General features: G+C 37.8%; 7 protein-coding genes across 12 annotated transcripts; 4 read left to right on the top strand and 3 right to left on the bottom strand.

Annotated features, from left to right (window-relative positions):
- Positions 1-19631: 19631 nt before the first annotated feature.
- LOC134821834 (histone H3-like) lies at positions 19632-21750 on the bottom strand. Its single transcript, XM_063832640.1, has 4 exons — positions 21663-21750; positions 21419-21497; positions 20922-21084; positions 19632-20773 (listed from the first exon to the last, which is right to left on the bottom strand). Exons 1-4 carry the CDS (start codon positions 21748-21750, stop codon positions 20648-20650), a joined length of 456 nt encoding a protein of 151 aa, XP_063688710.1. The 3' UTR covers positions 19632-20647.
- Positions 21751-21943: 193 nt separating this feature from the next.
- On the bottom strand, positions 21944-44779 carry LOC134822420 (AP-2 complex subunit alpha-like). 6 transcript variants are annotated; one of them, XM_063833472.1, is made up of 26 exons: positions 44704-44771; positions 44482-44550; positions 44227-44369; positions 43784-43977; positions 41618-41777; positions 41176-41277; positions 40760-40862; positions 40336-40486; positions 40069-40140; positions 36021-36117; positions 34445-34582; positions 33457-33564; positions 33087-33161; positions 32656-32753; positions 32194-32323; positions 31915-32016; positions 31470-31598; positions 31150-31221; positions 30721-30813; positions 25889-26041; positions 25590-25728; positions 25308-25382; positions 24683-24821; positions 24355-24471; positions 23946-24150; positions 21944-23751 (listed from the first exon to the last, which is right to left on the bottom strand). In XM_063833472.1, exons 1-26 carry the CDS (start codon positions 44762-44764, stop codon positions 23674-23676), a joined length of 3003 nt encoding a protein of 1000 aa, XP_063689542.1. In that variant the 5' UTR covers positions 44765-44771; the 3' UTR covers positions 21944-23673. The 6 variants fall into 6 exon arrangements, with proteins under 6 accessions (XP_063689542.1, XP_063689543.1, XP_063689545.1 ...); XM_063833473.1 differs by having other exon boundaries at positions 41618-41747; XM_063833475.1 differs by lacking the exon at positions 30721-30813 and having other exon boundaries at positions 41618-41747; positions 44704-44779.
- A 2593-nt stretch (positions 44780-47372) lies between these two features.
- Positions 47373-58788, top strand: LOC134821973 (uncharacterized). Its single transcript, XM_063832806.1, has 17 exons — positions 47373-47496; positions 47806-47964; positions 51219-51335; positions 51701-51963; positions 52166-52361; positions 52481-52568; positions 52754-52896; positions 53177-53340; positions 53613-53749; positions 54260-54399; positions 54674-55412; positions 55695-55794; positions 56035-56104; positions 56321-56556; positions 56826-56932; positions 57135-57261; positions 57493-58788. The coding sequence occupies exons 11-17, from the start codon at positions 55237-55239 to the stop codon at positions 57631-57633; spliced, it is 957 nt and encodes a 318-aa protein (XP_063688876.1). The 5' UTR covers positions 47373-47496; positions 47806-47964; positions 51219-51335; positions 51701-51963; positions 52166-52361; positions 52481-52568; positions 52754-52896; positions 53177-53340; positions 53613-53749; positions 54260-54399; positions 54674-55236; the 3' UTR covers positions 57634-58788.
- Positions 58789-61998: 3210 nt separating this feature from the next.
- Positions 61999-65576, top strand: LOC134821917 (bromodomain testis-specific protein-like). The gene has a single exon (XM_063832747.1). The coding sequence runs from the start codon at positions 62409-62411 to the stop codon at positions 65184-65186; it is 2778 nt and encodes a 925-aa protein (XP_063688817.1). The 5' UTR covers positions 61999-62408; the 3' UTR covers positions 65187-65576.
- Positions 65577-68261: 2685 nt separating this feature from the next.
- Positions 68262-72373, top strand: LOC134821734 (UDP-N-acetylglucosamine--dolichyl-phosphate N-acetylglucosaminephosphotransferase-like). The gene is made up of 10 exons (XM_063832476.1): positions 68262-68424; positions 68640-68751; positions 68902-68990; positions 69137-69267; positions 69409-69477; positions 69639-69801; positions 70487-70675; positions 70878-71010; positions 71253-71351; positions 71515-72373. Exons 1-10 carry the CDS (start codon positions 68315-68317, stop codon positions 71578-71580), a joined length of 1161 nt encoding a protein of 386 aa, XP_063688546.1. The 5' UTR covers positions 68262-68314; the 3' UTR covers positions 71581-72373.
- A 3489-nt stretch (positions 72374-75862) lies between these two features.
- LOC134821939 (uncharacterized) lies at positions 75863-79700 on the bottom strand. The gene is made up of 11 exons (XM_063832769.1): positions 79548-79700; positions 79177-79336; positions 78879-78962; positions 78632-78748; positions 78174-78330; positions 77881-78035; positions 77524-77673; positions 77040-77174; positions 76780-76888; positions 76402-76596; positions 75863-76229 (listed from the first exon to the last, which is right to left on the bottom strand). Exons 1-11 carry the CDS (start codon positions 79679-79681, stop codon positions 76081-76083), a joined length of 1545 nt encoding a protein of 514 aa, XP_063688839.1. The 5' UTR covers positions 79682-79700; the 3' UTR covers positions 75863-76080.
- A 20393-nt stretch (positions 79701-100093) lies between these two features.
- Positions 100094-100699, top strand: LOC134821609 (uncharacterized). The gene has a single exon (XM_063832311.1). The coding sequence runs from the start codon at positions 100094-100096 to the stop codon at positions 100697-100699; it is 606 nt and encodes a 201-aa protein (XP_063688381.1).
- The last annotated feature ends 654 nt before the right edge of the window (positions 100700-101353 follow it).

Here is a 101353-nt window from a genome sequence, read left to right as displayed (position 1 = left end):
CGTAAGCGTAAATAGGCCAGCACTTTGCTGAGCCTCTTTAGGTGCTCTTTTGTTTATAGATGTTATTATATATATATATATAAATTAGGGTGTGTAGTGTATAATGTGGACTGATAAATAGCCCACAGCTCTATTCAAATACAAGAACTAGGAAATTCTTTCACCTTATCGCAGATACAGATTATACGATAAGGACTGTGATGTATAATCAACGCTTAAACGGATGTTCTATACATCTACAGTTTTAATGACTCCTAAAATATCTAATAGAAATAAAGTATTAGAATCACCAAACATCGATTGATTTGCAGGATGTAATAATTACGTATCAAACGCGCTCGTGGCGGAATATTCTAGACGTACAAGTCCCATGCTCGATAAATATATTAATATTCAATGCACTACGTATCACTTATCGGTAGAAAGCAAATTGGGCGCGGCATACAGCATTCACTGTGTCATAAATGTGATGAGCACGTGAGATCTTAATTGTACGTATTGTATCTTCGATATCTGAAATACTAACTCATCGAGAGCTATATATAGCTTGAACATTATAAACATAAATAAGTTCGACATGTCCAGTTTGCTTTGGTGAGATTTATAACTAACGTTTGATCAAATTCTGCTTTCCCGGCCAAATTTGGCTCCAAAAAAAGTGTGATAAAACATTAATCACATGCCTTCTCATGCGATATCAACATTTTCAAAACTCGGCAAGCCTCGTGATTGAAAATGTCGATATAACCCTCGGCAAGCCTCGGGAAATATCGAAACTTTCGCTAACTCGGCAAGCCTCGTGGGCGAAAGTTTTGATATCGCATGAGAAGGCATAGCATGTGATAAATGTATAATACTTTTAATTTTTCTTAAGTCGCACAATACAATAATATTATAATTCCTTTGCATTTCCAATATCCAGCCGCGAGATTAGTATAAGTATAACCCAATATTCAATAGTCCAATTATTGGTTCGTTTTTTGCGATTTAAGTGTGATTCGAATTTTTATTATCCGAAAACGAACTTTTTGGACAATAAAAAACAAAAACCGTTAACCACCCATGCCCCAGCCCTTGCTTGATTCTTGAACACTCCATTCGCAGTTCGTACCCACTATTAACTCACTTTAATGCGGATAAACACACCATTGTGGAACATTATTCCCAATCCCTTATAATTGGTAAAACTCATTTATCTTTAAAATACGAATCATACTCCTCCCATCACGTGACTCTACCCTTCATTATGACTATTTACCACACTGCTACCAATTATTCCTTCCTCTGTCTTTAAATTATAACTTATTAACTTTCTCAACTTATTCAAAATGTTCGGTAAAATGTTCATTTTACTTAACTTCTTCAAGATTGCTAGCAGTTGATGAGAATTTAGGCCCACTTTTTACAACGACGATATGAGGTGCTTCATGATCTCATGTTTAATAGGGTAAGAAATGCTTATATATGCTTTTCAACAAATTGTTTTACTAAAATTTACTCAATAACACTGTAAACTGTAGAGTAAGGGGTATAGAATGATACGTATCATTTGGAGGAGTGATTTATTAAGCGACCGGATTCTCCATTTGAATCAAATGAGAACTATAATACTCATCTTTTAGCAATAATATTGAAGTCAGGTTTTAACATTGAAGTCACTTCATAATACAGCAGTTTATAGTACATTCGAATTTTGGAAATTTGACTTTCATTTAAATATTCAAATGTTATTTTTAGCCTACGTTTACAATTATTATAAATGCAAATGTAATGAATTGATTAATTTACTTTTCCTATTCGCAGTTTAACGCTGGTGCTTAATCATGGGGTGAGAACCGAGGGCACAGCAGAAGAGGACAATACAGGGGAGTACCATAGTGAGTCACAGTTTTAGCTGCTTAAACTTGTTTTATTCTTTCTGGTGTGGAGTAATCCGCATTGTGTGGTTACCGTTGGCGTAATCTAGCTTACAAAAAGTAGAAAGTTTCAGTATAATGTGTATAGATACTGTAAGTGTAGTAGATAAATTTAATACAGGACACTGTTACTGTAATATGTCTACATATTGTTAGTGTAGTAGATGTATTTAAGACAGGACATGACACTGTTACTGTAATATGTCTAGATACTGTTAGTGTAGTAAATGTATTTAAGACAGGACACTGTTACAGTAATATGTCTACATATTGTTAGTGTAGTAGATGTATTTAAGACAGGACACTGTTACTGTAATATGTCTAGATACTGTAAGTGTAGTAGATATATTTAATACAGGATATTGTTACTGTAATACTTCTAGATACTGTAAGTGTAGTAGATGTATTTAAGACAGGACACTGTTACTGTAATGTGTCTAGATACTGTTAGTGTAGTAGATGTATTGAAGACAGGACACTGTTACTGTAATACTTCTAGATACTGTAAGTGTAGTAGATGTCTTTAAGACAGGACAATGTTACTGTAATGTGTTTAGATACTGTAAGTGTAGTAGACGTATTGAAGACAGGACACTTTTATTATAATATGTTTAGATACCGTGCAAGTGTAGTAGATGTATTAAAGACAGGACATTGTTACTGTAATACTACACTAACTACAGGACATTGTTACTGTAATACTACACTAACTATACTGTTAGTGTAGTAGATGTATTTAATACAGGACACTGTTACTGTAATGTGTCTAGATACAGTTATTTAGACTAAGACAGTATCCCCAATATCTTAATCTATAGCCTCTCATATATGCGACAAGAGAAACGCCATCTTAGGACGGGAGGAGAGCGATGCCACTCATTGGACTACATTAAATTAATTCCTGTTGTAACGTCCTCAATGCTTTCTAGAGTATCTTATTCAAACTATTAATCATTATCAACAGTTCTCTTATAATAAAATATTGATTTAGCAATATAAAGTCTTGTAATTTAGTATATTACCTTATCAGACGTTATTTGACTGGACATTGCGTGAATGGACACAATAATCATGGGTAGAGTGAACCGCTGCCAGTGTCTCTCTTTTCCAACCAAAAGGAAATGATATTAATTTAAGGAACCGTCCGCAAATGCAAATTGATACCGAGAATGAAATCGGTCGCTCGCTTTTCCCATTCATTCACGGCTTACGAATTGTAATAAAGCTTATTAAATGGGAAAAGCGAGCGACCGATTTCATTCTCGGTATCAATTTGCATTTGCGGAAGGTTCCTCAAATTAATATCATTTCCTTTTGTTTGGAAAAAATCAGAGACACTGGCAGCGGTTCACTCTACCCATGATTATGGGTTTTGGTCAAATATCATCTCTTTTTGATTATAATGTCAGGATAATTTACACAGTCGAAACTTCATTAATAAGGAGGTAATTTCGACGATTTCGAAATTCTGCCTTTGAAAACGTTTCCTTGTGTTTAGGTAGGTATATCTGTCGATAACCGACTGAATATGGCACTTTTTACTCATTCCAGTTGGCATTAAATTCATATATAATGCCATTTAAATATCGTGGAAAGCAGAATATATTCGAAATCACGAATGAGCAAAATTCTCACCTTTCGCACGTGCAAACTTTGAGTGGACGTTGCATGCGCATACAATATTGAATCACTGTAAATTTTTGCATAGTGGTATTTAATATATAGTTTGATAAGCATGCAAAGTTTCAGAAGATTTCAAAAATAACTTGGATCACAACGGGACTCCAAAGTTGATAAAAATCGTGAAAATAACAATTTTCAGTGATTTTAGCTATTTTAAATCAATTTGGGCGTGTCCCCACGTGTGCAACTTTTTGATTTTCAACTTTAAAACTAGTTTATAACACAATTTAGACCTTTAGAAAGCACAATTGAGCTCCACACCCCAAGGGATGGCCCAACACCAGAGAATACTAATTCACAACTTTTGTGTTTTAATAAAATTATTCTTCAAAAAAGCACTAACTTCAATAGCGAATATCTTTATGAAGGAGCAAGGTAGGAAACTTTTCCGGTAGATTTTCAGAATGCTTGAACAATTATCTAAGTTAAAAATGTCCTCAGATTTTGAATAAAATTACTCCTTAATGGTTTAAAATCGATTTGAAGATTTCTTACTTTGTCAAAAATCAAGTTTTAAAAACACTTAACTTGATGACGTCATCAAGTGATGATGATGACGTTAAATTATTTTTCAATACAGTATAAACTAAATTTTAAACGATTATCTTTAAAACCTGTGGTTCGAGGTGACTGTATCGTTTATACTTTTGAATCTACGGACACTTAAATGTAGGCTACAATTGACTGGCAAAGCGTCTATACATATATATCAACTTAATAACACCAGAATGTGTGTGTCTGTGTGTCTGTGTGTCTGTGTGTGTGTGTCTGTGTGTGTGTAATTTCCGAACGGTTATACAAAAAAAACGGTAATAGTTACGGAACTGGTTTTTTCGGTATAGTGCTGACAAAACTCTGACGAAGCCCATAAGCAAATTTTATAAAAATCGGCCGTTGGTAAGTGGTTTAATTGATGATTTTGTTCCAGAAATGTGACATAAATGGATGGGAGAGAGAACGAGGAGGATAACATGTACCGTAATTAGTTTAGCCCCACGTAATACTATAAGCTTAGAGCTCACTCTTGCGGCCGCTTTGTTTCAACTGTAGGGAGATTTCATACTTTCATAAGACATATGTGATATGATATCAAATATATTATGCGGTTGTATACTTTTACATTGTTTATGTCTTATGAAAGTATGAAATCTCCCTACAGTTGAAACAAAGCGGCCGCAAGAGTGAGCTCTAAGCTTATAGTATTACGTGGGGCTAAACTAATTACGGTACATGTTATCCTCCTCGTTCTCTCTCCCATCCATTTATGTCACATTTCTGGAACAAAATCATCAATTAAACCACTTACCAACGGCCGATTTTTATAAAATTTGCTTATGGGCTTCGTCAGAGTTTTGTCAGCACTATACCGAAAAAACCAGTTCCGTAACTATTACCGTTTTTTTTGTATAACCGTTCGGAAATTACACACACACAGACACACAGACACACAGACACACACACATTCTGGTGTTATTAAGTTGATACTTCCGACAATCTGTTGTAAAACAGGGGTTCCAGAAAACCCACTTGCCGATACTGCTGAAACATGAAATTTTGTTTACAGTCGATTTGGACAAGGTCTAGACGCCCTGCAAAGTTTCAGATCTCTAACTCAATTTTATCATGGTTTTTAAGGCACCTGAATATGGCGATTTTGGGTTTTTTACCTAATTTCGTATAACATGCTGGCGCGTATTTTGCGCAAATTTCTTAAAAACCTCCATATAAATATTTCTTATTCCTGCCATCTTTAACATTGAATTAGAATGTTTTGAACTTAAATATACTTGCTGAACTACTTTCGATGAGTCTTAATGCCTGGAAAACAATAAAGGGGATATAATAGTATAGGGGGCAAATAGTATTGTGAATATAAGGGCGACGGTAATGCTTGCCAGCATTGTAATTACCTTATCAGACGTTATTTGACCGGACATTGCGTGAACGGACACAATTTTGAACAGAATTTAAAATGAACACTAGAGGGCATTTATTATCAGTATTTAGTTTAATAAACTTATCGGAATTTATTTGAACGGACACTAAAATGAATGTTAGGGCATCCAGCGTCCAATTAATTTCCATTCAAATAAAGTCCGATAAGGTAGATAAAAGTATTCAAAAATCTACACTTTTAATTTCATCTGTTTTATAACTAACGGGTCATGATTACAAAACAATGGAACCTTTTAAAAATCCTTTTTATCCTATTTATCGGGTCGAATAATTCATTTGTTGTAAAATACAATGAAACAATGTTAAAATTTGGACAATTTTGAACACAAATGGTCGATGGCAAACTAAACACTCAGAAGCCCCTTGCGGTAGGCACAGAGTAATATTTTTCTTACAGCCACTGAAGCGGCGTAGAATAAGTATTAAACTAATTAATTAAGTGTTATGCTCATTTGTTATGATTTTAGATCAACACGTTTCATACTAATAAAAACTTGGATAAATACGGATATTACAAATTGTAACTCCATATATGTTCATTGTTGAAGCACCGGCAATGGGCTTGATCTGGGCCGCTAAACCAAAAAAAGGGGCATATAATTATAAAATAAAATGTTGCATCATGAAAACATGATAATTTTAAGCGCTAGCGATACGCTAGTTCCATAAACCGCTGAACAGTAAAAAGGGGTAATTTTTGTCGCATGACACCAAGAGAAACAAAGTTACTGACCTATTCAACAGGTTCTCCATCCACTGTTAGCTTTATACTGTCTCTTTCGGTGTAAGGTCGCTGGGACACACACTTGCTGATTGCCATGCACTGTGTTTTTATAGCGTTGATCTTTAACCCAGCATAAGAGGTGTAATAAGCGATAATATCAGTGGACTCCTGCATCCCTTTTTCAGTATTGTCCATCACTGCCAGATCATCAGCGTAGTCAATATCCATGATAACTTTTAAATCTGCACCCTTCAGTTCCTTTTGCAGTACAGTACCATGACTGATTGCCTTGTGAACCTCAGCCAAAAAGATTCCAAAGTTCTGACAAAACTTAAATAGAGGAGGGCCCTGGATATCACCCTGTCCAGTGCCTGAATTGACAGAGAACCAATCAGACATTTCACCATTAACCCTGACATAACAGCACTCATGGTTCCGTTGAAAAATGCCTGAAAGATTCTAACATATTTCTCAGGAAGTCCATACTCCATAGTGTCTCATGCTTGACCAGATAAACTTTCTTATGATGGAATCAAACGCACCTTAAAATTAATGAAATTTACATAAAGTGGAATGTTAAACTCAATACAGTTATGAATAATGGTGCGGATGGAATAAATCTGATCAATACATGAGCGGTTCCGTCTGAAACCATGTACCGTGAACTGATCTGTAGGTTAATATAAGACAAACTTTGAAGACGATTCGCTGGTCTATAGGCTAGGGAGTATGTGGGCATAGTCGTATAGAAGGGAACCAAGTCCGTGGTTCTGTCTTCAATTTTATAGATTAAACGAACTGCCCCATTAAGGATAGATCTAGCTACATTTCCTACATTTCCTTTTCACATTATTGATAGCTGTCTTTCCATACTTAAAGTTTCATCAAATTTTACACCTAGACTCTTCAAGCGGTGCTTCCAACTGTCTTCTTTGCACTCCGTAGGTAGAATTTCGGTGCTTCCAAATTGCAGTCTGATATTGAGTTCACACTTCTTTAGAACATGGCTCTTTCCTAACACCAGTAGTTCTGTCTTTGTTTCGTTTAGTTTCATGTAGTTGTTCACCATCCATGCTTTTATCTCTGGGAGACATTTGTTTTTTCTGTCTCAGACATCAGTGAACTGTACCACACGGTTTGGTTGAAACGAGATGTACAGTTACAAAAGCTCCAAGAAAGAAGAAAGAGTATCATCAATCTTAACACATAAATGTCTTTTCTCAAGGTAGGACCTTTTCCATTGCAGTCCAATTCCAGTAATTCCATAGTCTTTCATAAGCTTTTCCAGTACGACTGTGTGGTCAATGGTATCGTATCATACGCTGCACTCAAGTCGAGAAGTACAGCTATAACAACATTCCCAGCTTCAATTTCTTTGTTAACTGTTAAGATCATCACACATTCTTACAAGTAATGTTTCACAGCTGTGATTAGGGCGGTTATGTCAAGATTGGACTTCTGAGTCAGAATACTGAGTAAAGGCTATGATTCGTGAGATGGACATTTGGCTGGTTTAGTAAAATTCTCTTTAGGATCTTGGAGAAGGCAGAGATGTTAGGTCGATAGTTACTGAGAATAACAACATCAGCATTTTCTTCTTTAAAGTCGGCTTGATGACTGCTGTATTCATATCTGAGGGAAAGATTCCAGTCTTCTGGGATGAGTTTAAAACGTGGAGTAGAAAAGGTGTCAGTTTAGCAACACAGTTTTTAAGAGAAATGCTGGGATTGGATCCCAATTTCAAGCAGCAGAAATTGTTGGACATCTTTGAGACCAGGTCTTTGAGTTCATCAGCTGTTATCTCAGAGAAATTATCAAAAATGCAGTCTTTATTATCTTTGTTAATAGTTTATAATTTAAAATCACTGTAAACTTTGTTTCTCAGTTGATGGAGGGTATAGTGAATTCGGAGATTGTCTATGATTATGAAAGTTGTTTAAATACAATAGATACGAAATATGACCGGATTTGATGAGCATATCAAAGGTCATTTTCGTCAAATGGGTTATCCTGCATTTAATATTTCATGCTTAAAGCATCAGTGATACCCGATTTAAAAAATCCATTTTTTTTGGTAGACTACCTCGGTCCTGCATTTCAGTGTAGATTTAGTAACTCCGAATTGGACTATACAATAACCAATGGTTCTGAGCAACAAAACTTCTAATAAATCTGACAATATATCCAACTCAGATGTTGCACCAACTACTGGAACTGGTATCTTGTTCCGAATCGTTGATGAAAATGGAAAAGATCTTCCGGAGGATGAAAAAGGTCTGTTGCTTTACAAGGGTGGAACAGTGTGTGACGATGATTTTGATTATAATGCTGCACATACGATTTGTAAAGAAATAGGATCTCCTGGCGCACAAAGTTGGGAAAATGGATACTATTTTAGCTTACAGGATAATTTGAACATCAAACTGGATAATGTGCAATGCCTTGATGATCATGAGTGGTCATCTTGTAGTTACAGTGAAACTCATGACTGTGATCATTACGAGGATGTCTTCCTAACTTGTGGCGAAGGTAAACTTTTTACATAGACTGATGATGATTACTTAAATTGTATAAAGGTTTTGTCAAACATAGTCGTGGCTACACGGAAGTAATCATTTCCTAGTTTTATCACGATTTTTATGGAGACTTTATGAACCAAACCAAAAATTAGGTTCACCATATTCTTACTTACTTTGACTACGAAGCTAGTGATACCAACATAATGTTCTATTTGTCAGGTGATGGAGGGTATAGTGAATTTGGAGATTGGTCAGAATGTTCAGTAACTTGTGGAAGAGGCAACCAAACTCGAATGAGAACTTGTACCGAACCTCTTCCGTTACAGGGTGGTGCTGATTGTGTTGGGGAAGCGTTCGAGACTCGACCTTGCTATGACATGTCAATTGTCAGGTTTAAATCATACATCTTCAATAAAAAAGTCTTCATACAGGGTGTTTCAAGGAGCTTTCAAATGTTTTTAAATTGTTAATGGTTTAATCAATAATCACTTTAGAATTTTCTCAAGCATTTTAATCAGACTGTTAATCGTTATCAACTTTAAGTGTCTAACAATAAAATCTAGTGATTTAGCAATATAGAGTCTTCATAAATCTACTTTTCATATTAGCTTATTGAATTGTTTCATGCAACCGTAATTGTTTTATGTAAAAAAAGAAAACGAAACACTTCAAATACTGCTCACTACCTCAGACTGGCAGTTTTACGAAGCGGCCCTAATTCAAGAGGTGAACGGTACAGTTATTCGTACAATAAACGATGGTCTGCTTATGGTAAATTTTGCAAACAACCAAAGCAGAGAAATGAGGAATGTGACCGTTTGTCCTGATAACTTCAACTGGTGCTCAGCAAATACCCTTTGTCGCTACTTTGGAAACAAACAGGGAATGTGGGACAGCAGACCAAACAACTTTAAACTCATCTCCGAGTGAGTCTTTTATTTCTATTTTTCGTTGAACATAATTGATTCAAACACGTTGTGCTGAGAGGAATACTCTGACAATTGTATTCATCAACAATACATTCCAGAACGTTGTTACAACAGAATGGATCTATGTTATTGGGTATTATGAGCTGCGAAGACAAGAATGAAGATGAAAAAGCTGGATGTAATATCAATATACTAGCAGACACTTGCAGTAACACTAACAGCGTGTGGCTAAATTGCAACAACGGAACAGGTGATGGATTTTTACTATACCATTATCGATTCAGGATAAAATTGAATTTATCTTGGTGATTCGTCCGCATTTGAAATAATGAATATTATAACACCTTGTTATAACATGTTAATAGTCTGTTGTGTAGCTCAAAATACATTCATCTTAATTTATCTCAAAATAACTAACAACTCAGCAGATATGTGGAATCCTGTTGTACGAGACACATATATCCCTGCTGATATAGAGACGTCTTATCTACACGTAAGAACGTACAGTACTGAGGGTAGCGGTAACGATATATTGGTATGGTACTATGATGAAGATAAGGCAACTGCAGGAGGTATTGAAATATATTTCTCCTCCCCTGTAAAGTATGCACTGCCGTACTGCCAGCGATATTCCACTCCCTTCCCAACTAGTCTACCAGTAAAAGATATCAAACACTGGGTGATACAGAAGCATGGTTATAGAACTGTAATATTCTGTAACGGAGAGCTGGTACTTAACACAACAGTGTCATCTGACACGTGTGATAATCCTGACTACCCAGCTGATCTCTGGGACACTATTTGGAGACGAGATGTGGACAGTATCAAGTTCTCAGTGCATGACACTGCATCTCACTCGTTTAACATAGGTTGGTTATTAGGCAGTTAATAAGTTATCTGAGACTAGAAAAACGGTTTAAGAGGTGCACTATGAAGTATTTTAAAACCCGGCAATGTTTGGTCTGATACTTGATAAGTGGATACAGCTGAGGGTGTAAAATAAATTATCGTATAGTACATTGCATGCTCGTGTTTATTTATTATTTGACGGGAGATTCTAGGGATAATCATGGAGGTCATGTAATGCCTTAGTACAAAGTAGTTTTGTAGTTTTGATTTGATATTTTTAAGAATACCAATTGTCGCTACTAACATTTTCCGTAATCGTTTCAGAGCGTCTTTGGGAATTCGAAAGAGCAACTTTAATTAACTTGGTAGAGTGAACAAAGAGAATAAACGATAAGGAAGGTCTTCTGATAGCAACAGTTGTCAACAAGCAGACCGGGAACGAAAAGAATGGTATCGTTTGTAAGGACGAGTTTAACTGGTATTCAGCACAACTTTTTTGCCGGTCAATCGGACATCACTTCTCAGACTGGGGGAGTTACCCGAGAAACTTGAAATACGTTCCTGAGTAAGTTTTAATTTGTTTATCAACTCTTTGCACTTGTTATGAAATTAATTAGCATATTTTAACTCTAAACATTTGAACATTTTGCACTTAATTCTTAAATCTTTCAGGGATTGGCGTAACCAAACAGACGTACCAGTAACATTGGGTGAAGTAAGCTGTAAAAATAATGACACTGCCATATCAGATTGCGATTCTAGGATTAAGAGACACAACTGTAAATACCGGGACAGCATTTGGCTCCGCTGCTTTAGTAATACAGGTTTGATGTAAATTAATATGTAATACACCAACATTTTATTTTGATTAATCAGGACAGAAAAGTCATATTCATATTGTCGATCAGTAGGGAAAAATTTAAGGTGCAACAGATAGTTCTCAAAACTTTGTAGTTCTATTGGAATTTTTTGAATAGCAATTTTTACCCAGCAATTTTCCAGGATGTGCAAAGGAAAATCGGGACGTATCACACAAAAATTGCGCTATAACAAACATTGGTGGATTTTTGAAGAAACTTTGTTTTGATGAGAGTAGAAAAGAGTACTTTCACATGTGTGCCTATTCGAATGTTAGCTATGTAATGGGTAGTGAGCGTAACACGCTCTCAAATGTCTCCTCTGTGTGTGAAAATGATCCGTATGTTTATCAGGCGTGTGGTTTTAATACAAAACCGACAAAACAAAGTTATTTCCTCTGTGGAGGTTATTTCCGTGGGTTAGGAGTGAATAGTTTTGTAACGTGTAACTTGGATTGTGGGAATTATTCTGGTGAGAACACATCATTAAGCACTTATACGGACAGCAGCACAAATATTGAGTGCGATGACAAATGTGACATTAAAAGGTGTGAAGATGAGAGTCACTGTGGTGGTCACACGTACGGAGTTAACTGCGTTAGTGGGTATTATGTACCTCTATCCCGGGTTCGTAATGGAATAGGTTTATTTAAGTGTACTGCCGGGGAGGATGAGAAGGACTGTGATGTTGAGAACACCACAATACACACCTGTATTCATTACTTCAGTAAAGTGACGTATGGACACGACATTCTAGCCCCCATACTTAATTACACTAGGTGTGCTGTGTTTGATCTCAGTTCAGGTGATAAATATCCGTACTGTTACAATTATCTAGACCAGACAAACTGCACTGATGTGACCAGAGTGGGAGGACACTGCTTGATCAGTGGTTATATGTCTAGTGTCTCAAAGTACGTGGTCTGCGGTAATGAATTTAAGCTGGCCAATGAGCCAGTTAATCTTTGTGATGATAACCTAGAAAATGAATGTAATTCACCACCTGGGTTAAGTGCTGACTGTCTTGTTCACAAACACAAACTCTGCGATGGATTTAGTGACTGTGTTGATGGTAGTGATGAGACTCTTGATATATGTCACTCCACAACGTTGGGTTATTTGAATTGCAGTCGAAGCTTTAATGCCGATAAAAACATGCCAATTCCTGTCGCATGGTTACTGGATAATCAAAGAGATTGTTTAAATGGAGAAGATGTAAAAGGGAACTTTGAGTTGACACACTGTGGAGAGATAGATGAAGGTACTAAGAGAATATATTTAGGAAACAAAACCTGCCAGGATGTTTTACTGTGTCCTGGAGAGTCTGAAAACGGCTATGTTGAGTTTCACTTTCTTTGTGATGGTATAAATTCTTGTGAAGTTGAAAACGAGATCTGTATGATTTCAAGAGATTTCCCGAGCATCAATACATCTGCTATAATCAAGAGCTGTGCTGTACGAGATTTGTGCGAATCAATGGAGGAATCTGAAGATTCTAATTGTCATATTCAGGAATTTGAGAGTTCAGCAGGAAATGCGTTTGGTGTCAAAATGGAAATGAACGTCCCAACATCAAACGTTAACTGCAGTTATCAGTTTGGTGAATATTATGTCTTCTTGAGTTGCATGGGTTTATGTCTAAATGCTACTTGTCCTCTTCAGAACACTTCCCTAGACTATGATTCATGCCCTGGTCAGTATCCTGACCGAGTCTACACTCTCGCGAACAACAAAGCTCTCACTTTTGTCACAATGTCCGATGAGGGTGAGTATGAAAATGCATACTTCCAATGTGAAAACAATAATTGTATTGAATACAGTCAAGTATGTAATCTGGTTGATGACTGCGGCGACTTGTCAGATGAACGAATTTGTACAAACCATATAGTTTGTGAGGATACGAAAAATCGGACAGATGTAAAAGACCACTTAATATCTCATTCCCAGAAGTGCGATGGCAGATTTGACTGCTTTGATTTATCAGATGAATGTAACCTGTCGTGTGGTAAGGAAATCTTAGCCAATTGGGCATTGAAATTTAATTGCTGGCTGCTGGGCCTTTTGGCCGCCATTTTTAATGTCATCATGGTGACCAAAGTTGGAAGTTCCGTAAGAGAATCTGAATCAGGTAGTATGCTTTGCACTAGAGTGCTTGTCTGTATAATCGGATTAGGGGATTTCCTTATAGGAGTCTACTTGATCATATTGTCTGTATTCGACAGTATCATTTTAGGAAAGGATTACTGTGCAAAGCAAGCAGAGTGGTTATCAGGCACTGCTTGTTCTGTTTTGGGAGTGATCAGCACTACAGGATCACAACTATCGCTATTTTCGATGACCGCGTTGAGTTTGATCAGGATGTGGGGAATCATGAATAGTTCTATGATCGCTCCTACCCGCGTCAATAAAAGAGCAGTAACAAAAGCTGCCGTGATTGTGATCGGAATCGTTACTGCCTCGCTATCATTAGCGATTGTACCCTTGATCCCCGCCTTAGAAGACTACTTTGTGCAAGGCATGTTCTATGATCCAGACTACAAGTTATTTATCGGTTTTCCGAACAAAATAAAGCACATAAAGATTCTTGACGCATACTACAAAAATGAGAATTTCTCCGCTGATACATCTTGGGCTGAGATCGGTGAAAAGGTTGATGGCATGTTCAGCCAAAGTTATGGAAGCTTAAATAAAAGTACCGTCCACTTTTACGGCAATGATGGCGTGTGCCTTTTTAAGTACTTTGTTCGAAGTGACGATCCTAGAAGAAGCCGAACAACATCGGATGTGGAAGTGGACATGATTGACGTGAAAGGAGATATGATAGTATGGCTCATGCTGGGTGTCAACCTATTTTGCTTTGTGGTGATTACTTTGTCTTACTTGTTGATCAATATAAAAACTCAGAAATCATCCAGGAGTTCTGGACTAAACAACAATCCACAAGCTCTTCGTAAAAGCCGGGCAATGCAAAACAGGATTGCTATCATCATTGCAACAGATTTTGCCTGTTGGGTACCATTTATAATTATAAGCGGGCTCCACAATCTCGGGTCAATCGATGCTACAGATTGGTACGTAACATTCGCAATGATAGTTTTACCACTGAATTCTGTCATCAACCCTTTACTGTATGACAACACTTTGATAGAATTTTTTAGTAAGATTGTCCAAAGTTTTGCTGTTGGATTTTTAAATGGTGTCAGCTATTTAAGAGCGCTTCGAGTTACTCAAGCAGCACACACGCAAGTTATCAATGAAGAAATGAGAGGCGATATTGGCGAGGGAATGTCGCCCACCGACGGGATTATCACGGAAACGCTAATTTAGACCGTTATAGATTTACGAAGATTTACAGATTTACAAGGTTCTTTGATAAATGATAAAGAGGATTTAGCTTTCACTGAGCACCGTTAAGAGACATTATCCCTGTATTCCAATAATTTTGAATATGAAATCTATCGTTTTATCATGCAGTGTTCATGGCAAACACATCCGCTGCCCCTTTTAATATTGTTGTTCATTTTGATCTTATATTTATTAATCATAATAATTTAATAATAATTATTAAGTCTACTGTTTCAGTTCAGGACACAATACAATCAGATAAAAGGTGCTTTTTTAGAGTTTATAGTAATTTTATCTCAGAAAACTTTGAATCTGCTGCCTTGATAGGAATGGCGTGTTTTTGATATGCAGTGCCAGTAGTGTAGTATGTAAATCACCTGATCACCAATCATAATTAATGATAATATGACACCCTTCTTAATTTTAAGTTTTAGTGCTTCAGATTACACAGTTAAACTCGTAATTCTTGTGACATACGTCAGTTTTAAAGTATTGTAATTAAAGAGTGTTGATACTGTGACCTGTGCATTTTAGCGAGTGCCCTCATGATAAGCGTCAATTATTGTTTGTGCTTTGATTAACTTTATTGCTATCCATATATCCCTGTAATAGATTGTTTATGTCATTCTTTTGACGTATTCTTATACATTCTTATGTAGTATGTACATGTTATATAGAATTTATTTTTAATAATTTGTCTATGTCTTAGTATTATTTTGTTGTTCTGTTCGAAAAGAAATTGATACTGCTCGTGGAACTGGGCCCTTCCAATTGAAATAAAATTACATCATACTAGTTACTACTGTGTTCAATTAGGTCTCCAAACTCTGAAACTCATACATCATAGCAGAAAACACGTCTTTTTTGCCTGTAAGTGTAAGAGCCTTTACTAATTATCCGTTCATGAAACTCATACTTTGAGCGAGGCTGTGAGTCATGAATAATTGATAATGAATCATTTTGACAGATGTATAGGTCACGTGCCAACGTATTCACTGCTCTGAGACCCTTTACAGTTACATGTTGAGTTTTAGTGTGGCCTTAAGCTGACCAGCCGCTGTTTTTTGTTATTAGCCTGATATGGCTTACCTGGGGACCTCAGGCTATCTAATCATGTTTACAAACAGATTAGGCGGAATGACAGGCTGAGCGCGGCCCAGTAAGATATGGCCGAAGATACTTGTTTTTATCCCGCCGTGAAACCCAATGTCGTTACACTAAGTGTCACTAGGTGTCACTGTCACTAAGTGTCACTAAGTGTCACTAAGTGTCACTAGTATCCTTCCAAAAGCCACGAACAGCCGTGCACTCGTGCACGGCAGGTTTAGTTCTACTGTCAAAATGCAAAACGTATATTATGACAAAATTGCATTTGTTGCCGTACATGTCGTGATAAATACTAAATCTAACAGTTCCAATACAAGGAAATATAACTATAATCGTCCAAAAAACACAACTTACTCTGGAAATCAAATACTTTAAAACACTAGAAAGTAGAAATTCAAATACAAAATACCTCTTTTTGCGCGCGGCTTTATATATTTATATTAGTATGATTTTAACATTAGAATTAGCGTAAAATTATACGTGAATCAAATCAAGCATATATAAATATAATATTAATATGCGCAGCTCGTGAAATAATTACTGTCAGCCTGTCATTCCGCCTAATCTCTATTGATAGCCTGAGGTCCCCAGGTTCACATAGCCATGTGCCTACGCGTACTGCGTGACGCGCTTGTTTCAAGCGGTCGCGCGCTACTGCAAGCGAGAGGGCTCTGGTTAGAGCAAGTCCCCAGGTAAGTGAAATAACTGAGTCTGAGATAATCGAACCCGGTCTTCGCCTCTTTTACTGAGCCGCGCTCAGCCTGTCATTCCGCCTAATCTCTATTCTATGTTTATGAACATGGTCATGATAGCTTGAGGTCCCCCCCCTTGGAGGACTTCGCCGCTTCGACGCGCCGCGCAAACTAGCATTCTTGCTTCGCAGATGGCAGAGCAACGATCTGGAAGGGTTGACATTTACCAACAACATACTGGAAGGGTTGACATTGTCAATCAACCCCCCCTCCGTAATCAGTTTTACACATAGCTATTAGTATTGTGTCAAAATTATACTAGCGTAATTATTCGGAACCCCGGCCTCCCTCGATCTAGCTCAGCTGATTACGTAATATGTGAACAACCCCTTACTTTACTAGCTGGGCGGCGCTCAGCCTGTTATGTCATTCCACCGAATCTCTATTCTTTATGTTTATGATCATTATACTTATTAAATCTGGGGTCCCCAGGTTGACCATTGTTAATGGTCTGGCCCGGCGCGCGCTACTTCGTAGCACCTGCCGTCGAGAAGAAAGCGGCGTGCGCTACTTCGAAGAAATTTAGACGAGTAACATCCGTCAAGTCCCCAGGTAAATATTGTTATTGTTAACAAGGCTCTGAACTCAAGTTTCAACATTCAGTGTTAGTAAGGCTAAGCTACGTGTCACAGGGGGACTATAGTACATAGGAACTGCTGCTAACTGCTGCCGCTCCTACATGACTGCTGCTGCTGTCGCATTGTTAGCAGCAGTCAGCAGCAGTTTGTTTGCACTAATAATAATAGTCCCCCTGTGGTGTGGGATGTAAGAGCCATGCGTTTCAACCTACAGAGCCTAATGACTACGGAGTACGGAGCCACTATACTAATTAGCACTGTATTAAATTAGAAGCAATGTAGATTGTAGCGTTTGAGTGCTGTATCACTATCATGTATCAGTATACTAATACAGTGCATTCTGATGAACGAATCTCATGTGGTTCAAACTATACTTTAGAACGTATTAGTGTTGCATAATTGACATCACTTTTGTAAAGGACTTCTGCATGATTAACTTCAAAGTGAATCATTTTACTTTTAGCAGCTTTCCTATTTGCTTAGTATAGTGGATGGTCAGTCATTTTTTCAGTTTCAATTTAAAATTAAAATTTGTCTCATCTCTACCTTTTAGTTTTATTTGCCAGCCAATATTAGCGTTGTTTGATAGATCCGACCATCATACCTTGAAAGTATTTAACTTAATGAAAGTTCAAAGTTTGAAACTAGACTTATAAAAAATACAAACTTATTTTTCTTTATAAGTTTGTCTTTGGTATGTTTCAAGTATCTAAATCTGCAACGACAAATGAATGAACACGGTTAATGTGCTGATCCTGATAATAATATTAACCACCATCCTTGATTTAAAACATATTTGGCTTTGCTACAATGTCTAATATCCTTGATAAAACTAATGTAAAAGCATATATATGTTCCAGGCATGTCAATATCCCGTTTAACCACACTATCTTTACTGTTCGTTGAACCAGTTTCCTGCGAATCAGTCAGAAGATTCCAAACTGAGTTTGCAGTCAGCACGGCTATAGCTATATTCTTGCTCTTCACCACTCTTTTCTTCTTTTACAAGTGGATCAAAGCTTACAGGTAGGAACAAGCTGGAACAGTTTATCATATATTGGATAATTCGATTTTGAGTCCAGAAAATTGTTCAATATATGTCGTTTGTCAAGATAATAAAATGTATTACTTATTGTTTTATATTAAGTTAATCTTTAAATGTGATTTTTTATAATGCTATTGTTTTAAAATAATCATATTGCCAACAGGTCGATGAGGAGAGCTAAAAATAACTATGCAAAGGAAAAAACTAGAGCTGATAAATTGGAAGGGGAGACAAGCTCACTGGAGAGATTAACTTAAATTTGTTGCGTTTGGTCCTTTGATCGGCTGCAGTTGACAACTCTTTATTATATATCGATCAGAACTTTCTAGCTATATACTTAAAGCTTTAGCTATAAGTATAACGAAGATTTATTTAATTTCCGTTCAGAATTATACGCACAAATCAGAACATTATGTAATATGGGAAACAAAATGCAAAATATTAAACAATTTTTAACCCCCCCCCCTCCGTAATCAGTTTTACACGATAGCTATACTATTGTGTAAAAAAAAATTAAATTACACTAGCGTTATCATTTGGAAACCCCCCTCCCCTCAGCTGATTACGTAATATGTGAACGACCCCTTATATATTATATCGAAGTATACGAACTATGAACTAAAAATGTAAATGAGACGGTTTGATCAGGCATTACATCCTGTTGTTCCGTATCAAGATTTTTGTGCAATATTCGCAGTACTCAAGTGAAGAACATGTCAACATTTAAATGATTCTTGTTTCAACGATTCTTACCACCTTGTCTAAATTAGATTTTAAATTTATAAAGCAACCGCCAAAGTCCAAACGGCACATGCTGATCCAGCTTAATTAAGATTCGCGCACTTAACACCGAACTTAACACCGAATGTTAACCCATTCATAAAAAGCAATCAATCAAATCTAGATCAGCATGGCAATGACATAGGCATGAGCATGTTTTATTGCTCGCTGCACCGCGCCAACTGATGTCTATTACACGAATGTGATAGTCGTATTGTTTATTTTACATTTTTAAATGCTGTTTTATCATGGAAAATTACAAATAATATCTTTGAGTTTGGGCCACAGCCCAGCACTTTGCCCTATCATAATATTAATGAACTTTCTCATTCTGTGATTGTTTTAAAAGCAATTTTATAATTATTTCATGATTTGAAATTGTATATTGTTTTCACTAACAAAATATGGATACTCCTAGTGTCGGGGAGGTGTATAAATCAATACTCTTCCATCATTGATTGATCGTATTGACCAATCTGAACCCAACATCACTGCCATACGTACCATACCTTGCCTCAAAACAAATATATTTCAATTTGGATACGCACTGTTTCGTCTTCAAATTATTGGGGAACTAAGTAAAATAATATGTTATAAAGCAGCGATAAAATAATTATTACTGGTGAACATTTTTCAACTATTAAAATAGTTCTGAGAAAGAAGATTGAAATAAACTTTAACTATTTTAGGTCTTTAAAAGTTGGGTAAATCTAAGTTAAATGACGTGCAAGATGTTACTTGGAAAACGCCAGTATGAATTATGAAATCGTGACGAAAATATTTCAAACATGAAATATTACCAAAACTTTTGTTCTAGTAAATATATATTCCTCTAAATTAAAATACAGTTTAGCAAATATTGTTCTTAGTAAAAATAGCCTGTTTAACAAGGTAACACTAAATTGCAATAGTTTTGTTCGCACTACATAACAGCTTGTTAATCATTAATAAACAATGTATGTTACTGCTGACGCTGCTGGAAAATATAATACAACTCGAAATAATAGCCGTATTAATAAAGGGATCTTTCACATATTATAAAGCCAGTCTAGGAAAGATGGTTTGGAAAAGTCTAATGAGTGAAGTGGCTGAATGGGTCTGAAAAGGTCACAATCTGGCTTACGGGGTTAGGTGAAGAAGTCTGAAAAGGTCATAATCTAGCTTACTCAATATGTGGTAGATCCCTAAATAGGTTGGCAAAGTTGCAGGGAATCACAATCAAATAACAAGTAGTCTACCAAATGATGTGATTAAAAGATAAATAGTTTCCTCATCGAAATAGCATTTCAATGTCAGAATATAACCGAAAACATGCTAAATTTGCTAATTATCCATAATATTTAACATAGAATATTAAATAGAACATAAGTAATAAAATGTCTTCTTGGCCTTCAATTTGGAACCAAATTCCGGAACAATACGCCCGGATAGTGATCGGGAGGTGAACCATACTTGATTTGACACGTGACATTGTTTCTAGGATTAAATTGCTCGATGCTACATGCCAATTGGTTATTCGCTATCACGTGTCAGATAAATATAGCACCCCTCCCGCCAGTAACCGGAGCAAGTACGTTATCAGTCACTCTGTTTTATGTTAGAGGTATTTAACCTCTGCCTCGTAGTCGTTGAGCAAGATGGATGTCACGTGGCATGATTGTGACACGTTTAGCATGGATAGCACACAGGTTGGTATCCTCAAACAGTCCCACCAGATACGCCTCTGCAGCCTCCTGAAAACATATCCTTGTGTTTGAAAAATATCCAATGTATTTTCTTGTTTTTTAGAACTTTTGATGATCTAGACTAAAACAAGCTCCCAGGATGAACCATTGGAACCTTACATACAGTAGATTAGTAATTAATGATAAGAATAATAACCTGCAGAGCGCCGACAGCCCCAACTTGCACTCTCATCTGACTGGGACCCTGCTTCACCTCGTTAATCACCTCCCTCATCAGCCTCAAGAAAGGAGATCGTGGGATCAACAGCTCCGTAGACTTCTGGAACCTTCTGATCTCACGCAGAGCTACCGTACCGGGCCTGAAACCACGTGACAGGGTGAAACCACGTGACAGGGTGAAAACACGTGACATGGTGAAACCACGTGACAGGGTTAAACCACGTGACAGGGTTAAACCACGTGACAGGGTTAAACCACGTGACATGAGTGAAACCACTTACTTATATTAGTACGGTAAACACGTGGTTTTGATAGGAAGTGAATGATGATTTTGTAGGTTTAAACATAAAGTATTCCTTACGTTCAACTATTAAGTAAAATGTCAAAATAAAGCCAAAAAACAAGATAAAACAGGGTGTTATAACTTATAAGGGCACAGCACGTGCCATGATGTCCTTACAAGGGTGTACTCACCTCCATCTGTGCTTCTTCTTGACTCCGGCTACCTCCCCCTTGCTCTTTCCTTTTCTGGTCTTCGTCCCTACATTCTTGCCTAGTTATTTTTAATGATAGTACTAACAAATTCAATAAATATTTGATAAATAAACACTCAGCGCTGCACACCATACACATACAGATCTACACGAGCGATAATATCGACAAAATCAGATACCTACTAATAAGATAATTAAAAAATAAACAATGTGTATATATTTACCTCTCTTAGCCTCCAAGATCCGTGCCCGGTCTATCTTTCCTCCAGTACTCTTTCGAGCGGTCTGTTTAGTTCTTGCCATACTTAACATAAAGTTTAGAGGTTAGTTCTCAAAATCAGGATTTATAACAAGGAATGTATCATGTAATTACTGATCTGACGTTGCATCTTTAATTAAAATAACAACCAATTAATGGTTATGACTTTATTTCGTAATCGTATTCTTTAATTTGATAAAGGATGGAACAAGCTTTTAACAATACTCTCAAATGAAGGGACAGAGGTATTGTAAGTGAAAGAATATAATTATCTATATAGTAATAACTCTGACTCAAGAAGTGACCAATTATACCCAGTCAAAACATAACTACATAAATATTCCAGAATACTCCAGAACAATGTAGAACATCTCAATTCTAGAATTCACTTAAAAACAAAAAATTAGCCTTAGAGACGAAATTAGTAAATAGACCATCTTCAGTTTGAGAAACAATCAGAGTTTAAGAAATTTCTTAAATTTCAATCGGTAAATCTAAAATCACGTGAAATGAACGATGCTTGCTACTAGCATTATTAACAATGTTTTGAACAGCCATTAGCTGCCCAACCAGCTTCACATAATCAGGCCATTCCCAGGAATGTCCCATATATATTTGAAAAAAAGAAAATATTCGCATCTACGTAGATTACAGTATCTACATTCTACAGCTATGTTCGGTCATATTTAACACATTTAATAAATGCACCAGGCCATGTAACAGAAGACAATTGATCTAACTAAACATAACGTTAACCAATCTGCCCTACACACGATAGGTGTCGTTAATGATAACAAGCCACTCAACTTTATGTATCAGATACTTATCATGATTCAAACACAAGGAAATATTTTCATGAGGGCTTTATCCATAAATATAAGTTTTTAGAAGTAACTAACTAGATGTAATTACTGTTAAAAAAACAAGTAGGCATCTCCTTCATTAACAACATCTACCGTTCTACGTTGTCCCGCTATTATACAATTAGTAATGATACAACCTAGGTACTTTTTCTGCGGATAATCAGCTTTAAGTTAAAATTAAACATTCGGAAATTTTTAGGAGTAGATAAATGGACAACTTCATGCAGGCTGAAAAGAATTTTTTCTCTTAGTCTCAATAACATCAACAGCTTATTAGTGACATACCTCTAATCACATGATTGATAAAAAACTTCTGATTGGCTTATTAAGTAATAAGATGACAGTTTGGAAGCACCTGATTGGCTTAATTATAATGCCAGGTTTCAGTCAAGAAGCCGTGTGAATGGTTGGCTAATAAAATTAGAATTTGACATACCACAGAAAAGTTTCTAATACTAGGTAAACTCAATAGTAAAATGGCACAGTTTGGGTAACAAAGTAGCAACCAAATGGTTACTAAATGGTTACTAAATGGTTACTAAGTGGTTACAAAGTGGTTACCAATAGTTTGACTATGAACAAATTGCCGTGTGACCTCCGCAGGAGTCATGCGTGAGAAATAAAAAAATCAATACAAAACCACGCGCAACAAACTAAACAAAACATTAAAGAATTAGGTAAAATTAAACCTGTTAACTTTACTAAAACATTATTATTATACTTCTCAGGCTATCACGAAGCTAAAACTTATTTTCGATTAAAAGCTCTAAAATTAAGCGCTCTCATTCGGAAAAAAATATCAATTTTTCAAGAACATCAAAATGTGTATTCTGAAGAACAAGTCGATATAGCAAGGAGTGTTCATGCCCTAAAATATACAACACAATCATTTTTTCTCGTAACATAATCATTATAGAATCACGAATTAACGAACACGTCGATTTTACTTATTCAAACGACGCACAGAATCAATGGGATCGACAATGAAGAGTGTCCCATCTACAAAAGGGCATTTCTATCCTGATCTGATGACGTCACTAGGCTGCTATGACGTCACTAGGTTGCTATGACGTCATGCTATGACATCATTTCATTTCTAAGCACGTGACACTCTCATAAGTCTTGAGCTAGGAGATTAACAAGAAGTTCTGGTACTCCTTCCCTTGACGACCGAACTGTCATTCTATACATCTGAAATTTAGTTTTAGTAGAAATCGGGTGGATAGTGGATACACTATATTTATATTTTCATCAGACTCTGCATAAATTAAGATAACAATAATTATTAATTAAGATAATTAGAGACTTGATCATTTCAATTAATGGTATTTTCTCTCCTCTCTTAAGAAGTATTAAAGACAACAATAACTCAGTATTCTCCTAACCAGAGCAGCTTTACTGGGCTCCAGTCGGAGTAGACACCCGATCTGCGATCCTTCGCACATAACTATTCCTGCTCCCACTAGATTATCAGGTTTGGGATCAACACCGTCCAGCACTTGGAAACCAAACCCGTTTACCTTGCCTTTGACCAGGTCGTTATCCATGGGTTTACTTGCTTTGAACACTTTTTGGCATTCTTGAGCGGGTCTGATACAGGGTGAGCTATTTAAATCTTAATATTTAAACTTATTTCATATACATAGTACACCTCTAACAGTAAAATTTGGTGCAGCAGAAAATTTACTGATTAAATTTCTTAATAAACTAAACTTCACTCATTCCATTAAAATCATATCAATGCATTTTCATAGAACAATGTTAACTATGTATTTTAAAGTGACAAAAACTCACAAGCTGAGGTTTTTCCAGCGTACGAAGAAGTCAGCAGCTGCCATGCTGGTTCCCCGGAAGAATTTGTTAACGAGGAGGGGTAATCTTAGAACCATGTTTTGTGCACTTCCCGCAGCCCTGGGTGAGAGGCGGTTACTAATTGGTAACTACACGGTTACCAATACTACTTGGTTACTACTTGGTCACAATTTGTACTACTTTTTTATTACTTGGTTACTACTTGTTAACGAGGAGAGGTGATTTTATAACCTAGTTTCGGCACTTTTTGGTTACTAATTAGGCGAGTTGTATGATAGGTAATAAAATATAAATATAAAGGTCAACTCACGAGAATGATATCTGAATGAGAGGACACTCAGCGAAGGCTGACACAGCAGTAGCTTTTATAGTTTGTGGGATCTGAGCTCCTGCAGCAATGAGTTGTGCTACTCTTTGTCCTTCAAGTCGCAGGCAGGGTTCATCCGCCGCTGAAAGGGGTGGGTTCAATATCTTTCAGATTATCGATAAAAAAGGTCATACTTCTGTTAACGTCATATTTTGAATGAAGGGCTGACTTTCTTCGCCCGAGACTTAGCTGCAATGGGCAGCTCCTCATTTAACCCTCACACCCGATTTCTCGAGTATTTGGCTGAGTGGACCGGGGGGCTGCATACTGCATAGACCACTCAGGATCCTTAGCTGAGCGTCGACGACGCTCACCCCACGGCTAGTGACAGAGTCGGGAATCGAACCTGGTACCTCAAGCAATACCAGGCGGATTAACCAACTGAGCCACTAAGCCGTCAGATTTTCGGGCGTATTTAACACTTGGGAGGTCCGGTGTTCCAAGTGAGTTTCCTCTAGTGGTTTTACTCTTGTTGTTTGTAGATAACAATACCAAGAATACATACTATTAACCAACAACCAACAGTATTCTCTCGTTTGTTTCGACAATTGTATAGTAAAATACTAACCAGAGATGTAAAGAGTAGTAGTAAACCCTTGTAGAGGAAGGGGAGACTTGTTACCGTAGAACACCTGCAGCTTACCTGACGTATAATTCTGGTAAAACGTTAGGAAATTTGGTAATTTTTGGGGTACAGGGCTCTTTTTTATGTATAAAAGGAAGGCCAACATTTATGTATATGTTGGCCTTCCTTTTCGTGATTTTCTTTCAAATGACACGTTTGGTCGTATTGACCAAGCATTCTTAGATAATAGAAACGTGATAACGCGACAAGAAAATAATAAAATACCCAGGACTCCAGTGAACTCTGATTTTACTCCGATCTGAATTATATCGTTCTCAAAAAGAATCCCGTTGTTCCGAGAGCAGATGAACGCGTTGAAGTTCGGTTGAGATGCTTCGTTACATTCTATCAACCCAGTTACCACCTAAATATTTATAAAATGTTAACACGTGTACTATACTTTTAACTTTTTGAGTCTGTCATTGGTACACATCTAGTAGATTAAAGAAATGAGTCCAGGATAATCACCATCGTGTCTAAAACAAAACATTAGATAAAACATTTCCATGTGTTTGAGGTTAAACCTGAACTTTAGTGGGATCCTGAGCGGGTGGTGCCCCACCGAACATGTCCAGCAGTGATGGCTCAGCAGCAGGGGCAGTGACCGGTGCTGGTTGAGCTAGAGGGAGTGTCGTGTGGTTGTTGAGCACAGGGCTGTCTTCAGGGGTTCCACTTTCCTGGAGGAGAAGGGTGTAAGGGGTGGGGGGGGTAAGATCCAGGGGTGTAAGGGGGGGGGGTGGGGGGGGGGGGGTAAGATCCAGGGGTGTAAGGAGGGGGGGGGGGGGGTTTAAGAACCAGGGGTGTAAACACCAGGTAATTGAGTGTAACTGAGGATAATCTAGGATAATTCAGGGATCGATTATAAATTAATAAACAATAGGACGAAATGCTTTTTAATCAACGAGTAAACAAGAAACATGAACATGTCAATGGCTTTCAAAAAACATGCTTCTATTTAAGACGTTTCCAGGATGTCTTTGCTGCAACTAAAGAGGTATTGGCACTTATCTATTCGTACAATTTAGATCATCTATAATATATTAGGTCTTTCAGCATAGCTTTTTCATAATCATAATTAACAAAAAAGAATAAACATTTTCTTGGAGTGCAAGCTTGCAGGGCCGGGTTGATAAAAATGATACAAATATATAATTTATATGTATTCCGCCGTTCAGCGTCATAACGTAAAGTCTTTTGTTTCCTCTCGGTCTTGGGGGGGGTGTAACCCAAAAAAACCCAAAAAAACCCAATCCCAGTATGACCTTTTTCAGGGTAGGAGTTGGGTTTTTTGGGTTGTTTACAAATTTTTCATTTGAAGGAAATAAAATCATGTAGGCACCTAGCAAAACAATTATCAGTACAACATCACTGTTGTGGTTCATCACTACAACATCACAATAGATATAATCGCTTAAATATCACCCAAAAGCAGTATTTTATTCACTGATGTGCTCAGAAGAAGTTGGCCATCCAGATATGATATCAGCCATATGTAAATTGTAATGCTCACTTCGATGGCCATGGCAAATTGAGTTAGTAGGGACGCAACTCAGTGATGACCCCAACCCTGACCGCAACCGGTACGAGAGGAATAAAGCCTTTCTTCTCACCTTCACGATCTCTGTTTCCGTTTTCCTGATCATCCGCTTAACGAGAAACCATGCTCTATCTCCAACTGAGAGAATCTTGCAGTTACCATCGGCTGCATGATCACATGTGATATTAAGTGATATCTTTGCTTGTTTATGGCCCTGGAGTCGCTAAAATCTTGACTGGGATGGCATTCGATCCCGCCCTCCATTGAGGCAAACCTCAACAGCCGTATCATGATGCAGAGCATCACCATACACAGTTACTATTTTCGCCCATTCCTCTGATGAGTCAATATCCTCCACTTCCTCTTCGTCATCATCTGTTTCCGCTTCGTCACTCTCTGCTCCGTCAGAAGATGGTTGGAAAGCCTCTCCTTCAAAGTTACAGTGTTCTTGAATGAGTTCTCTACCCCTTGAGACTCCCTTCTTCATAGCTTGGAACAATCTTGGGATTGAAGTATCTTTACCTCAAAATAGTTTCTCTGCTTTCGGATGCGGTATAACAAGCTTGTTGCGAGAGTGGGCAACTGTTACAGGGATCAAACTTTTGCAGAGTGCATCAAGCTCGAGGGAACGGTTTGATTTGCCCATGCCAACCAACATATCCTTAGAACACAGATTAGTTCTAATGCCTGCATGGAGGCCTATGCGCAGGAAAGCATAAAGTTTGCTCGCAGGCATCGGATGTAAACAGCCAGGGCATAAAGTGTTGATAACTGTTGTCAGCTGTTACACTGAGAATGTACAGCATCAGACCCTCGACTGTAATAATCGCATCATCAAAATTTTTACAGACGTAGGCAGGTGGTCTTTCAATGGTTGTGTGAAGCTTAGGTGGCCCAAGGCGTCACCGCTGGATAGTTCAAGCTGGGTGGAAGGCCTGGTCTGATGTGAGGCTCCCGAACTTTGAAAAGGGGTATCCTGCTGGTGCCCTCTTCCAGACACTCATCGGACAGCATGATGAAAGCCACTACCTCCGCGTGGTGAAGACTGGATACTGGACAGGGGGTCCAAGCTAAAGGCAGGACGGTCGACGGGAGACATTGAGCCCTGGAAGTTCAATAATTTGATCTATTGACTCCTTAAATCTTGGTCTACAAGAGGCTTTGAGACTCGTAAATCTTTACTGTGGATTGCACAGTAGCTAAAGAGGTGTTGGCTGTTACCCTGTTCAACCTAGTCTACTATGACCCAGCTAGACTGGACCACACTCTGGTAGTCAGGATACGGCTTCCTATGCCCGGGGTACCGGGTAACGAGGTAGTCAGGGGAAGGGTTAGTACCCGCTAAAGTGTAGCTCTGTTCTCACTCTAACCTCTTTATGCTTTGGGATAAAAAGTCCCACACTGGAGCAGGTGACGATTGGGTAAGGATTACAACTGATGCTGTTGGGTAGAAAAAGGAAGTGTCACATTTGTCTTGTATAGCATATGTTCGTGCAATTACATGCTCAAGATACCCAAGACATTATGGTGAGAGTTAAATATGGCTATTGTTCAAGCGGATGCCCTTAACCTTTTAGTGGCGCAAGAGTTAAGAACACAATCCACTGCCAATGTGCAGGGGACTGCACGGGATTGTGAGCCAACTGAAAAGTCAAGATGAAGTTTATCAACAGCTTAAGGGTTAAAGCCCCTTATTTTTCTAGTGGAAGTGGTTGCCGGGGTAATTACGCTGCTATTACAGAAGCTGATGACTCGGTCTCCACAATGCAACACGACAACCTATTTCTACGGAAAGTCAAACAAGAAAACATCAAAAAAATATGAACATCAATTGCATTGTATCATGTAAAAGGGCTGCTCAGGTTGGCACGTTTAACATAAGAACAGCCAGAGAACAGCACAAACGCATCGAACTTGAAGAACTATTTTCTCGAAGCAAGCTGCACATCGGGTAGTGCATGCTGATTGCTGAGAATACCAGAATAGAAAAGATGAACAAAGGGATTCATCCAGTGATCTCATCTGCGTGGAGAAACGCAGCTGGCGCTTCTAATGGGAGAGTAGGAATCATCTTGACGAGGACAGCATATGAGGCTATAAGTCTTATAAAGTTATAAAATCTTACAGCGCAAGGATCCTCACCATGTCTCTTAATGGAAAGCCCAGGCTCACTGTCATCACATGCTACAGTCCTACAGAAGCCTCATCTGATGAGGAGGCAGGAAATCTCTTTTGTCTAAAACCAAGGATCTTACAGTTAATTTAGTAGGAGAGGAGCCACACACAATAATTTCTAAGGACGGACATGCCTTAGAAGAAGTTGAGGATTTTAGTACAACGGAGCACGACTTTAGGTTACGCAAGGCCAAGGCATGGGCTGCCTACCACAAAATGTAGGCTATATGGAGGTCCAATTTGCGCCGAGATTTAAAGATCCGTCTGTTCAAGCTACGGTTGAATCAATCTTCCTGTATGGAACGAAAACGTGGACAATAACAGACTCTTTGAAGAAAAGAATAGACGGATGTTACAGTAGAATGCTTCGGATGGCCCTAAACGTGGACTGGAGAGGACATCGCATCAACAAGGAGGTCTTTGGATCACTCCCAAGAGTTATTTCGAAGATACAGGCCAGAAGAATGAGGTTGGCTGGGCACATCCAGCGACATGATGACCTGGCAGCACACCAACTTCTCCTTTGGGAACCTAGGGAGGGGTAGACCACCGCTCACCTTCGTCGATAACCTAATAAGTGACACTGGACTCAAGAACACTGGAGAGATTAAGGAGCTTATGGCGGACAGAAAGCTTTGGAGACACATCATCGAGAGTCGGACTCTGAAGCCGCCTTAAGTCGAGTAATTTAAGTCATGTGCTTTGACTTGCCTTGACCTTCGTCATAGCCTCCTTCCATGACAGGAGAACACATTTGCCACATTTGGCACATTTCCACTTTGTGCATTCATATGGATTATATCTCGATGAACGAGACATCCTGTTTGCTATCGTGATAACATACTATCAATATAAACACACTTATATACTATGTAAACTATCTATTAAGTTAAGACATGAGAACAACACGTAGGTAAGACTCAGTGGGAAATAATTCACATTCAATACAATTAATGAAATGGCTAAAATTTTGTTTAAATTTTGTTTAAAAAACCCAAAAAAACCCAATCCCAGTATTACCTTTTCTTGGGTAGGAGTTGGGTTTTTTTGGGTTACACCCCCCCCCCCCCGGTCTTTACTTCCCTCTCTTATCCTCCTCCCCCTACCATCCCTCCTCCTCCCCCTACCATCCCTCCTCCTCCCCCTCCCATCCCTCCTTCTCCCCCTACCATCCCTCCTTCTACCCCTCCCATCCCTCCTCCTCCCCCTCCCCATCCCTCCTCCTCCTCCCCTTCCCCTCCCCTCCCCCTCACATCCCTCCTCCCCCCTCCCCTCCCCCTCACATCCCTCCTCCCCCTCCCATCCCTCCTCCTCCCCTTTCCCTCTCTTACTCTCCTCCCCCTCCCCTCCCACCTCCTCAGTCCTCCCCTCCCTCCTCCTCCCCTTTCCCTCTCATGTATGTATGTATGTACCTCATCACTTTTAACATTAATAACAGCCAGTAAATCAGTCATTGGTATCACTAATATTTGGTTTTAATCAATTCTTTTCCAAGTATTTAATAAATAATTTCAGCATTAACAAGCGATCTGAATCATTCGGCAGCAATCAATTTGTAGACATGTAATCTTCATCATATTGATACGAGCACATGTATCGATACAAAGCGCAGGTATTTGACATAAATAAGGGGGTAGCTTTTACCAGAGAAGGTTCCACAACGTTGGGCCCGGGTGAATCTAGATCGAGGAGACTAGCGCCTCCGTTATCAGCTGCGCCCGACGACAATTCAACGCTCTAGTGTGCAATTTGATATCATGTGTCGTCTTGGTAACGACGATAACATTCATTTTATACTTGCAACCTTGTTATCAGATTGATATTAAGACATGTTACTATATTGTATCTAAACATCACTATGAGCGTGTTAAAGCACAGTGTTGAAGTGTAATATGTAGTTTTCCAGGTTTTATCTGGATACAATTTTTGATCAGCGGATAAAATGTCCAACTTCATTGCTCAGTCACAGTTTGTTTTTCACTGGATTCAGCTCGCTAAAAACTACGTTATACACCTTCTCACAAATTGTATGTGTGCATGCAGCATATTATGTATTTGAGATGACAAACGTACCAGTTCAACAAGGTTAACGTCCGGAGTGGGTATTGTACAGGGCTCCTCCACAGCAGACAGGGTTATCCCGTTCTAGTGTTATTAGTTGTAGTGATGACGTCATGGGAGGTGTTATGACGTCATTAAGGGGTGCTATGACGTCATTTGTGATTTGTGGAGGCGGAACACAAACAGTGCTCTTAGAAACAGTGTAAAAAAAACATTAAACAAACCAAATATGGGCTTCACACGTGCTTTTTGTTACTCGCGGGGAGGCAATGAGCTAAATTTGCATACCTCCCCACTAATAACCACAAAAAAAAACAAGAAACAACTCCTACCTGAGTAGAAGTGTTGTCTCCTTCCGGGACTTCCCGCTCTTTTACCATGGTGTTGCTCTTCCTCTTGAGTTTAGCGAGGAGGCTACTCTCCCGTTCTGTGAACTGAGGCATTTCTTCTAGGACAGTCGCCTGGAAAGCAACTTATTATGGTTATTAAAGTTATAGTTGTGCACTTTGCAGATTACATGTCATCTAGAAGCAATAATTGTATAAATTATACTTAAATCTGAAAATGTATCTAGTACATATATAAATATAATTCGTGCATTGAAATTAATATCAATTGATCGGTTTTATAAATTGGTATGTAAATATTATCAAAAATTGATCCGCAAATTTGGATGATACCACTTAAAAGAGTGAAGATTTCTGCTCAAGAATAAGAACTACTAATTAACTATAATTACTAAGAGAGTATAAATTTATTTAGAGAGAGAGATCTAACCAGGAGATCAGAAGAGGCAATCTGACTCAGTTTCGTGTACTCCATTGCCCTTTGTTGGATCTCGGCATCCGAGTTCCTCAGCTGATTATCGTTGCCAAGAACCTGTCAAATTTTATAATTTGCATTGCTCATGCTTTTTAATCAATTTTTGTTCAATTATTTGTTCTGACCTTGACGAATAGGATAAAGTTTATACAGGTATGTGTGCACTGTGCAGTGTACGAAATGCACTAGGTACAACGGTAGTAATAAAATTAAGATTGTGGAGTTTTTACAGACCTCTTCGATATCTCCCTTAATTTCGGGGAACAGGTTAATGAGTTTGATGTAAGTTGAGAGAAGGATATACTTTGTCTGATTACTGCAAAGATGGAACATCGAGTGTAGAAGCTTGAACTGTACTATCGGCCTGAGAACAAAATCTTGGTTTGAACGACAACTTTTACAAATTCATTCGACAAAAGAACTTATTCATCTTAATCACCCCGGTAATAGTGAAGAAAGGAACTTTATGACTTGAGCAATTTTCATAAGCATTTTAATTCGTACATTCGCCCACAGCTGTACTCCATATGACGAAATAAAGCCGAACTTATTCGTCCAATAATACACGTATAGTCGTATTGATGCAGGCAGAATCAATTTCATTTTGTAATAACCTTAAAAGTTTTTTACTCAAGCTAAAGGGATAAGGTTTCATTTTATCAGCTTTTTAGAACGTTTAAAAGTAAATTAAATTACCCTGATCTCTCATCTCCAGCTATCAGATTTCCAAATTCTCCCAAAATGTACGCCCCAACTTTGACCATGTTTTCATGACACGTTGGTGCTTGCAGTGCCTGAAAGGACCATTACTGAATTTTTTTTATTGAAATGCTGAATTCTACTCATGGCAGAAGTTCCATTGTTTAACCGTTTAATATATCATCTCCAATATCACAACACTTATCCACTATTACTCAATTTTATTTTAGTCGCGCCCTCTTTGCCAATCAAACTGAGGCGTGCGCGCGCGCGAACGCGCACTTTTAAAGTGCTGGGTTTATAGCGCTTTCATCAAATATTCTCTCTAAAAACTAGCAATAGCTACATAATGACCTATTGTATACTGTCATCTGACCTGGAATCTAAACGAGCTTTGTTTATATTGAGTTATGCAGGAAGCGCCTTACCTCGAATACCGTCTTAGCAGCGTAGGCTTGAATATCGTCTCTGTTGATCACAATCTGCGTCACACGGTACCACACCTAAGAATTGATCCATGAACGAGTGCGAAACCACTTCTAAATTGACAATTTCTGGTCATAGTTATCATGACATCGGTAACTTATTATTCCTTTTAAGAGCTGACAGTCAAAAACAATCGCGCATCGGTCGTTAAGTCACGAAACCTCTGCTATTACCAAAATATATTACCGATGAGTTGTCAATACAACGATCTAATAAAATATGCAAGGCAGAATTTAACGCAAACCTAATATAAATAAGCAAGGTAGAATCCAACAATCTTATAAAGCGTGCAAGGTATAATTTGGCACATACCTCGTCAGCAATGTAATCTCCCGCTATCCTTATCAAGTTTAAGACAACGTCAACGTACCACTTGTAGTCCTGGGCGAACTTTTCCGCCAAAATCGCTATCTTTAAAACCTGGTAATTGACTAATAAGTTGACTTGGTTAGTTCACGAGAGTCATGTTTGTTTTCTGATGTTAGACTTAGTGAAAGTGGGGGTATTTGTTTTGACACATGACAGCGTTTGGCAATCAGCTTGCTGTAACACAAAATCAAATTACAAATTCAACATAATTTCAGCCTTGTCCTGAAATTGACGCTATACAATTAAAAGTGTCAGGCTTCAGTTGAGAGATATCAGATTGTTTTGATTTACACACTGTATATCGACATACACTGTATATCGACACGCACGTTGTATGGCTATTGATGATACGATCCTTTTTGCCGATGATCCACCGTATCAGCACGCTTGTTACAGTCGATGTGATCCCCTCTTGATAACAGGTAGAGGAGCAAAGGCACTACACAGACAAGAGTTCATGTGGTGCATTATATTGATAATAACAAGGATCACATGTCCATATACAGTGTCAAATCACACCGTATATCTACATACACCGTTTATCGAATGGAGATATAAGGTTATCGATATATAGTGTATGTTAATATATACAGTGTGATTACCGATTGTTTTAACAATCTATTGGCAATTAATTAAGTGAAAACCTATTTGATTGCCACTAGACTACATACCTTACCTTTTAAATATTTATTAGAAATAACTCTACGTGTCTGACTCACGTCAACCATTCTGGACTAATTTTTGCCCAAAAAAAAACAAAACTCCGATTTACCGTGGTTCTCATCCATTCCCCAAAATTTCGTGGTAAATCATTAAATTGGAATAGAGTTGGAAAATAAGTATCATTTACGACATGTTCCTTAAAAATCCTCAATGATGGATTAATCGATTTATAAATTAATTAATCGATCTCATGAAAGTGTATTCATACCAGTTCCTCTCTGATGGAATAATCTGCTTTCTCCAGATAAGCCAGCAGCTCTCCAACAATCTCCTCTGCTTGTTCCCTGTCACACATTGCGTAAAGCAGGTCTACCGCGCGCTGCCGCACCGACAGGTCCCTCTCATTCTGGCGAGTAATTAGTTATGTGTAATTAAGTGGTTTACATTTTACATTTAAAGTGTATTGTGGTTGTCAAGAATTGTGTTTTGAGTGAATTTAGCAGCTGAATGCCCGTATAAAACATGAAATTAAACATGGCTCTCTGGACTTCATCAAGTACAAGCTAGACTCAGAATTTTATACTTAGTAGCTACATATCCCACATATCCCACATATCCCACATATCCCACATATCCCACATATCCCACATATCCCACATATCTCACATATCCCACATATCCCACATATCCCACATATCCCACATATCCCACATATCCCAACAATCCCACATATCCCACATATCCCACATATCCTACATATCCCACATATCCCACATATCCCACATATCCCACATATCCCACATATCCCACATATCTCACATATCCCACATATCCCACATATCCCACATATCCCACATATCCCACATATCCTACATATCCCACATATCCCACATATCCCACATATCCCACATATCCCACATATCCCACATATCCCACATATCTCACATATCCCACATATCCCACATATCCCACATATCCCACATATCCCACATATCCCACATATCCCACATATCCCTCATATCCCACATATCCCACATATCCCACATATCCCACATATCCCACATATCCCACATATCCCACATATCCCACATATCCCACATATCCTACATTGCATATCCCACATATCCCACATATCCCACATATCCCACATATCCCACATGATAATTACATTGACCATCTAATTGCAATCTAACTGACACGTGTAACACCCCTGTTCCATGCCCAATGAACGATGAACGAGGATGGGCACGAGGATACGAGTTCCATAAATTCGTCGAATATTGCCTCCAAATCCTCGCGCAAATACCCATCCTCGCGAGGGTAAATCATCATCGTGCACAATTTCCCACGAGGATGATTTCCTCGCGATGAAATTATTGGACATTTCTATCCTCGCGAGGGTTTTCTCCTCATCGCACGATGATGAAATTCGAATAAATCACTGATCTTTCCAAAAAGGTATGACAAATTTGGTATTGTGAAAATTTTAACAGTCTCTAGAAAACAGTGGTACAACAATTTTTAAAATCCGAGCAAGTTTATTTTTATCGTGCACCCCCTAGTATCATCGCGAGGATCCCACGAGGATCGCACAAGGATCGCACGAGGATCACCGCGAGGATACCTATATGAATTTTCGACGAAATTATGGAAATCATATCCTCGTGTGCATCCTCGTTCATCGTTCATTGGGCATGGAACAGGGGTGTTACATTACTAAAGGGAACAATGTTGAGAACGTGAGCCCCCCCCCCCCCCCCCGTAGAACATGAGCCCTCCCCCTCTGAGAACGTGAGCCCCCCGGCCCCCCCCCCCTGAGAACGTGAGCCCCCCTGAGAACGTACCTTCAAAGCTTGCACAACGGTCTCCTGATGTTTCATAACAGCTTTCCTACTAAAATCAGACACAGCCAACTTAGTTAAACTTTCCAGCGCCAGATATCTGAAACAAAAGTGATTTAATCATTACGTTACAAGATACAGGTAAAACAACAATGACTTTAAATACACCGAGGTAAATATCTGCCCTCCTCCCGATCCCCCCGCGGTCCCCTCTCCTCTGTGGTCCCCTCTTTATGTGGTCCCCTCCCCCGGCACCTTCCCTCCCTCTATAAGTACAGAGGAGAGTGAGGGAGAGAGCGTACTGTATATTACTGGCTAATAGATGATTATCACAATATACTAATATACATTATACATAATATACAACAATAACTGACAGTCATCATATTTTGTATTTATGTTAACATTAAATATTTATAAATATCTAATGTTAACATAGGTTCATATTTTATATTGATTTTCATATTTTATATGATTTTCATATTTTATATTGATTTTCATATTTTATATGATTTTCATATTTTATTTGATTTTCATATTTTATATAGATATTCATATTTTATATTGATAGTGACCAATTTATGGGACAAAATCTACCAAATTTGGTGCGTATGCCCAAATATGGGCATATGGTTTTTGGCCCATAACTCAGTCATTTTTTGTCCAATCTTGATGAAATTTCATATACGAGTTCAGGAGACCACTGCACTAGCTACAAGTAGAGCACTATAAACCTGGCTTTTGGGCAAGTTCAGGGTATTTGGCTAAATTGGACCTAATTTGGACAAAATATGGGCGTGGCTGCCCTAGGCTATCCACTCCGATAATCGTTACCGATAATTATCTCCGATAATTCGTTAAAAAAGGTTATCTGTTTATCTAGATAAAACATATTTTTATCGGTATAAAAATTCACTAGAAATTACCGAAAAAACTGCCACAATACCGTAAAATTTTAAAGAAATATTAGTGTTTTTTGCCTTCCCAAGTAATCCAAGAAACAGTCCCAAACGTTTTATAGTATGATAGAAGAGGTAGTTTACTTAAATGTGAGCTTAAGAGGTTTATTTACATTTGTATACCTATGGAACTGTAGAACTGTAGAACTGTAGAACTGTAGAAGTCTAGAGAAAGTTATTGACATTGTTATCTTGAAGTTGAGGCTAGGGTGCTGGCGTTCTACCTTACTTGAACCATTCTGGAGACAGGAACGAGCATGTTACTGTTAACAAGAGTCAAAAATACCGGCAGGCGGCAGGGCACTCAATTAAATTCCGTAAGTGTTCTAGGCGTGAAACATTGTCTTCAGGAGAAGGAATCTGTTGCTCCAAGTTATCCACAGGATAAGGAAACGGTTCACTGAATCACTTTAAATGTTTTACTGTTTCGAGGAGAATTGGTATTTGTTGCACTACTGTTCTCAAGAGAAGGATACCGGTGGTCCACTGTTTTGAAGAGAACTGGTGCACTACTGTTCTCAGGAGAAGGAAACCGGTGGTCTAATGTTTTGAAGAGAACTGGTGCACTACTGTTCTCAGGAGAAGGAAACCGGTGGTCTACTGTTTTGAAGAGAACTGGTGCACTACTGTTCTCAGGAGAAGGAAACCGGTGGTCTAATGTTTTGAAGAGAACTGGTGCACTACTGTTCTCAGGAGAAGGAAACCGGTGATCTACTGTTTTGAAGAGAACTAGTGCGTTACTGTTCTCAGGAGAAGGAAACCGGTGGTCTACTGTTTTGAAGAGAACTAGTGCGTTACTGTTCTCAGGAGAAGGAAACCCTTGGTCTACTGTTTTGAAAAGAACTGGTGCACTACTGTTCTCAGGAGAAGGAAACCGGTGGTCTACTGTTTTGAAGAGAACTAGTGCGTTACTGTTCTCAGGAGAAGGAAACCGGTGGTCTAATGTTTTGAAGAGAACTAGTGCATTACTGTTCTCAGGAGAAGGATACCAGTGGTCTACTGTTTTGAAGAGAACTGTTGCACTACTGTTTTCAGGAGAAGGAAACCGGTGGTCTACTGTTTTGAAGAGAACTAGTGCGTTACTGTTCTCAGGAGAAGGAAACCGGTGGTCTACTGTTTTGAAGAGAACTAGTGCGTTACTGTTCTCAGGAGAAGGAAACCCTTGGTCTACTGTTTTGAAGAGAACTGGTACACTACTGTTTTTAGGAGAAGGAAACCGGTGATCTACTGTTTTGAAGAGAACTGGTACACGACTGTTCTTAGGAGACGACAAACCGTTGGTCTACTGTTTTGAAGAGAACTGGTACACTATTGTTCCCCGGAGAAGAAAACTGATGCTCTAATATTTTCAAAAGAAAGGAAATTGTACTTTAGCAAGATTACTGGTAAACAGTAATAAAAGTCGACAATCAGTTTTTGTGAAATTTGGAAAACATTTTGGCTTTGGCCTTCAGCAGAAAAATTATCGGTTTTATCGGTTTTATCTAGATAAAACCTAAATTTTTATCTGTTTATCTAGATAAAAGATTTCATACCGATAATGGATAGCCTAGGCTGCCCTGCGCGCACCGTTTGGCGGTTGGGGTCCGGGACCCCCTCAAAAGTTCGGTCACTGGTCCTAGTTTGTTGGTCAACTTGCTATCTCGAAATCAAGTTTCACAAAAAATACCCATTGGCCCCCCCCCCCCCCCCCCCCCCCTTAAGGTCACTTAAATAATTAGGAAATTCAAATGCCACACTCTATTTAAAGAATATTATACGTGACATGTTTGACATATTATAGACTGTACATTAGGCAGTGTAAAACGCTCCTACTTACACAACTTGTAGTCTACAGACTACACTATACGTAAAGTGTATATACTATAGATTATACACTACATACAGTGTATGCACTACACAACTCTAATTATCTAAGATGGCGTATCAAGGTTTATTCCAGAATATTCGCTCATGGACAAAAATGTAACACTAAACAAATGAACATGTGTTTTCAGTTGACTAATATAACTTATCGTTGCCAATTAAAACAGTATAAATGAATCCACTAAATTATATACTAGATTTAAAATATAAGCCTTTACTATTTATGTATTATAGACGACGAGTTGTTACGTATGTGACCAATGCTGAATAAGTCATCATCAAATGAGTGTAGTACGCGTCGCATTCGACATTTTATTAACAGTAGATGTTGCATGATGTACTTGACACATTTTTTATTAAGTTATAAAATAAAAAGCTGAAATCGGATACATCAAATCCATGAAAATATGATTGGTATTTCGGATTACCAGCGCTAGGCTGTCTCAACTTTAAAATTATTAATTGAGAAGTAAAAGATCGAGAGAACTTTCTGAGTGAAAAGCGTATAATACTAAATCACGAAAATTTGCAGCACCTAAACATTGTTAGGTAACATGTTACAGTGATAAGCGATAATGATATTTCTACTATATAATATCATCTACTAATACTATATGATATTATCTATTAAATATAATATTATCTATTAAATAGGGTATAATGATGTAGTCCGAACTCTCCTCAGGTTTCTCTTGTCCCATAGAATATACATATTATATCTGATATCGACATCATGACATCATGAGGCATAACGTTGGGTGAAAGTTGTAGACCATATAATTGTATAAAAACTAAAAGCATGGGTAAGTGGTACAGGTTCTGACTTCTGGGGGTATTGTATCGATAAAATTATATGCAAAAGTGTCCAGTCCTTACTTAACTTATAAAAGTACATTTCTGGAATGTTTAGATTAATAAGTTTTGCTGCGTATAAGTTTTATCTTAATAGTGGTGTTATTACGGTTATTAAACTTCAATTTATTGTTATTATTAGCTATACAATATTCTAGTCCCGTGTAGTATTATAGTGAACACAGAACAACGGAGATTGTAAAGTTGTACTAATAACAGTTAACAATTGGAGTTTGATAATTGCTTCTGAAGAAACATTATAAGAGGGTGACGTCACGCGAGGGTGAGTGGTGACGTCACGTGAGGGTGAGTGGTGACGTCACGTGATGTAGTATCAGCAATATTTATAACTTCTTTTTACAAGTGTTTGTTACCTGAGATTGGTTTCTTTAGAGTTGAGGAAGCCTCCTAATAGATTACAAGATCTGACCATGAGCGCTGCATCGCTGAAAATATAGATGAAATTAGGACACGTTTCATTGGTCTGTAACCTTTATTGTGAAACGTGGAACATTCTTGATGAAAACCACGTCAAATTGGTTAAGCATCGTTAACCAGAAGATATATAGCAATTAATTGGTTTAGAGCGATTAAAAACCTGTCGTAATGAATTATAAGGCTGGTTTATAGGGATTAAATACCTGTCGTAATGAATTATAAGGCTGATAGCCTCGAATAAAACAGCGTTTTTCGCGTTAGTGTGCTGGATTTTCTTGCTTTTCGGGGGATCAGTTGCACGGTTGAGAATCGTTTCTAGTGACTCCTTTAATCGCTCGTAAACGGCACCATCCTCTGTGGAGAACAGGTCAATTAGAGATAATGAATATGTTAATCAGACATAATTGGGGGAGAAGCTGATTAAGTTTGGCATTAATTGAACAAGGAATTTGTATCGATTGATCATTATATTCTGTTAAAGTTAGTTGTAGGTAAGATAGACAATTCCCGCAATTACGCAGTTGCGTACAACTTGTGTAGTACAATAATTTTCACATGTGGCGCACTAATGGTACACACATACTATACACGCACTTACTAGTTACTATACACTAACTATACACTTACCAGGCTGGCTGTAAGATTGTAGTAGTCGGAGTAATTTTACACTGAGCCACGGGGCTGCAATGAAATAATACATGTAATCTTTCAGATCCGTACTGGATACTATCTGAAAAATATAAATTGATTAATTAGTCTATGAGATGATATATCACGATAATAATTTTTGCAATTAATTTTTTGGGTTTAACATTCAACGAAAATTTCGTTACTTTAAAATATGTCCACGAGTCTGTTACCACGAGTCTTTTATTATTATCTTGTAATTATATCTTTTTATTTATTATTTATATCTTTTATTTGCAAGTAAATGGCAAAATAATGAGGTAATGTCAAAACCTATGAAATCGTTGATGGGATAATGGTAACGAGATAAGCTGTGATAATGGTCACTGATAAAGCACAAGACACGTTGAACTCACCCTGGAAAGCCGTGAAACTGCCAGAGAAACGCATCCCTTGTAATCCCCAGGAGTAAATGTCACTAGGGCTTGTATTAGACTGCAGGCTGACGTCACTACGCCCTGTGTTATCAATTATCAGATGCTTAAATAACATATTTTAACATATTTTAACACATTTCTAGCATATTTCTAGCATATTTCTAGCATATTTCTACTGTAGCATATTTCAAAATGATGAAATTGTACTTTAATGAGCATAAAAAATGATTAACTCTTGACACGAATATTGATTCAAGACTAACTGTTTTATGAACTGTAATTGAAATGGTAGTAATAGTTCAGTTTCTTGCGAATATTTGGCTATAATGGTTATAATATTAAATTTGGACAAAACTGATAAATTCACTTGATTATGTTTCACCAACTGTATAAACCCAAAAAATGGGGTTAAAAAACTAACCAAATGTTGATCAGAAAGCAGGGCAATAAGTCTGCTACTCAGCTCTGTGTGGGTAAACTTGTCACTCTTTAGTTCAAAGAGGCGCAGCAGGCACAGCGCGGCGCACTTCTTCACCCCGTGTAACGTGTCACTGGCAGGAGGTGGATAAAGTTCGGGGATCCTGGGGTGCAATGTTGTCTGTCTGTTTGTATGTGTGTGTTTGTGAGTGTTTGTGAGTGTCACATTTTTGTTTGTTAGTGTGCGGGTGTACTTGTTTGTTAGTGTGCGGGTGTATTTGTTTGTTAGTGTGCGGGTGTATTTGTTTGTTAGTGTGCGGGTGTATTTGTTTGTTAATGTGCGGGTGTACTTGTTTGTTAGTGTGCGGGTGAACTTGTTTGTTAGTGTGCGGGTGTATTTGTTTGTTAGTGTGCGGGTGAACTTGTTTGTTAGTGTGCGGGTGTATTTGTTTGTTAGTGTGCGGGTGTATTTGTTTGTTAGTGTGCGGGTGTACTTGTTTGTTAGTGTGCGGGTGTATTTGTTTGTTAGTGTGCGGGTGTACTTGTTTGTTAGTGTGCGAGTGTATTTGTTTGTTAGTGTGCGGGTGTACTTGTTTGTTAGTGTGCGGGTGAACTTGTTTGTTAGTGTGCGGGTGTATTTGTTTGTTAGTGTGCGGGTGAACTTGTTTGTTAGTGTGCGGGTGTATTTGTTTGTTAGTGTGCGGGTGTATTTGTTTGTTAGTGTGCGGGTGTATTTGTTTGTTAGTGTGCAGGTGTACTTGTTTGTTAGTGTGCGGGTGTATTTGTTTGTTAGTGTGCGGGTGTATTTGTTTGTTAGTGTGCGGGTGTATTTGTTTGTTAGTGTGCGGGTGAACTTGTTTGTTAGTGTGCAGGTGTATTTGTTTGTTAGTGTGCGCCGTAGAGTGGTTCATTTTACCAAAAATTGTTCAAATAATTAGAAATCATATCTTATTAGTTGCTCTATAGGATCAGGAACGACCAAAAAATTTTTTTTGACTCTAGTGTTCCGGATATGGTCCGCACATGCCACGCCCATTTTTATAGCGTTTCTTATACAGGTAAAATTGTCTAAATCGTCAATTTAGTCATGAAGGAGTATGGAAGGAGTTCTGAATGTGTGCTCCTCTAATATAAACAGTAGAAAATGGTTAACTTTAGTCGAGGTCTCAGGTCTCTACAATGTCGGGAAGTTCCTGCAGGAGTTTGCGCATTGCGCTGAAGCGCGGGATTCACTGCGCCAAAAGTGAACGTCGTAGAGACATGAGACCTTGACTAAAGTTAACCATTTCATACCATTACTATAGGAGTGTGACACTTTCAGAGTCCTGAACACATTCTTATATCACTTAATCGTCAATTATATTAATTTTACCTGTTAAAATATATCATCTTTAACTGATATCAATTTAGTTTAACACTGTTAGCTTTAGAAAAGAAAATAATGCTTCACACCAAACTTACACACAGCATAAAAAAATACAAAAAGATTCCAAATTGAACTTTGATTATATCCTGAGACTGGTTATCATTTCTCGATTGTTCTCCACTCTCCAACGCAGTCAGAAAGTTCAGATTTAGGTAGACTTGGTTTTCGAATCTTCATATGTTCAGAAGTAGGCCAGAAGGGGTTTGGTTACCAGAGGAATTGAATATCTTCGTGGAACAAGGAAATTATTATACTAAAAATGGGCGTGGCATGTGCGGACCATATCCGGAACACTAGAGTCAAAAAAAATTTTTTGGTCGTTCCTGATCCTATAGAGCAACTAATAAGATATGATTTCTAATTATTTGAACGACTTTTGGTAAAATGAACCACTCTAGTGTGCGGGTGTATTTGTTTGTTAGTGTGCAGGTGTACTTGTTTGTTAGTGCGTATTTGTTTGTTAGTGTGCGGGTGTATTTGTTTGTTAGTGTGCGGGTGTATTTGTTTGTTAGTGTGCAGGTGTACTTGTTTGTTAGTGTGCTGGTGTATTTGTTTGTTAGTGTGCGGGTGTATTTGTTTGTTAGTGAGTTTGTCCGTCTGCATCAGTGAATTGTTATGACTTAAACTTATATTTCTCAGATATTTAATTGAATGTTATTGATGTAACAAGGCCTATAAATGTAGTACAAATCATAACAATAGATTATAAAGAACTTGATGTAGAAAAATAATGAGCAAACTTACGGGGACGTTAAGATTTTGGGGACTTCATCTCCGATTTCCTCTGCCATTTCGGGTGTTCCAATGTTAGCGATGCAAGTGAGAGCAAGGCAAATGTGAACTGGGTCCTTGCTTGACAGATCATTCTTAATTGCTTGGATTACAAGTTTGTAGAGATCGTTTGAATGATGCATCATGACTGATATGAATAAATAGCCCTGAAAATAAAACATTGATGTGAAATTATTGGAAAACAAATATTGGAGTTTTCATAATACCTACAAAAAACTCCATAATTTGACCGAATTTGACAATATTATATATATAACAATTGCAATATGAAGTCTGCAGTCTAGCCAGCAAAATTATTTCTATTTTACACACTAGCGAAAAACGGTGTCTCAAATAACACTACTGAACTACAAATAAGAAATGAGCATCTTCACTGCCTAATAAAATCAACTTACTATCTGCTTCTCGGTGTACTTGTTGGAGGCTAACAGATCTACTGCTTCCATGTGTCCAAAATCCACATCATTCCCCAATAAAAATATAAATAACAGTTTACAAACGTATTTCTTTTTCTGATACCCATCTAATTGTTTATCCCCTGGAAAATTAAGTTTGGTTAATTAAGCCAACAATAATAGACCAATTGCAATAGAGACACACCAATAAAATATTATGAACTTAAACAATATAATGTGTTGATTTAAATTTACCTTTAAATTTAGAGCGTATATTAGCCAATTCTTTATTAATTCTCTTTTTCTCTTGCTCCCTAGATTTGCCTGAAGAAAAACTATCAGCAAGATTGTAAACTCGATTACAAAACAATATAACCATTTGAAAATCAACCAGTTGTACCAATGTTACTCCAAAACTCTTGTTGAATTGTACAAAATTCAAAAGCGACTATTGCTTTAGAACAAAATCACACTTACAGTTTCTTATATCTGCAATAAAGACAGCCAAACCACGCATGGAGTCCCCTGTCCGAGGCATGGTTCTGGCTAGAGAATATTTTATGTTACTCAGATGTCATGTTACAACGATAAATAACGTTCTCAAACTGTTTGTGAGTAAAAAAGGAGAGCCCTCATTCAGCACCAATGAAGTATCAAATCACACCAGTCAAGACCAAATGTCCTGCAAGGCTAAGGTGCTCAGTGAGCACTTCCCATTAGAGTACTATTTGGGCTGTTATCCGACCTTTTACTCTACGTATCAGTAAGTAACAACCAAGGGACGACCGAGTCCTTGGTCACGGCGTCGGCTTTACCGAGGAATAGCGATTTTTCCTTGGCCTTGGCCTTGGTCAGGAGGACAATTCCTTGCTTTGCCTTGGCCTCGGTTAAAAATTAAGTTGCTATTCCTCGGCCTTGGCGAAATTGTCCCAGTTGCAAGGGTCGACCGAGTCTTCGGCCTCTGCCTCGGTTTTACTGAGGAATAGTGATTTTTCCTTGGCCTCGGCCAACAAAATGAAACCTCGGTTGTCCTTGGCCTTGGTTTTATCAAAGCAAAATTTCCTCGACCTCGGCCGCAAATCCTGCCCTCAGTCGACCCTTGGTAACAACTAACAAATACACCTTTTAAGGTAATAAAATATTGACCCGATGGTCGTCTACCTCAGGATTAAGGATGAAGGCCACTCTATGTAAAGGCCTGCTTGTTCCCTTGACGTTTCCAGGCCCCAGGGAACCTCTAACAGATAGGAGAGTTGCCCTTGAAGATCACGTCATGGACTTTATTGTATAATGTCCCATAAAAAATAAGTATTTTTATTGCGAATAAATTACCAGCATTCCGAAGCGTCTTTTGACATTTAATGCAAATACAATAAATTAAATCGAGTGATGCAATTGGCAGAGCGCAATCATAAATCCTGAGCAGTAGATATCATCTATCCCTCGTAGCTCTTCTCCTCAGGTATCAGGTTGAAGGAGACATTGGATATAGGGGCGGTCCATGCCTTCTTTGCCTTCCGGGGTACACATCTAACTGCTACTAGCACACTCCTCATTATAATGACCCTTTCTCCAATTGTAGCACTCGGTTCATGTACTGGTTCTTTTTATCATTCTCGTGCACAGTGTAGAGCTATGTCATGGTCTTTCCTTGATATGTTGGCGATTTGAGATTGAAAATGCGCACGTCAAGGTAAGTCCTCTCAAATGTGCTCCACACTCCTCTTGCTGATAAATCGAGCCTAGACTTGTCAGCATTCAGTTAAACCTTACATCCTTGATCACCAGCCTAAGCAACTGAGTATCTCACGTTATTATGACAGTAGTTCCATACTATTGAATTGAGGATGTGATTGTGATCATTCTTGGCTCCACAATCACATAATCTTGGGGTGTTAGGGATGTCCCAACCATACCAGAGATGAACAGCATCTCTGAAGTCTTGCTTGCTGTAAGCATACCCTAGCTGTTGAATGGGGAGACATGTAAGCCATTCAATGCAAATTCAACTAAAAGTTAAGAAAAGCATGTGAGTGAAGTTTTTGTTCTCCAATTGAATTACTTTTGGGTTACTTCTTGAGTAATAAATATTGATCGCTTAGTCGCCTTTTTTTGAAACCTTGTGTATTGAGGTAACAAATCAAATCAGGAATAACAACATAAACATCATCACCACGCGCATTCCTTACCCCGTTAGTTACCTGTCCTTCCAAAACCAAACTAGCAGTCAAGGACAAAAAATCATACACCGAATGGGCATTTTATTTTATGAATTGTTTTACATCTTTTTATTCTGTAAAATGTGCTAAAATTAAATTTATTGTTTCATAGAAATTTCTTGTTTCATTGACTTTCAAATACATTATTTTTAATTCGTACATTAACAGAGCTGTTAATATTTCCAATTTTATACAGTCTCACAGTGGCTGCGCTGCAACTAGCACACAAATTTGGCGCCCCGCCGTCAGTCGAACTAAGTAGACCTTATACGTCAATTTATCATTGACAACGCGAACGTATGATTTTGCCATATTTGCACAAATATTTTTAAAATGCGCGATCACGCCGCGCACATTCAACACAATTTTTGATAAAACAAAAAACAGCTAGGACCAATGTTCTCCGCAAACTTTTCTGCCTCTTCCACAGTTCCACATGCCAGGCAGCCTTAATTTGCAATACCTCTTCCACAAGAGCTCCACTCAAAAATTAGATTTCCAGAGCTCAATCTAGGGTCATTTCTTTGCGTACTATTCCAAAGCGCGATCAACGCCTGATCAACCAATGTTGGTCGCACGTCAATGCATAAAAAGCTTTCGCATTGCTTTAAATTGTTACAGTACGTTTTCCGAATTTATAAATGCTACATTATACTACTTTCTTCTTTGTTCTTTAGGGCCACATACTTATGCAGTCAGCATAATTTTCGTTTTGTAGACCATCCGCTTAGACTTGTCCATAGAATAGTTCAGATTCGTCTGAAGTTTTAAAACACCCCTTCTTGGATTTTCGGACTTATGAGTCACGTATTTTAACAATTATCCACAGGTTTCTATTATTCCCTGTTAACACCATTACTTTATCAACCACAAATATTCCGCTTTTTACTGTTGATTTATGTGGTTACCGGCTTGTAAAGTTGTACTTTTTAGTTAAAAATGGAGTCTGCGAGTATGACTTCTACCAAAGAAACTTCTACTTCTAATTCTCACAAGGAGATCAGGAAATACTCCTTACGAGACAAGAGTAGGACTGCCCAACGCATCCTTTGTGAGTAAAATGTTGAAGTGTAAATAGAACACGCTTTATAGTTTATTTTTAATATATTTATATGTTTTGGCACAAATATTAATAATAATATTTTATAGGTCGGTCGTGGATTACAGTTACACTGCAAATGCTTACCAGCGTGCGGTACTTTAGATTAAAAAGCCGTAAAAATTTCGTTGCCCGTTTAACTTTTATGCCATTTGCATTAATTACAATGTATTACAGTATTAATTAAAATTTCGATCGAATTTGATTAATAAAGCTCTTTAGTTATGGATTTTTTAGACATCTGAAACTACTTTTGTTTAGCGAATCAAGAGATACAAGAAATAATGGATATTGAAAGAGAGTCGACTGGGTCCGAATCCGATACAGAGTTTAATGAAAGTAATGTACTAGATCAAATCGAAACTAACGTGGACGATATAGCTGGATATAGAGATATAATACTTCAGTCTATCTCAAAAGGTATGATTATAATATTAATAGAGATATTTGTAATTGACCGGTCAAGTCAGAACATTACGGGCAATACTAAGCATGGAGTACGATCAGACTGTGACAACTCAATCCGTGAAATCTCTCACAAATAGAGTCTCGTAGTGAGTAGGCTATCCACTCCGATAATCGTTACCGATAATTATCTCCGATAATTCGTTAAAAAAGGTTATCTGTTTATCTAGATAAAACATATTTTTATCGGTATAAAAATTCACTAGAAATTACCGAAAAAACTGCCACAATACCGTAAAATTTTAAAGAAATATTAGTGTTTTTTGCCTTCCCAAGTAATCCAAGAAACAGTCCCAAACGTTTTATAGTATGATAGAAGAGGTAGTTTACTTAAATGTGAGCTTAAGAGGTTTATTTACATTTGTATACCTATGGAACTGTAGAACTGTAGAACTGTAGAACTGTAGAAGTCTAGAGAAAGTTATTGACATTGTTATCTTGAAGTTGAGGCTAGGGTGCTGGCGTTCTACCTTACTTGAACCATTCTGGAGACAGGAACGAGCATGTTACTGTTAACAAGAGTCAAAAATACCGGCAGGCGGCAGGGCACTCAATTAAATTCCGTAAGTGTTCTAGGCGTGAAACATTGTCTTCAGGAGAAGGAATCTGTTGCTCCAAGTTATCCACAGGATAAGGAAACGGTTCACTGAATCACTTTAAATGTTTTACTGTTTCGAGGAGAATTGGTATTTGTTGCACTACTGTTCTCAAGAGAAGGATACCGGTGGTCCACTGTTTTGAAGAGAACTGGTGCACTACTGTTCTCAGGAGAAGGAAACCGGTGGTCTAATGTTTTGAAGAGAACTGGTGCACTACTGTTCTCAGGAGAAGGAAACCGGTGGTCTACTGTTTTGAAGAGAACTGGTGCACTACTGTTCTCAGGAGAAGGAAACCGGTGGTCTAATGTTTTGAAGAGAACTGGTGCACTACTGTTCTCAGGAGAAGGAAACCGGTGATCTACTGTTTTGAAGAGAACTAGTGCGTTACTGTTCTCAGGAGAAGGAAACCGGTGGTCTACTGTTTTGAAGAGAACTAGTGCGTTACTGTTCTCAGGAGAAGGAAACCCTTGGTCTACTGTTTTGAAAAGAACTGGTGCACTACTGTTCTCAGGAGAAGGAAACCGGTGGTCTACTGTTTTGAAGAGAACTAGTGCGTTACTGTTCTCAGGAGAAGGAAACCGGTGGTCTAATGTTTTGAAGAGAACTAGTGCATTACTGTTCTCAGGAGAAGGATACCAGTGGTCTACTGTTTTGAAGAGAACTGTTGCACTACTGTTTTCAGGAGAAGGAAACCGGTGGTCTACTGTTTTGAAGAGAACTAGTGCGTTACTGTTCTCAGGAGAAGGAAACCGGTGGTCTACTGTTTTGAAGAGAACTAGTGCGTTACTGTTCTCAGGAGAAGGAAACCCTTGGTCTACTGTTTTGAAGAGAACTGGTACACTACTGTTTTTAGGAGAAGGAAACCGGTGATCTACTGTTTTGAAGAGAACTGGTACACGACTGTTCTTAGGAGAAGACAAACCGTTGGTCTACTGTTTTGAAGAGAACTGGTACACTATTGTTCCCCGGAGAAGAAAACTGATGCTCTAATATTTTCAAAAGAAAGGAAATTGTACTTTAGCAAGATTACTGGTAAACAGTAATAAAAGTCGACAATCAGTTTTTGTGAAATTTGGAAAACATTTTGGCTTTGGCCTTCAGCAGAAAAATTATCGGTTTTATCGGTTTTATCTAGATAAAACCTAAATTTTTATCTGTTTATCTAGATAAAAGATTTCATACCGATAATGGATAGCCTAGTAGTGAGTCCACTTTCATCGGACGTGATATGAAAGATGTCCCATGACAGTCCCACACACGAAACGAAAATACAATGATTATGAATTGCCCGTGCACAGTGGGCTGTGAGTGGGGGTCATGCTAGCATAGGGTATTTTAGACCATCACACATGCCCCTAACTTTGTTTCTAAGGTAATTTGGGTACAAAAATACGATTCCAATCATTTACAGGGCCGAAAATGTCTCAGAAAAAAATTTTGGGCCGATTTTGAGCAATCTTGTAGTACAAAAATAGGAGGCTGATCCCAGGAAAAGTTGTTTTTTTAGAGGTTTAATCAATTTTAAAGCTCTTTTATGAACTGTAAACGAAGGACAGCTATCTTAGGAACTCAAATCTTTTTGAATTATGAAAAAATATTGATCAGAACAAAAGTTGTGCCTATTTATATGACCAAAATTTTCTGAAACACCAAAATTGTTCCTGTTATTTTCAAAAATTTCGTTTAAAATCACGATTTTTTGGATTTTTATCAATTTTAACTATAATAATTGTGATATTTTGATTTTTCATCCATATGCATCTGGTCTAGGGTGCAAAAAATGCCACAAACATGGAGAATAACTAAAATATGTCAATTTTATAGCAAAATTGAGCTCATAAATTATCTAAAAATGAAGCAAATTTTACCCAATTTTTGAGTTTCTTAATTTTGTAAACAGAGTTGCCCAAAACTGCCCAAAGTGATTCTTATTGCATCTGATAGGGAATTGTCTAAGCTTTCTGATGATACCATGCATTATACCGAACTATTGCAAACCAACAACGATTTCTGTCGTTAAATACCCCAAAAATTGCCTAAAATACACGCCATAAAAAAGGCGCGGTCAAAAATCAGGTGAAAATGTTAAAGTCACACATTTTTTTTTAGATGGCTGAGTATTCTGAAGTACTATACTGTATTTCAATTATTAAAAACTGCCTTGATCAAGCATTTTAGCCCAAAATAATAAATATTAGGCAATTTTTGGCTAAAAAAGGCAAAATTTCTTGACTGTGAAAAATGCTATTTTTTCACGCGACGCCATTTTGGCATCTTGCAAAGTTTTTAATTACGGTTTTTTGCATGAAATCGGGCTAGCGTTTTACAATAAGGAAAGCTTATTTTCAAAGAAATTTAAGAAAGTCGATTTTAGGCCTATGCTAGCATGGTAGCCCACTGTGCCGTGTACAATAATCAAAATAATGTTCCGTTTGTACTTCTTGCTATCCTCTAGTCCCTAGGGTTGCAGCTTACTCCGGGTGAGAGGAAAGTTGCCGACTGCCGATTGGTTTATTAATGGCTTTGCAGTCGAGGTCACTCTAGTAGAAACTCTATTTATTTAATAATTTTCAATAATATATAATAATAAAAGCTTGGTGATTTTATCAGGTCAGTCAATGAATTCTGAGACAAATGTTACGCCAGAACCAGTATTTCTGAAGAATCTAGGTCAGAATGGATATCGAGAAGAAAGTTCATCTGATTCTGATGAGGAAACGATATCAGGTAAGGGCAATTTGGAATTCTATCGATGGTCACTTAATTAAATGCACGGTTAAATGTCCTTTCCTTAAGTAACCATATTGATATTGTGCGTTAAAACTTAAACGTGCCTCTAGCGTGAACACACCGTGCATTGAGTCTCCGTTATTTCGGCGTTAACCGTGCCGTAACACCAACTGTACCTTAAGTGACCATCGACAGATTACCGAATTACCCTGCATTTTACTATAGTTCCGACGGACCAAGGCCGCTATTTCACAGGTTTCACAAATACAAATTCATTTTAATGAATTAACAATGATTTATTGGATGGTACCGGGTATTTTATTATTTTGGCCGATTCGTCCTATATAACAGAACATTTTTAGGCGGAAGCAGCTCTAATCGGAATAGGATGGCTAGCACCCCGAAAAATGGAAGTGGGAAGAGGCGTAAGATAAGTAAACCTCTCCTAGCTCTAACTCACGGCAGAATGAACTCGATCATTAAAATATGTAAACAAGAAGTTGGACACAATGTGAAAGTTACGGAGACTCACATTATGAATGCCTTTATAGAACAGGAGAACTTGTTATTGGATTCCGATCACAAAAGGGTCTCAAGATGTGCAAAAAACAGGATTGTGGCGTATGTAAGTTTTCACAATCATAACATAACATTTGTTAGATAATTTTGTCAGATAATTATAAGGCTGTTGCTACCATATTGCTCCAAATCATGACAAGACAAGTAGGTTAGTTATAGGTACTGCATACTAATTTCCAATTATATGATCGTGGTTGACTCTTACTCACACCAATTTGAGCTGTGTTTAACGTTAACCTAATTTTTAGCGGAAGAAACTGAGTGATTTAAAAACGAAAAAAAAAAAACTACCCGCCTTTGGATGACGTTGTATTTGATCTGAAGGGAAATGTAAATCCAGTAGTCTCCCGTGGCCCAAGGTGTCAATTTTCTGAAATGACTCGTGAAGGACAAAGAAAACGAATAACAAAAAGTTTTGACCGAATCCAAAACTCTATAATTCAGGTTGGTCCAATTTTTTTATAACTAAGGAAAGAGAATGTCACGCTTTACCCAATCATTTAATGTCATCATTGACTTAATTTACTAATTATATCAATATTCTTAACATAGCAAACGCCTAGATCTGTGAGGAAGACGATATTCCTCAAGCTGAAAAAGAAGTATTGCAGTGAAAATATTAAAAAGGGTCCATCCGGGATTGAAACTCTTGTAAGTATTTGTTCCACCGTTGTCAACTCGATTATATGCTTCCCGTTATAAGGATCGCTGCCTTTTTTCCTCTTTTTGCAGCCTCAATATAAGCGTGAGAACGTCGTACGAGTGAGCCCCACTTTATTCAAGAAACCGGATTACATATTTAGTCACAGCTGAAATCAAACAATGATTTAATACAGGCTCACATGGTACAACTCAACGCCACCAAGCGAACTTCGAACGGCATCTCCAAATTTACAAAGAAGTTCGGGTTGTATGTACCTGGAGAAAGAGTTATCCGCAAAGAAAAGAAGAGGCGCCTGCCAGGCTATCATATGGACAGGTTAATAGAAGCACGATTGTCAACTTACAATTTATAGTATATTTACAGTACATGTTTTAAAGTTAATTTTCCCAGGAAGTATCGGTTTTTACGACCGCATCTAACATTAACACCGTTTGATACCTACACATTCTATTCCTTCCGTAATCATGAAACTAATTTAAGGTTTATAAAGTTTGTGGCACTTTGCTCGTATGATCATGAGCATGTCTCATAGAATTGAATATCACATTTCATTCCAATATCGCATTTAACTTATAATCACTTATTATTTCTACAGGTTCATTGACACAGGGAATGAAGAAAAATTGCCGGTTGGGGTTTTTGTAAAGCGGCGGCATATGGTTCTTCTTACCATTAAACAGCTCATCGAGCTTAACAAGATATGTGTCAGGGACACGCCTCCAGACACCAATCTTATCCTTCACATGCAATTTAATCAGGGTATGTTTGTGTTAATAAGTTAATACTTGCAAATCGCAATATTCTAAGTGTTTAATATTCCGCTGCATTCCATGAGTATAGTTTACTTACTTTAGGTTGGTTTGGCAGGGTCGCTTCTGGACAACAGTAACTAGTACGTCCTCCATTCATTCCTGGTTCAGATCTTTCTGTAAATTCCATTCCAGCAGTGAGTTGTTGGTGATGGCGGTGTATCCTTTGGTTGGCGGGGTTTATCATTATCATTTGTAGTTTTAATATTGATATCTTTACAGGATTTGATGGTGCCAGTTCGCATCCCCAAATTTTTGATCAAGAATCCATAAAACTCTCAAAAGTGGGTCATAGTCTGAAGTCATGCCAGACATTTGCGATAGTCCTAAAAACTTGTTCAACTGCCGTAGAAAATGACGTAAGCTACATGATATTATTTGTTTCAGGAATTCTTACAATAATATCATTTCCTTAAATTTGATTCTGAATCTGATTCAATGATATTTCAAAGTCTACCTTCTAGTGCCACGTTGACCTGTATAGTTACGTGACCATCTTTGGCGCCCTTTATTCTCCAGTTTTATGCCACTTAGGCCTGTTTTCTTCTCCTGCGGTCTAAATAGGTGTTATGTTTCATGTTTACTTTAAGCCTACGGGTCACTGAAATAGTTGTTGGAAGAGGAATGCCGCGTTATTTGTTTATTTTGGAGCAGGGAGCATATTGAGGGAGAAGTTCTGAATTAGAGTGTTGCGGACGTCTTAATTGGATTACCGGAGAAAGAATTTAGTTCTTGTCTATAAAAATATTTCATACTAACTAATTACCTGGGGACCTCAGGCTATCATGTTCATAAATAGAGCGCGGCCCAGTAAACTAACTAACTCTAAGTCTAAGAACACTAGAGTGCTAAATGTTTCTACTTTGCAGTTGGGCGACGGTAAAAATGACGCGACTCCCATGAAAGAGCTGTACAAATGCACCAAACCAAACTCATATAAAATTATGAAGGTGTTAAGTTTGGTCATGGAAGCAGAGTCTGCAGATCTCCAAAAATTCCTAATGGAGAAGTTAGTACAACATCTAATCGAAATTTATAATTATATGATTTGTGGCTATATCTACTTAAGGAACTTAACTTTAATCATTAGCGTACAATCGTACATCGGTACATTTGTTGATGTCCGTCATTTAGTTTATCTTGAATATCCTTATTTATTTTAATATATTTAATTTATATATTAAGCATGTTGAATATTCGATGAAACTCCAATTCCAAGATGCCATATATGGCATAACGATATTTCAAACCGTAATTTCAACCGTGTTAATGATAATCGGCAGATACCCCGACGGAAAGGAAGTTTATACGTTTAAAATGGGCGAGAGGAAGGTGATAGTGTACAGTGAGTACTCGACATGCATGGTGGACGGGAAGTCGCGGAAGGCTATGATGGGTAGAGGGGGGGCATACTGTTACCACTGCAGCACCACGATAGAAGACTACCACACCCCAGCAGGAGTGAGGGTTGAGGTACGATTTTTTGTTAAACTTTGACTTTAAGCTGTGATCATTAAGATTTGATTATTGATGCCCTAAAATTATTCATTATTTACTTACTTCGCTGTGTTTATCCGTGGAGCCGGAAGTGTCATCAGATATCAGACCATCTGGATGGCGAGTAGTCAACTGCAGTGAGTTTGACCAACTGCAGCTGTAGCCGGTGACCGGAGGGTTGTCCGGTATCAAAGCAAGAAAGTTCGACAAACTACACAAAGGATGTATCAGCCTTTACTGTGTGAGGCACCTTGTCTGTGTGACTGTGAGGCACTGTTATCTTAATAACACACGCGGGGCGTCGTTATTATTTCAGGACTCTTTCATTGAATACAACACAAAAGAAAAGATGGGGGAGTACAAAAAGTATTTAGCAGCTAATGGACTAATCGATGTAAGCGAAAAAAGTGGTGAAAGGGACGGTTGGACACAAATACCTTATGGTCTCCCGGAAGGCGTGGTCGTTACCCATGCTTCTCTTAATATCGCTAAATGGGTGGTTCAACTTGCTACAAAAGCAAACATGTAAGTATATTGCTTGAAGGAATTTAATCGTATCTTTCATTATATCGCACTTTTCACTGATACTGTACAAATAATTGACGTCTCTAAAATGTTTGGATCCTGATTATATTTCTATTAGCAAAATAACTGATAAACAATGTTTAAGAGCGTAGTGTGTGCACGCTGCACTGTTTTGTGATTTACAACGTCTTAAGTCTAAGATATACGAGCAAATTATCAATTTTGCTGTTACTGTTTTGTTCAAGAATCTTAACTCATGATCGCTAAAAATACAATTTGCAGTTATTCGACTCAGTCGTATACAGGAACTAAAACGTGGGAGATGAGGGGAGAATTTCTAAAAGCTCAGTTCAAGATTGAAGAGGACAAAATTCTTGTCGCGGTGAGTTAATTTGGCAAGCTATATCGCCGGTTAACGGGTTAATGATTAAATAAAAATCTAATGTGGCTAACTAAAATATATTATATACAAATTAGTTAACAAACTTTAAGTTTTAAGCAATCCGAAAATAACATACTAAATCCATATCATCCTTAACATATATTTGTTTGTGTGCCTACATTAACTAATAGTAATAAGTTTTCTTGTCCTATATAATAGGTTATCGTTTTCTTTCTTCAGTTAAAGCAAGGACCGCAGAGGCTGACGTTAAAGGATGTTGGACATGGGAATACGGGTAGTGGTCTTACAGGTTTAAATCTAGATACATAATTAGTAATTACTAATTTTACAAACGCTGTTGTAAATTCATAGCATCCTGTACTATTACTTTTAATAATTAGCATGCAATACCAGCACAACGGCAGTACAGTAATTAATGTAACGATAAAATAGAAATAAGGGAGCTAAGATTCTAAACATGTAACAAAACTGCACTAACCTCTTGATAAAATTAATTTTATTTTAGGAAATCACGCGAAGAAATTCCTTTGTTATGCCTATAGCGTCCTACCGCCACTTTTGAAAGACGAAGGCGATGGAAAAAAAGTGGGGAAGATCGCGGAGCTCCTCTATGTAGTCATTAGAGTCCTTAACACGGGGAAAGAGATAGATCTGACAGTTTATAAACATTTATGCCACACGATCGGTATACTAGTAATAAATCATTTTCCCTGGGCAAGAATGAATGAAACATTACATGATGTGAGTCAGATATGAACAGTTCATTTGTTTACTGTGTAATCTAAATTGCGTCGGTCTTTCGGCAAGGTCACTCCTCATATAACATTCAATCGATTTCGCGATCATTTATTAATGATTTAGCTGAGTGGACCAGAGGAGATTGCATAGTAGTCCCAGGTGCTCTCCTAGCAGTAGCTGGTCCTAATCCAATAATGAATAACTTAGTTAAGAATTAACACTTAGTTACATTTCCAGTACTAAGTAACTTATTAAAATGAGTTTTGTCTCAGGTTCTGGCACACAGCTGGGAAATTATAAAGAACAACAAATGTCGTGGCCTCAAAAATATGTCGGAGGAGGGAATAGAATATATGCAAAAAGATGTCCGAAATATAAGGTAAGCACTTTTATTAATAATAATATCACCGTTTTTCGTCGTTTATTGCAGAATAAATTTTAATAACGTACGTCCGATCCAAAATTGCTAGATTTATTCTTTCACGCTCCAGCATAATCCAGGAGATCTCTGAAGTCTCGTTTCTCTTCGTATTACGTAGATCAGAGATTATTACATAATTGATAAACAGTATAAATTACAGGAGTTCCCGGTCTTGGCTTGGAAACTACGCCAAAAATCTGGGCCAGACACTAGAAACATCGATTTTGCGTGGCGATCTGTTCCTAAATCACATTGTTGAAGGAATTCCTAGAGCAAGTTTAAAAGAGGTAATCCAATTTCTTACAGACATAGAGTCTGTTGCAATATGCTGCACCTAGCTATAAATTCCACCCTAATTTAAGGACTCTTTGATCTATAGCTTCCAGCGTCTCTCTAATATATTTATCGATTTAGTCCCAAAGCACTAAACAGAAATCTGAGACGATACAATTTTGCGCTTGTAAATAGACATTTATTTTTATATACAAGTCAAAGATTATAATTGTATTCTTTTATAGGGACGGCATAGTAACGGTAAACTTAAAAAGATCAAGTCCTTATATCCAGCCGACGTTATAAGTTCCTCGGAGTTAGGCGGGCTAAATTTCTTGAAAAAGGCCATTAGAGGATTTACAGAATCCAGCGATGAAGATGACTGAAAGTGAAGATGTACGTGCTAAGTCAGTCAACACTCGAATTTAAACATTTTAAAAACTGTATCGACGATTTGATATGATATTGTAAGAATATGATATTTCATTGCATGCTTTAGTTAAGAATTGGGTTAGGGCTTTACATTCTTCTTTCTCGGAGTCTATAGTCGATATCTTTAAACATAGATATCGACTACAGACTCCGAGAGTCTGAAAGCTCTGTTGCCATCACCCCTGGTGCAACCCCGTCGGGTTAAAGACGGAGAGACAGGGACTTCCAGGAGATATCATGGCCTCATGCTATGTGCAACTCGTAGGAGTATGCAGTGTTCCTGGTGGGTGTTACTTCTAAATCTGCTAAATGGAATCATCAAACAGTGGATACACAGTTGCCTAGGTACTGTCATAAGCGGAAACTTGTCTCTGGCCCTCACTTAAGTATTTATATTTCGAACCACACAGTGTCCATGTCCTGCTCCTGAATATTTCCATACCTGTAATCATGTAACGTCACTGCAGACCGCTCCTATATCCTTGCATTCAGTTTCCGAACCCTAACCAAATCCTGGGTTACTCTAAACGTGGTCAGTGGTAGCCTGTGAGCGTGTAAGCCGCTCCTTTATTGTTTATATATATCGGTATTTTGATTGTCCGATCCAAAATTAAATCGTGGGTTCCCACGAGACGTGGTAGCCTGTGAGCGTGTAGACCGATCTTCTTATATCGTTGTTTTGAGTGTCCGATTCAAAACCAAAACTTAGGGTTACATGATCATGAAACTTGGAGCCTGTGAGAGCGTTAGTTTCCTGCGGAAGGAGTTATTTGATCATGCTTGTGGAAAGAGCAGTTATGCTCTAAGGCCAGTAGAAGTTATTAAAACATTTCCTTTGTTTTAGAGATGGGTAGTCTTTACCTTTGCGTAGGTTATATTGTTAGAAACACGTACCTACGCATATAAGATTGCGCGCGTCACGCGCATTTTGTTCAATTTAAAGTCAATGATTTTACCAATCTAGTATAATTTGTATGTACCTTTGATGAACGTTTTAGTTCTGAATATTTTCCTGCCTATACTTGAAACTTTGACTGTATTGTTAATTAGAAAATTTCTGATCATTTCGTGTAAATATGCCCATTTAGTTTTACTTATTTCATATGTTAAACGAAAAGGATAGGAAGGACCTACAACATGACTCACGGACTCAACATGCGAAACGTGGATCCGACAGTGTGTTATTTTTCGTGTGCGTTTCACACTTTTGATTTAGTGTGGAATTTATGTGTGGATCTTAGGCATGGACACAAAGGACTGGTTGTTCGCGTCATGAACATTCCTTTTTAGAATAGCTCGGTTTTTAAACTCTTTAGACTATAACCGTCAACCGTGCATTTTTCAGGACAGGTTTCGGTTTTTTCGTTTTTGACTTTCATTTTATCTTTATTTTTTGAAATTTAGATCCGACACAATGTTTATTGTAATGATCATTTTATTTTGAAATCCTTTGAAATCCTTTGAAATCCTTGAAATCCTATGTTATGATCAAAACAAAATGGAGGACTTTTACTTGTTTTAAAATGCACTTAACTCTATTTACAGTTAAGCTAGAAATTTCAAAATTGCTAGATAATGATATTTAGACCAATAATTATGTGTTGTATTAAAAATCATACTAAAAGGATTGTTCTTGAATTTATGAAAAGCATTTAAAGAGTGCTTATAATATATATCTTGTCAAAACGCGCGAAAACGCGCAAAATACTTAGTTTGCAATTTGCGCTTTTGCAGCCACTGTGAGTCTTCGCCATTTATTAAAAACAAACATGTTCTGAGATATACTTGTCATGAAACAACTTATTCAATTTTAAAATTATCACGAAATGTGGAATATTTGAAATTACCATTTTTGCAACTTGTATGTAATAGAAATTCGAATTCATTTCACTATATATAAAACGAGACGATATATATAAATGCATTTTTTGCCCGTAATAGCATTTACTATTTTATGTTTTATTTAATACGGACATTATTTGCAGCACTTTGCCGCGGGCCAATATTTCGATAAAAAGTGGCGCGCGCTATTTAAAAATTCAACTGCCAAGCTTCGCTGTGAAGTGTAAAAAGTGTAAAAATATTTTAGCAACAACTTGGGGTGAATTTTTATTGTCACTCAATTGAGTTGACACACGCTGCAACACTTTTTGATCGGTATCGCATGCACGAGGTAAGTATACAACATGTGGCAAAGATATCAGTGATCATATGTGATGATAATTACATGTATATTAATTCACAACAATGTATATGCAATGCAAATGCATTTGGAGGACTTCGCCGCTTCGACGCGCCGAGAAAACTAGCATTTTTGCTTTGCAGAGCAACGATCTCGATGGGTTGACATCGTCAATCAACAAATGCATGAAACGTTAAATCTAATTTTAACATCAAAACATAACATGTTTAATAATTAAATCAACAGCATTTCTTTCGTTTTATTTGATTCCATTTTATTTAATTTGATTGACGATGTCAATCTTTCGTAGTTCATGCAAGGTTTACAAGGTTTACAAGGTTTACAAGGTTTACAAGGTTTACAAGGTTTACAAGGTTTACAAGGTTTACAAATATAATCTATATATTACATGCATGCATAGTGGCCCAATTTTTTTGCACAGTCTAGTGGTGTGATTTCAATAATGAATTAAAAATTTTCATGCGCAGTTGTGCATCGCAGTTGTGCAATGCGCTACAAGCATTTAACCATATTTTTGAGTGTTTAGGGACTTTTTTATATTCTTAAAGGTTTGATTTTATATAGGGTCATTGCTATATTATGTGTATATTGTTTGAATAATTTTATTTTTAACCATATAACAATATTTGTTTCAAAATATTGAAGTGGTTCATGTTTATAGCTGTTAAAATGGCAGTGTTCATACTACATGCTAGGCTCTATTTTGACGGTTACAAATAATATTAATCGGACGATTAATGATTCGAACCAATAGTCATTAATTCAGTAGAATCCACTTTCATTTGGTATCCAGACAGTAGAATTCTTTTTATTTGTTAGATATACAATGAAATCGGCTTTAAAACATGTCGATTTAATAATTATTTCGAAACGCATACTTTTCTACCTATTCACTTGGTATTAGTGCGATCTATTGTGGCTACTTGGGTGATGACTATTGACTGTGACCGACGAGTCTTTGTTGTGAATGCGAGCTGTAAAGTTAAAATTGCTTTCAGTATGTTGTTAGAGTAAATTCTTCGATTTCAGCCAACCAGATCGTCTTAAATTTTACACCAGCACATGGCAGACGTGACCACAACTAACCGAATTTTTAATTATTGGAAGGAAGCTTTCTCATTTTTAACCACCCATGCGGTTGTACTCAGCAAATTGTGTAATAATCTTGAGGATCTCTGTGAAGATTTTATTTCAAATCCACCTTTGTGACGCTTTTGCCAGTATTAAGGGAGAGTAAATTCCTTCTTTGGTATCTCTTCAGAGTTGAACGTTGAAATAAATATGTTTCTGGGTTTGAATTTGGATGAATATACTGAAATTCACTTAAATCGTTCAATGAAATAAATTTTCAAGCATTTGTTTATGTTTCTCTCCGTGTAGTTTCCCCGTATAGTTAACGACATTGGGCTTCCAAATGGGTATGAAGTTCTTCGACTTGGTTCCTGTAATAAACCTCCTGGTAGCTCTCCTTCAAGACTCCTATTCCCAATGTGCAGAGTCGTGCTATACAAACAAAATCTAATATTTATTTCATAAGTTGAATTATTATCATTATGATAGGAAATGTAAATTGTCCTAAATCTGTCTTGCGGTATCCTGCACTGTCATTCTCTGACGAGACAGTCTGACCCTCCTGAACTTTAATGCTTTTGACATCTCAACAGATTTCCCACCATCAAACTTCGGGCCAAGGAAGTACAGCAAAGTCTTTTCCTTTCTATGACAGTGGTCAGAGTTTGGGTGGAGAAACTGTTTGCCTTGCATTAAGGACCCAGGTTGATTTGATTGAATGTATATATGGGCATGTTCATTTGAGTTTGAGGATATTGGTAAATATTAGTGGCCTTATTAAGGCATGGTGTAGTTGACTTTGTCACACTATGAAATCAACTATCATCGAAAACGCTATTATTTTTGTTTACCATTATCCTCAAACTCAAATGAACGTGTCCACATATTGTTTGATTTCAACCTTTTCTGTCAGATGTAAAAAAGGACCCAGTTAAGCCATCTTAATTAATAGGTGGGATCCTGAAATTTGAAGTGCTTTTCATTGCTCAATCAGAACAAGGTTATTGAAACACCTATAAAGGTTCAGGTCAAATGTACACTGATTGTGCTTTTGATTATTCCTTCTATTGGGGGAAGGGATCAATAGATAGCCTCTTCTAGTGTATTCATTGGCTGTTTTGATTGTTCAGGCTGTATTTTAGTTTTTAATCAACAAAATGTGAAGAAAGTCAAAACAAAACAGGGCGGAAAACACCCTGCAATCGTGAATTGTGTCTTAGAACTCGATTAATTATGATTATAGAAATTTTAAAGATAAGATTTTTGAATATATCTAATTCTGGTCACTTATAATAAAATATAATTGTATTGTTTTAATTCTTGGTAGTACTTACACATGATTTTGCAGTAGATACATCACAATTGAGATAATTGTCTCAGTTGCAGGTTTGTTGAAAACTCATGCCCTGTTGAAATGTCCTGAACAGCAGCAAAGCAACATCGTCTTGGTTTGTGATGAGTGAGGAAGCCTCTGGTAATAGTGGTGCAGCTGGTAAACGTGTTAAACGTTCATCATCCAAGTATGAAGCTGCTGAAGGGAACATTGTTCCAATTGAGCAAAGACTGCATCCAGTGATTAAAACGTTTGACTTTACAACCAACAGATTACAATTCATTCAGCACAAAATCATGAAAGTGTTGTGGAAAAACAGATTCTGTTGGCCATTTCAGAAAGCTGTTGATGCAGATGAGCTTGGCATTCCTGATTATTACAATGTTGTTAAGAATCCCATGGACCTTGGTACTGTCAAGCGAAAACTTGAGAACTTTGAGTATCAGATGGGGGATGAGGCTTTGACAGATATCAGACTTGTGTTTGATAATTGTTTTCTTTATAATAAACCTGATGATGATATTTACTCAATGGCAAAGGACCTTGAAACTGTTTTCGAGTCAAAAATGAGGGATTACCCTGACCATGAGCCTGAACATCGCATCTTGAAAACTCCTGCTGGAGTGAAACCTACCACTAAGGTTGTTCCTGCAACTACAACATCCGACTTGACTCCTGCTCGCACATCAGTTTCATCAGTTAAACCTGCTAAATCTCAGCTCAAAAAGGGTGTAAAGAGGAAAGCAGATACAACTACCCCAGAATCCAGCGATCAAGTTAGCACCACCACTCATTCTCCTGTAATTTCAAAAGCTGGCAAGAATAAAGCTTCCAAGAAGGTTTTACTCCCACCCACTGTTCCCTTTTCATCAGCTTCTAACAATGAACTAAAGAACTGTATGACATTAATCAAAGAATTGGTAGGTCGAAAACATTCAAATTATGCATGGCCATTTTATACTCCTGTGGATGTGAAAGGTTTGGGTTTGCATGATTACTTAACTATTATCAAAGAGCCAATGGACTTGGGTACTCTTAAGCTTAAATTGGAAAACGGACAGTACAGCTCAGCTTTGGAATTTGCTAGAGAAGTCAGATTAATATTCAGTAATTGTTATAAGTATAATCCACCAGATCATGATGTTGTTGCTATGGCAAAAGAACTTGAAGTTGCATTTGAAACAAGATTTGCTAAGATTCCTCTTGGAAATCATATTTCAAGTTCTAAACCCAAAGTCAATTCCTCTATCAAGGTCACTCCAGTTAAAAATGGTTTGGCTACATTACCTCCCGCAAAACCAAAGTTTCAAACACCTGTTCTCCCTTCATCAGATAGCTCAGATCATGCCATTGATTCAGATGACGATTTATATGGTAAAAACATTCAGTTACTGCAAGATCAAATGAAAGTAATTAAAGCTAAGCTTGCTGAATTGGAATCATATAAAGCCTCTTCAAAAGTAAAGAGGACACCTTCAATGGCCACTCCAAAAACTAAAAAGGCTAGGACTCCAAAAGAGCCCAAGGTTTCCAAGAAAGCCCAAAAAGTCATTTCTACACCAAAAGGTACTAAGGTAACAGCCAGTAAAGCTAAGCTACAGGAAACTCTTGTCCCAACAGTAACATCTACTACACCTATTGCTATGTCCTATGATGAAATACGTCAACTTAGTATGGATATCAATGGACTTCCAGGTGGAATGTTGGGCAAAGTAGCCCAGATTATTCAGTCTCATGAGCCTAATCTACAAGGTAAGGATGCTACTCCTGGTGAAATTGAAATTGACTTTGAGACTCTTAAACCTGCAACATTACGAGGTCTTCAGCAGTATGTGGTTGACTGCCAAAAAGAGATGAAAAGAGCTCCATCGATCAAAAAAGGTGCTACCCACACTACTAAAGAGAAAAAGAAAAAGAGTCAAGAGGTTGAGCAACGTCCTAAGGAAACAAAACCACCAAAAAAGAGTGTTGCTAAACAGAAGCCCAAGCCTCAGAACATGTCTCGGCTCAGCTCAAGTTCTAGCTCTGATTCCATTGGAGAAGGATCTAGCTCTGGAGAAGAGGTGAGTTCCGTCAAAGCTGTTCAACCTCCAGCAGCTCCACCCTCTGTTCCGTCTGTAGTACCACCTGCAGCTCCCTCTCCAGTTCTGTCTCCTCCCGTTCCATACATCCCAAAACCACAAGCTGAGCTCAAACCTATTGAAATTCCCACCAAGGAACAAAAAGCTGCCTCCTTAAAATCATCCCCCTTGAAATCATCCCCCTTGAAATCATCCCCCTTAAAATCGCCTGATATTTCATCAGAACTATTATCATCAGAAATATCAGAAAGTGATGTTAAGTGCTTTGCTGACCCAACAGCGCAGGAGATCTACAATCTTAAGAAGCAAGAAGATGATCATGAAATCTCCTTCGACATGAACAAATCGTTGGAGCTAGAAAAGAAACCATCTTTAAACAACTGGGGTAGCTTAGCACAAGAAAACATCACATCCAATCCAGTTTTGAAGACTTCCCGATTTGAGGAGTTTAAGAGGCAGGCCCAAGAAAGGCTAGAACGACAAAAGGCTCTACTGCAGCAGGAGGAAAACATGAAAATGGAGAAAGAGCGTCAGGAAGCTGACAGAAAGCTTGAGGAGGAAGAAAAACAGCGGGAGCGAGAGGAAGAGGAAGCTCTAAACTCAATAGTTGAGAGGAAACCAGTTAAACCACCCACACCTCCCCCACTTCCTCCTCCACCTCCTGTAGTGCAGGAGAAGACAAAACAGGAACTAGAAAGGGAAAGAAGAGAGAAACTTAGAGAGGAGCAGCGCAGACAGAGGCAAAGCATGATGCCGTCCATTGACATGAACATGCAAGCAGAAATAATGCGTACCTTTGAAACCAGCCATCATCTGTGACTCATGTAATGCGCGTTCAAATTTGTATTATGTTATATTTAAGTGATATGAACGAGTTGATTGCTTCACTTGTTTTGGGGCAGTCAGCAAGTTAATGTTGTGTTATTTCTATGCAGTAAATTATAGCTTTGTCTTCATAGTATAGTCAAAACAGTTTGGAAATTTAAGACACCTTGATCATGATTGGTCGTTCATGTCTGTTGAGTTGATGTTTTGAGATAACAAAACTCTGCTTTCAATTACAGGATAATTGAGATTTCTGATTTAGTGTCTTTGAGATTTTGTGCCACTTATAAGAATGTACATTTTGATATGGTTATTACTTATCGCATAAATTATGGGCAATTCGGTAGTATCCTGTAACATGATCAGAACAGAATTGGCGTTTTTTTCTTTCCAGTTCAGAAACCGAGTAAGGAGGTGCGGCTACTGATGAGAAGCCTCCTTAAAGTTATTTGGGTTAGAAACGACATCTGGGTCCCTACCCTCGCACAAGATTATTCTCAATTTTCTTGTTGTGTCCACAACTAAACTCTAAATAGGACACTTTTCTAAGCATGTTGGAACTGAAAATGCCAATTTTGTACTGTAAGTAAGTATGGAATTGCCTATAAATATTAATCGAGGCCTAATTAAAGTTTGCAACTTCTCCAAGTTCAATCAGTGAAGCATACCAAAGTTGTGAAGTCCATCGACTTGATTAAACATAATAACCAATTCAACAAATTTCTAGCTGACACTAGCTGCTCATTTCCAGATGATTTTAATCAGAAAATTTTTCCCTTAACGTGTACATCAAGACTGTTAGGCGTACGATTTTGTTTTTTAATTGGTTGTTTCTTGTAAAACATTTTAAAAGCAGTGTTAAAATGCGATGTGTTCTTCTTCCACAGTATACAGTATACAGTATACACACAGTATACTCAGTATACACTATGGACATGTTCAAACCTGGTTGGTGGTTTTGTTTCACTGCCAAAATGGGCGATTTTCTCATTTTTACAATAACTCCATTAATAATTACTCCATGGTCTTGAAACTTTCAGAGATGATTATAATTGTGATAACAAATAGTCTCAGGTCATCGGCTATGAATAATATTGTAAAATGGCCCAGTTATGTTGAAAAATGTAACATTTGGTTACACCTTTCAATGGCTCAGCCAATTATTAAATTTTAAAGATTCTTGCTTCACAAAAATGTACTTTAGGTATTTGCTTAGCTGTGGAATGAAAAAAGGCCCACTTTTGATTTCATAAAAAGGCCCAAAATGGACATTTTGTAACATCTTGTTTTCATGAATCTATCTTTATAGTTTGTTACAACCACAGCTAGTGTAGGATATGTATTTAACTCTCAAACCAGGTTATTAGTGCAGCAATTCTTGTATAAAGGCATTACCACAATCTTGGTATATGGTTCATAATCAATAAAGGCCCATTTCTTTGAATAACGTAACATGGTTACAAATGAGTATGTTATACAGAGTTGTTTGATCTAGTATTGGTTTTAAGTTGGTTGATGCATTAAAATAAAGACATGAAACAACTTAACAAATTTAAAAAATGATAATTGGGACCAAATTATTGAATTTTGTAACAATTTAAATGTAATGTAATTTAAATTGACAATCCGCGACAGAACGTGGTAAATTTAATCAAATGAATATGGCTAATTAGATTAAAGGTTGGATATTTAAAAACTTTTAATTTGTATATCAAATTGTATAGAAGATAGAAATTGGGCCCTATATATTGAAATTTGTAACAATAAAATGCTAGGTCACGAGTTTATCCACTGAAATGGCAGAGTTCCATGTCCATCTGTGGACTTACAAAATTCAATGTTTTGGGCCCAAGTACAAAATATGGTCAATAATATGGTTGATGGAACCCTTATGACCTAGGCAAACTGGTTCTGAACTTCAAAAACTATAATATAGCTTGCCTAACACCCCTCACACTAGGATACATACTATATATAATATACTGTATACATTTACTTTCTAATGTTACATTATTCAAGTTCCGCAGCCATTTTATCAAATTATACGAATAAGGATTGCTTTACAATTCTGTATGAGAATCTAAAAACCATGTTACCAGTACAAGAATTTATTGAACAGTCCAGATTATATGAGCTTTGTAGTCAAAACATAAATATGTTACAAAATTCAATGTTTTGGGCCCAAGTACAAAATTTGGTCAAGAATATGGTTGATGGAATCCTTTGTGACCTGGAAAAACTGGTCTGAACTTCAAAAACTATAATATAGCTTACCTAACACCCCTCACACTAGGATACATACTATATACACTTACTTTCTAATGTTACATAATTCAAGTTCCGCAGCCATTTTATCAAATTATATGAATAAAGATTGCTTCAGAATTTTGTATGAGAATCTAAAAACCATGTTACCAATACAAAAATATATTAAATATTCCAGATATGACCTTGGCAGTGAAAACATAAATATGTTACAGAATTCAATTTTTTGGGCCCAAGTACAAAATTTGGTCAAGAATATGGTTGATGGAACCCTTTGTGACCTAGAAAAACTGGTCTGAACTCGAAAAACTATCAAGAAGCTTCTCTAAAAACCCATTGAAAAAGTGTAACATAGAAATGTGTTACAAAATTCAATATCCAGGGCCCCCAACTAAACTGCTATATCTCAGGACCTGAATATGTTACAAAAATTCTGATTCAAGGGTGCCCTCAGTCAAAGGGTCTAGTTTTTGTCAAAAGTTTCAGTTTTTCTTAAAATGTTACAGATTTCAATCTGGGGGCCCAGAAGTAATGAGTGGGAAAAATGAAACAAAACCACCAACCAGGTTTGAACACGTCCCTATACACTGGCACATGTATCGTCAATAATGTAAATCTTTTAATTTTTTACAACACTTCCATTGGTATCATTCGAGTCTTTACTTCCAGAATTGTTGTACATTCAATCAATCTACTAAAATATATTCAAAGTATCTATTGAAAAATGAATGAACTTGAAATTGACAAAAAAGGAAAGCAATTAACTCACTAACAATCTGTACCCATTTCCCCATGTAAAGATGGAATTCCTGGTATCAGATAGATTTGGTGGATTATGTATCTCACTGGGGACTGGAATGATATCTTTTCTCATCACGTGGTACCTTATCCCTGAGCTGTCCCATCTTTTTCTATCCGCTAACTTGGCTGGAAAGGATCTGAATAAGAGGCTTAATGATTATCGAGTGTAAGATAAGATTATATTTGGGGGATTTTATTGCATTTTAGAATTAGTTTGACTGCCATCTGGAGATATACCTTATATCTACTATCGACATGTCATTTCATTTCCAGTTTTAAGCATGATAACATTCAAACAATATTTTTATTTATTTATTTAATATTTTATTTACAATCTATTTATTCATTTATTTAACAATAATTAAAAGAATTATAACGCAGGCCTGAAGGAGTTGGCGTCATAGCCGGAGCAATATATCTTGTGTGTTTGTTTTGTATGATCCCTTTTTACGTTTTACACTCTAAAGATGATGCCTCTTCGACCATGCTTACTGTAAGCTTAATTTAAATCATTCATGTCAATATTAATTCATGTTAGCTCTAGCTATTTGATTTTAGTATTCATAGGAAGTCTTGTGAATTATCGTCAAATTTAAAATAAACTTGTAACTCTGTCCGTTGTAATGACTTAATCTTTCTTCAGAATTTATCACTATATCTAAGTGCGTTATTGTCTATCTGTTGTATGATCCTCTTGGGCTTTACTGACGATGTCCTAAACTTACGATGGAGGTAACTATCTCAAACTTATAATCTTTCGTATTTTTTAATTAAGAGTTGGTTTCTTTTCCAAGCATTGTAACCTTATATTAACAAGATAATTTTGATAACTTCTTGGGTTTCAGGCCTATTTTATGATAATAACGTCTTACATTTAGGCACAAACTAGTCCTACCCACGATTGCCTCACTGCCAATCCTAATGGTGTACTACGTGACATATGGAAACACTAACATCGTCATGCCTTTTCCTGTACCACAACTCTTCAATGTAAATGTCTTTGATTTAGGTTCGAATTCGATATTCTACTGCCAAGCACGCTTCATTTCTCTCAACATTTTCATAATCCGTTACATTTATTTTTATAGTAGTTTTGATGCACATATTATTGTGACAATAATGAATTGATAACACGTTATTCTCACCTCAGGTATACTCTACTATGTTTACATGGGAATGTTGGCCGTCTTTTGTACAAATGCCATCAACATTCTTGCCGGTAAGAACTATTCTCTTAATTGATATTTTTGGCGGCAACTATTCTACCATTTATTTTGATACTTCATACATTGGTTATATTATCAGTTTTAAACCTTATTCAACATTCAAGCCTTTTAAATTCCGTTTGCACTGCAACGAGATGATATTTTTGTATCTCAGGTGTAAATGGAGTGGAATGTGGCCAGAGTATAGTAATAGCTATCTCAGTATTACTGAACTCTCTACTCAACCTGAACTCGGAGTGTTGGAATGAACACATGTTTTCACTGTACCTGGTGTGCCCCTTCATCGGTGTTTCCTCAGCAGTTCTTTATTATAATTGGTAAGATGAGTAAATCTAATTCAATTTCTTAACGTTCAAGTTTGTATCGTAGTCACGTCCACCGAAATAAGCTGCAAAAAGGTCTACTGATAATTTTGGCGGCACGCGCAAAATTCAAATCTTTATAGTGAAGCCGCTTCGTAGACATTTAAGACATGGAAAAATTTGCGCGCGCGGTTTCATCGGTGGCCACATATGATTCATTCCATTGAGCGCGATGGCACCTGTTGCGTGTCACTTTCTTTGCCAGTATTTGAACTGCTACAGGACGGTGACTTCATTTGAACACAGTCATATTCTAGAGAAACTTACGTAACTTGAGCTTAGCAAGCTGCGCCTTCATCGACATGCTTTCACAATTCTAGTCACGCGATGCAGCTTACAACACATCTAGCTTTCGGATAAATTTTCGGAATCCGCTGTGAAGTAACTCCTATTTAGGGTTCATAATTAATAAAGTTTTTGATGTGGTTGGGAGTTTGGTTTTGGTTTCCGTAATGGTTGTTTGCAGGGAGATGCATTTCAGTACAAGTACATCATTTGAGTACATCAGAAACGCGGGAAATTTCCCATAGAACACCTCACTTTGACTTACACTTCATACTTGAACTGTCCTGCTAGAAATATTCGAATATTATTTAAGTTTCATCGAAAAAAGCCACGACTTTAACACGACTATCCTCAGGTATCCTTCGAAAGTATTTGTGGGAGATACATTCTGTTACTTCGCTGGAATGACATTTGCTGCTCTTGGTATCCTAGGACACTTCAGCAAAACAATGCTGATGTTCTTTATACCCCAGATATTCAACTTTGTTCTGTCTGTTCCGCAGTTGTTCCACTTTATACCATGTCCCAGACATCGCCTGCCGAGGTTTAACACTTTTCGTGCTACTAACAGTTTTCTTGCTCTTTATAGAACATAATCAAGCAAAATTTAGAGGGAAAACGCCTTCCCAGTCGAATCTATCAAACAGAAAACGTGGCAGAAAGGTTAGGCTTACTATAGAAATTGTACGCACTGCACTACTTTAACTTCACTTGAACTTAAATTTCACGTTCACTTTAACTCCTAGGTTACACTCAACTGAGGACAAATTAGTAATGAGTACGGTAAAGTTTAAGTACTCCGACCTTGGCATACTGGGCCGGGTTTTCTTGTATCTGCTGCCAATATTAGGTCTCTCCAAGATTACGGTTGAGGATGAGGTAAGCAGTGGATATAATACTGAAATAGTTGACATAGTTGAAATAGTTGAGATAGTTGAAATAGTTGAGATATTTAGTACAGTTGAAGAAGTTGGATAACATGAGATTGTCAAAATTGGCGTAAGATCATTTAGCTTTCGGAAGTTTTTAAAATCAGCCTAACACGCATTTCGTATGAATCTCAGATTATTGTTAAATCATAAGCTTTGTTATTTTGGGAACTTTACCAGATCTTTTCCCAGCACATCACGATGACAAACCTTACGATACTGAACGTTATACTTAAAGTGGTGGGGGACACTCACGAGCAGACCCTTACTGTCTACCTACTGTTACTTCAGGTCACATTCCATTTTAACCACTGTTGTTAAGTAAACAATGTATTTACAGATTGGGAAATTTAGAAATATGTAAATGGTTTGTTAGGAGTTGTGCCTCACAAATATCATGGTCTTAAATTCTCCGACTGATGTTTTCTTGCGTGTAACGTTAACTATTTCACAGGTTTTCTGTAGTATGGTTGCCTTTTTGATCAGGTATCAGCTAGTGCATCTCTTCTACGATGAATAATTAGGAGGAGACCACGCGATCGTAAATTCCTGAAATATCTTTGAACCGGGTTACTTGGCTGGTCAGTGGTCAGATAGTTAGGGACAGATAGTGGAGCTTTGATTCGCGCGGCTGACACAAATTATTGCTTGGGTGTCGTTAGTGTTCCGTATAAAATATTCTCGTTTAAAAAAATAATGTGCGGATGTAAGCACATTTTGATAAGATTTTCTGTGGTTAATAATGGTATTTGATTAATACTGACACTGTTAAACGTGATTTTTATTTTAGGGGTATAAACGCATCTATAATCACTATTTATTTATACAGAATGTTTTATATGCACAAATTTAACATATCTAATTATAGTTAATATCCGCTATCTATTATACACTTTTCAGTGATAATAGTATTCGGATGAATGATTTGGTTTAAACGGATTTTATATTGTTCTGAAATTTAATATTTTTATTTTATGAATCGTCTACTGTAAACTCTATTTTACTATTTGTCGCTTATTTGTTGTTTTGAATTTAAATGTAAACCAATAATATGCCTATGACGGTTATTGGTAATTTTCTGTGAATAACACTTTCATTGATTTTGAATGTGGTCAGGGACTTTGTTTAATTAAAATACCAATTTTCCAACTGGCTGGTTGGTCCCGATCTGAAATCTTAATTTTATGTCTTCTTTTGCAATATTTATAGTTTGTTATACGCCTTATTCAAATTGTTATTATCACCTATAGAAGAAAAATGTGGTACAGTTTCGATTAAATTGTAATTGCATTCTTACTAGTCTTGATTTGGGAGCTTCGTCTTTTATTTTCGTAATTCTGAAATTATCCAACTCACAATCTCCCCAATTCACAATCGTAATATTTAAATAATCCTCCATACTATTAATAACACTAAGTGTTAAGGGCAATAGAACTGAGTATATTATATAATCACCTTTGTCATGTAGATTGCAGATGGGCATTATTACATATCAAGATGTGGTTCTGTAAACATAATACTGCCGTACCAATATTACCTTATCGGACTTCATTTGAACGGACATTGAAGCGTTCATTTTCATATCCGTTCAACTAACGTCCGAATAAAATCTTACAACATACAAATCCGTCCTTAATCAAATTATGCTGTGCTAACAGTAATACTGAATCTTTCGCCCACAATATTATTATATACGGTCGCAGTATTCTGGCTATGAACAATGAACAGAACTTGTATTGGTATGGTCCATGAAACCGTAGCCCTTGCTAAATAAAACCACTCAACCAGTATATCCTTGATCGGGATCCCAGGCTAGTATGTTCAGGGTTGCCGGGGGACCTTAAAAACGGCAATTTTGGGCAAAAAACCTTAAAAAAGACGTGAAAAACGGGCAAATTTTCGGTTTTTTAAGGTTCCATACCTAAATTATACCTAGCTTGATGTAGATCTAAATCGATTTTCCGGATTAGTAAAATTTTTTTGAAATTATACCTAGCTTGATGTAGATCTGATAAGATTTTCTGAAATCATACCTAGCTCGGTGTAGATCTGATTGGATATTCTGAAATTATACCTAGCTCTGTGTAGACCTGATAAGATTTTCTGAAATTATACCTAGCTCGGTGTAGATCTAATTGGGTTTTTCTGAAATTATAATTAGCTCGGTGTAGATCTAATTGGGTTTTTCTGAAATTATACCTAGCTTGTTGTAGATCTAATTGGGTTTTTCTGAAATTATACTTAGCTTGTTGTAGATCTAATTGGGGTTTTCTGAAATTATACCTAGCTCGTTTTTCTGAAATTATACCTTCCCCCTTAGGCTTAAGATATGATTGCAATTTCTGTAGCGGAAAACCTTAAAAAACCTTAAATTTAACTGTTTTTGGTTTTGGACCTTAAAAATGGGTCAAAAGGGGCCTTAAAAGACGTGAAAAAACCTGATAAATGACTCTCAAAAATGCCAGCAACCCTTGTATCACGTGGTGACCCCCACTGTCGCTTCACTATAGTAGAGTTTCTACGATACAGGGGGAGCCGCGCACTCGTGCGCGGCGGGTCATACAACGTATGACAAGGCAACCCTGAGTATGTTCATCATTCATACACATTCGGCGCAATGACAGGCTCTGGCTGAGCGCCGCCGCGCGCCCAGCTAGTAATGAGTAATGAAATGGCCGAGGAACAGTAAATGCAGAGGTTAAATCTAATGAGTGAAAAGTTACCTGGATGGAGTCTAAAGAGTCAAGCTGTTTGAAGGTCGATCCTAGAGACCATAGTTGAGAGTCAAAAGTCGAGAACCGACGGCCCGGAGTTGTAGGTTTACAACCTGCCAGGACGCGCGCCGAGTTGGACTCGTATGGAACAGATATTTTACGAGTATCACCCGTTAAGCTTGACGGATGTTACTCGTCTAAGTTTCTTCGAAGTAGCGCGCGCCGCTTTCTTCTCGAAACGTCTGGCCCGATGGCAAGAGCTACGAAGTAGCGTGCGCCGGGCCAGATCATTAACAATGGTCAACCGTTAAGCCTCATTGACAATTGAGTGCTGTGAGAAGCCTCATTGAGTGCGCGGCGCGGCACAGTAACGCATCGCGCTACAACCATAATCCATATATAATAACACTATAATTTAACTATACTAATAAATTTTATAAATTCATAAAGTAATAAATATATTATTTTCTTGATTGACAATGTCAACCCATCGAGATCGTTGATAGACGATGCAAAGCAAAAATGCGACGATGCGAAGCAAGAATGCTAGTTTGCGCGGCGCATCGAAGCGGCGAAGTCCTCCAAACTATTTTCCTAATTTTTTACTTATATTTATTTATATTATAAATTAATTATATATATTTAGACTTCGTGTATATTATTTTTTGACATACGTTGCATGCCACTTTTCGCGCCGCCGAAGGATACGAAACATGTATCAAATTATTTTTCGAAAACCACTTGGCCCTTTTTTCTTTGGAAAAATTCTGGCAACCCTGAACCCCGTACAAGTAGGAGGTGCACCATAAAAATAAACTTGCTCGGATTTTAAAAATTTTTGTACCATTGTTTTCTAGAGACTGTGAGAATTTTCACAATACCAAATTTGTTTTACCTTTTTGGAAAGATCAGTGAGTTTTGCCTAGGTGCCATATTTGATGGTGCGCGGCTTTTGGAGCAAAATTAGCTGTAAAAGTCGCGTAATTTGACCAAATTTGACCAAATTCGTTGATTTTTGTCGTATTATTTGGATATATCTTCAGTTCCTTGAATGAGATCATTCTGAAAATTGGTGACGACCTTCCAATAGGGCTTTTACAACTGTCCGAAAAATTTGGTGGATATCGGAGTTGATCTAGTGATCAAAATGGGGCAAAATACGCTGCTTTTAGCTGTAACATAATGTTTGATGGTTGGATATGCTTTAAACTTTTCGGACACATTTCCTGTAAGTCTATGAGTAAGCTTACCAATTTTTGTTGCAATCGGAGGTCGGGAAGAATACTTAATATCTATTTGTTTGAAGAAAATTGTGCTGGCCGAAATTAGCGCTAAAAAACCATCCCACAGTCGGCACGCGCGGCTCACTGTCGATGGCGCACTACCTAGTACAAGGGGGTGGTCTGAAAATCCAATATTTTTGCGGACATCTAACTAAGCGCTTTTACTAAATCGCTCGCCCAAATTTTAAGAAAATTCTTGTGAAAAGGCACTTTGGGCATGGAAATGATCAGAATCGGTGTATTTTTGGACGCTGATTCCGAATCACCCCCCATGACGTAGGGTTAAAATGCTTCCCTGGAGAGTTATCAGTTATGGGCAAAAAACCGTTTTGGTCACGTGACAGGCTAGTAAAATACGAATTCGATTGTTTAGGGCTCGTGTTAGGGTTAGGGTTGTGGTAAGGGTTATGGTTACCTTCGGGGTTATGGTTAGGGTTAGGGTTGGGATAAGGGTTTATGTAAAACCGTTTTGTACGGCTGCAAAACCATAAAAACCAAAGTCACGTGAAATTTTTGGGCGAGCGAATTAGTAAAAGCCCTAGCTAAGTAGATTGTAAATAGCCCCGGCCCGCCCCCAATAGTAATACCAATTTTCCAACTGGCCGGTTGGTCCTGATCTGAAATCTTAATTTTATGGCCATGTCTTCTTTTCCAATATTTATAATTTGTCAATTAGGGTTAAGTTTGACCCAGTTTCCTGAGCTAAGCTAAGGGGTCGCGGTCGTTCACATATTACGTAATCAATATTTTATCAATTTTTACCCCCCCCCCCAATTTGGGTGGAAGATAAATAAAATAAAATACATATTTCAATTTGCTAGTAAAATAAAGAATCCCTCCGATTAGACTTCGAACAAAACTAACAGAGAAGATCAAGAGGCAATTTTGAAATAAATTCGCTAATGTCAATCATCAATACCCTTATTAATATTATGGCGATGAACTTTCCATTTCCATTTCTGTACTGATATTCAAAAATCCGCTCCAAATTATACGCAAGCAGCATATTTAACAGACAAACAGCTAAATCTGCTCATCTGCAGTGACTTTATACACCGTAATGTGTTGTGGGGGTGCAGCCCCCTGTTGAGAAGGCTCAGGCGGGGGAGGGAGGAGCGCCTTTTTCAGGTACCCCATTCTCAGGGAATTCAACAGTAGACCAATCGTTATTCCTGAAGTGAAAAAAAGTTTAGTACAGGATGACATCATGTTCTACTTCTAGCTCTATAATTGCAATCCTTTATTGATTGAAAGACATTAGCATTATTAAGACTATAAGACTTATATGAAAGTAGACTTGAGATTTAAATTTGAAACTGAGTTAGACACGGTATGTAAAACCACCTGGCAAGTAGACAATGTTGGAGTTAACTGGTGTCTCAGCCGCGAAACTCCACACAAACACGGCTATATGACAAACTAAGTAGCACAGGACCCCCGCCGTGTAGTTTTTTAACAGAAACGTTTCGTTGTCTATTCGGGTGTCTGTTAACATTGCTGCTTTGATAAACAATGCCGGGATGATGAAGTTCGTCATCCCTGATTAAAATGAAAAGTTGTGTTATTTTTAAGTTATTTCATTAGTGTTGTTTTGTCAAACTTTCAGTTGGCTACTTGAAAAAGAAGAATTGATATTATAATATAAAAAAGTATATACCACATATTTACACGTATACAAATATTCCTCTTCAAGTGAGTTCAATTCTACTTTTAAAAAGTTACCAAAAGTGCCGTCCAGGACACCAGAGCAGGGAGCAGCGTCCCCAAACAGTGGAACTCGAAACGAGGACAGGCTTGGTTCTCTGGCGTCAGGAAAGAAAAGGGAGCCAGGCTGAGAAGTATAAAGTTTATAAATACAGGAAATATCCTCAGTTGGGTTAAATTCTCGTAATAAAATTTAAAATATACTTGCAAAACACATAAAATGGTAATACTTACATTAATTATCCTATTAATTAATGTAATGATTAATTATAACTTACAGATAAAGTGTCTGGTATCCTGGCTTGTATAGTGACGATGTCAACAAAGTTAGGAGGCGTGCCTGGAGACACAGTCGGGAGGATGTATCGCTGTAGAACTGAGAAAAACACTGCTACAAACGTGAACACGACACACTGAAAGTGAAAGTGAAAGTAAAGGATATGTTTTTATCAAGTTGTAATCTACTGATTAGTTAGTTTCAATAAATTTAAAAGCAAATTACAACAATGTGTATTATACAAAGCACAATGCACCTTATCGGACCTTATCTGACCTGACGTAATTTTGAACGGACATAATTTTGAACGGACATAATCTTGAACGGACATTAAAATAAACGCTCGAAGGCATTCCTTTAATTATCTAATTTAACGTCCTTGTCGGACTTTATTTGAACGGACATTAAAATGTACGCTAGGGTCTCCAGCGTCAAATTAATGTCCGTTCAAATTAAGTCCGATAAGGTATGAAGACTCTGTTTACCTTCAGGATACAGTTAACTGGAGCGTATCTAACTGGTACCACACCAACACAAGCAAACATCAGTAACTGCAGGGGCCAGATGTTTTGCACTGATCTGTAGTTCATCCAGAGGCCGAATATTACCATTCCGCCCGTTATCACTGATAACCTCTGGAGTTATATCGCAGTTAGTTATCTATAAATTCAGTTAGTTTATTATTTTAGCTAAAGACTTATTTTTTAATCTTTGCTCCCCACTTTTTAATGTCAGTTAGTTATCATATATGCTACATTCCAAACCGAAATAGGGGGTTGAAACAAGCCGGTAAGTTTCTAATTCTAACAAAAACAAAAATTAACATTCATAGAAAATATCACCTCGACCATCCAGTAAGTTTTATTCACTACTCTGATGTACTTGTCTGCCAGGAACACGATGATTGGGAAGACAACATGGTAAAACCCGACCACCGCCACCATGGTGAGGAAGAGCGCGAAAAAAGGTTGAAAAAGGAGAGGTCGCATGAAATATCCTGGAATGAATAATATGGGATCATAAAATGCTTTATTTTATCACAAACAAAGTTTAAAGCGAAAGATAGTTCCTTTGTTCACTAATCATGAAACTAAATCAATACTCGTGCATCCTAAATTATCACTCAGAAACCAACCTCCAAAAGAAATGGTCAGTATCACCATAAAGAAGACAAGGAAAGCAATGAGGAAAGCCCGGGTTTGCGTGAAAGGTAACCTCTCCAGGGGAGATGTAGCTGCATGCCGCTCAACTACTTGTCTCCCGGCCTCAACCAACACGGCACAGGTGGATACCTGCAGTGGAAATATACGTAAGAGATGAAGACAATAAACAAATGCCATGGAAAAGCATACTACTCACGTGACGTCACAACTACTCACGTGACGTCACAACTACTCACGTGACGTCACAAGAGATGAAGACAATAAACAAATACCATGGAAAAGAGCTTCTAAAAATACCCACCTTTAATATCAGCATCACTCTATGTTAGGGACTTTTTATTATCGATTGTATGCTAAAGACTAGCCGAGTGCTTTTTCCAGGTGGACTAAAGTGTAAAATCCTCCACTCCAAAAAAACAAAATAACTTACGTAAATAAGAGAGAAGAAGTACATGACTATAGCCCCCCAATAAAGCCTCCCAAACTGCACCGGGCGCACTACCACCGTATCGTTGTCTCGTAGGGCCGAGCCTATGTCACCTCGTACCTACACAGTTAGCTTGATCAGCGTACGGTCATTTAATAAAAAGTTTCTTGCAGTTAGTTAGATATAAAACGAATACCAAGACATTTCAAGTTATTGTAGAGTTGTAGGTGTATACTTGTACTACACTAACCTGCATAACGCTAGTAAAATAGCTTGCATTCAGTTTCTCCGTCAGGGAAATGGAAAATGGTGATTTTACGAACACGTGACTCTCCTGAGGTAGGTTATTCTTTTTAATTTTACACGGAAATCGAATTATTTCTTAATGCTGGACACTTAATAATTAATTTACCTAGTTATTTTGTTATCATAATAAATATAAATGATATAAATAGGGTAATAAAAGGCTCTTCAGAAAAAAGGTAATAATAAAGAAGCACTTCAGACCTAACTTTAATTAAACTATAACATATCTTCCTTAGTCTTACCACTGAAATATCTGAAATATCACATGATTGATCAATCAGAGTGGCAGGTATGATGTTATCAGTTACACGATCAGTTCCTGTAATTATACTGTATCCAGTGGTGGAGATGTTGCGCGAACAGACCCGGATTCTGTAGCTTTGATGTGACGAAGGAGAAAACCTGGGATTTGAACTTATCAAACTTAACATAAATAATTGCATATAAAGTAGCATAGATAATGACATTATCATTATTATTATATCATTATTATTATATCGGGTCTCAATAAGAGGTCTCGACTTATTATTGTTATTATTATAGTGAGTCACTAAAAACATCTTTTTGTTGTTTTAAAAAATATTTTTAAAAGATGAAAATGCGAAATATGTACCTGTGTTGAGTCCACGATGTGGTCCTGTACCCAACACAGAACTGTTGCTCTCCCACTTTTGCCACTGCGAACTTGACTTCTTCTGCAGAGAGGAGGGGGGACAGGAGGGTCATTAGCACCAATCCTATCAGCATCACTAAGGGTGGGAATATGATTCACAGTAAGTCGTTGTATAACGAGTTTTTGAAATGTTGAGTCTACTCCAATTACATATGCAAAATTACGAAAATTACAAAAATACGAAGTTCAATTAGTTCTCATGGTTTTAGTTTCATCTCAATGCGTGTACTGACAATGCATCAAGATAAAATGTAACTGCGAAACTCCATATTACATAATTAAATGTTCACAAAAGTCCCAAAATTAACCGAAACTTATAAACTGTTGGAAACAGACCGCTAAGAGAAAAGAAGGTACAAATTGAGTTATTTTGTCCTTATTGAAGTGAACATGAAGTGTGCAGCCAACAATATTTCAGTGAAACAATGAAACTCTAAACCTAGAAAAAGCGGCAAAGCACTCTGCGCTCATTTCCCGTGTTGACAGAGCCACAAAACGCAAGTGTGTGTGTGTGTGTGTGTGTGTGTGTGTGTGTGTGTGTGTGTGTGTGTGTGTGTGTGTGTGTGTGTGTGTGTGTGTGTGTGTGTGTGTGTGTGTGTGTGTGTGTGTGTGTGTGTGTGTGTGTGTGTGTGTGTGTGTGTGTGTGTGTGTGTGTGTGTGTGTGTGTGTGTGTGTGTGTGTGTGTGTGTGTGTGTGTGTGTGTGTGTGTGTGTGTGTGTGTGTGTGTGTGTTTATTATTATAGAGTTATAGCAATTATAGCCAATACATATTATACAAGTTGCATCTGCTGTTGATCAGATCCTTGGATGAGTGCCAAGTTTTCTATAAATTTATTATCAACAGTTGTTTTGTTAGGAAATAGTTTGGTTTCTGCAAAAAATAGATTGTTGGGATCGTAATTTATGTTATATTCTTTTTCCAAGTCATAGCACTGAAAACAGTACGGTCTACAAAACAGCTTGAAAATAGCGTTCTCGCAAATAATATAGCAAATTAGGTTTTACTGAAGAGTGGACAATATCAGACAACGTTTGTTCATTTACAGCCGACGAAATTGTACCTATCTATTAATCTATATACGAAATGTCGAAATTGTATCTATTAATGTATAACACGGTTGCAAAAAACTGACAAATTATAAAGCTCAAAATTGAAATACACTAAAGCTCAGCTTTTCGCGTCTGTGCAATAATTGGAGGTATATTTTATTTCCAAACTGTAATTTATAACCACGGCTGAGTAATCAACGAGCAGCAATAATTTATATAAATCGAAGGAAATCATTTTATATCCTTATATATTATTTGGTTCCCTGTATAACTCAAATGGAAAAGTGTTTTAACCAGGCTCCTAGTTACACCCTAGTTACATGCCACACCCTAGTTACACCCTAGTTACACCCTAGTTACACCCTAGTTACACCCTAGTTACATGCCAGACCCTAGCTACACCCTAGCTACACCCTAGTTACACCCTAGTTACACCCTAGGTACACCCTAGTTACACCCTAGTTACACCCTAGTTACACCCTAGTTACACCTTAGTTACACCCTAGTTACATGCCAGACCCTAGTTACACCCTAGCTACACCCTAGTTACACCCTAGTTACACCCTAGTTACACCCTAGTTACACCCTAGTTACACCCTATTTACATGCCACACCCTAGTTACACCCTAGTTACACCCTAGTTACACCCTAGTTACACCCTAGTTACACCCTAGTTACACCCTAGTTACACCCTAGTTACACCCTAGTTACACCCTAGTTACATCCTAGTTACACCCTAGTTACATGCCAGACCCTAGTTACACCCTAGTTACACCCTAGTTACATGCCACACCCTAGTTACACCCTAGTTACACCCTAGTTACATGCCACACCCTAGTTACACCCTAGTTACACCCTAGTTACACCCTAGTTACATGACACACCCTAGTTACACCCTAGTTACATGCCACACCCTAGTTACACCCTAGTTACACCCTAGTTACACCCTAGTTACACCCTAGTTACATGCCACACCCTAGTTACACCCTAGTTACACCCTAGTTACATGCCACACCCTAGTTACACCCTAGTTACATGCCAGACCCTAGTTACACCCTAGTTACACCCTAGTTACACCCTAGTTACATGCCACACCCTAGTTACACCCTAGTTACACCCTAGTTACATGCCACACCCTAGTTACACCCTAGTTACATGCCACACCCTAGTTACACCCTAGTTACACCCTAGTTACATGCCACACCCTAGTTACATCCTAGTTACACCCTAGTTACAATTACATGCCACATCCTATTCCTAGTTAAGTAGTTATATAACGCGAAAGTTTCACTTCTAAATGAAAAGCTCTTAAATATTAAAGGATGTTTAATTGAACAAGAAAGGGATTCAAAGGGATTTAAAGGGATTTAAAGGGATTCAAAGGGATTTAAAGGGATTTAAAGGGATTTAAAGGGATTTAAATTACAAGGTTTATTAAAGCTTAACCATCTTCCATTTTAACAAACCAATAATATGTCTACACGCATAACCATCACGATCTTGCAGAGTAAAGGATCGCAAGAAACAAGAAAGGAAGAAACGTTTAACTGGAGAATTGACTAATGTAACGATATCCTGCAAAATACAAATTACCCGGTAAACTCATTGCAAACCATTATTCTGCTTGTAACCAACATCCACAGTAGCCATGCAACGGTAGCTATGCAACGGTAACCATGCAACGGTAGCCATGGAACTGCTCAACCTGTGCGAGGACTACATTTAAAAGGGAACAAAGGGTACTAGTACTAATTGTTGGTGTATATAAACGGGGCAAATGCTCCCTGCAGAGGGTACGCTGTGGTCGGGACTTGGAATGAAGATTTCCATGTATAACTGTGACGTACATTTTGTTGTAATTGGGGGGGGGGGGGGGGGGGGGGGGGGGTTAGCATTTTAACTGGAAAATTAAGGACACTTAATGGGTATGAATATGAGGCGGGTATAATGCCTCCTTTTTTCCCTCAAATTTTGCAGAATAAGAAGATGTTCCTTAACAAATTTTAGTACTAATCGCACGTTAGATTTAAGCAGTGAGCGGCACATGAAATACATGGATGCGAATAACTGACGAGTTGGTACTTAGCAGACATTCATCTATTCTAAACAACCAAACTTAAGTTTAGGGGTGATAATGCTGAATCCTCCCCCTACCCCCCCCCCCCCCGCTTCCTACACCCCTGCTCCCCCACTTATACTAACCTAACGCCAGGGTGTTATATTATAACATATGAAACAGCCCCTTATACCTTACAAGTAAAACACAAATTATCACTAGAAGGAAGGAATTAAGAAGCGTGAAGCACAATTTGGTCGCTGCCTCGAATCGCACGAGAAAAACATTAATTGATTCAATAAGAAAGTTGTGTGAACGCCGATTAGGGTCATTTACAACTTTGAAGATAAGGTACGAGTTAAGACTGGAAATGTGTGACTAACCATTTCAGGGTAGGATCAAAGTGACTCTGTATTGAGAGAGGCAGACATGGCGGGTTTTTTAGACGCCTCCCCACACAGAGAAAACTCTGTATACTGTAAAGACTAGCTGTAAGATGACTGTGAGTAGGATTACTGTCCAAGAGAGAACGTTCTACAACCTTTTCCTGTATCATGAAAATTTCTAACTGATCCGGGCTAGTCTCTAGGGGTAAAATAACTCGCATGGCCCGTATCGCAGAGATAAGTCGTAACGCTAGTTTGTGAAAGATTTTCAATATCATTAATTAAGCTTTTTACGGAGCAGAGGATTGTAAATTTCCCTCTTAAATTGCAGATGAAATATTTGTTTTGTGAATTGCGAAGCAGGGTCTTAGAAGTTAGAATCGTTGGCAAATTGTACATTACCTGGGGACCCCAGGCTATTATGTTCATAAACATAATAGAATAAAGATTCGGCGGAATGACAGGCTGAGCGCCGCCCAGTAAATTGTACACAACAATATCGCGGCGGCATTTTAGTGATATGCTTAAAATAAATGATTAATTAATAATGACAAGTTTCAAATAGTTGTTTAATACCCCAATAGTTGGTTCGTGGGGTGCCCCACGAACCATCAGTTTAACTAAAGTTCAAAAATAAGAATAATTGGTTGTTTGTCGATTTTTTGGTATGAAATAATCATTGCACAATTTAGGACCTGTTCATGGTGACTTCATAGACCATGTTAATACCTACCGAAGCTGTAATCCAATCATCATTGTAATTCATTTTAGGGTGGCTGAATTTAATTATAACTACAAGCTTGAGATCGCAAATCAGTTGGTGCAATCTTACTTATATATATATAAAGCGAGATGATGTAAATAATATATTGGTATTGTTTTATACATATCATGGAACGGATCGTTTGCCCGCCAATTTGATTTGTTTCAATTGTTCGAATTATATACATATATCATATATATATGGTAACATATTATGTATATATCTGTTACCATTTTACTGACACCACGGCAACAACTTTAACACGACAAAAACCGTAAAAGATATAAAACTGAAACTTTTTTGACTGGGTCAACTGCCTTATAATGGCTTTCAAATCAGCATGAAAAGAAATTAAAATTTTAGTGTCGAAAATTTAATGGACCCCCAAGTGGTGTCAAAAACGCGAATTCGGCAATGAGCACCCGTCTGAGCATTACAGATTAAGCTGCAATGCATTACTCAGGAATTTCAATAACATAAGATCTAGAGTCTGCGACTCTGTATCACTAAGTTCTTCAGTACGCTGTTCGATTTCTTTTTCATCCTTTTTCGACTTAACCATTTCCGTCGGTACGGCGTAGTTTATTTCGATATGATCCTTCAGCCGTTTCAACAGAACATGTTGGGATGGATCGATTAAAAATGTAATATGTCCAAGAGGAGCTCTAGCCTCTAACCCTTTAAGTGCAATAGGACTTTGGTACAGTTTTGTGCTTCGTAGTTTCACAACGGTTTTTCCTCTCAACAAAGTAGTTCAGCAGTAGGAACGGTGATGTCATTATATTAATTATAAACAATGTAAGCCAAATAATATTCATGTCATATAATATGCTCTACTGAAATTTTGGTTTATAACAATTTTAGTCAAAAGTTTGACAATTTATGGTAGACTAAATTTGTCATTCTTAAGGTATGCACTTACTTCAGTACAATATTGTTTCGACTCCAAAGTAGTGTGCAGTTTTTTTTCACACGGGGGCCAATTGAAACAAAAATACGATTTAGAACTGGCAGCTGCTGCTCAAATTTCTAATTTCGCAATTTTTATGATTTAAATTTGTTTACGGATATTTGAACTAAAAATGATTATATGCGAGTTGAAAGTGAAAGTCGGCCGCCATGTTATGCTTCTACGGTACCTGCAGCCGCAACAAGGTCATTGTTACGGCACCAAATACATCGTTACTGTATTGCATGACAACATCATAGAGGCCGTTGTTGTCGGAGGGTCTTACAAGGGTAACAAACTATTCATCCCTAGCATCTCTATGAAACCAACTGATAGAACGTTTCCCCGACAATTCTCTCTAAGACCCTTGGTTTTGCAATCACGTCCAACAAGGGCCAAGGACAAACTTTGAAAAAGGTTGTGATCTTCTTGGACGTCCAAGAAGATCACAACCTTTTTCAAAGTTTGTCCTTGGCCCTTGTTGGACGTGATTGCAAAACCAAGGCCATTCTTTTCCATGGCCAATACTATGTGGTGCAAAGCAGGGTTGGGGAAAAAGACGCCCTATCAGAGTTTTGTCATTGGGCATTGGGAGACAAATAATATGTTAACAGCGATTTTGATTTTATGAATTTGATTTGAAATTGGATTGATTCCGATTGTTATTTGCAATAAATTTGTTTATTTGAAATTTCAACATTTGGTTGAAAAATATGCTGTCTTTAAAATTTAAATTTGACCCAATAACTTAAGAAAGTAAACATATGTAAAAGTAAAGAATTTTTGTCGTCCGGAGGACGGGTAACCTGCTAGTGGTGCTAATATTCAGGGTTACCTCCAAACTAACACTCAACCGAAAATTACACAGGGCCTGGACTTTATTCTGATACCGAATATATAACAAGAAACTAATTATATCAGGTTACAAACAATAAACACGACAGTTCGGATTAATCAACGCTGTTCTGAGGGTCTGAACGTTAATTTATTTAATGATAGGGTAAATTAAAATGTAATATTTGAATCACAAGGATGGTCGGCGAAAATGGACGTGAGAAAATGAGGGGACAGGCTGGGGCAGGTGCAGAGTAATATTCAGACGGAGCAAGAGTAATAGGGATCTAAGGTTCTTAAGGTCTCGTATCATGGTTCTTAAGGTGGTATGAGCACGACTCAACAGAGATTCTTCGGAAAAGTGCATTAGCTGATTGCATTCGTTCAGCAAGAATAAACCATAGCTTTTTTGTTCATTATTAACTGCGGTCTGACCCACGCTCACTTATATTATGAGGTTATACAAAAGATAGAAGAGTAGCGGAAGTTTTTAATTGATTCGACGATGACGTAAAAATAATTTTATAAAATGTGCAAATTCGAGGTTAAAGCAATTTTCGCCATATTTTTTTTTGCGAACTGTAACCCTCAAACCGTAAACAAATTATTTGATTCATAAAACATGGATGGAAAATGTTTTTAGCATATTTCAATCTATCTTATTTTGTAGATGCTGAAACACTCCCAGCCACAACGCCAATATACCGATCACCAAAATCCTAGACTTAGAAGAAATGTATGGTATATTTCAATAAATTGTCAAAAAGCTGCTGCGAGAACAGAACACCAGCTATACACTGTATACAAGAAAGCGCAAAGAAAAGTTAGCAAATGAAAATTAAATGCATGAGCTATGATCTGTAAACACTGTAAACACTCACTCGATCCCTCCCTCCTGTAGGTGCTTCTTTAATCTCTACTTCCTAGAACCACAAACATATTTGACTTCACCAGAATATCCAGCATACATCATCCCTCTTGGTAAGTATCAAAACAGATTAATGTAAACTTCCGATATTGTTAAGGTTGATAAGGTACAGAACGAGTAACGACGCCATCACACTGCTAATGTTAGACATCGGACATTCGTATTGCTTTTCAGTTCATGCAATGTAACTTTCAAATTCACAGCACGATATTACGTGCACTCGCTTATCGGCTCAGATTTAGCGATGGAGAGATATAAACAATATCATAATTATAATCATAGTTCATGCATTTGCTGGTGAAGTTAATTCTAATAACGTAATCATCATACACTTACGAAGCAAATAAACGATTAGAACTGGCAATTTTCATGAAACACTTGACAACCGAAACGAACAAACGGCTCGCTCAAAGTGCATGAGAAGAAATGTAACTTGTTGTGCTTCATTTTATTTTTACTTCTGAAACGATCTAACCATGTTCGGTGAGCTTATACAAGCTTCTTGTTGTACAAACATCATTCGCATATGTTTGACATATAACCTTATAGGTGACTATACAGTATACACATTATTGGAACTGTGGGGACTTCATTCCATCATTTCCAAAAACGGTAACAAAATACGAGTAGATATAATGAATTCCATTATATCAGGTTATACACAAACTGGAAAATTATCAAAAACATTGCTGCTTTTACCATCATGCTGCATGCATGCTGCCAAGTGCATTTATTCTTGATATGACTGATAATAAGCTTTATAATTTAAAAGAACTGTTAAACTGATCTCATCTATCAAAACGATTTTCAGCGCTTTGTGCCGTCAACGTTTAGAAATAAAAAGCCTTGGTGTTTGGTCCGATAAGATATAAAAACACGTACTGAATCGTGTTTACCTATAATATAAAATAAATCCGCAGATTCATCCACGATTGGACCGCACAGTTAAAGAGTAAAACACAACACCGGCGTTTATATGTGTGATATAAAAAGACCCGTGGTGGGTATCTACTATGTGCACCCCATCAGAGACACAAAGAAAAGTACAGAAACCATAACTATAGTGCCACTGTTAAGTTACACAGAGCTAAAAAATACACTGATGTACCGGAAGTTACTGATTATATTTTACTGGTAATATACTAGGAGGGGGGGGGGGGGGGGGACATACGTTGGCCTTTATAGCTCACTCACTGCGATGAACGTACGTAACGTTACTTTTGCCCCCCCCCCCTCCCCTCCCCCTCACTACCTTTTACAATGAGTATGACGAAATGAGGTGTAGCAAAATTTGTACCGTACATACATATTGAAAAACGCGACCATTATTCTAATCTTTGAAGACATTTTTCAACTGGCAAAGTAACATGATTAATCCCGATTAATTCATCAGATAATTTAACTTACTTGCTTTATCAGGGGGATAGGGGCTAAGATGGCAAGTACGTACGGTACGTACCTTTAAATTAGCTGTACGGTACGTACTTAATAAAGTAGGCTGAAAGGTACAAAGCTTATTAATCCGTCAATATACTGGAAATATTTTGGAGGAGAACTTTTTCTGCTTAAACAGTTGGCCCAAATAGTATTCAGTGTTAAAGTTCTTCGTCAATTTGTGAGACCAATTTTAGAGATTACGAGTATATTATGGACAAGCGTAGATTAAGGTTGCGACCTGAGCTAGCTGAAAAGCTGGTGTTCGTATACTGCAACAAAAGGATGAAGCTTTGAGTTTAACGATAATTACAAGTAGCAGTAGTGTAGTACCGGTTAAGAGCGATACACAAATGGTGGCGTGGGAAAACACTTCCACTGCACATTGCTCATGTTACACATGTGAGTCGTAAACAACTAATGAAGTTCATGACTAATCCTCCAAAAAGGAAACCCCCTTGGTTACGTATCCCTTCAAGATATCCCCAATTTTACTTGCATATTAAATTTTATCACGATTTTGATAAGGCGTACTGTAAACTAGAACATAAGGGGTCGTTCACATAGTACGTAATCATTTTTTGGAACATTTTTACCCCCCCCCCCTCCGTAATCAGTTTTACACATAGCTATTGTGTCAAAATTACACTATAGCGTAATCATTCGGAAACCCCCCCCCCCCCCCCCTCAGCTGATTACGTAATATGTGAACGACCCCTAATTAATGAGGTTCGCCATATTTTTACTTTCTACGAAGAGCTGATGTTATTTGCTAATATAATGTTTCGTTTCTCAGTTGTTTGAGGGTATAGTGAATTTAGAAATTGGTCAGAATGTTCAGTAAACTGTGAAAGAGAATGAAAACTTTCACTTTCACTTGTACTGAACCGTCTTCGTCACTTAAGATACAGTGCAGATTGTGTTGGGGAAGCGTAAAAACCAAAAACGTAAAATGCCGATTTCTAATGATAATGTTTAAAATTATTTGGTCTATAACTGCAGCGCACTAGTAGCTACCAAACGGTGCTGACTATAATAGAGCTCGTTTAGAAGTTAAAACGTTGTTAAATTGAGAATAACGGACAGTCGTTTTGTTGAAGGACCCTGCCAGGCATCTTCGCCAAAATTAGAATTTTATAATCAAATTAAACATGACTTTGAACCAGAAACATATTTAGAAGTGGTCAAGATCCCTGATGCTCGAAAAAGCTTAACAAGGTTTCGTGTTAGCTGCCACAACCTGTACATTGAGAGGAGCCGATACGAAACACCCTATTACCTAAAGAAGATCGATAGTGCACTTATACTGCTTTTTCAGCAAGGGGCTTAAGTCCATATTATAACTGACCTAGCCGGTTTGCTCTCCAATAAAACTCTAGACCCTACCAAATTTGCTGCCACAGCAAGATCAATCCATTCAACAATATACAGCCTACTATCAGAGCCCAGATTTCCAATCAAATACTGGCCAGTGCATAATGCTATAAGTATAGGACCTCAAAATAAAATTGAACTGTACATATTCGGTTTATTTTTTTAACTAGCATAATAAAATATTCATAAATTATTCCAACACATCTGTAAATAATTGGAATTGTTTTTAAACTTAAATTATTTCAGAATTACAACTATTGTATACTCAATAAATTAATTATCACTTTTGTATCCCAGTATCCCTGGAGCTAATTGTGATGAACACCTGCATACTAAGTAGGTACCTGAAACCCTAGAAAGTTACAACAAGAAATCAACAAATATCATAGTCCAGATACATCAAGACAACTGGGAAAATAGCTATATAATATATTATAGTCTACAAGCCCGTCCTTGGTCACATAATCAGACAATCATAATCATCTAATCAGAGCTAAGATAGTTTCAGCCAATCACAGGAGAGCTACAAGAGTTCCAGCCAATCACAGGAGAGCTAAGAGAGTTTCAGCCAATCACAGGAGAGCTCAGAGAGTTTCAACCAATCACAGGAGAGCTAAGAGAGTTTCAGCCAATCACAGGAGAGCTAAGAGAGTTTCAGCCAATCACAGGAGAGCTAAGAGAGTTTCAGCCAATCACAGGAGAGATAAAGGAGTTTCAGCCAATCACAGGAGAGCTAAGAGAGTTTCAGCCAATCACAGGAGAGCTAAGAGAGTTTTATCCGATCACAAGAGAGCTAAGAGAGTTTCAGCCAATCACAGGAGAGCTAAGAGAGTTTCAGCGAATCACAGGAGAGCTAAGAGAGTTTCAGCCAATCACAAGAGAGCTAAGAGAGTTTCAGCCAATCACAGGAGAGCTAAGAGAGTTTCAGCCAATCACAGGCCATAATTCCCGCGTGAAGCAGGGATCCTCGATGTATTAATTTCAGGTGTATATATTTAGATAGCTTAGCACATAAAGCATCTTAGTTACCTCTGATATAGTACTGGATTAATCAATAATTAGTTCCAGTAACCCGATTCTTTTGTTTCAGAGAGTTAATTGAAATAATTACTGTCGTCAGAATTGCTCCGTCATCATTGGAGTTAAACTCAGACAAATCAATATGTGATGTGGGAATTGTGAGATTCGGTTGACTATGATGGATATCTCGAGGGCGGAATATCGTACAATCACAATGTGAAGTTCTAAATAATTAAGTTACCCAACGGTGCAATGGCCAAAGCATGTCGCAAACAAAGCTTCTGCATGCTTTTAGATGCTGTGATAAGTGTTAGCTGAGGTTTGATATGGATCAATTTGCAAACCAGTAATGATGATTTACTATAATACAAATCTATTACCTTATCATACTTTATTTTTAATGAACACTAATTGGACGCTGGAGGCCCTAGCGTTCATTTTAATTCCGTTCTAATACAGTTTGTCCATTTAAATAAAGTCTTCCGTCCACGCGATGTCCGGTCAAATAACGTCCAATAAAGTACATTTATCGAGGTGAACTGGAGATACTCCCTTGTGGAATATGGATGGCCGTAAATAGCGGAAACTAGTCGAGTCACAACAGGGTCGCTGTGAAATAGTTATAACACATGGTTATGGCATGGCTATGACTATTGACTAATGAAATGGTAGTGACATGGATATGACATGGCTATGGCATAGTTTGTTAAATTCGCAATAATTCAATTCCGCCGCTTATCATTATTTTTCCATGCATTTTTACTTTTTAGAATCGACGAATAATCATAATTTGCACGTATTATATCTGTTATATAAGCACTGGGCTGTCTATCCGTCAAATTAATTTGAAGGGGTTTTGCAATATAAGTTGTTGATCAGTCCAAGATTTTTCAAAATTTTATAACAGTTTATTTTCATTTCAAAGCCTTACCAATTATATTATATTTATCTAAGTTCTATAAAATTCTGAGTCAAAAAGAATAATTAAACAATTTCTCAGAGGAATCAAACCCGATGAAAAATAAGATTATTTAATACTTTAATTGCAGAGTTGTATTTTAAAAACATCAAAGAAAATCCTGCTATGCTTAAAATGAAGGACGAAAAATACGTACGAATAAGTACCATGAGCACTCATTGTGCTTCTCTATTTATTTATTATGTATAACGTACCTATTTATCAAAGTAAGTTGTATATAACTCACTTCAAACACATTTAAGTTTATGTCACCAAGCTATAGTTTCAAGATAATATCAACAAACATGAGAACTTATATAACTACATATTACATAATAAATTCGTCAAGAAAAGACTAATCAGTTAATAATCACAGTTCTCAAATAAACAATCAAATTTGAGAGTTTTTAAGTATCGCAAAACAATCGTCAAATACTGTTTCCATGAAAACGGAAACTGATACAACTCAAAACACCTTTTTATTGTATGTTACTTTTGATTAATTTGCAACAGTTAAATTATAATTAAACGCAAGTATCAAATACGTCAACAAAATCATTAAAGTTAAACATCACTTTTATAGGTAGAAAAATCTAGGTAGAAAAATGTACAAATACGGCTACTGGTCATGCTTATTGATCATGGTTGGAACATGGAGTCACCTCGAAAGAAAAGTTGTTTTATATATTTTTTCTTTTTTTTTAAATTTTTTAAATTTTTTAAAATTAAATTTTATTTTATTTTTTTAATTTTTTTAAATTTTTCATTTTAAAGAAAAGTAGAAATTAAAAAAACTACACAACAAAGTCGTGTTACAAGTATAAATAGAAACACTGAAGAGGTTGTCACTTTTATCCCCTTTCATTATGTCAATATACGCTTTAAATACGTTATCAAAAATTTCGTCTTAGTAAAAAGCGATTGTCCAAATATTCTAAATAATTAACTGAAGCAGTCCTGGGTACAAATATCATCGCTGAGATCACGTGGTGGCTCTAAAGAAGAAAGTTCCACACTCTAAAGAAGAAAGTTCCACTTGTATTGTCCATACATTTGGTAGTTGCAGGTAGAATCCACTAACGTAATGATTTCCTGAAAATTTGAATGGTCATTAAAACCAAAGATGATCAGTGATCTTTCAACTAATGTTCATAGCTATCAGCTTAATATTAATCCCTAACCTCTTGTGAATGTCAAACTAATTAATTATTAATTAATTATTAACTAATTAATTAACTAATTAATTAACTAATTAATTATAACAACACTACAGTAAGACAGTAATACGAAAAAGCCGCAGTTAATCGGGGTTTGCGGTAAATCAGGGTTTTGGTTGTTTACATTATGAATGTTAAGCCGTACTTGGGGAAAGGAAATGCCCGCGGTAAATCGGGGTTTGCGGTAAATCGGGGCGCGGTAAATCGGGTTTTATTGTATTTAGTATTATACTTGGGATTTGATCTTTAAAAAAAGATATGAACTCCAAAACATTACCGCAAAGCATAGTGCTGATCACGAACTACCCTATATATAAGGATAATGTCTCTTAATGGTGCTCAGTGAAAACTAAATCCTCTTTATCAAAGAACCTTGTAAAGTTGTAAATCTCTTATAAATTTATAAAGTCTCACCTTGTTATCAGTTTTTCTACATTTCCATCTAAATTGGCGTTTTCGTGATAATCTCGTCTGAGGGTGCCACAGGCGACATTCCCTCGCCAATATTGTCTCCCATTTCTTCAATAATAACTTGCGTTTGTGCTGCTTGAGCATTTCGAAGCGATCTTAAATAACTGACACCATTTGAAAATCTAACAGCAAAACGTTGGATAATCTTACTAAAAAATTCTCTCACAGTGTTGTCATACAGTAAACAGTTGATGACAGAATTCAGTGGTAAAACTATCATTGCGAATGTTACGTACCAATCTGTAGCATCGATTGACTCGAGATTGTGGAGCCCGCTTATAATCATAATGCTTAAATGGTACCCAACATGCAAAATCTGTTGCAATGATGGTAGCAATCCTGTTTTGCATTTCCCGGCTTTTACGGAGAGCTTGTGGATTTTTGTTTCGTCCAGAACTCCTGGATGATTTCTGAGTTTTTATGTTGATCAACAAGTAAGACAAAGTAATCACCACAAAGCAGAATAAGTTGACACCCAGCATGACCCATACTATCATATCTCCTTTCACGTCGATCATGTCCACTTCCACATCCGATGTTGTTCGGCTTCTTCTAGGATCGTCACTTCGAACAAAGTACTTAAAAAGGCACACGCCATCATTACCATAAAAGTGGACGGCACCTTTATTTAAGCTACCATAACTTTGGGTGAACATGCCATCAACCTTTTCACCGATCTCAGCCCAAGATGTATCAGCGGAGAAATTCTCATTTTTGTAGTATGCGTCAAGAATCTTGATGTGCTTTATTTTGTTCGGAAAACCGATAAATAACTTGTAGTCTGGATCATAGAACATGCCTTGCACAAAGTAGTCTTCTAGGGCGGGGATCAAGGGTACAATCGCTACTGATAGCGAGGCAGTAACCACTCCGATCACAATCACGGCAGCTTTTGTTACTGCTCTTTTATTGACGCGGGTAGGAGCTCTCAAAGAACTATTCATGATTCCCCACATCCTCATCAAACTTAACGCGGTCATTGAAAATAGCGATAGTTGTGATCCCGTAGTGCTGATCACTCCCAAAACAGAACAAGCAGTGCCTGATAACCACTCTGCTTGCTTTGCACAGTAATCCTTTCCTAAAATGATACTGTCGAATACAGACAATATGATCAAGTAAACTCCTATAAGGAAATCTCCTAATCCGATTATACAGACAAGCACTCTAGTGCAAAGCATACTACCTGTTTCGGATTCTCTTACGGAACTTGCAACTTTGGTCACCATGATGACATTAAAAATGACTGCACAAAGGCCCAGCAGCCAGCAATTAAGTTTCAATGCCCAATTGGCTAAGATTTCCTTACCACATGACAGATTACATTCATCTGATAAATCAAAGCAGTCAAATCTCCCATCGCACTTCTGGGAATGAGATATTAGGTGGTCTTTTACATCTGTCCGGTTTTTCGTATCCTCACAAACTAAATGGTTTGTACAAATTCGTTCATCCGACATGTCACCACAGTCATCAACAAGATTACATACTTGACTGTATTCAATACATTTATTGTTTTCACATTGGAAGTATGCATTTTCATACTCACCCTCATCGGACATTGTGACAAAAGTGAGAGCTTTGTTGTTCGTGAGAGTGTAGACTCGGTCAGGATACTGACCAGGGCATGAATCATATTCTAGGGAAGTGTTCTGAAGAGGACAAGTAGCATTTAGACATAAACCCATGCAACTCAAGAAGACATAATATTCACCAAACTGATAACTGCAGTTAACGTTTGATGTTGGGACGTTAATTTCCATTTTGACACCAAACGCATTTCCTGCTGAACTCTCAAATTCCTGAATATGACAATTAGAATGTTCAGATTCCTCCATTGATTCGCACAAATCTCGTACAGCACAGCTCTTGATTATAGCAGATGTATTGATGCTCGGGAAATCTCTTGAAATCATACAGATCTCATTTTCAACTTCACAAGAATTTATACCATCACAAAGAAAGTTAAATTCAACATAGCCGTTCTCAGAATCTCCAGGACACAGTAAAACATCCTGGCAGGTTTTGTTTCCTAAATATATTCTCTTAGTACCTTCATCTATCTCTCCACAGTTTGTCAACTCAAAGTTTCCTTTTACATCTTCTCCATTCAAACAATCTCTTTGATTATCCAGTAACCATGCGACAGGTATTGGCATGTTTTTATCGGCATTAAAGCTTCGACTGCAATTCAAATAACCCAACGTTGTGGAGTGACATATATCAAGAGTCTCATCACTACCATCAACACAGTCACTAAATCCATCGCAGAGTTTGTGTTTGTGAACAAGACAGTCTGCACTTAACCCAGGTGGTGAATTACATTCATTTTCTAGGTTATCATCACAAAGATTAACTGGCTCATTGGCCTGCTTAAATTCATTACCACAGACCACGTACTTGGAGACACTAGACATATAACCACTGATCAAACAGTGTCCTCCCACTCTGGTCACATCAGTGCAGTTTGTCTGGTCTAGATAATTGTAACAGTACGGATATTTATCACCTGAACTGAGATCAAACACAGCACACCTAGTGTAATTAAGTATGGGGGCTAGAATGTCGTGTCCATACGTCACTTTACTGAAGTAATGAATACAGGTGTGTAGTGTGGTGTTCTCAACATCACAGTCCCTTTCATCCTCCCCGTCAGTACAATCATCATGTCCATCACAAACATAGGATACAGGTTTATAATACTCGCAGTTAACTCCGTACGTGTGACCACCACACTGACTTTCATCTTCACACTTTATAATGTCACATTTGTCATCGCACTCAATATTTGTGCTGCTGTCCGTATAAGTGGTCAATGATGTGTTCTCACCAGAATAATTCTCACAATCCAAGTTACACACCACAAAACTATTTACTCCTAACCCACTGAAATAACCTCCACAAAGGAAATAACTTTGTTTTGTTGGTTTTGTATTAAAACCACACGCCTGATAAACATACTGATCATTTTGACACACAGAGGAGACACTTGAGAGCGTGTTATTCTCACTACCCATTACATAGCTAACATTCGAATAGGCACACATGTGAAAGTACTCTTTTCTACTCTCATCAAAACACAGTTTCTTCAAAAATCCACCAATGTTTGTTATAGCGCAATTTTTATGTGATACGTCCTGATTTTCCTTTGCACATCCTGGAAAATTGCTAGGTAACAATTGCTATCTAAAAAATTCCAATAGAACTACAAAGTTTTGAGAACTATCTGTTGCACCTTAAATTTTTCCCTACTGATCGACAATATGAATATGACTTTTCTGTCCCGATTAATCAAAATATAAATATTGTTGTATTACATATTAATTAACATCAAACCTGTATTACTAAAGCAGCGGAGCCAAATGCTGTCCCGGTATTTACAGTCATGTCTCTTAATCCTAGAATCGCAATCTGATATGTCAGTGTCATTATTTTTACAGCTTACTTCACCCAATGTTACTGGTACGTCTGTTTGGTTACGCCAATCCCTGAAAGATTTAAGAATTGAGTGCAAAATTTTCAAATGTTTAGAGTTAAAATATGCTAATTAATTTAAGATGCCGGCTATGCTTACAGGGCTCCCACGATTGTGAAGCCATGGCCGAAAAAGCCAAGACCTTCAACGACCTCATTCAGAAAGGACTGCTTCCTTTAGGAGGATCTTGGCTCTGCTACGAATGTTCAAAAAAGAACGAAACACGCTCACTTCAACCTCCCCAGAAACCTACCAAGAAAAGGAACACAGATAGTATAACAGATCTATCCACTATTAAAGAGGTTGAATCTGAGGTAGAGGGCGAGGGAAACGACGATGAAGATGAGGATGAGGATGAAGACAGGGAAAGCCCTAGAAGAGGTAGACATAATGATACCGAAAATAACCCCCAGATTTGCCGGGAATACACTATGAGGAAGTGTCCCCACGGCCTCACTGGCAAACGTCTCATTGGTGGTAAGAAATGCTCATACCAGCACCCCATCAGGTGCCGCTTTTACTCCAATTTCGGAGACGACAAACGCAGAGGATGCAGGAATGGGAAGAAATGCACTTTGTTCCACCCTAAACTGTGCCGTAATTCAGTTGCGAATCACGTATGTTTAAACAGCGATTGTGGCTTCCATCATCTTGGAAACGTGAATCTCACTGACAGAAATCGCCTGCCTCAGCAGCAGCAGCCCAAAGATACGAGAAGAATAGAATTCAACACGAACAGAAGTTCCTGGCCGCCTCCTGGTGGTTATGATGTGGACAGAATGGGTAGTCTAAACTCCCTCAACACCCCCTACCCACCCACTGTTGAATATCAGAAACCCCTCAGACAACGTAAAGACAGTACATCTGAGAGGGATAGTGCTTTTTTAGAGAAGCTCATGGAAAACATGAAACACGGAATTATAACCCAGATGAACTCCAAAATGGAGGAACTTCGAGGGCAAATTCCAGCCCTTGTCCAAGAGACACAACGGAGCCAGCTGGACCCGAGATCACGCCAAACATCCTCTCAGCAAATCTCGACACAGTTCCCACCACCAGCACAGTTCTCAGCCCAAGTGCCACTCCCAAACCAGCCAATGCGGATGCCGATGCCACTAAACTTCATTCCCAACTATCAAGGATCTTGCTACTGAATGCTCGGTCCATCTCCCCAGCCGCAACCAGCACTGTAAAATGGAAGATTCCATTCATCCAAGACCACATACTTGACGACCTAGGAAGACCCCCGGTCCCTATTCTCGCTATCACTGAATCATGGTTGAAGCCATATATCAGTGATGCTCAAATAGCTATAGATGGGTACAGCAGTCTTAGAGCAGACCGTCATAGTCGAAAAGGTGGTGGTTGTGTGCTTTACGTTGAAAACTCGCTGCTAGTATCAGATACTGTAAATTTTAGTGACAAACACTGCAGTATGCTGCATTGTTTCATAGACTCTATGAACGCCCTTGTCTCCGTGATATACCGCCCACCAGATGCTCCTCCCGGATCCTTCAAAGCAGTCCTGGACCAGGTGCAGGAGAAACTAAATAACTTGACATCGAACGATAGATCACCTGACATCTACATTATGGGGGATTTCAACCTCCCAAATATAGATTGGGACTCTTGCCAAGCTTTACCTGGTCAACCGCTTTGTGACCAGCAAGCTTGTTCCGAACTAATTGATTTCATGGAGAGAAATTTCTTGACACAAATGATCTGTAAGCCCACGAGAAATAACAACACCATCGATCTCGTCCTCACAAATAAACCACAGGACACAGTTGAGACAAATATCTCCGAATGCCAACTATCTGACCACAGGCTAGTCGAGCTCGTTCTCGGACATAACCCGCTCTGCCCAAAAGAACATACTCCTATATCTTTCGACAGAAACTCTTTTCGGGCGACTGATTTTCATAGAGCAGATTTTGAAGCAATGAACGATCGTTTAGAAGCTGTTAACTGGATCTCTTTGAGAGAACTCTGTTATGAAGATGAAGATGGAAGTGCCTTTCTGGAGCTGATACGCCTAACTGTCCTCCAGATAACCCTCCTAAACTCGCCTTCTAAAGACCCTACTGGATCTGGCCCTTCCCGCCCCCGTAGAAGTCGCCAAGTCCGTGAAAAATACACAATGAAGAGGAAAAGAAGAAAACTCAATGCCCAAATAAGTGCACTTACTCAAAACAACCCAACTTCGAGAAAAATCGAAAAGCTGAAAACCGAAGTGAATCTTCTGACCTTCGAAATAAGTGAACTTGTGATCAAGCAACTTAACGAAAAAGAAGTTAAAGCTGTAAGTACAATAAAGACGAACCCAAGATTCTTTTATTCTTACGCTAAACGATTTGCAAAGGTAAAATCATCCGTCGCCCCAATTAGAGATAAAAACGGAACTCTGAAAATGGACCCAGCGGAAAAAGCAGAAATTCTCCAGACTCAATATGTCACAGTCTTCAGCAACCCAAATTCTGCAAATGTTGAAGAATGCCTCGCCGGATTAGATCCTCATCCAAAAGAAGATCTCAACACATTCACCTTCACAGCAGACGACATATCAGATGCCATAAAGGAACTGGACCCGTATGCCTCCACCCCTGATGGTGACATCCCGGCCAAGATCCTAACTAAATGTCGAAGGACAATCGCTGAACCAATTTATCTACTCTGGAAACGCTCATTTGATAACGGAGTCATACCATATGGCATGAAGACACAGTACATCACGCCTGTGTTCAAGAAAGGAGACCGAACATCTGCCGCTAACTATCGCCCTGTCTCGATAACCTCTCACATTATTAAGATATTTGAGAGAGTGGTCAGAAATCATCTTGTGGAACATATGGAGTCAAACAGCTTTCTCTCCCCCCATCAGCATGGATTCCGCAAGAAAAGAAGCTGCTTAACTCAACCAATAGACCACGTAGATAACATCCTGAAAACTCTCAACGACGGCAACGAGGTTGATGTTATATACCTTGATTATGCCAAAGCGTTCGATAAGGTAGATCATCAAATATTACTTGCAAAGGCAAAACGCTATGGAATAAAAGGAAAGACTCTGCAATGGCTGACTGAATTCCTGAAGGATCGCCTGCAAACTGTGGTCGTGGAAGGAACAAAATCATCCTTTCAGCTAGTAATCAGTGGGGTACCCCAAGGAACAGTATTGGGACCCATTCTTTTCATTCTATACATTGACGACCAACTTGATACATTGGTTACCGCTCTGGGAAAGGTGTTTGCTGACGACACCAAGCTCATTGGAAAAATCATGGACTTAGCTACCAAAAGCCTACTTCAAGACGACCTCCTAAATGTAATCGCTTGGGCCCTGAAGAACAACATGCAACTAAATGAGGCCAAATTCGAAATATTGAATTACAGCTTGAACAATTCATTACTGTTAAGAGAATTGCCCTTCACCAGTTAATATTCCTGTTACAATTTAACAAATGGAAGAACTATTGACCCAGCCAAAACTGTGAGGGACCTAGGGGTTCTCCTGTCAAATGACTGCTCCTGGTCTTCTCACATACAGCAGATGGCTAAAACAGCAAGGACGATGACGTCATGGGTCCTTAGCGTATTCAGAGATAGGTCACGCTTCCTCATGCTCACACTCTACAAAACCATGGTGAGAAGCAAACTCGAATACTGCTGCCCGGTGTGGAACCCTGACAAGATCAGCGATATAGAAGCTATTGAAAGCATCCAACGACACTACACTCGTCGAATCAGTGGCTGCCAGAACCTTGATTACTGGGAACGCCTGCAGAACCTGAATCTTCTCTCATTACAGAGACGCAGAGAACGATACATCATAATCCATACATGGAAGATGATGAATGGATTAGCTCCGAACGACATCAACATGCAGTTCAAGGAAAGCTCCCGACACAGTGTAAAGGCGACTGTGCCTGCATTTAACAAAAAGGCACAATGCTCAATCTCGACCCATTATGAAAACTCTTTTGGAGTAAAAGCAGCCAAACTATGGAACCTGCTCCCCAAGGAAGTTAATACAATCCAAGTCTTGGAAACTTTCAAATCCTCCCTTGCTAAATTCCTGAAAGGCTTCCCGGACACCCCGCCCACAAAAGGGTATACCGCCATCACAAATAATTCTCTTCTGGAATGGACTCTACAAAAAGATCTAAGCCAGGAGTGATTGGAGGACGTACTTGATACTGTTGTCCAGAAGCGATCCCTGCCGAACCTACCTAAAGTAACCTAAAGTAGTATAACAAGTGCAAAGAGTTGATAAACAAATTAAAACTTACTCAGGAACGTATTTCAAGTTTCTCGGGTAACTCCCCCAGTCTTAGAAGTGATGTCCGATTGACTGGCAAAAAAGTTGTGCTGAATACCAGTTAAACTCGTCCTTACAAACGATACCATTCTTTTCGTTCCCAGTCTGCTTGTTGACAACTGTTGCTATCAGAAGACCTTCCTTATCATTTATTCTCTTTGTTCCCTCTACCGAGTAGATTAAAGTTGCTCTTTCGAACTCCCAAAAACGCTCTGAAACGATCACGGAAAATGTTAGTAGCGAGAATTGGTATTCTTAAAAAGATCAAATCAAAACTACAAAATTACTTTGTATTTCATGACCTTCATGATTATCCCTATAATCTCCCGTCAAATAATAAATAAACACGAGCACGCAATGTACTATAAGATAATTCATTTTACACCCTCAGCTGTATCCACTTATCAAGTGTCAGACCAAACATTGCCAGGTTTTAAAATACTTCATAGTGCACCTCTCAAACCGTTTTTCTCTCAGATAACTAATTAACTGCCTAATAACCAACCTATGTTA

Source organism: Bolinopsis microptera, chromosome 10 (genome assembly GCF_026151205.1).
Source record: "Bolinopsis microptera isolate Bmic1 chromosome 10, MBARI_Bmic_1.0, whole genome shotgun sequence".
In the NCBI taxonomy this organism is placed as follows: Eukaryota; Metazoa; Ctenophora; class Tentaculata; order Lobata; family Bolinopsidae; genus Bolinopsis; species Bolinopsis microptera.
This window is presented reverse-complemented; position numbering and strand designations above follow the sequence as displayed.

Excerpts from the sequence above, each read along its gene's own strand:
- LOC134821917 (XM_063832747.1), top strand. The coding sequence starts at position 62,409 with ATGAGTGAGGAAGCCTCTGGTAATAGTGGTGCAGCTGGTAAACGTGTT.
- LOC134821939 (XM_063832769.1), bottom strand. The coding sequence starts at position 79,681 with ATGCTGATAGGATTGGTGCTAATGACCCTCCTGTCCCCCCTCCTCTCT. Across the intron at positions 78,331-78,631 it reads ACTTCTTCTCTCTTATTTAC|GTATCCACCTGTGCCGTGTT; the intron begins GTAAGTTATTTT and ends TTTCCACTGCAG. Across the intron at positions 77,674-77,880 it reads AAACTTACTGGATGGTCGAG|AGGTTATCAGTGATAACGGG; the intron begins GTGATATTTTCT and ends ATATAACTCCAG.
- LOC134821734 (XM_063832476.1), top strand. The coding sequence starts at position 68,315 with ATGATATCTTTTCTCATCACGTGGTACCTTATCCCTGAGCTGTCCCAT. Across the intron at positions 69,478-69,638 it reads TGCCATCAACATTCTTGCCG|GTGTAAATGGAGTGGAATGT; the intron begins GTAAGAACTATT and ends TTTGTATCTCAG. Across the intron at positions 70,676-70,877 it reads CCCAGACATCGCCTGCCGAG|GTTACACTCAACTGAGGACA; the intron begins GTTTAACACTTT and ends TTTAACTCCTAG.
- LOC134821609 (XM_063832311.1), top strand. The coding sequence starts at position 100,094 with ATGACGTCATGGGTCCTTAGCGTATTCAGAGATAGGTCACGCTTCCTC.
- LOC134821973 (XM_063832806.1), top strand. The coding sequence starts at position 55,237 with ATGGGGGAGTACAAAAAGTATTTAGCAGCTAATGGACTAATCGATGTA. Across the intron at positions 56,105-56,320 it reads TACGGGTAGTGGTCTTACAG|GAAATCACGCGAAGAAATTC; the intron begins GTTTAAATCTAG and ends ATTTTATTTTAG. Across the intron at positions 56,557-56,825 it reads TGAATGAAACATTACATGAT|GTTCTGGCACACAGCTGGGA; the intron begins GTGAGTCAGATA and ends GTTTTGTCTCAG.
- LOC134821834 (XM_063832640.1), bottom strand. The coding sequence starts at position 21,750 with ATGTTAAGTATGGCAAGAACTAAACAGACCGCTCGAAAGAGTACTGGA. Across the intron at positions 21,498-21,662 it reads GATCTTGGAGGCTAAGAGAG|GCAAGAATGTAGGGACGAAG; the intron begins GTAAATATATAC and ends AAAAATAACTAG. Across the intron at positions 21,085-21,418 it reads AAGAAGAAGCACAGATGGAG|GCCCGGTACGGTAGCTCTGC; the intron begins GTGAGTACACCC and ends ACGTGGTTTCAG.
- LOC134822420 (XM_063833472.1), bottom strand. The coding sequence starts at position 44,764 with ATGCCTCGGACAGGGGACTCCATGCGTGGTTTGGCTGTCTTTATTGCA. Across the intron at positions 40,863-41,175 it reads CAGTTTCACGGCTTTCCAGG|ATAGTATCCAGTACGGATCT; the intron begins GTGAGTTCAACG and ends TATATTTTTCAG. Across the intron at positions 32,017-32,193 it reads TTAAGGGAGATATCGAAGAG|GTTCTTGGCAACGATAATCA; the intron begins GTCTGTAAAAAC and ends AAAATTTGACAG.